Source organism: Peromyscus californicus, unplaced genomic scaffold (assembly GCF_007827085.1).
Source record: "Peromyscus californicus insignis strain IS unplaced genomic scaffold, ASM782708v3 Scaffold_5__1_contigs__length_169319896, whole genome shotgun sequence".
NCBI classification, from domain to species: Eukaryota; Metazoa; Chordata; class Mammalia; order Rodentia; family Cricetidae; genus Peromyscus; species Peromyscus californicus.
Window position 1 is genome coordinate 165,095,344 of NW_026294573.1, and position 144,179 is coordinate 165,239,522.

The 144,179-nt window shown below is 36.7% G+C and overlaps 1 pseudogene; it reads right to left on the reverse strand.

The window, feature by feature from the left end:
• Positions 1-128,712: 128,712 nt before the first annotated feature.
• Positions 128,713-129,917, reverse strand: LOC128097089 (bifunctional phosphoribosylaminoimidazole carboxylase/phosphoribosylaminoimidazole succinocarboxamide synthetase-like; annotated as a pseudogene).
• Between the last annotated feature and the right edge of the window lie 14,262 nt (positions 129,918-144,179).

Below are 144,179 nucleotides of genomic sequence, written 5' to 3' on the forward strand. Positions count from 1 at the left end.
TGTCAGATACCTAATTTTTTTAAAAAAATGAACAAACTAACATACTTAAGTAGAGAGCAGAAAACATTTTAAATAAAATTCACTAGAGAACAATGACAATATTCTACAAATGTGAGTAGGTGTACTGTGCCCTAGGTGAAAATGCTAAAAGAATAATATGTCTGTGTTTTGAAACTATCTGTAGTTCAGATCATTTGAGAGAGTATCCAGGAGAATATTGCATGAGCTATGCCATTTGTATCAGGGTAGTCAGGAATGGATCTCAGGAAGCCTGGAGATCCAAACACCCCGACCACAGTACAGATCTGCTTGTCCTGCATCACAACCTTCACCAAAGCTCATGTAAAGAAGTGGCTTCATAAGGACAGAAGAAAAACACCTTGGGAAAATAAGATTGAAGTTATACTTTAAAAAATAAACTGTTAATTGGCTAAAACACTGACTGAATCATTTACTACACTGTCCATCTACTTCCCTTGACTAGCTCAAGCTTCGCATGTGCTCCATGTACCCCTAAGCGCTCTTGTAACTGCAGCAACTTCCTACTCCCAAAATACTTGGCAGAAAACCTACAGACAAGGATGTGATTTCCTTCCCAGAACACTGTGGGGATCTGGATTCCATGTAAGCAGTAAAGTCTTGCCGTACTGAAGGCAAGGAAGAAGGCAAATGTTCTTCTGAGGACAATTAGGTACTAACTATGGAAGCAATAATAAATTCAAGCCACAGAGTTACACTCCACATAAAAGTTTCATTTTACAAATCTAGAAATTGAGATAAGAAGGCTAAATGAATTACTCAAGGCTTCAATTTTTATTGCAAACAGAAAAACATATTTCTCATCACGATTCCCCCTTACACAAGCTTTCTTATAGTCACTGCCTAAAAAATTTAGAAACTATGCCATAAAATGAATTGAAGTCTTCTTTGATGACAACATGAATTACATGGAAAATTAATGTATGTCAGGATTGGAGTGCACTTATGCCTCAGTCTTCCCGTCCTAGAGATGAAGAAGGTGAGTGAGAAGGGTGATATGATTTGCAAGTGGCAGACGTCTAACAATAATTCAGATCTCTATGTTTCATTTTAATGACTGACATTATAGTTGTGTCTTGTACATTATGTTCACTTAGAACGATTTTATTTCATTTGTCACCCTGAATGATCAGATAATAAAGCATTCGCTGATACTTGGCTATAAAACATTTTTTCTTTTGCAGAAATGTATTTGAGAATTCTTTGCATAATATATGTTAAAGTTTTTTAATTAACTAACTTAGAGTTCATTATAAAATGAGTTGTAAGCATACAACAAAATACCACCTAAGTATATAGAAATATGACAAGCTGTTTGAATTAATAAATATAAACTTAAACTAATGAAATCTTATGTTCGTATTTTATTCTTTTTTATCTACCATTTGCTTTAATGTGATATACTTCATTATAAAACATAGTGTTACATGACTCTCAATATGTTATGCACAAAACTATATACAACTACACACACACACACACACACACACACACACACACACACACACACACACACACACACACATTTCATGCATAGTTCAGGTCACCAAGTATCATTCACATGTGATTCTACAGTATCTCTACTTGGTAGCAGATTTCATTAAGTTACTTTTCTTTAGAAGTCAGCTGTGTTTAATGGTCAAGTGAGACTTCAGTAAAGAGTGGCAGTGTGTATGGATTCTCAATGAACACAAAGCTGTCATTTACCTACCCTTCATTTTATTCCTGAGAATAAAATTATTTAATAATATGTTTAGAATCGACAATACAGGGATTTGATTATTAAAAATTTACAAAAGAAAACCCTTGTTTAAAACGCATTAAGAAGGAATGAATCAAAACAAACAAACAAAAAACAGATGTTTAGTCACAAGAAGTGGACATACCATAAAAAGTTACAGGGACATGAGAATAAACAACAGGCAATTTGGGCAAGATGCAGTCAAGAAATTCTGAACTTTCATTTGTGAAAGAAACACAGAACTCTAACATTGGATACTACAAAAATGGTAGAATAACTGAGAATCTCCCACAGTCAGGCTTTAAGTAAAGGGAAAAATAATCCCTTGAGAGGACCTACACCGTACTCTGCAAAGCAGAAGCTTAAGATCTGAAACCCTGGACGAAATACAGGAGGATGAACCCTTGACCTCTGCAGGTTGCTCACTGGTGCCATGATGCAGAACCAAATTATGTGATGCCTTACTGTCAATGTTTTTTTTTTTTTTTTTTTTGTGGTGGGGCTATAAACATTTTTATAGCTCCAAATACCAAAATCACCATTTCCACTGACTAAAATACAAACCATCCTGAAAATCAGTCTGATCCCAGCACTGGGTTGACTTCAGTATATACCTGAAGACACAGGCTGAGATGTTGAGAAATGTGGACTCCAGAGTTTCCAATGGCTATCCATGAATAGACACAGTACATCTAATGTGAGGTAACTTCCTACACAGAAGTTATATATTATGGCTGGGTGGGAAATGGAGAACAAATACAAGAATTCAGACCAGCAATTGTCATAGTACCTCACAGGTCTAGGTATGAAAGACAGTTCACAAGTCAGTCCAAATGCCATCCTTTCCACTCTATGCTGTCTGGGCCTCAGAGATGGAAATGACACATTATATTACCACCTCCATATGTGTGTGTGCAAACACACACACACACACACACACACACACACACACACACACACACACACACACACAAACAAAGAAACAACAGGCAACTATAAAAAGAAAAGTCTTAGTAAATAAAGAACTGTCCACAACCCTGACTCCTTAGTAAGAAGACATTGACTGGCTTATTTTATTTTGTTTTATTTCACTCCTATATCTCATTCTCCTGTCCCAAATAATGAAAAGAATCTCACTCACTACAGCTTCAAAACACAACAAAACACCTAGCGCAGATGTAAGTAAAGATACTGATGGCCTATGCAATGAAAAACAGTGTAACACTGAAGCAAGAAACTAAATTCTGCATTGGATGGAAGGACAGAAAAAACTCCCATTTTCATAAAGAGCAGAAAATAATTCTTAAAATGGGTATTTTGCCAAAACCAATCCCAAGATACAACAAAATTCCTTTTCAAATACACTGATGTCATTCATCATAGAAATATAGAGGACAGGACTGCAGAAAACCCAGAACTTTCTACAGAGGAAATAAAAGACTTAATAGTCTGAAGATATAGAGGCAAACTTTCACTAAGGTGTTAATATACAAAAGAAATAAAAACTCACAAAACTAAAGACCAAATGAATAAATTATTCTATCTATTATAAAGAAAATTAACTGAACAGAGAGTTTTCAAAGGAAATACAAATGTCTTATAAATACATCTTAAAAGGTTCAGTGGCAAGATCCATGTGACCTCTGTGGGGAACAAGGCCTGAGAACAGCATGCATGGCTCTCCTTGTGGAAAGACCCTGGAGACCCTGAACCACTTGACAAAGACCTGTGGACAGTTTGCTGCACAGATCCAGACATGACCCCTGGAGCATATGTGCTAGGTGCTCTCTTTGTTTGCTTTCACCATGCTAGCCATACTAGGTCCTGAAGTTTAATATTACATATTTGTATAACTTTTCTGGAAATAATGATTTTAATCATAAGTGTTTTAAAGAAGTGTTATTAAATAGATTATAACAGGAGTTAATGGGAATAGTCTAGGAATAGCAAATGAAGCAGAATTATAAAATCCCACAGTTCTCTCATTTCTAATAACTGTGTCAATACCCCAAGAAGTTAAGGGAGACAGACATGAGAACAAGAAATAAACAGTTTCAATTATTAAGAGTAAGTTTCCAAGCTACGCTGTCTATAGAATAAATGGAAAAACCTGGTATATCCCCAGAGGAGATAGAGCAGTACAAAATGTAGAACAGATTGATCCAGCTTTGACTGGATAAGTTGATCGTAAGAACCCAGAGCCTACTAGATATAAATATTAACCAAAAGAGAACGAACTGTCTTTCACCCTGCTTGATACTGTAAACTGCATGTGCTGCCAGTTGGGTGCCCTGTTCTACCTGTAGGTGTGCCTAGTTAGAAAAGTTGCTTTGTAACTTGCAAGACTGCTTATGCTTCTAACAGCAGATATACAGATAAGAAAGGTAATGGCTACCAGTGGAGTTGGGGGGCAGGAGGGGAGAGAAGCAAGGAAAAAACTTGTAATTATTGTAACTAGTTTAGGTGGCCATACTCCCTACTAAGAAGACACATTTGACAAGTGACTTAAAAACCAAAGGGGTTTCTTCTATTTTATATTTAAGCATGTTTGTGGTGACTTTTTTTTGTGCACACCAACAAAGCTTATCTGAGGATCAGAGGAAAAAGTCAGCCACTATATTAAACTTAGAAGTCAGGCAGTGGTAGCACATGCCCTTAATCCTAGCATTCAGGAGACAGAGATTCATCCGGATCTCTGTGAGTTCAAGGCCACACTGGGAACAGACCCAGGCATGATGGCACACGCCTTTAATTCCCAGCACTAGTTAACCATAGAAGTCTGGAGATCTGGACAGACAGACAGGAAGTGATAGAGCTGGGCGGAAAAAGGAAGTGATGAAGCTAGGCAGAAAGAGGAAGTAAGATTGCAGGGCACAGAAAGGTATATAGGCGTGAGTATAGAGGAAGCATCTTCCTCTGGAGGCTGAGGAGTTGGTGAGGTGAGGTTGGCTGTGGCTTGTCCTATTCCTCTGATCTCTCAGTTTCATCCCAATATCTGGCTCTGGGTTTTATATTAATAAGACCATTTAGTAATTCATCTTACATGTGTTCTTTCATTTTTGATCTCCCAATCATCTAGTTACATAAATTCATTCTATTGTCTCCCTCCTCTCCATTTAATATCCATCCTTTCACTATTTTAATTTCTTTGTTGAGCTCTGCTAAACCTCTCTTCCTTCTGAGTTATTGTTTTGTTCTGACTTTCACACTAAGTATCCATTCTTTTCTTTATAGAGAGGTCTTGTTCCTGATTATTGTTTTTTGAGCCCATGGAGATGTTTTCATTTCAGAACCCTTAATGTATATCTCTATGTGATTGTTCTTGTCTTCTATTTTTCCACTATATTTGTAATTCACTTTTCCTTTGATTTTTAAATTATAGGTACATCTGTATAATGATTATGTTAATCTCCTGACTAAGGTAGGAAGAGTGGTTATATAACAATGATTATCTTCTAACACTTAGAGACTGAGAATATGATATGGAGAAATTTTCAGATAAAAAAGTATTGGGCTTAGAGTAGTCAGAATTGTGAACTGAACAGGTAATTCCAACCTAGAGTCCTTGAAGGCAAAGATCTTTCTCAAGTGGTATCTGAGGGCTTCATCAGAAGCCAGAGTGACCAAGTGTGAGAGCAACAACCTCCTGTTAGGAGAAAGGGACATGCAGAGCCTGGGAGAGCAAATTCAGATCCAGACTTGGTGCTGGGCTGGGAAAGAAACTGTAAAGAATTGGGTATAGCAAACAACCTGGATGACTGGAAAGAGGAAGCTTTCAATTCATACGTTATAAAATATAGCCCTGTTAACACTTTGCGCACAACCAAGAGAACCCAGTGAACTTCACTAGAATTCCATCCTATGGATATTATTATATTTAGGGATTAAATGTACGTTAATTTATTATGATAACCATAGAATAACTACATAGAGATATTTTTCAAGAAATATTTAGAGGAATAGCTTGCAGCTTAGAGCCACTTGTGTTTCTAGAATTTTCTCTAAACAAACCATCTTCCTTTCCCCTAGCAGCAGCCACATCGCTTCCCTCTGGCTTGTTGTGCAGGAATTTGGAAGAGCAGAGATTCCCCATTCTCATTTTATTAGTGTGTCTTAATTATGAAAGATAATGGGTTTCATTATAACATTTGCAGAAATATGTATACTATACTTTGATCAAATTTACCCCATAGCCAAACTTAGTCCCTCTTTCTCTGCTATATCTATATCCTTCTCCCAAAGAGTCTTCCTTTTGATTTCCTATCTTATAAAACAGTCTCAATTCCCCATATGAAAGAATCATACTTATCTCTCTGGGTCTATCTTACAACATGTTGTTTTTCTATTTCATCCATTTTTCTTCAAATGTTATAAATCTGTTCATCTTTGTAGCTGAGTCAAACTTCACTGCATATATATTCTACAATGTCTTCCTTTTATTTAGTGAGGGCCTCCATGAGTAACATAGCAATAAGGAAGGATGCTCAAATATTTCAATTATATTCTGATTTTATTCCTTTGGGTATGTACTCAGAATTGGTACAGCTGGGTCATACATCAGCTCTTTTAGAGTTTAATGAGGAATTATATTGATTTCTTTGGTGGGTGTGCTAATTTACATATCCATCAGTAGCACATAGGTGTTGCCTATGCCTTTATCTTAAAACATTTTCCCCATTTCCTCTACCAGCTTTCTGTATTTTCACCAGCCTTAGTTGCTACCCTTTCATTGGTTGAATTATTATTCTCATGGCCTTTTATACCTTGGATATGAGTCACCTCTTTGTCTTTTTTAATTTCTCAATGTTTGCCTTTATTTTCTGTCCTACTGGAATCCTTTGAGGAAGTCATTGCCCCTGTCAATATCATGAAATCTTTCTTATGTTTCTGTCTTTCAGTTTCAGAGTTTTGGTTCATATTAAAATCTTTGACCCACTGTACACTGAATTTTGTACATGCATCTCTGCCTCCTTAGTTTCTTATTTTCAGTCAGGAAGTCAGATTGTACATGCAAATATTATCTGATTAGAGTGTTTACTACAAAATCTACCCCCCCTTTTTTTTTATTCAGAACTCAGCTATCTGATGGTGTTTGCTACTTCACCTGAAAAACCCACACATCCAAATACCACCTTCTGCCAAGTGAACCTTGAGGAAAGCCTTTCAAATTTAAAGAAATATGCTTTTACACTCACATTTTAGCCATCATCCTTGATCATTCCCAGGACTAGACACCATAGTTTCTTTCCTAATTTGCAAATTATACATAGCCTTGGCACTTTCATTAGATCTCTGCAATGAAATTATTTTGTGTTAATATTTGGTGTTTGGTTTGGTTCCATTATTTTTAGATATAAAAAAGGAAGGTAAAGTATTTGTAGTTTCCATACTTTATACAGGAACTTCTCTATTTTCACTGAGTGTATAAATATAGAAAACAATCCAATACAGAAAAAAAATGAGGTAGGATGAGAAATATGGGAATAGAAAGAACAAACTAAAATAATACAATTTACTTACAGGTGCCTCTTTTCTCTCTCCAAGGTATAGATCTTTATGTTGTTAGTTGGAGAAACAGTGATTCTCTCTCTCTCTCTGTCTCTCTCTCTGTCTCTCTCTCTCTCTTGCTCTCTTCCTCTCTCTCTATATATATATATGTATATGTGTGTATCTATATGTATATATATATTCACACATATCTAGATATAGATATACACAGATATAGAGATAGATATCACTTCTCCTTTTTTCTTACACATGCAGACTTCATCTTAAGTAAAAATAAAATGATTATTAAAGATATAAAATTCAAAATTACAGTCATTGAATTAAAAATTAAAATAACATCAAAAATAAAATGATATGCTGGGGTTAATAGTTCATGGAGAGAAAGACTAAAATTGTCACATAAATTAATTTATTTCAGTTTGTGAGAAAGAAACATAGACTTCCAAAAAGGTACAAAATCATGGAATATGTCCAGAGAAGCCCTCTCGAATATAGATGACATTTGTTAGACTTAAAGGGAGAAGAGAAAATAAATTGCCTTGAGGTGGGAGTACACTTCATGTAGCTAAGAAAATCAAAGCAGGGAAAATGTAGAAAACTATATGCTGGGGTTGAGATCTGAAAGCTGGGGAGCCAGCCGTTAATAAAGCCTTTTAGAGATGGTAGCATCAGCTTTCAGTACTCCAGGATAGGACAGGAGTCATAGGAACAGTGTTAAGGAAAGGAGTAGTGCATCTTGTATTTTCTTGGAATCTTTGTATGGGACAAACTGAAAGTTGCCAGGGGCAGAACTACAAAAGCAATTAAGAGACCATTTGATGTAATGTAGAAGATAAAGGTGGCCTTGATTAACTTGACAGTGGCAATGATAAAATATCTTCAAGAAGATGGCAATATGACAAAAAATAAATTAAAACTAATTACATGTGCCACATCCTTAATCCTGAAGTATAGTATTTATATTCCTCAATATTCTATTAAAGTACTCAATGCTCCCTTCTAATCCTGTTCATCACAAGAAACCATTACACCGTCTTCAGCAAAAAACTTAACAGAAGGTAATCAGTAAAGGTTGAATAAAATAACTGATTTATTAGCTGCACACTGTATCAGTGAAACATTTTGAATGAACACTTAAGTCTGCATTTAATATTTTTTTAATATATTGAGGAAGACTTGCTATAACACTATGAAATTTTATATCATTTGTAACACTCCATGCACATTTCACAAAGCAAGAGAAAAGAGCTCTGTGTGTTATGATGTAATTCACATTCTGCCTGAAGCATGCCACAAAGAAATAATGATGACAATATCCAGACCAATGATTCAAAATCAATAGATGTCATTGAGCTACCATCTGAGGCCAATTAAGAAAGAATGCTATTTTGTTGATTATTAATTAAATTACAACTCATCAAATTAAAGAAAAACTTGTCTTTTTTCTTTAAAATAATATATATATATATATCTTTATAACTATATATATTATATATACACACATCCCTTTTATTGTGTAATGTACTGATTGGACATAAATCAATGGAAATATCAGTAATACTTACTATCAGACATGTTATAACAATGAGCTTTGAGATTTTGAAAAGAAAAATCTAACTGTCTGTATAAATTCCATAAATAAAGCTTTTCAATGGTCTCTTAACTTCTATCGATCATGACCTTGGCATTCAAGGTCTAATTATACTAAAAACTGCCCCATGTCTCTTGTGTACTAGAAAATCATTATCTGAAGTTAATCAGTTCTTCTAGCACACCATTCCTAATTATCATGTGGTTAATGAGAAAATATTAATTTTTAAATATATATAATATTAATTTTAAATACCAAGTTTGTATAATTCAGAACATTAAGACTGAGGCAACAAATATATACAATATGTCTTATACTATAACTATGAAAGAGACATAAACCAAATGGCACTCATTTTTTTATGAGCATTGGATTTCAGATATAAGTAAAACTTTATAATAATAGCATCAGTTAACATTCTTGAGTAAAATGTAAGTGTTCTACTTTATTCTTAAAGGTTTGAGACATATTAAATAAGTGTGGTTATAAGTACTTTATGGTTATCACCTTATACAATCCTTATAGTCACGTGAAGCCAGACTATTATTTCTCTTCTGGAAAAATGAGGAAATAGTCATGTGAGATTATCAGATATTTCTGATGCACAAGTATTAGATTATATATAAACAATGCAAATTACTGTGACATATAGGCATAATTCTAAGATGTCTGCAAGATTCCTGTCCTGAAGGATGTCCAAAACTTGAGAATTTGGCAGATAATTCTCTAGTGACTAGGTCATACTATCACTTCAAAGGTAGGAACATCTCACTGACCACTGAAGTAAGTGAGGATGTCTAGCCACTTGTTTTTAAGCTCAGCAAAGGGAAAATTATCCTGACAGACTTGACTTCATCATGTGACCCTGTAACATGCAGTTTAAATCTTGTCTAAGTGAAATATTCTAAGCAAGACACATCTTCATGTTAGAGTCATGTTGTGGGGAGGGTCACATGAGGAAACTGTAGTCTGTCACTACAGGCAGAATGGCCATTATCCTTATGGCCTTAAAAGCTGAAGTCTACCACTCCCTAGTCATCTTCAAAGAGGATTTCATGCACCAAATTATGCCTACAGCTGAGGATGACACCTTGAACTCAGTCTAATGGGATTCAGAGTAGAGAAGACCCTAAAGATCCTCTGGTCTCTTGACTCACACACAAAAGAAAAGACAAACAAATTAACAACAACAAAATAGTTAATACATGAATGCTGTACCAAGTAATTAATTTGTTAAAAGCTATGGTAATAGCTGTAGAAAAACCACATCTTAGTTTTGCATTATTTGCTTAGTTAGCAGTCTTGCATGCATATTAGGTTGTTTCATCCAGCCTACATTCATACAAATTACTAAAAGAAGAGTTGGTTTGCCTAAACACTACTGGGATAGTCTTACATTCTCTAGAAAACTCCTCTGAAACATTATAACTGTACTGTTCAGACCAATGATGTTCTTTAATTTACCACTTTATAAGAAGAATAAATCTTTCATCTAGATTTCAGAAGGCTGAGGCAGGAGGATTGCAATTACTTTCAAGCCAGCTTAAGTTACAGAGTGAAAATACACACACACACACACACACACACACACACACACACACACACACACACACATTCATTCCTCTAATGGATGGCTGAGTCTCCTTTTACAACCCTCCTATTATAGTTAATAATACCTGTTAATCCAGAAAGAAATGGATGGTTTAATTCCAAATCTACAATGCCCATTTCAAATTCTTGTTTGTGTGGAAACTCGTCCACCACATACATCTCTTCCTCTCTATTTCTTGTAATGAGAGTCTAAAGCAATCCCACAACCCATTTCTACCCTCTGACCTGGGAAGGCAATGAATTTAAGAGCTAAATTTCTCTTTAAGTTCTTTGGAGAGAACAACACTTCCCAGGATGCTTGAGTTGGTCAGCATCTGCAGCCACGATTGGCAAGAATATCACTGCCTATTAAGCAAGATTGAATAGTGAGCTCCTGGGCAGCCTGAATCTCTTTGAAAGAGAAGGAAAAGGAGGATCTACTCTCACCTACAGTGCCTGCCCCACCCTAAGAATACTATTACATTAGTACAAAATTCAAGGAACTCCAGAACAAAGAAGACAAAAGATGTCTACAAGGAGATATGACAAACTTCTAAGGACTTCAAGATGTCATGTTCAATACCTAACTTATGAAGTTTGTTATTAAGGAATCAATGCCAATAAAAGGGAAGATGTAAAAATAGCATGGAGATAAAAATGTGAAAGTTGCTTATATTGGAAATGTATCTTCTGAACACAGGTTGTCCTTTATATAGATAACATAGTAATTTATACCATCAGCATAAACCAATTGGCTTTATTGACTCTGTCATCTTCGAATGCAACAAATTGTGACAACATACAAAGTACTATACAACAATTCGTTAAATACCATGATAGACATTTTAACAGCTTCTCTAAAATTTGTAAAGAAAACTAAAATCCATGCAACCCCAAACAGGATACACTGCATCCTACCTTGATATTTTCATAAAATTTTAACAGTAATGTTCAAGTATTTTTTAAAAGTTAAAAGAATACTAATTAATTGACTCATCATAAATAATGCTCTTTAACTATTCAGCCTATTTTGAATAAATAGCTTGTATACTTTTTTGAATAGCATATTCTCAAAAATCAAAAGCAGTGGCAATCATTAAACCCATTTTATATATAATAAATCTGAATCTTGGAGCAAAGTATTTATTTAAACAAGAGCGTATAATTCAAAATTATAGAATATAAGGTCTAAAATCTAAAGTGCATTACTTTAAACAACATTTGTATACCAAATATTAATTTGTATAAATATCATTTTATAGGTATTTATATTTTATAAGGAAACAAACATATCCATTCTTATATTTAATAGTATATTATTTTACTGACTTTTGACTACAATAAGAACATGTGTAATATTTATTTTTTAATAAAAGATATATAAAACTAATTTCTTTAAATTAAAATTTACAATTATGGATGATTCTAAATACTAGAACACAAATTTAAAAGAAAAACATCATAGGGCTTCATAAGAATAAGGAATGTTTGAACTATCAATCAAGAAATATTGAGGATTTGGTTTTGAAAGTAAGCATTTGGACATATTATTTATTTGTTTTATTTTTATAAGCAAAATGGAACCATAACCCAAAGAATATTAATTTTCACTTCATAACCTAAAGTATTCTAGTTGTATTAGTCATCTTAGACTCTACTTTTGAAACTTTATTAAACTTTTGATGTGGGAAAACAATTTTACCAACTGACATATAACTGGAGTGTTGTGTATTTCCACATAACAATATCAATGAAACTGAAAAATACCTGCTGTAAGCAGAGTTTTATTTTCAACTGGTAAGCTTCTGGTATCTTCCCAGAAGTAAGATAAAACTTTTATCCTGTTAAAAAATAAATAAAAATATAAAGTATTTTAAAAATATAAAATATTTTAGTTTCATGGGTGTTGTTATGTGTTTCTTCTGAGGAAGACTCCATTATCATTTAAATATCACCTGATGTCAGTCACTAGTGTTTTTTCTACCTAGGCCATTGAGAACAAAATAGTTCATGGTGTCAACTGAAGGTATGGTGAGCTACTTTCACTAGTTAATTTCAAGAGAAGTGTAAGATAGTCCATGGTTTTTGTAATTGATTTGACAATGTCTTTTGTAGAACCCCATAAGAGAATCTGAGGGCATGCCAAGCTACAAAGACTCAAAGCCATTATTAAAATGAAATTTCTTTGAATCAATTACTTGCCTTAGCTATTTCTGTTGATTCTTGAGTTTTCTGCCAATGTAGATAAAATAAGACTCATTTTAAATTTTAATATGGAAAATATCAAATATGGTTTAAAAGAAATCCCACCTACAGATCTTAGTTTCTTACCTTCAGATTCTATTCTATTGTGTATTAAGATTCTGTTGATTGCCACATTTAGTTTCAAAGAAACTATATAAATTATTATAAAAATAGATTCTACATTTTATGATAAATGTAACTTTTCATCCAAAGTTTTTCTAGAAATATAGACTTCTGTATGTTGAAGCTTTTTCTGTATGATTTTATTTAGCCTATAATCATTAAAAACTCCAGTAATAAAATGAAAGAAACCATTAAATAAATGATTATACACACATAATCAGTGTAAATAATGATAACAATTATGGACTGTTATAGCAAATTATCCCTCACCTTTTTAGTTTAATTATAACATGTCGTGAACAGAGAGTAGAAAATTGCTTATGTATTTCCTAAAATAATAGAAGTAGTGGCGATTCCATCAATGAACTCTTCGGTCTCGATTTTTAGACTTGAAATTCAAATACATGTAAAGAGAAAGGAGATCTAGACTATACAGATATGAAAGATGAGGAAGAAATGGAGAGTAGAGAAGAAAGAGAAAGAAGCAAGAGCGGAGGGAAGGAAGGAGCCTAAAAGTAAATTTGGGTTATTTCCTATAAATCCTCTCCCTTACATTGACCTACTGTGTATAAGCATTTGAATATTTATGTAGACATTCTCTTATGTTGTGTTAAGTCCTTCTTAAATAATACGTAAATGATACTATCTATGGCAGAAGTTCTTTATCTGTTGAAGTAAGAGCAAGTTACATTCTTCTGTTGTATCGACTAGATTATCTCAACCTCCTTCCTTTGTGAGGTATCCTTAGCTCCCTGGCATTACTTTTTATGGATATGCTTGTATCCTTTCAATTTTCCCAATATTCTTTTGAAGTAGAATTATTTAACCATTTGTACCCATTCTCCCTTTAAGACTACGGCCTTCCATTTGTGACCATGTACTTGACATGGTCTTGACAAACATGTTACCTCTGCACAAATTTCCAGAATCTGTGTTTGCGATGTTGTAACTTTCACAATAATGAAGACTGGATCACGTGTTACTTTATAGCATATTAGTCTTCAGTGTCTCGTCAAGGAGTAGTTCATTTAATAATGAAGCAACAGATTCATCACACATTTACATGTATTTTACAAACATATATGTTTTACACCCACAGCACAGAATGTTAAAAAAGTTTAACTCCACCAAAGGAAATGAGACATATCTGACTGTAATTCTAGGTTTGGGAAATTTGTCTAAGATTTTGTTAATGTATTTTAATTATATCTGTTTAATGTATTTTAATTATATTTGTTTAATGTATTTTAATATATCTGAATGTTAAATTGCATATGTGATCAAACTGATCACCATATCATTACCAGAGCAACCCAGGCTACTATGGACTCTGAGGCCTTAATTTTGAGCATTAGAAATGTAAGCTCTGATATTCCTGCAGCTGTTAGTAACATATTTGGGACTTGTTTCCACACATTTTATTTGAGATCAGATAAACTCCAATTTATGGTTTCCCTGCATTCACTTCTTGAGTGAAGTCTCTCTTGGACTTACTTTGTATAAGCATGTATATGGGCTCAGAATATGTTCATATGTATGTTTTAGCATTTACACATATGTATATTAAAAGAAGTACACATAAACTTTTAAATAACAAGTAAAATGATTACACTGATATACAGACATAATTTTATGTAAAAATACAGACTCATTTTTAAGTTTTCCACAGGGAAAATGAATGAAATCTCAATGTCTATTAGGAATTAAGTGATTTTTCTCAGCATTTAATCCAAATTTAGGGCCATAAAGTTGAGTTTTATAAATATTAGTTCAGATTTTACACTATGACATGGGTAATTATCTACATTTTGAGAAAAAGAAGGCTGACGCTCTGAAAAGCAAAGCAAGGGCTGTTTTATGTAGAACTCGAATTGATTTCACAAGTAATTAGGTCCAAGGCAAATGATTCCAATTACTATCCTACATTGTCTTTCGGTCGTATTTTATATGAATTCGAATTTTACTGATTGAAACATATTTGTCTTTTTGTTTGAAATACTACACCAATTTGAAGTTACAAAATTGAAATCTCAATCTGTAATAATATTGCTGCAAAGAGCTAGATATTTTTGTGTCCAGATACTCAAGAGGAGAAGCAGTTATTTTAAAATATGAAGGCTGAGGTCAAGGTATACCAGAGACTAGAATCATTTATGTTGCACTAACAAGGAAGGATAATATTTTCAATGTCATTATCTTTCTCATAAACAAACTATTTCTGAAGATCTTAACAGCACACAGGATGGATTTCTAATAAAACCTTGACCTGTGGCTTACGCTTTTTAATGTTGTATTTTAAATCCTTTATCTTCTTCTTGTCCATTGCCTTCCTTCGAGATCTCTTTCCTTTGGACTTTCTTTTTTTATTAAAGAATTTTTTTTATTCATTTTACATACCAACCACAGATCTCCCTCTTATCCTTTCTCCCCTCCTTCCAGTCCCCCCCCCCACACCTACCCACCTTCCAACCCCTCCTCTAAAAGGGTAGAGGTTCCCATGGGGAGTCAGCAAAGACTCATACATCCTGTAGACACAGGACCAAGCCCCTAGCCCCTGCAGCAAGGCTGAGCAAGGTGTTCTGGTCTCTTTGAGGGGCCCCTGGCAGTGGAATCAGGATCTATCCCTGATGTATGAGTTGGCTTTTTGCAGCCCATTATCTATGGTGGACTTTTTCTTCTCTTTATTTTGTGATCCTTAATTCTATTTTCTATGTATATTAGTCTGCACTCCCTCTGATACTTGTGTTTACAAACCCCCTCACCCCACTTAACGTTCCATTTAATGCTTTATGTTTCTAATGCCCTAATTTTCTAGTCTCACAGAACTTTAGAAATGTCTTTTAATGACTTATTACTCTATGCTCTACCACAGATGAGCTTTTGTGGTATTGCAATGTTTGAGGTGTTCTTTCCATAGATTTCCAATGCATCTATTGTGCCAGGTAATGTTCATGCCCGCACTCATCTCGACAGTCAGGGCTCATGTTTCAAATGCTTTCTATTATGGTGCCACATGTAATCCAGTAGTCTGAATTTTTCCTTTAGATTCCTGCCATACAATATGTATTACACTGACAAAATAATGCACACAATGTATGCACTATACATAAATATGTGTGTATGTATGTATGTATGTGCACTTTGTATGTATGTAACATGTAAATAAAAACAGTAATAATAAAGTAGCACATGCATTTTCCACATTTGTTTTAATGTTCATCTGTATTAATTATTTATTCCCTTCCATGTTCCTAGAAAAGCAAAGCAAAGAAAATCCACTCGGAGGGATTGTTCTGATAAGGCTAAAGGCTGCTCTCTGCTCTCAAGTCGCTGATTAGGATGCAGCCACTTAGACAACAGACACCAAGACAAAGCCAGAAATGGAATGTGATTGCAGGCCCAAGGAGATAAGAAGTCACTGCTTTATGCCACAGATACCCTAATGATTAACTCTCTCTATATAGAACACATAACCACGATACAACAGGCTGAAAACAGCCTCGGAATGGAGGAATTGAAGTTCTCTGAAGTTCTGAACAGGATGGAATTAATATGTATCAAGAAGATAGGAATGCAAGCATTGTAAGCCAAAGAAAAACATTCTATTGCACGTTCATGTAGCAGTTTGATGGATTCCATTAATATTAACATGCCTTAATAAGGGTCTCCCTCTCTCCTAGTGCAAGGTAACCTCAGGTGGCTCAGCTGCAAATTGTCATCATAAAGAAATTACCAGCCGGAAAACAGGACTGTCCCGCTCAATCTGGGCACATTTTAAATCTATCCTTAATTGGAATAAAGATTAAATCTTAAAGGTAAAAGAAAATATCTCCATATATTTCCATACTAAAAGAAAATTATCCTTCTTTCTTTGTCCATTAACATTGGTCTTAATTATTAAACAATTTTTCTTTTCTACTAAAAAATTTAAAATATTTCAGTTCCTATTAGAAAGATACCACAGACGTGCATTTTTTGCAAAAGTAATATTTTATAGCATTGACTCTAGAGTTCTGTGAAAAAGTGAAAAATATTTGCAGCCACATTTGAATAGACTGTGTTTCTATTAAACACAAAAAGGAAACACTCCCCAGGTGCCAAGCAAAGAGTGGGATATTGGCCTTGACGAGAATGGCATCTCACTGAGACTCAAGAAGAAAGAAGGAATTGTTGGGATTAGCAACATACTCTCTTATGTAAACACACACACACACACACACACACACACACACACACACACACATACACACACACAGAGAGAAAGGGAGGGGGGAGTAACTAGGGCTCAATAATATTAAAAACAAAAATGAACAAGAATGCAGAGCTGAATTCAACCCTCTATCTGTCTGTTTCCTAAGTTCATAGTATTCCTATTTGACAAACTGGTAGCATTAATAATTGATTTACTATCTTGTACTTTAGTATATACATTGATATGTTTTCTATTGGGATCAGTCTTACAGGCACAATCTTAATCTCTTTCATGCATCTAGTAATGTGCTTTTGCATTCCCAAATGCCTATTATGCAGATATTAAACCACCAACTATTTTCTTAAAACACTAATTACATAAGCTATAATAGAAATCAGTGTTCACATGGCTTTGTAATAGAGATATGCTACTCTGCTCCTAACCCATGGTGACCTCTAAGGTTCCTTTTGCACTTTTTTGTACATACAGGTCAAACTGGACAAACAAAAAGGATACATCAACTGGAGCATGAGGAATTATCAGACTGAGACAACTACATTACCTTCTACAGAGACAATTATGTCTCATTCTTAAACCTCAGTCAGCATTTGGACCTTTGTTAGCTCTTATCCTAACACAATTCCAGCCATTTTAACATTTTAAAATATGCTGTAATGGCATTTTTCCAACTTAAATGTATTGTTTTTTAAAAAGAAGCTATTTCCTTCCATTATCAATATGCATTAAAACTGTTCAACACAAACTGAAATGTGGCATTTGCTATTTTAAATGAAACCATCTTTGCATAATTACTTGGTTCAACAATACAGTGTGTGTAATGCAAGTCTTTCCCCAAACCACATAAATATTCACGATCTGTTTATTCTCCTTAGGATGTAATCTGAAGGCGTGTTGTCATTCTTTTTATTAGGAGTGCTCCTTAAATGTGTCCACTTTGATATATGCATTTGAATTTCAAGAAGAACAATATTATTCCAAAAATGAGTAACTATTCCTTTAATTGTGTTTTCTTTTTTTGCATTATGTGTATTACCCTTCATGCACATCACAGTGGGGCTGCAAGCAGATAAGAGACATAGATAATGGGTTGCTGCTTACCACGTAAGATGTGATACAAGGGGAGGGACACAGGAATGCTCTTAGGGCCACTGGAAGTGATCTAAGCTAGGAACAGAGATTAAGTAAGCCTTGCTCCAGGAGAACATTAAATTTTGAAAACAAATATATCCATTCAGTAGGTGAAAATCTAAAATAAAGGTGTATTATTCTTGACTAGTTGATGGGTCTTCCCTATTCAGAGACAATAGTCCCTTGCTCCAAGTTATCAATACACATATCTGCAATGGTAAAGAATGCTTTCTGCAGCACCTGAGGCTGGTTGCCTGCTTCTACTTTGTTCATGTTCATCCCTCCTCCTAAGATGTGTTCACAAGCCTTCCAGCTCATCTGTAGGATGATTTGTCAGTATTTAGGATTGCCTTTGTAATCACTTGAAAAGAGAAGAGGGAGATACCCAAACAATGGATGCTTAAAGTTTAGATTTAAACAGTCCCTTTGAGAAGTATCAAATACTAGGTTTTTATATTGTTTTACTTATTTCTTTCAAAGTCATCACAATCATGTTCTTGTGGTCTAAAGTACTGTGGAAATTTAAAATTACTCCTAGGTTGTCCCAGCTCTTTATTACTGTCTGTCCTGCAGCATGCCTTCTCAGTGAAAGGGAGCCCTGAGTTCTATCTGTACTCTCAGATGTGATTTAAATCCTAACCATCCTCACAATCCTGATATGAATCTGGAAAAATCCATTACAAGCCAGTATCTGGGAAAGACTGGAGCTTTCAGTATTAGCTGATTTGAATTCCTCTTTCTTGCAAATCATGTTTGACACATGATAGGATTTCTGAAAGCTGGGAAATTCAAAAATCATCACTTAGAGACATGATGCTCAAATATTTCCCAAAGTCACATCCAAATAGTATCATCATTTTTATTTAATTTATGGGTTCTATTATGCTTTTGGCTCCAAAGTTGTAAAAATATTATCTAGATTATAAATATATGTCATTGTGAGTTCAGATTTAACGTATAACAAAAATCATATGACATCCCACACCATCACCTATGCAGCATAGGCTAATTCCATGCTTTGCAAATTCTACAATTTGAATCTGCTTTCTTACGATCAGTAGTAACAACTGCTTAGACATTAACTTAGTTTTCCTCTTTTTACACCATGAATATACACTGTAGTTCTCTATTCTGTGTTCTGTCAGTCTTATTGCCACTAAAATGTTGTTCACATAAAAAGACATACCTTAATGCTGGTTAAATTCTCTTGAATGTTTTCACCCTTGTCCTGACTTGGTAAAATGTTCATACACAGTAGACGTGCCTACTGTTCCAAAAGATCATTCAAAAAACCAGCAGACTGTAAACTGAATGGACTCTTATCTCAGAAGGAAGAAGGACAGGTCTGCTCTGCTGGGATTTAAAGTCTTGGTTCCAGAGAGTCTAGATATTTCAACCCAGACGCTTACACAACCCATTTTTCTCTGGCCTTATGACTGAATGTACTAATTCATTTACTATTCAAAGTGTCCTTCTGTAATTTATGCCACACACTGACATGTGTTTAACTCTCTAAAATGTCCTGAATATAATTTGTTTGAAAGGCATTATACAAAATAACCCGTAATGTATTTTTAAGAGGCATCTTAGAACAAAAAGAAATATAAATTGGAGAAAAATGCTTATTAATAAGCATTTATATGGCACTTCATGTTTACAGATGGTTCCGTGGTCATGTTTTATTAGTTTAATGTGGCAAATCTCTTTGAGCTCAAAGTGCTACTTAAGTACATCTCCGGACTTTATTCCCAGGAGTCTAGACTTATGGGGGTCAAATATTCTAAGGACAGTCTTTCTGGAAAAGTGGTACCCTAAAGCTATTAAAGAACTTTTAAAGTGATGGATGAGAATATGTTCAAGACAGTTTTTACTTAAACATCTGTTTATTAGGAAATAAAAGCAAACATGGGTAGCTTCACATGCACAGAGATGTCATATGCCTAGCATACCTCTCAAGGTACCCCACCTGGCCTCATGCCTATCTTGTAAGACTAGACCTCACAGAGGTCTATATAGAGATTATGTGGTTCTTGTGTAAAGCACATTTACAAGCCATGCACTGTTTTCTTCTTCAGGACAACTGTAAACTCAGTGCTCCAATTCTTCCAGCTTTCATTGAGTTTGCCTACATTTCTCCTTCTCTTACTCAGTCTAAAGTATTTCTAAACACATACTAATTAAAGTAAGCTCTGTAGGAAACCCTTTATGCTTTCAAGAATGTGTGGTATGTGGTGCATGGCAGAAATGTAAACACAGTGACATTCTTCAACAAAAATGCAGGGCACATGATACCATCTCACCACATTTTAGTTATATTACTGAGGTTATCTCAAAAGTGAATATCAAAAAGGTTTAAACATACTTTGGGTGTGGAAGATTTCTAAGTTTTTTCAAAGAAAGCTATTAGAATCCAGTAACTTATTTAATAAAAGTGATAAGTTGTATATTTTATAATCATCAAAATGTAATAATGTAAATAAGAAGAAACATGTATGGATTTTATGATTAATTAAAAATAAATAGTCCTCCTAAAAATAATTTTGAGAAACAAGATCTCTGATTTTTGATAAAGGAGCCAAAATTATACAATGTAAAAAAGAAAGCATCTTCAACAAATGGTGATGGCATAACTGGATGTCAACATGTAGAAGATTGCAAATAGATCCATGTCTATCGCCATGCACAAAACTCAAGTCCAAGTGGATCAAAGACTTCAATATAAATCCAGTTACACTGAACCTGATAGAAGAGAAAGTGGGAACCAGCCTTGAATGCATTGGCACAGTAGACTACCTCCTGAATATATCACCAGTAGCACAGACACTGAGATCAACAATTAATAAATGGGACCTCTTGAAACTGAGAAGCTTCTGTAAGTCTAAGGACACTGTCAATAAGCCAGAACGGTAGCCTAGAGAATGAGAAAAGATCTTTACCAATGCCACATCTAACAGAGGGCTGATGTCCAAAATATATAAGGAACTCAAAAAATTAGACATCAAAATACCAAATAATCCAATTTTTAAAATGCTGTACAGATCTAAACAGAGAATTTTCAACAGAAGAATCTCAAATGGCAATAATACACTTAAAGAAGTGTTCAACATTCTAAGTCATAAGGGAAAAGGAAATCAAAACGACTCTGAGATACCATTTTACACCTGTCAGAATGGCTAAGATCAAAAACACTGATGACAGCTTATGTTGGAGAGGATGTGGAGTAAGGGAAATATTCCTTCATTGCTGGTGGGAGCTTAAACTGGTACAGCCTCTTTGGATATCAATATGGGGGGTTTCTCAGAAAATTGGCAATCAATCTACCTTGAGACCCAGTTATACCATTCTCGGGCATATACCCAAAGAATGCTCAATAATACCACAAGGACACTTATTCAACTATGTTCATAGCAGCATTATTTGTAATAGCCAGAACCTGGAAACAACCCAGATGCCCCTCAACTGAAGACAATATAAAGAAAATGTGGTACATCTAAACAATAGAGTATTACTCAGCTGTAAAAAAACAACGACATCATGAAATTTGTGAGCAAATTGATGGAACTAGGAAAAATAATTCTGAGTGAGGTGACAGACATAGAAAGACAAACATGGTATGTAATCACTCATGAGGGAGTATTAGGAGTAAAGTACAGGATAGCCAACTTACAATCCACAGACCCAGAGAGGCTAGGAAACAAAGAGGACCCAAAGAGGGATGCATGGACTTCCCTAGGAAGAGGAAATAGGAAATATCTCCTGGGTAAAGTGGGGGCAGAATTGGGGGGAGTGGGGAAATGGGAACTTGAGGGAGTGGGTCGCTTGGACTGGGTACAGGAGGCAGGACTGAGGGCTAGGTTAAAAACCTGGTGCCAGGGAAACTCCCAGGAGTCCACAAGGATGACCCCAGCTAAGACCCCTAGCAATAATGGACAGGGTACCTGAACTGGTCATCTACTGTAATCAGATTGATGACTACCCTAATTGTCATCAGAGAGCCTTTGTCTAGTAAATGATGGAAGCAGATGCAGAGATCCACAGTCAAGCACTGGGCCGAGCTCTGGGAGTCCTGAAAAAAGAAAGGAGGGATTATAAAAGCCAAGGAGCACAAGGTCATGACAGAGGAACCCACAGAGACAACTGACCTAAGCTCCTGGGATCTCATGGACTCTGGACCAAAAGTTAGGGAGCCTGAATGGGACCAACCGATGCCCTCTGCATGTGTGTGACAATTGTGTAGCTTGGTCTGTTTGTAAGTCTCCTATTAGTGAGATCAGGCCCTGCCCCTAGCACTTAGCTGACTTTTGGGAACCTGAACCCAATGCTGGATTACCTTGCTCTGCCTTTATACAGGGGGTTGACCTTGCTCCTACCTCAACTTGATTTGCCATGCTGTGTTTAAGCCCGAGGGAGGCTTGCCCCTTTCTGAATGGAGATGATGGAGGAGGAGTGGGTGGATGGGGAGGTGGGTAGATCAGAGGAGGGAGGAAGGGACCAGGAGGAGAGGAGGGAGTAAAAACTGTGGTCAGTATGTAAAATAATGGGGAAATGTTAATTATAAAAGGGAAAAAAGAAGGAATAAATAAATAACTGTAAAAAATATGTTAAAAAAAGAAACAAGGAAAAAATTTTCAATTTTTGTAGTATTTATGTGAAGGTTAAATTATACCTGAACACTTGTCTATAAGCCTATTAGAGGTTTTAAAGGATCATAAATTGTATAATCTATATCTAAATAAGCAAATGAAAGCTGTAAGGTCTAGAAATATGGGGTGTGGAGACATGCCTCAGTGGTTGAGTGTCAACTAATCTTCCAGTGTTTAGATCCCTGTTTCCTAGTTGGGAAGCCCACAAACTGCCCGCTACTCCAGCTCCAGGGGATCTGACATCTACTTCCGGCATCCATGGACACCTGCACACAACGACACATATACATACACAAAAATCAGAATAAAAGTGAGTTTTAAAATTAGGAATATGGATTGGGCAGGCTTTATAAAGAAAACCTCAGCCACAAAAACTCATAACAGTGTTTTACTATACACAACTAAAATCTACAATAAATGAATACTTTTTACTTTAAACTTCTTTTCTATTATTTCAATGTTTGGAATATACTCTTTAAAGGATCACAAAATAAAGAAACATGAGTATATACTAATCAGTAAGTTAAAATTTTATTGGGGCTGTGTTAAGGCCCTGCTGCATAGCACACCATGGCATGGAATGTACAAGCCTCATGCCACTGAATTATAGATGTATCCTACCATGTTCTCTGCATAATAGCTTTTATGCATGCTGATTCATGTAACTTAATTCTAATGTGTCTGATATAAAATAGACAGCAAGAGTCCTGTGTTATAACAGATTCGTGACCCAGAAGTTTAACATACATGTCACATTACTAATTCCAAATCATGATTTCTGCTCTCAGTCAAGCTTAGAACTTGCAATTATCTTTTTTCTACTTCATAATATTCTACAGTAGCTGTTGCATTCTTCAGTATGAATTTTTCCCCAGATAGCATGGAAATTGATTCTCTACATGGGATCATTCTAAACAAACTACTCTACTTTAGAATAGTTCAAATCTGCAATATGAGGAGGTATGCATTTAATAGAGGTAGCAGCAAAGAGAACCAAGGGGGAATGGGAAACAAAGCCTTCTAGGAAATCATGGTTTGGGTTTAATTTGCATTTATTAACACGTTCCTGGCAACAGAATTCTGGTATGTTTTCAGTTTTCCAAAAAGCATCCTTCTTCCTAACTTTCCTAGCACCACCAACATAAGGCTACCTCATACCTGTTGTATGATGGTGATGACATTCAAGACATATTTTATGCCTCTAGGGTTTCCATGTCTCATCATTCCTCCACGTTACCACTGTAATGTTCTGTTACATGTATCTAAATGCAGATTCCTCTTAGTCAAATTTCTTTAAGATACTGATGTACACACAACCAAAACATTAATCCTTATTTGTTCACACACTCTTTCTTCAGAACCCACTCTGTGGCTTTATATTCCACTGTTCAAAATTGTATAAGTTGTATTTTTTGAAAAACATTTTGTGTCAATGGTTCTATACACTGGTACATATGCACAGTAACAATGTTATGGCTATAATATATGTGATACCTGTTGACATTTTCATGTATCTTGGGTACATTTAATCATTGAAATTTACATATATTTTGTTCATATTTATGCTTTTTTATTAGTTATTTGATAACTGTATAATATTTTATCATATTCATATACCCCATTCCAATTCTGCTCAGATCTCCCTTCCAGTCACACTCAACCTTGTGTCTTATTTTTCCCTTGATCAAGACATATTGGTACTGTGTAAACATTCTTGGAGTGTCTAAACACTCTTCTACCAGAGTGTGTTCAAATCATCAGTGCCTACATTTTTTTTAAATTTAGCTTCCTTATTGATTATTTAGGAGTTTCACATCATGTACCCCAATTCTGCTCATGTCCTAGCCCTCCCAATGTCCTCCCCTCACCCCAGCACCACCCCCCAAAAGAAAACAAAACAAAGCAAGCGAGCAAACAAACAAAAGAAAAACAAAAACCTCCTTGTTTCTTCTTTCCTGCCTCGCCTCTCCAACACCTCTTCATTCGTCCTGGTGACATTGGGAGCCTCAGGTTTCATATAATATATCCTTTTGTTCTATCAGCTTTACTATCAAATGTTCATTGCAATGAGTCCACCACTGGTCTAGTTCAAGGCCTCTGGTTTCTGGTACACCATCATTACTGGATCCTCATCTGAACTCCTCTAGGATATCCCGTGGCTGCCCCAAGTAGTGGAGATTCTGGGGGTATCGTTCCACAGGAACAGTCCCTTCAGGAGCTCCAGCAGGCCCTAGATGGGTAGATGTTAGAGTGGGTCAACCCAAGGCCCGGCTGTGGGCCTGGGTGGTAGCTTAACTGGTCAGCCCCTGCCCTCAGGGTCTGTTCACCCTTGCCTGGGGTGAGGAGTGGGATCATCTCTTGTAAGTACAGGGGCTAGCTCTCTTGTTGTTGTGTCCAGCTTGAGGTAAGGCCAGCCTTCCCAGGGCCAGTGAAAGGCTGAGCTAGCTCAGCATGGCCCTCTAATTTCAGTTAGCATGGTTCCTATGGCCCCGTGAGGTGACACTGGCCATGGACATCAACACAGACTTCAGTTGCAAGTGGACCACAGACCTAGATCAGGCCTTCGTCAGCAGCTTTGGCCTGGATAACATTCAGGCTCTGAGTAGAAGCAATGACCACTGAGGTCGGAACGGTTCTGGTGGCTGCGCGGCCACCTGACACCACCAAAGCCGCAGTTGTGGCCCCAGCCTATGGCTCTCTGGGAACTTTAGTGGCACTACTGTGGAACTTTAGTCAGAGGTGATTACCCACCAACCCCACAGTGCCCCAAAGTTTTCTTGAGTGTAAGCAGCAGGAAATACTAGATAGAAAGATTTAGATTGTGGAGATAAACAGATAGAAAATACAGAATAGCCTCAAGAGGGCCTGGAACCTATTCCAAAGGGCCCTGACTATCTCCGTCCTAAGGTATTTATAGAAACGCCAAGGGGTGGAGCAAAAGACCTCCCCTTAGCACAGCCAAGTGCAGACCATCTCAGACACCTGCACTCAGGCCCGTGGTCCTAATCATCCTCTATGCAGACCTGCTGGGCAAAGCCACTAGGAACCTAAAAAATGGGCTCCCACACTACAGGACTCAGAATCTAGCACAGATCTAGCCATAGGAGGACCCAGACATGGTCCTTTACAGCAACTGGGTCTGGATGTCACCATTACCCCAGGTGGCAGTGCAGGCCACTCAGATCTGCACAGGCCTTCAGAAACCTACATACCCCAGCTCTCTGGTGTTCCCGTGGCCTTCGAAGGTAAATAGAGCCCCTGAGCTTTGCCTGCAGGAGCTCAGCTGCTCCTGGAAGCCAGAACAGAGGGGTATAGCAGTCCTAGGAGGCATACTCTATGCTGTTTAGCCCAGGTGCCCTCACCAGAGCCTACATTTGTAAAAACAAACAAACAGGAAAAACTAAAAAACCTGGCCCTTCTTATCCCAGAAACTAACGATTTCCAATAGCTCGTTGAGTTGATTCTGTGCCCAAGTCTGCTTGCTCTCCATACAGGAATTTGGTTTGGGTTCGGGTTGCACAAATCTTGTGCGTGCCGTCATTCCTGCTGGGAGCTCATAAATGCGGCTGCCCTTCTGTTTCTAGAAGATACTGTTGTCTTGTGCTCATCTGCCACCTGAGACTTAAATTTTTCCATGTCCTTCATGATCCTTGAGCCTTTGGAGGAGGGGTTGTCATATGTATGCTCCATCCGTGATTGAACATTCTTCAAGGATAATTCTAAACTCAAAATCTCACAATTTTCAATGATCTTAGTATTTTGTTTTCTTTATTCACCGTGTTTTTAGTTGGTTTTAACCTCATAATATTTAGTTGGCTGAATTATCAGTAGTTACAATTAAGTTTCTTGTAGCTCTAACAAAAATGCTGGGAATAAAAATTATTAAAAGGTAATATTCTATTCATTAGAAATTATTTTGTATATTTCATGTGTTTTAAAGTAAGTTTTCTGTTATTTTTACTTAGATCAACACACTGAATATTTATGAAACATGATAATTTCTTCATGAAGAAATACTAATTATTAAGAAAAATTTAATTATGAGTTGTTTAGCCACAAAATATGCCTTAAAGCACATAGAAATATCTGAAAATACTTGCATAAAGATGGAAAGCATAGGGGGTAAGGAGAGAGGTTGAATGAGGGGGCTGTTCTAGGACCTTCAGCCTTTAGAAGTGAAGTGAAATTCAGTAGCTTTACTCAAATTGGGGCAAAATGCTAGATTTTAAATATTTTACAAAAGTAACCTAAGAAGCCACACTTTTTTTTAACTCTGTTGAACATCTTTGTGTTTAGCTTTTGCAAACAGCCCTTGAGAATATATGCAAGGTTCAAATGAGAAGCCTTATGATCCTCATAAAAAGGTAGATACTCTGTAGGCCTTTTTGAAAGTCTTAGTGCCCATGTGAACATATACTCAAGAAATGGAACCTTCGAATTCCAGTGATAGCATAATTACTAAGCCTTGTAAATTATGCAAATGTTTCGGTTTCTAATTCCAAGTGAGAAGAACACACACCTCAGCAAGCACCCATAGGTATGTACATAGACCAGTTAAAGTAGTTTAACAGTTTAGCAGCACAGCTATCTGCGGCGTGGGTAGAACTGAGGGAATCAGTTCGTGATGCCTTTTCCCGAGGAGAAGCAAGAGCAGCAAGCGTTATATCACAGTTGAAAACTCAGGTGAAACAGAGAGAAGGATGCCATTGGAACAGTGAGACGGGGTCAGGAGACAACATCTACAGGCAGAGGAGGAGAGGACCTCCCCCTGAAAAAGCCAGGGAACAAGAAAGGGAAAGGAACTCCTCTCTCCCTCCCAAATTTTTCTGCTCCTGTATCCCCTTGGCCATACTCAATAATAATCCAGAAAATAAATGAGGAAACTATAGATTCCAGCCTTTGGAGACCAAGCAGAGATGAGATGAATGGCCAATATCCAGAGTCAGCTTGGAGGGTAATCAACTCCAACAGAGATTCACACAGAGAGATTTTTTTCTAAATCAATCTTTAATCACAGCTCCCAGGATTTCTGTCCAAGTAATTAAATGGGGAAAAATAACAGCAAATGACAAGATAATGCCTATGACCTAAACCTGTCCAACTTTTGTTTCCTTCACAATTCCCTTGTCTGTGAACAACTGGAGACCAAATTATGTACATGTTGACCAATTGCCAGCATGATATAGTAACAACTATACATGTCCCAAAAAATTACAAATAAAGAAACTGTTCACATTTTTCACACAATAGTACTAAGTGGATTTCCTTTTCTTACTAACCAACTGGATCATACAAGGCCGTGGAAGGTGAAAGCGTTTATTGAGATTCTGATATAAGAAATAAGAACCACTGAAAGCTGGAATTTGGCTGGCTATGTCCATGTAATTACCATCACTATTATCATTGACAATTTAAAACCTGGTATTTGTTTTTGAAAGTCATATTTACTTTTGCTAGTCCCGTAAGAGAAACTTCATACCTCTGAGATGTGGCAAAGGACCACAGGGCCAGTTGCAAAGCTGAGTGCAGCTACGTACAAGCTAAAAGTATAGGTGCCTCTAATGGATGACAAAAATTCTATATTTAGGATAAGGAAAATTGTAATTCTTCCTATCAAATAATGGGACAAAAAGAAAAAAGTTTGAACATTATTTAAATATTAATATTGTCAAGGGATAATTTGGATATATATATATATATATATAATCTTTTTTTAACTTAAAAGTGTGTGTGACCTCTAGATTCAGTGAAATTAGCATATACTTAAGAAATTAATTCAATGCTGGATTCTATCTCTTCATAACAAATGAGGTTAAGGACAAAATCTTAAAATTCTGTAACTAGCAACAGAAACAGAAAATAAAACAATAGAGAAAAATAAATACTAGCAAAATTTGTATCCATGTCTAACAGTGATACAAAATAATAATTTCACATTTGCCTTCAGAATTAGTCTTATTTGATTTTTCTCTGCCAAAGATGCTGAGAACCATCTGGTACTTTTATGTATTATTCTCCAGAAATAAGGATCCTTTGTATCATGACAGCACATAATTTACACTTTATATAGACATGCATACAGTAACAAGTATGCACATGTAGAAAATTAACTTAGAGTAATACGCACAAGCAAACGGGAAACGGTATTATTGTGATCTTTATACTTACTGTTCTAACAGTCAATATAGTGCTGCCATGAGTCCTTCAGCAGGATTGATGGTTTGTGTTGGGAGGGGCCCCTGCACTGTCCAAGAACAAGTCCCAAGAGGGCAGCTACTACAACTTCTAACACTTTATTATTGGCTAATTTGGGGCTTTCTTCACTAAGATGGCATAGTTAGAAGGATGTCAGTGCACAAATCAATACCTAGGTCCTCGCATTGATGTGTCTGAAACCTGAAACAACAGCTGTGTCTACACCCATCTCCTGAGTCGTCAGGATACTAATTATGGTAAACGGGCTGTACTTGGAAGGCCATTCTCAAAAGAAAATTCTGACCTCTACATGCACAATTCAGGCAGCTTGCTGCCTCCTCAGCGGCATGTCTGCTGTCTTCTCCTAACAGCCTAGACTTCCTCCTTCTATTGTCAGAAATATTTAAAGATCTTTTTCCGAGTGAAATTAAAACACACATGCAATTCAGTTTAGTCAATAACAGGCAATAAATTTCTTAAAGCAGATAATGCTGCAGAATCTGATGTCTCCCAAATCTGATTCATGTTAAAAATTCCTTACAAAAGTTTCTGGAGTCCTCCAGACTGAAGATTATTTCATTTATTTTAAAGATTGCTTTAAATTTTCTTAAAATTCTTCTCTTAAGAAATCTTGAAGGAATGTGATCACTCTGATAATTTATAAGAACTCAACCAATTAAACTCAGCATGTTCTAAGGCTGCTCAAACTATGCTTTAAGTAGTATAACACTATAATCCCATCCTATGGAAATGTTGTGAGAATCAATGTGAGCCATTAAAAGGATTGTACCTAGAAATTTTACAAAAAATATAGATGGTGGAAAATATAGCAGGTTACTTAAAATTAGTTAATGATTTAACATAATAAGTTTGGGAGCTAATTAGGTTTCCTAATGGCTGTACCCAGTAGGACTGCATAAGAGGTTGATTGTACCATAGGCCTGGGTTCCAGGTGTTTGTAAGGGTCTACACTTGACTGTAACTAGTAAGGGTGAGGTCTTTTGCCCCACCCCTTGGCATTGTTATAAATAGACCTTTGGAATAAAGTTCTGGGCCAAAAAAATAGGGTTTCCAGGCCCACCTAAGGCTATCCTGCATTTCGCTCTGTTTCTCTCCCCTCTTTATTTTTAACTTATAAGTCTCTTACCCCTTATTCCTCAAGAGTCCCTGGAGTAAATAAATGTGGGGGCTGGTCTCCCACAAATATGTATCTTTTACTTAACTAAGTTTATTTACACTTAAACAACATATTCTCTTTGATTTCTATGTGCACATTGTAGTAAGCTCCATTACTGTTTATTTAATGATGGAGTTTAGTTGTCTAGATTTAAACATTAACATCTGTTGATAAAACATATATAACTAAGAGCTTATATATTTTTGTTCTGCTTCACTTTTTGATCCTCAAAATTCATTCATTTAAATACATCACAATTTCAAACATAAAAGCATACAGTATATAAATATATTAAATATATAGATCTGAATTACTTTGATAGATAGATTTAGACAATTTCATATGCCCTTGGGATAAGCTTCCCAAAGCAGATAGAGCATATCTCCCTCTTCTTAGAAGCAGCCTTTATTTATGAATACTTGCCTCAAACTTGAAGTCGCCCACCTTCTGATTTCTAACAGTATATTTTCAAAATTTAATAAAAGAAAATTGTAGACATAACTGTTTCTATCATTTTTCATCCAGTGCATTTTTCTGAGGGATTCATGTCTAATGTAGTATCATGAATTTTTTACTTTATTTTTTGTAGAGTGTCTTTCTCTGTGGCATAACCTGGTCTCATATTCACAATCTCCTTCAACAGCTAAGTACTGAGATCACAGATGTATGTTTCCAAGCCTAGTGTCTACTGTCTTTTTATTTCTTACTGTTGTATATCATTATACAAAGCACCAACACTGTATTTATAAATTCATTTTCTATCTGGTGAATATTTGGATATATTCAAGATTTTTTTAAACTATGAACAATTACACAAAATACAGTATTTTATAAACCTTTGTTCATATCTTGATCAATTAGGAGCAAAAATTGCTACTTGACTTATCTTCTACTGTATTCATATAGTTTTTAATTTGATGTAATCAATTCAAAGAACTGATGTTGGCTTTGTTGATTTCACTGGTGTTTTCTATTTATTTGTTAATAACTCTATTCTTACATTTACTATTTTCTTTTTTTTCTAATTATCTTGGGTTTAGTTAACTTTTTTTGCTTAGTGTAGAAATTATTCTTTTAATTGTTGTGATTGAAATATACATAAATAGTAACTCAAGGGAGAATGAGTTTATTTGGGATCATAGTTTTTTGGACATTGCCCATTCTGGAATGGAAAGCACTGTGGCAAGTGCTTGAGACAGCTTGTCATATTATGTCTACAATCAGGAAGTAGGATGTAGCCAGAAGTTTTCTCCAGTCCTATGGAATCTCTCCCACCCACGCCTAACTTTATTCTGCCTCACCATTGGCCAAACAGCTTTATTTATCAACCAATCAGAACAACACATATTCACAGCATACAGAACGACATCCCCATTATTTCTCCTTTCCTTTTTATGCAAAAGGAAGGTTTTAACTTCAACATAGTAAAATTACATGTAATGAAACAGTTAAATAGCAAGAATTACAGTTACAATATCTAGTCTATTTGTATTTAGCAAAAATATTTTATCTATCCTATATTTGAGACTAAAGTTTCATATGTAATTTATCTTTTGTCATAACCAAGCAAAATTATAATTAAATTATCTAGTTTTCAACTATATTAAAGACCTCAGAAGGATAAACTATTACCTAAGTAAACAACAAATGCATTGTACGAACTTTGAAAATTCTGGAAATGACAGAGACAGCTGCCTGTCTGGATAGCCATCCAAAATTTTTTGGTAACATTGGGGCATCCATCTTCAATCATATAGGCCTACAGTCTCTCAGTCTCCTCTCTCTGTGTTCTGTAGAATGTTTGGCAGTCTCCTCTGTGAAGCAGAAACCTGAAGGAACATCTTGCCTTGTAAAGTTCAGTGGTCACTTTCCTATGGGTCCTGCATGTCCAGTCAATAAAACATTTTGTCAAACAGTCCAGGCAAGAATAATTTCTTGTCCAAATGGCTAACTTTTGCCATGAAGAAGATAAACTCCATATGGAGTGTCTTGGACACCCATCTTTCTCTTTGAAGTAAATTGGTGCTGCCAGGCACAGATGTGTCTCATTATCCAGAAAGTCTAAGTTTTTAAAACATTTTAAATACCATATTCTGTAGGTCCTTGAAGTGTTTCAAGATTACTTACCTAATTAAATTATATCTATGTATACCTAGAAAACTTAATATGACAATAATTTTGATTATAGAAAACTAATTATTAATCTGTATTTCTTAATTATCTGTAGTTAGAGTTTTCCTGCCTGGCCCACAGTCAGGGCAAACTCTCTGACCTGCCAGTCCCACAGCCACTCAGACCCAACCAAGTAAACACAGAGACTTATATTGGTTACAAACTGTATGGCCGTGGCAGGCTTCTTGCTAACTCTTCTTACAGCTTAAATTAATCCATTTCTATTAATCTATACCTTGCCACGTGGCTTGTGGCTTACCGGTACTTTACATCTTCCTTGTCCTGATGGCGGCTGGCAGTGTCTCCCTCCCAGCTTCCTGTTCTCTCAATTTTCCTCTCTGTTAGTCCCGCCTATACTTCCTGCCTGGCCACTGCCAATCAGTGATTTATTCATTGACCAATCAGCAACACAATTGACATACAGACCATCCCACAGCACCTCCCCTTTTCTTTTCATAAAAAGGAAGGTTTTAACCTTTACACATCTCCAAAGTCAGCTTGGTATATTTGGGAATTTGGGCGTAGCTTCTCTTACTACTTCCTGCTGGAGGGGGGCGCTGTATCTTCTGGGGAAACAAAGAAAATTTTAGGATCATGGAGTAGTCCGTGAGGCTGTATCATCTGAGCCAGTTGCCTTGAAACGGTTCTGGATGTTGGATCATCTGGGCCATGGTGTCATCGGAGACCTTTCAGGTGGTCTTGGCTGGTCAAACCTGATGTGTCTTAATCTTGAGCAAATCCATAGCCTCTGGCTTTCTGTGGAAACAAAAGAGACTCTTTTCCAAAGCAACATATCCTTACATCCAAATTTTGAAGTCAAAGTATCTTTAAAATATACATACTGGTTTAACTCAGCTTCCTTTACAATCAAATATCTCTCTGTAGTTAAGAATCCCAAAGACAACACAATCCAGACTCTCTGTGTAATAGTCATCTCTACGTGGCTTATTTTTTATATTAATTTTACTGTCTCTTTAAAGACTTTATTTTTTTTAAAACCATGTATTTGTTTCTATACTGTATATATCACCTTTTTTTTGTCTCTTTCAAGCCTACGTATATTTTACACACATTTTAAACTATTATATCTGAATCTGTCTTATTGTGAATCTGTTGCTTTAAGCTGCAGCAGCTGTGGCTGTTGGCTCCGCCCACCTCAGCTTCCCAACATGGCGGCGGTATGCTTACCGCCAGCTCTGGGAGCTATCGTGGGTCTATGCTTTTATCCAAGCAGCGTGTAGCCCAGAAACCTCTTTTTTTGTTTTGTACTAGCAAAGGCTAAATCCACAATGCAGCTTAATGTGCCACTTGCAGAGGCCTCATTCCCGCCATACTGCAGGTCGAGCGCGCACGCCAGCAACCCGCCAGTAGCTCAAACCGGCAGCTGCTGCTCATTTGAGAGAGACAATTAGGAAGCTGTTTTTAGCTCCGTTTTAGAATCTTTTTTTTCAGGTTTTAGGTGGAAACTCTTGCCACCACGTTGGACGCCATTTGTAGTTAGAGTTTTCCTGCCTGGCCCACAGTCAGGGCAAACTCTCTGACCTGCCAGTCCCACAGCCACTCAGACCCAACCAAGTAAACACAGAGACTTATATTGGTTACAAACTGTATGGCCGTGGCAGGCTTCTTGCTAACTCTTCTTACAGCTTAAATTAATCCATTTCTATTAATCTATACCTTGCCACGTGGCTTGTGGCTTACCGGTACTTTACATCTTCCTTGTCCTGATGGCGGCTGGCAGTGTCTCCCTCCCAGCTTCCTGTTCTCTCAATTTTCCTCTCTGTTAGTCCCGCCTATACTTCCTGCCTGGCCACTGCCAATCAGTGATTTATTCATTGACCAATCAGCAACACAATTGACATACAGACCATCCCACAGCAATTATCCACTACAATTAAATGAGTTACATAAACATAATACCTTAAATGAGAGTAGAAATATATATATATATTTTATCATAACAAAATCAACTCTAAATTTGTATCAATAAACTAAAATCCATAACAATGTAAAATATTTTTAAACAAGTTGCTCTTTAAAAGAAGATTCAATAATCTAACCTTTCATCTTATCATATCTATATCATATCCACCCTTTTTCTTTAGATATTGGCTATGACCAAAGTTATAACTGATACAAGAAAAACTATATATAATAAGTACAATAACTATCTACAGTATATATAAGCAATAAATACCTAAACAATGTTGAGTCCATTAGCATTTGACAAACTCAGAGAAATATTCCATTATCTATCCTATTTTGGTAAGTCCAAAATGTACCTGATTTACTTTCTATCCTAACTTATATTACTAACAGAGCTATTTTATAATGTCTTTAAAATTTATACACTTATACCTCTTTAGGATCTTTTCTGAAATTCTTAATAAAGAAAACTATAACTATAACTATCTAATCTTCACCAGGCAGTGGTGGCGCACGCCTTTAATCCCAGCACTTGGGAGGCAGAGCCAGGCGGATCTCTGTGAATTCGAGACCAACCTGGGCTACCAAGTGAGTTCCAGGAAAGGCGCAAAGCTACACAGGGAAAACCTGTTTTGAAAAACAAAAAAAAAAGTTTTTTAAAAAAATACTATCTAATCCTCAACTCCCTCAGAGACCCAGAAATATTACCCCCCCCCAAAAAAAAAAAACCAGGAAGGGCACATAAGCATCTTCCAAAAAAATAGTGAGTTGACAGAAACAGCCAGCTGCCTGGACAGTCACCTGAAGTTTCTCCACAACGTTGGGACATCATCTTCAGCCTATAGGCTTGGTGTATCTGTCAGACTCATTTGTGAAGCAGGATGTACACAAGGCCTATAGTTCGACCTCTCATTCGGTGAGAGTAGTCCATGTACCAGAAACACCTGAATTCCACTAGTGTCCTGTCATAATTCTGGAAATTGTTGATGTTTTTGGAATTCAGCTGTTCATTCTTCTTGGCTTGTGGGTGGCTTCATCTTGACATCCCATTCTTCTACGCATCCCAAACTTCTCAGCTTGTGGGTGGCTTCATCTCTAAACCACAGGCACCACTGTAGCTGTGCTCTGGGTTCCAGGACAGCGGTTACTAATTCTTTCCAGTCTTGAGGAATAATCCTATTACAGGTTGACCATGAGTTTAACATTTGCTTTACAAATGGAGAATGCATGCCATAAGATACTATTGCCTCCTTAAACCTTCTTAAGTCTAACATTTCAACTGGCATCCAATTAGTTTGTATATGTCCTTGATCAGGTAGTTGCTGTACGGTTACCAGATAAATTAAGTTTGATTTTTTGAAAACAGGGTGTCTTTCTGTAACTTTTAATCCAATCTTGAAATAATTTCACACTTAAATTCTTCTGTCAGACTCTGAATTTCTCTATAATTCATTTTAACAGGTTTTTCTAAAGTTTTTATCTTGGCACTTAAATTGACTATCTTATTAAATTGTAAAATAAGGATAAGTAAACAAATATGTATAATTGATGATGCATACATCCCATCAACATTAATCCTCTCATGTAATTTTTCCATTTTCAGACTGCCTAATGTTTCATCAAACAAAGACCAATTTCCTTTAATTGTAAAGATATTTCCCATTTTTTTAATGTGGGACGAATTTTTCTCTTTTAAGTAGTTTCTCCCTTTAAGATATCTGATATCTTAATTGACTTACCAAGTCTGCTTAAAACAGTAGAAGTGCGAGGGAATTTCAAAACAGCTACCTAGCACCCAAGGTTGGAATCCAGAGAGAGAGAGAGAGAGAGAGAGAGAGAGAGAGAGAGAGAGAGAGAGAGAGAGAGAGCAGCTATGTGTTGTGGCTAAAAGCTAAAATCCAGCCACATGCTCCCACTTGAGCCAATTCGGGCCTGAGCTCTGGCTCCACCCACGTGAGTTGGCAATCTGGCCACAAGCAGCTCTAGCTGCGTGTAGCCACTAGTAGCTACTGTTGAATGTAGCTCTGACTGCCTGCAGCCAGACCAGACTGATTATAGCTTCAGCTGGGCCTGGGGCCTGTAAACTCTGGCCGAGCCATGGCCTGTAACCCCTGGCCTGTGTAACGGTTTTTTAATGAATTCTTGCCACATGGGAGCCAAATGTAGACAAATTTCTAAACAGTCTTATTAAATAAGAAACACAGAGTCAAATACAGAGTTAAAAGCCCAAGAGATCAGAGCACTAGCGAAGAGCCAAGACTACCTTTAGCTTACCACTCACTGCTGTTGCTTCCCTGAGAGAGTGTTTCTTCCAGCCTGACTTGTTTTTTTATTGCCTTTCTGTTCTGCCTTCTCATTGGCTCTAAACCCAGCCACATGACTTCCTAGTCACTGTCTGTCTATACAGACCTCCAGGTCTCTATGGTTGGTACTGGGATTAAAGGTTCATGTCTCCATACTTGGCTGTGTCCTTGACCACACAGAGACTCTGTCTGTCATGTGATCAGATTAAGGGCGTAGGCTACCACCACCTGACTTTTATTCCTGGCTCACTAATGACCTCTGATCTCCAGGCAAACTTTATTTATTAACATACACATAAAATCACATTTAAATATCACCACAAACAACCTAAACACAGACAAACATCATAATCTATTTTTTTTTGGGGGGGGGAGGAATATGGGCACAGTTTTCTAGGCTACTTTCTGCTGATAAAGGGTACTGTTTTCTTAAGGGGATCCTGAGAAAATTAAGAATTATGATCAAGTCTTGACTGGAATAGTCTGTGATGTTGTATTCTCTGAGCCAGTTGCCTTGAAGCTGTTTGGATGCTGGATCATCTGGGCCTCTCAGGGGATCTTAGCTCATCAAACCATATTAGTCTACAAGCAATCCATAGGTTTTCATCTTCTGTGGAAACAAAAGCAGAACCTCTTTTCCAAAGTAACATATTCTTATACATAAATTTTGAAGTCCAGATACCTTTAAAATATATATATTGGCTTAATTCAACAGCTTTCTATAATCAAATGTCTTTCTGAAGTTAAAAATCCCAAAGACAACATAATCCAGACTCTCTGTGTAATTTCCATCTGCCATGCAGTGTGCTGTGTGGCTTGGAGACACTACTGTGTAGCAGCACAGCAGGAATCCACATGCTGCGCTCAAGCCCACACACTGCAAACCCACCATAATGTATTTCAAGCCCATAGGCTGTGGCTGGCCTGAGAGACACAGACACAGTACGAAGTTGTTTTTAGCTCCGTTTTAAAATCCTTTTTTTTTTTTTTTTAAAGTTTTCTCAAGTTTCAGGTAGAAACTCGAGCCAACCCACTTGGCGCCATTTGTGGCCAGAAGTTTTCTCCCATCCTGCAGAATCTCTTCCACCCACATCCCGCAGCCACTTGATCCCAAATAAACACACTCAGGCTTATATAATTTTTAAACAATGGCCAGGGCAGGCTCCATGATAGCTAGTTCTTATATCTTAAATTAACCCATTTCTATTAACCTGTACTTTACCACATGGCTTGTGGCTTACCAACACTTTACATCTTGCTTCTCCTGGTAGCAGCTGGCAGCATCTCCTCTGCTGTGCCTTTCTCCTTCCTCTCTCTCTAGTTGGAATGTCCCATCTACACTTATTCTGCCTCACCATTGGCCAAACAGCTTTATTTATCAACCAATCAGAGCAACACATATTCACAGCATACAGAACAGCATTCCCATCAGTAGGAAGCTATGCAAATGTTAATCCCTATTACATACTTTTATTATCTCATTATAGATCTGAATAAGAACACTGAGCACTAGCCAAGCTCTAGCCTAAACATTTGGCTATCTTGAAATTTCCTCCACCAGAGAAAATTAACCCATTACTTCCTAATTCTGTCTCATGGAAAGTCTCATAAAATGGCAGGGATACATCTAGATGATGTGCTACCTTGTAGTATGAATAGTCACTGGTCCAGTTCCTGAGAGAATGGCCTGAGAATCAAGTGGTCGTATTATGACAATAGCAATCCCACTCCTGGTACAAATTGTCTGTGTTAGTTACTTTTTTCATTATTGTGATAAAATATCTGACCAAAGCAAATTAAGGGATGGTGGATATATTTTAGCTCACAATTTAAGTATATAGTTCATCACAGTAGTCAAGTTATGGTAGTAGAGTCCAGGATCCCATCCAATAGAATGGTGATGCCCTAAAATTAAAATAAGTCTTCTCACCTCAAGTGACCTTATATCAATAATCCATTATAGAAATGCCCAGAGATTAATCCACTCTAAATCACTCCTCAAAGGCATAGCCAAGGACTTTTCACTCAGGAGATTATTGATGCTTTCAAGTACAGTAAATTTGTAACATGGATTATTTCACAGCCTTTTGCACTTCTACTAACAAACTCACTTAAATCTCTACATTTTCTTCTAGCCACTGTGAGAGATACTATTTAATATGCTATGTTTCTGTACTATTTAGTTGGAAGTGTTTTCTGGCTTCCCTTTTTCCTTTCTACTTCTGGTTTTAAATCTAAGTCCCACTTAGAATTATTTATTTTAATAGAATTCACTGAAAGAATGAAAGTAAGGGTATGGAGTTGGGGAGGTAGAGAGAATCTGGGAGGAGTTATGGGAGGGAAGACTGTGATTGTAATATATTAGATGAAAAAATATTTTCTATAGAAATGTATATTTTTATGAAATAGACAATTTTAACACACAACATTCAATTTGTTAAAAATAGTGGTTTTCTATTAAATACTTCTGTAATATTTCAAAAAATTAGTTGCCTCTGTAAATGTGAGTCAATTTCTGGACATCATGTGCATTTCCACTGTTTTCAATGACTGCCCATACCATTAATGCTTTTTCTTCATTATTGTAACTTCATTATTGTAGGAAGCTTGAAAGTTAAGCAAGAACAGAAATTAATTGTTCTCTTTCAAAATATTTTGACTGCTGTTCTTTGGTACTTTTTATATAAGCTTTTCAATTAGCTTGTTAAATTCTACATTATTATTATAATATTTATTATTTAGTCAATTATTAATTTTTATTTATTAGTTTTATTTTTTCTGGAGAAAAAAGAACTCAAGAACAGTTGTCCAAAGTCTTATATAGTTAGAGAAAGAGTCTTTTCTCTTCATTCCTTTACCAAATTTCTTTTATAAAATGTGTTTCTAACGAAGAGAACACACTCCTTCCCTCTGTTCAGGTGATACAATAAACATTATGACCAAAAGCAACTTTGAGGGAAGGGTTTATCTGTTTGTCTTAAGGTCACATTCCTCCACTGAGAGAAATCAGGTTAGGAACTCAAATTAAGAAGTGAAGCTGAGCCATTGGAGGAGTGTTACTTACAAGCTTCCTCCTCATGGTTGCTCAGCCTGCTTGCTTACAGATTCCCGAACCACCTGCCCAGGGCTGACACTGTGCACATTAGCCATTAACCTAAGAAATGCTCCCACAGACCTGCCTAAAGGCCAGTCTGATGGAGGCAATTTCTTAGTTGAAGTTTCTTCTTCCCAAATGAATCACATTTGTGTCAAGCTGACAAAATGCACCAGTACTCCCTTCTTCTAATATTTCCTTTTAGTTCATATTAAATATCTATCAATCGATATAAATTAAAATGAAGCTTTACTTCACTTAATATTGAGCATTTCAAACAACTGTTTTTACTTAATTTAAAGATATAATATTTTACAAATATAAAATATTTATGAAAAGCATAGATTTATGTCAGAAAATAAATTACATTTTCCCATAGAAAGAAGTAGGAACGGACTTTTCATCTAAAAACTTCTGGTTACATTAGAATTTTTAATAATGAGTTAGAACTACTAGAGAGAATTTTTTATTTCAATTTATTTTTAAGTTTGTGTATCTGTGTGAAAGAGCATCATGTGCTTAACTGCTGAGGCATCTTTCCAATCCTGCACTATGTTTTAAGCTATGTCAAAAGGAGTTTTTCTTTAACCTTCTCCAATTCTATCTATATTTTGGCTCCCTTCATGTATTTCATTATCTACGTACACACAGAGAAACATACATGCATATATACATACACATAGGAATACATTTAAATATTTATTACGATAATATTAAGATTAAATATTAATTTGGAAAATAAAAATTTTTATCTCATATTTTAAAATAAAAAGGTATACATTACTGCCCTGTTTCCTTAGAAAAATAATCTCTAAACATTTAAATCTTTATATACATATTAAGTCACTGTGGGATTCTTCCTATGCATTTCTATTTATTTTTTGCTGCTTCAAAATGAGGTGTGGTTATTTTCCTTTTATTGTTTTACTGAAATGAAGATTTACTTTAAAAGGAAAGTAAGTCTTCCTCATATCATAATTTTAGACCCAGAAAAATATACATCTTATATCATTGGTAAGGAGTCATATTTTATATATTTGGATCTTATTGCTTGGAGATGGAATATTCCAGTCCACATATTCTAAAACATTGTCACTCATGTTTTATGATGTTGAAAAGTAGAGGAAACATGCAGAGATGACCAATCAAAATTAGTGGAGACTCATGGATGAACTGTGGACCAAGAGCTGTGGAGCCCCCATGGGACTGGACTAGATCCGCTGCATAGGCAACACAGATGTTTAGCTTGAACTGTTCAGGAGGCCCCCTGGCAGTGGGATTGGGATCCATCCCTGGTGCGTGACAGGCTTTCTGGAGCCTAGTGCCTATGATGGGATATATTGGGCAGCCTTGGTGCAGGGGGAGGGGCTTGGACCTGTCTCAACTGAATATACCAGGTTCTACTGACTTCCCATGGATGCCTTGCCTTGGAGGAGGTGGGAATGGGGGTGGTTTGGTGGGGGAAGGCTAGGGGGAAGGAAGAGGGAGGAGAGGGGGATCTGTGGTTGGTATGTAAAATGAATAAAAAATTTCTTAATAATAAAGAAAGAAAAAAAGAAGTTCTACATAGAAAAAACAATAAATAAAAATAAAAAGTGTTGCCGGGCGGTGGTGGCACACGCCTTTAATCCCAGCACTTGGGAGGCAGAGGCAGGCGGATCTTTGTGAGTTCGAGGCCAGCCTGGTCTACAGAGCGAGATCCAGGAAAGGTGCAAAGCTATACACAGAGAAACCCTGTCTCAAAAATAAATAAATAAATAAATAAATAAATAAATAAATAAATAGATAGATAGATAGGTAAATAAATAAATAAATAAATAAATAAAAGAGTTTATCGAAGTTTCAAGATTAACATTTTATTTTTTCTAATAAAATGATTTTTATATTTTATATTCCAGTTACTTGTATCAAAATTCTCCTAAGATTTTTGGTAAAGAATGCCAGTTAATAAATTGTTTTAAAGGATATTCTACTAAGGAACCTAGTTAACTATTTATTTACAATATTCACTATTATTCACTAAATATTTAGGTTCTAATAAAAATATAATGCCCTAAGTTATTATTTTATTTTAGAGCCCAGTTCTTGCCAAAGGTGCCAAGGCTTCGGCTGGTGATAGTCCCAGTGGCATGATCCCACAACAGCACAATGATATCACCTGATGGAAGACAGAGAGAGCTATTGTGTTCTGGTATCTTTCTTTAGAACAACTACGACTGGATCATCAGGTCTAAGTCTTCACAATTCACACTGGTGATTGTATGAGATTCTGACATCCTCTCAAAGCCATTACATTTGAATATCAGCTGTCTGGTGGGCACAAACCATATTGAATGATAGTCAAGAGTGGAAAAGCACATATCACAAAATGGGAACATTTTTGTTAAAAAATAATCCCTTTCATTTATTTTACATACCAACCATAGTTTCCCCTCCCTCCTCTCTAAAATAAATGAAAATATTTAAGAAAAGAAGAAGAAGAAGAAGAAGAAGAAGAAGAAGAAGAAGAAGAAGAAGAAGAAGAGGAGGAGGAGGAGGAGGAGGAGGAGGAGGAGGAGGAGGAGAGGAGGAGGAAGGAGGAGGAGGAAAAGGAGAAGAAGAAGAAGAAGAAGAAGAAGAAGAAGAAGAAGAAGAAGAAGAAGAAGAAGAAGAAGAAGAAGGAACACCTGGAGAAAGCTAGCTGCAAGCAAGACACCACATTTCTTCTCTTTGCTTTTGATGATGGATATAATGTGACTAGCTGCTTGAGTTCCTGCCTCTATTTCTAAAATACTATGGACTGTGACCTGGAATTGTAAGCCAAATAATGTGTGCCCCCCCAAAAGAAAAACTCCTTTTCACTGTACTTGAAACTCTTAGAAATTTGAAATTATTTATTATAAAATTTAAGTATCCAAAGTCATTGTAATATTATGAATAATGTATACTTATAAGCATAGTGTTATTTTTATAACAACTTCTTTTTAAATATTGATGATTAACCAGTAAAGAGACGAGCTAGTTATATCTTGAAGAACTTAACATGATTCAACAATCATGGTCTAACCACACTATGTGTCTAACCACTATATGTGTCAAAGGCAAAGAAAGTGAAAACCTGATCTTCAACTAAGTTGATGGGAATACGAAGATGAGATCATGATAAAGGGGGGAACTCTTGGATTCAGAAAATTCTTGGTTTTTCTTCTAAGCTCTATGCCTGGTTCACTACATCATTTGAGCAGGTTTCTTAGCCACTATTCAATCTCAGTCCCTTTGTAAGTAAAATCTGGAAATAATCACCTTCCTTGATGGGTTTTGGTAACAACTCAAACTTTCCTAGCAGTAAAAGCTGTTAAATAAAATCTTTAGTAAAGTGTAGAATGGGTGGTCTTGGCATATAGAGGATGGATATAAGGGAAAGTAAGCCACTTATAAACTTTGACTTGTGAGAAATTCGTAGCCTTAGATGTCAGGTAACTTTAATTTTCCCAGTGGAGAAAGAGATAAACACATCTGCTGAAGTCAGGTACTTGGAAAAAGTGAATGTTTGGAAAAGTCACAAAAAAAATTTGAGCAAGAAGTTAATAAATGATTATTTTTTAAAAAGCTGTTGAGTGGATATAAAGTACAAATTGCATTGGAATGTTTTTGAGGTTTTCCAGCATTTTCATTAAATAAGTGGACCTGATTTATGTGACTGCTGAACTAGGGATTCCAAAGTGGGAGTCCATCATAAAAACAGAAACACAGTTTCAATTGTAAAACTCATTTCCATGGGTTTTCCCATCATGATGACAGTTAAGGTATTCACCGATCTGATTACTGGGGTAAGCCAGTTCAGACACCCTCTCCACTATTGCTAGTAGTCTAAGCTGGTGTCTTCCTTGTGAATTCCTGGGAACTTCCCTAGCTCCTGGTTTCTCACTACTCCGACGACATCTCCCTCTATTATGGTATCTCTTTAATTGGTTTCCCACTCCATCCCTGTTCCAGTTCGACCATCCCATTCCCTTATGTTCTCATCCCCCATTCCCTACCCTCCATTGACCACCCCTCATTCCCAGTTTACTCATGGAGATCTGATCTATTTCCCCTTCCCAGGGTGATCTATGTGTTCCTCTTTGGGTCTTCCTTGTTAGCTAGCTTCGCTGGAGCTGTGGGTTGTAGTCTGATTATCCTTTGCTTTACATGTAGTATCCACTTATGAGTGAGTACATAGCATGTGTGTCCCTCTGAGTCTGAGTTACTTCACTCGGGATGATATTTTCTAGTTCCATCCATTTACCTGCAAATTTCATGATGTCATTGGTTTTTTACTGCTGAGTAGTACTCCATCGTGTATATGTACCACATTTTCTTAATCCATTCTTTGGTTGAGAAGCATCTAGATTGTTTCCAGGATCTAGATATTACGAATAATGCTGCTATGAACATAGTTAAGCATATGTCCTTATGGTATGATTGAGCATTCCTTAGGTATATGCCCAAGAGTGGAATAGCTAGATCTTGAGGAACATTGATTCCCAATTTTCTGAGAAACCTCCATACTGATTTTCAAAAGGGCTATAGCAACAAACAAACCAAACTAGTGGGAACTCATGAAATTTAGATCAACAGCTATGGAGCCAGCATGGAACTGGACTAGGCTCTCTGCATAGTGAGACAGTTGTGTAGCTTGATCTGCTTAAGGGGCCCCCTGGCAGTAGGATCAAAATCGATCCCTGGTACATGAGCAGGCTTTTTGGAGCCCACTACCTATGATGGGGCACCTTGCACAGCCACAAGGCAGGAGGAGGGTCTTGGACCTGCCTCTACTAAATGTACCTCTCCATGGGAGGCCTTACCTTCTTGTAGGAGTGAATGGAGAGTGGGTTGGGAGGGGGAGGCTGCAGGGGGAAGGGAGGGAGGAGGGAAGAGGGAGATCTTTGATTGGTATGTAAAATGAATAAAAATATTTTCTTAATTAAAAAAACTTTAAAAAGATAAAAAATAATTAACAAACCTTAAAAACAACAACAAAATCCCTCATCTCCATTGGTTGATAGTTCCATTTAATAGAGGAAAGTTAAATGGAGGATAGTTACTGAAGTGAGATGTAAAGAGTATGAGTTCTACATAAGTGATCATGTTTACAAACAGGCATGGTAGCACAGGCCTGTACTTCGGAGGCTGCAGCAGGAGGGTAATGGGGTCAAGGCAAGTGTAGGGTAGAGAGAAATTGAGAAACAGAAGAAAGAGATCAGTTATGCTCTTAAGAGAAATCACCCACTTGAACTTTATAAATATCACTGATCTAAAAGTAATATATGATATATGTACTTTGGTTTTGTCTTGATTCTAATTATAAGTAAAAAGTTATGGATTAATAAATACTATATATTTAGTATATGTTTAGAACATTAAACTCAAATGTAAATATGTATATATTTATATATATAATCAACTTGAATGTTCTAATTCAACTATCCTTGGAATATTTGAAAATCTAACTATATAAGAATTAGGCAAAGATATTATCAAAACTATCATTTTAAATATGTACTAATATGATTAATAGATATTTTTAGCTTGGTTTAACTAGCTATTCCATAGTTCTTAGTTGACAGGAAACAGTGATTCAACTAACATTCCATTTCTTCAAGTTTTGGTTATGTCATTAATTGTCAACTGATAATGTTTGTCTCCCAGGGGGAACTGTGAAGATGTAACCAGGTGCCCATGTGAGATATTGAGAAAGTTGCCTGGAATGTAGTATGTCTTCTCTTGATTTTTAATGGTTTTGAATATTAAGTTATGGGCACTTTGTCTTCTACTTGCAGTTCTGAAGTTTGTGATGAATTGCAACTGTTTGTGTGCATGGAGTCTGAAGGAAACCACTATACTCATTGTTAATAAGTATAAAAATTTTATGGTATAAAAAACTGTCAACAAAAGTTAGGGTTGTGAATTATACATTGTGCTAGGTACTTGTAATTAGTGTGCAATTAACTCCTCTGTAATATTTGAAATTGGTTACTTATAATCATAACTCCTTGATAATGTAATATTAAAAATCTATGTTTAATACATCCCCAAAGCCTAGTTTCCTCTTTATAGAGGTTCAAAATAGTTTGCTGATCAATCCATGGTAATTAAAGTAGCGTGTTACAAAACAGGAACTAAAATTATAATCACATGACCCCCCGAGTCTGACTGCTGATAATACCACCTTCTCAACAGCAAAATATTTCATGAGTACAATAATTAAGAACTTAGACACTGATCTAATATTTGTCTCTTATTATTTTTGCAAAATAAGCTACAGTATTAGTAGTCCAGAACTTATGTTAATACATAAATATTTTAAAAATTTAGAAAGAAAAAAGTTCAGAATTCTCATGTTTTCATATTATCATACTTGATAACTGGCATATGCAATTAAACTAAATAGGTAGGATAAAGAGAACTAATGAACAGTCAACTTATCCAGGACCACTGGCTTTCCCATTCATATTTTCTTAACTTCTGTAGTTCACGAATACAAAGAATTATATCTGTAATTACTAAACACATATGAAACATAAATAGCTGAGTCTAGGAGGAAAATGTGGTGCTGAAATTCCAAATTCAATGGAATTTCAAATAATAACAGTTCGGGCCTGTAGGCTGTCACTTCATATAGGCAACAATGATTCCCACTGTATTTTGGGTTGACATAATTTATTAAAACCTCTCAACATACACAAAATAAAATTATGATAAGCCCCAAAATCCAACACAGGAGGCAGAGCATGAAACATTTATGTCATAATTTACCTTAGAGAGTCAGGAAAAAAGAAACTTTAGAAAAATGAGAAAAGTTCAAAAAAGTCATTTCAACACCCCACTAGAGTCAAAGATCATTTTCAAGCATTCCCATTCAGATGTTTTTATAATTGCAAGGATCCTGCAGAGCTGTGCATTTCCCAGGTCTCCAGTGGCTGTCCCCAGAAGGTGGTGACTGCCTCTGACTGACTGCTTGCTTGCTTTTATTTTCATTTCCTGTATGAGAGTGAGATTGCTGTTTGGGGACAGTTAAATCTACTTCAACCATAAGAATCATTTGTCCCATGTGGAGGCACCTTCAAGGAATAGCTTTTCATTTCTTCTCATCCACTCTGGCTTTACAATTGCAATGTTTAGCATGATGGGCTTCATTAGGGTTCCCCTCTGTGTGGTACCGTTTCTTTCTGAGAACTCAAGTCAAAATTTAAAGCATTGTGTTTCTGATGGCATTTACTCTTCATCTGTAGAGTGGGTTTGCCTCTGAGTAGTCCATTTCTTCATTATGAGCTTGTTTTTAAATATGTACTGTGTAGCCTGCAGGTTGGAGGAAAGGGTAAGGAAGAGTCTCCCTCACCTAACATGATCACTGTGTTTTTATTTCCTTAACAAGACAAAATAAAGTTAAAAGTTAGGAAAAATGATTTCTTTGTTTCTCTTGCTGATTTTCTTTTTTATTTCTTAAGTTAGCATATGGAATAATGGGCTTCATTATGGCATTTTTTTTTTTTTGCACAAATGCATCATTATGCTCTGTTCTTGTTCATCCCCCTTGGGATCAATTTCTTGATAACAGTTTCATAGTTTTCTCACCAGTGAAGAAATGTTCCTTTATTTAATGGCTCAGTATTGGATACAAATTAGCTCTGAGCAGTGTATTATGGAAGAAAAATATGCATTACAAGCAATGCTGTGGGTTTTGATTTAGTATTATCAGCGAAACAAAAGAAAACACCCACCAAAAAACTAATGAATGTAGAGATTCACATTTACCAAGAGAGAGAGCATGGGGAGGAGGAGTGTCTATGGGCAATTTTCTCTTATTACAATTGCAATTTAAATGGTTGTCTAAGATACAAATATGTAAGAATGAGAAGCTTGTTATTACAAACTAAAAGTTTTCCTATTTGGAAAGTTGGATTTAAGTTTAAGTCTGAAAAACAAGTTCCTAGTGAAGGGTGCCATTTAAAACAAGAGTTTAATGATAACAGCTATTTTTTCAGTATGAAATTACTAGTGGACAGCATTTAAACAAATCTAGACAAGAATATACATTCTCCAAAGGTCTGAAGTTGTAATACAGCATGCTGAATATGAATGTCTGAGAGGTTTTCTTTGTCTGTGTTAGCAAAACATTTATACTGTCACTGGAAAAATATATTTCTAATCACATTTTAGATGGCCATGTATATTATATTAATAGGTTCAGAATTCTCTGACTGTGAGGGAGTCAAAATGTTCCAGGGTTATGTAATCCAATATATAACTTGAAAATTTATTGTTTTAAATTATTTTCAACTCTATTATATATATATATATATATATATATATATATATATATATATATATATATTTGTGTGTGTGTGTGTGTGTGTGTGTGTGTGTGTACATACACACACACATTGCAAATAAAAAAGTCCCCAAATTAACCAGACCCAGTGAACCTCTTTACAGTTATAGGAGTCATTCAGGACAGAAACTGTGTAAATTCACATTGGATTTTATACTCAGCATGCTTGTTTAATATATAAACTGTACTTTGGACTTGGGAGATGGGTCAGTAGTTAAGAGCACGGACTGCTCTTCCCAACTAGCCAGATTCAACTGCCAGCACAGCAACTCACAGTCATCTGTATCTTCAATCTCATGGGATCTGAAACCCTCTCCTGGGATCCATAGATAGTTCATGCACATGGTGCACAGACATACTTTCAGATGACCATTCACAACACATCATAGTTATTCTACTGTTATATGGAACATGAGGAGTTGGTCTTCCTATCTAGATGCTGTTCTGTCTTGTTGCTGTTCTCTCATTCCCCCATTCTCCTCTTTCACAGCCTGTGGTAATCACAAGCGTACTTCTTGCTTCTATAAGATCAACTTTATTCACCTCAACATGTGCATGAGAATAGACAGTGCTAGGTTTCCTGTCCTTTACCTATTTCATTTTCATTTGCAAAATTGCTTTAAATACTTTCTACTGTAGAAAATTATTTATGCCAAAGATACTTTGTTTTGGCAGAAGTTGTATGAACATGCTCCAGGTCATGAACATGACCTAGTTAACATGGCACACACAAAAAAATTCTGAAGAGTTGAATGAAGAACCAGAATCAAAAAAGCAGAAGAAGAGATGTGAAATATAAGAGGTGGAATTGATAACTGATATGAGTTTGAGTCCAATAAATGAATCAGAGATAGGGCATATTTAAAACTTATGAAACAAGTGGAATTTTAAGAAGGAATAAGTCTTCTTTTTGTTGCTTTTGTTTTTATTTTTATTTTTTAATTTGGGCATAGTGTAATCTAGCAGAAATTGCCAATAGGAGTAGCATATAGAAACCAAGTGGTCTGGCAACAGATTTGGGAGTCATTGACTATTCACGAAAAAGTCCTTCTGTAGTAAACATTAAAAACAACAACACATTGTTTTTCTCTGCTGAGTAGTATTCCGTTGTGTATATGTACCACATTTTGTTTATCCATTCTTCAGTTGAAGGGCATCTAGGTTGTTTACGTGTTCTGGCTATTACAAACAATGCTGATATGAACATAGCTGAACAAGTGCTCTTGTGGTGTGGTTGAGCATTCCTTGGGTATATGCCCAAGAGTGGAATAGCTGGATCTTGGGGGAGATGGATTCCCAATTTTCTAAGAAAGCACCATATTGATTTCCAAAGTGGTTGTACAAGCTTGCATTCCAACCAGCAGTGGAGGAGAGTTCCCCTAGCTCCACATCCTCTCCAGCATAAGGTGTCTTCAGTGTTTCTGATCTTAGCCATTCTGATAGGCGTAAGGTGGTATCTCAGAGTTGTTTTGATTTGCATTTCCCCGATGATTAGGGATGTTGAGCAATCCCTTAAATGTCTTTCAGCCATTTGAGTTTCCTCTGTTGAGAATTCTCTGTTTAGTTCTATAGCCCATTTCTTTTTTTTTTGTTGTTGTTGTTTTTGTTTTTTGTTTTTTGTTTTTCGAGGCAGGGTTTCTCTGTAGCTTTGCGCCTTTCCTGGGACTCACTTGGTAGCCCAGGCTGGCCTCGAACTCACAGAGATCCGCCTGCCTCTGCCTCCCGAGTGCTGGGATTAAAGGCGTGCGCCACCACCGCCTGGCTCCATTTCTTAATTGGACTCTTGGGCATTTTGATGTCTAATGAGGTTTGCAGACAAATAGATGGATCTAGAAAAAATCATCCTGAGTGTGGTAACCCAGACTCAGAAAGACAAACATGGTATGTACTCACTCATAGGAGGATACTAGATGTGGGAACAAGGATGGTTGGTCTGCTACTCACATCACCAGGGAGGCTACCTGGAAAACAAGACCCCAAGAAAGACACGGGGATCACCCAATGACGGAGAAATGGATGAGATCTACAAGAACAGCCTGGACATGAGTGGGGGTAATAAAGGGCGAGGGGTGAGGGAAAGAGAGCTTGGGGGAGCAGGGAGATCCCAGCTGGATCAACAACAGAGAGGGAGAACAAGGAATAGGAGACCATGGTAAATGAAGACCACATGAGAATAGGAAGAAGCAAAGTGCTAGAGAGGCCCACAGAAATCCACAAAGATACCCCCACAACAGACTGCTGGCAATGGTCGAGAGACAGCCTGAACTGACCTACTCTGGTGATGGGATGGCCAAACACCCTAATTGTCGTGCTAGAAACCCCATCCAACTACTGAGGGATCTGGATGCAGAGATCCATGGCTAGGCCCCGGGTGGATCTCGGGGAGTCCAATTAGTGAGAATGAGGAGGGTTTATATGAGCGAGAATTGTTGAGACCAAGGTTGGATAAAGCACAGGGACAAATAGCCAAACTAATGGAAACACATGAACTATGAACCAATGGCTGAGGAGGCCCTCTGAATGGGTGAGACAGTTGATTGGCTTGATCTGTTTGGGAGTCATCCAGGCAGTGGGACCGGGTCCTGTACACAGTGCATGAGTTGGCTGTTTGAAACCTGGGGCTTATGCAGGGTCGCTTGTCTCAGCCTGGGAGGAGAGGACTGGACCTACCTGGACTGAGTCTACCAGGTTGATCTCAGTCCTTGGGGGAGGCTTTGCCCTGGAGGAGGTGGGAATGGGGGGTGGGCTGGTGGGAAGGTGAGGGGGGCGGGAGGGGGGAGAACAAGGGAATCCGTGGCTGATATGTAGAACTGAATTGTATTGCAAAATAAAAATAAAAATTAAAAAAAAATTAAACACATGATCTCTTTTTAAATGTTAATTTTTTTACATTTCTGAAGAAAGGATTATCTTGAAATTCCAATTAAATAGAATATCTGCCAACTCCCAATATCTTCAGTGTATTATTCAGAATGGAAAAAAAGGTTAAAATGGATTTCTAAACTGTATGTACATATACACATACATATACATCATATACATATACATACACAGGCAAATATGTATGTATATGCATATATGCATGCATAATATATATCATGTCTATGCCATGTAGTAACAGCATTTTATTGTTATGTTTGGTATCAGAACTGTGATATAAAAATAAATTCTCTATTCAAGAAAAAACAACAACAACACAAACTGGGTACCCAGGTACATTCTTGCAAGTGCAACTTCTCAGGAGGCTTAGACAAATGGGTTGCAATTCTGAGAACAGAGATCATTTTATTTCAATAAATGGGTCAGGGTAATTTTTACCAAGACTACAATGGGACTGGATCCTGTAAGCATGTTAAGTGTCCCTCAGGTCCTTGCATGGAGAGTGGATTTGACAGACTGCCTAGAAGCAAGGACCTTATGTAGAAATTGTTCTAGAAGTCTCTTAAGGAAAGGGTCTCTGCTAAAAATAAATAAATAAATAAATAAATAATAAAATAAAAAGGGGGATCTAGAATGACTCACCCATGGGCTTCCTGTTGCTTTGTATTGCTGTGATTTAAGCTGTCCCTCTCTGGGCCGATGGTGAAGGAATTCACTGGCATTTCTATTTCCCTGGGCTTCAGAACAGATGAAAGTAAAGGAATATGTCACAGAGTCTGAGTTTGAGAGCTAAGCATGTTTATAAAGGTCAGGGAGGTGGGGAGCAGCAAACAGGTAATTTAATATCCAGAACTGAGTCTCTAGAAACACCTGAAGGAGGACTGTGGTAGACTGTGTCACACAGGTAGACAAAAGAACTGAAATGAAATACTGAAGTGTCGTATTTATATCAGTCAGATTCAATATCAGCCTTTCTGGTAAAATACAATTTCATAAACTTTATATATACATACGACTATCTACATGTATTTGTAATCATCTTTAATATCTTTCCATCTGTAAAAATGTTGTTTCTCATGTTGTATACATCTATTATATTGGTACTTTTTTTAGTTATTAATTTCTGAAATGCTGACCTTTTTTCTGTTCATTTTGGATCTGTAACACACTCATTAGTTTCTTGGTTTCATCGACTGAGTTTCTTAAATGGGTTTCATGTTCATTCATACTTTCCACTCTTGCTGTCACTGACTCGATTCAATTACCCAAAATCTCTCATCTTACCTTTTCCCACTTTCTTCATTGATCTATCTCTACCATGCCTACATTCCAATACTTTCAAAGACCCAAAAGATTTACCTTTCAAAAACAGAGATGGAATCACATAAAATAATATCCTTACTTGAATTTCTGAAATACAGAATTTACCTTTAAATAAATTTTAAAGCTTCCCAGATACAATTGCATACACATTGCTCAGTTCATTCCACTAGGAATTACCCACTCCAGACCACACCCGACATTGAGGACCTCAAAGTAACCTCTCTGCACTTTTCTGAGTTCTGGCTATGTGTTTTCTCTTTACTCCAATGAATCTATTCTTACTAGGGTTTTCACCTAGCTTACTAGTACCCGTGTTTCAATCCCTCGTTTCAAAGTGATTTAAATTGGTATCTTCCCCATTGATTCAAATAAAAAGAAGTCTTCCTTTTGCTTCGTCATGCAAGTCTTAAACAAGTCTAGTTCGGCATCAAATGAAGCACTCTGTATGTCAGTTACTTTGTGGGTAGTATTCTCCTTTAATTGTTCTCATTAATTTAGCTATGGTTCTAGCAGAAAGGTTAGACAAGTTATTGGGAATCCAGATAAGTGTTTCTGGTAAGTGGATGACAAGAAGTCATCAAGAAAGAAAGAGTGTTTCTGATGCCAACTTATTGGTCTCTGTAGGCAGGAGAACAGTCCCAGAATGTTTCAGTTCCTTGTTGAGACTAAGGGTAGAAAGAAAAAATCCTCAGTAATTGGAAAATTCTTTCTGATTCCTTATTCTAATCCCCTGACCTTAATGTTTATCCAATAAGTCCCTTGCCCTTCCTCTTACTTGTCTCCCGAATGACTCTTGGGATTCTTTTGCCCCGAGTTCATCCATATTAACCTGGCACACATCTGCTAAGCCACACAGTATTTTCTTAGAATAAAACTATCCACATTTACCTAGAAAATGGTATTTGTTACTTAGAAATTTCTTGGTGGTCCTAATACTTGCTCAGAACTAAAATTCTCAAAGATTGTAATTCAGACACAATTTCTGAACATAAATGAAAAAAAATAGCAAGATGCACATGAAGGGAAAACATCTAAGGTTTTCTTAATTCCCTTGCATTCAAATTATCAAATTTTATCCCATATGTAAGATTCATAGCATTTTTAGTGAGAGAAGAAATTTCAAGTATTAACTAAAATATGGCATGGATTACTTGTGCATTTCCATGAATGTTCTTTATTTAATCACCAAAGTACACTATTATGTTATTGGTGAAGAAACTAGGACTCAAATAAGTAGTTTCTCAGCATCATAAAAGCTAATATTTAAATCAAATAAGTGTCATCTTTGTAGCTGTGGTACAGTAAAAATGACAGAAAACATGCTCAGTAATAAAATATAGCGAAGGAAGATGGTTAAGCATGCATGGAAAGGCCCAGGGTCCAGACAAGCAACTCAGACAAAGAATATTCCCATGCTAAGGTTTGAGGGAAATAGAAACAACTTAGGTAGAACCCAACATATAGAACGCCAGCAGACCCTGAGACCAGACAGGGAGTATAACTACCTAACCCAAGAAACTTCAGCACATCCCCAAATCTAGTTTTTTGCTTAAGAAACAGAAAAATAAAAATAAGAAAGATTTCTCAAACTCTCCTTCTGCCCCAGTCCTTTTGTCTTCCAGTTTTCTGTCAATGCCTACTACTGCTCAATTTATTCCGAACGAACATGGGAAATGGAAGTCTTTCTAACTAGGGGTAAAGGAATAAAAAGGAGGAAATCAACATGGAAGCAAACAAGTGTCAGTAGGCTTCATTGTGTTACGTGGAATAAGAGAGTGTGCACATATCTTCCTTGAATAATCGACAAATCCACTGCCTACTGCAAATATATGAATAGAAGGCTGGAGAAGGAAAACAATGCAACAACAGAAGGATATGTGAGCTAGGCTAAACTGCTAACATCTCATTCAGAAGGAGGACAAGTAGAGGAGTGACATAATGCAAGTAGCCTTCTTAGGCAGTTAATAGTCTGGAACCACAAAGAATGCTATTGAGAATGCGGCAGACCTTTATGTAACAAAGAAGTCCCTACAACGGTTTTAGGAAAAATGGCAAGGGCAATATGACAGAAAGCTATAAGTAATTATTCATTTACTATGTTCTAGCAAGTGTACTCTGTGATTTATATCTAAACATTATTCCAGTTGATTTCTCATGACAATTCTTCAAGTAAATACCATTATCTGGCTATCTAGACAAACTGAGAATGAGGGGATTAAATTAAATTCCCACAGCTACATAATGAGCAAACAATAGAGACTAAACTAAACTGATAAAAATTTATGTATTTATGAGCACAGTGTTTGGGCCCATGTATGGCCTATTCACCTTGCTATATATAAGTTACCTATGTTGTTAATTTAGTTTATCTGAGTGCTAGTAGTGGGAACCAATTTATTTGGGGTTCGTTGACAATGTTGTTATTTAGTAGAACATTGACCTCTCCTTCAGCTCCTACAAATCAAATCCCCCAGTCTCATTGCTAGCTCTGCAACAGAATACTTCTTGCATCCTTCTTTTTTTCCCCTACCCCAGTTTCCAGTGGATCCTACCAATCTTCCCTTCCTAACCTCTTTTTCCCCACATATGCTTTAGCCCAGCCCCCAACTCCAACAGGAACTCCCTGGGAACCTACCAGCCACTCCTGCCAGGGAATTAGGTAGGCTAACAGCAGATCTTAACCTCTCCTTCCATTTGTCCAAGTCCTATTCCTCAGTCTCATCCCCAGCTCTTTTGCAGACCTTCTGCTATGGCCTCTCCTCACTCTCTGCCCCCAAACAGGAGACTGACTAAGCAGATCCTGGTGGAATACCATGTATCACCCTCTCATGAAGCTCCTTAACTACTGACAGTCCTTTCCCATCCCTTAGTCTCAGGACCCAACACCCAGAAACACATTTGATTTTGAACCCCAAGTGCCCACACCTATGTGGACCCAAAAAAAGATTTTCCCATAGATAATACATAGCCACTATACTCTCCTAAGAACCAGTGAGGAAACAGAAACTTAAAGAAAACAAAAGCAAATAAAATACTCCCAAAACAAAGACCAGCACCTAAAATTACAAACTCCCCATTCCCAGATGCCTAGAAACCAGTGTAAAAACACAATAATAGGCAGGAAAATAGGTCTGTACTAGAGCCCCATACTCCACAGCAAAGCCTGAATAGTCCAACATAGATGAAGCACAGGGAAAGGATCTTTAAAAAGGCCTTTATGAATATTACAGAGGTACTTAAAGAAGAAATGAATAAGTCCCTTAAGGAAATCTTGAAATCATAAACAGTGGAAGGAAACGAATAAAACCATTCAAGACCTGAAAGTGGAAACAGAATCAATTAAGAAAACTCAAACTGAAGGAAATCTAGAAATGAAAAATTTAGGAACTTGAACAGGAACTAGAGAGGCAACTTTCACCAACAGAATACAAGAGACAGAAGAAAGAATATCAGGCATTGAAGATATGATAGAAGAAATGGATACATCAGTCAAAGAAAATATTTAGTCTCGAAATCTTCTGGTACAAAATCATCTAGGAAATCTGGAACATTATGAAAAGACCAAATCTAAGAATACCAGGAATAGAGGAAGGAGAAGAAAACCAGTTCAAAGGCTCAGAAAATATTTTCAGCAAAATCATAGAAGAAAATTTCCTTAACCTAAAGAAGGATATGACTGTCAAAATACAAGAATCATACAAAACGCCAAATATATTGGACCAGAAAACAAAGTCCCCTCAGCACATTAATAATCAAATCACTAAATGTACAAAACAAATAAAGAATATTAAAAGGTGCAAGGGAAAAAGACCAATTAACATATCAAGGCAGACCTATTAGAATTGAACTTGTACCCTGGATAAGTCCTGGTCCCACTGCCAGGGGCCCCACAAACAGATCAAGCCACACAACTGTTACCCACATTCACAGGGCCTAGTTTGGTCCCATGCAAGCTCCCCAGCTGTCAGTCCAGAGTCCCTGAGTTTCTACTAGCTCTGGTCAGCTGTCTCTGGTTTTCCCCATCATGATCTTGACCCCCATCCTTGCTCCTATAACCCCTTTGCCCTCTCTTCCACTGAACTCCAGGTAAAGCCCATCCCCTATAGTAGGATACCTTGCTCAGCCTTGAAGCAGTGAGGAGGAGCTTGGTCTTGCCCCAATTTGGTATGCCAGCCTGTGTTGACTCCCCAAGTAAGGCCTTACTCCCACTGAGGAATGGATGGGGGGGCAGAGAGATAGGGGGAAGTGGGAGAAGAGGAGGGAGGGGGAACTGTATATTTAGTAAGTAAAATAAAAAAAGAATTTTAAAAAAATATTAAAAAAGAAAAAAGAATTACACCTGACTTCTCATTGGAGACTCTAAATGCCAAAAGGGCCTGGACAGATGTGCTGCAGACTCTAAGAAACCACAGATACCAGGCCAGACTACTATACCCAGCAAAACTTTCAATCACCATATGTGGTGATATTGTGTTCCCCAATATATTGTGCACCCTAATAAACTTATCTGGAGTTAGAGAACACAACAGCCACTAGATATAGAGGCCAGACAATGGTGACATACACACACCTTTAATCCTAGCATACTAGAGGCAGAGATCCATCTGGATCTCTGTGAGTTCAAAGCCACTGGAAACAGCCAGGCATGGTGAGACATGCCTTTAATCCCAGGAAGTGATGGCAGGAAGCAGAAAGGTACATAAGTTGTGAAAACCAGGAACTAGGCTAGTTAAGCTTTTAGGCTTTTGAGCAGCAGTTCAGCTGAGATCCATTTGATTGAGGACTCAGAGGCTTCCAGTTTGAGGAAAGGAGATTAGTGAGGAATTGGCATTGGTAAGGTGAGGTGGCTGTGGCTTGTTCTGTCTCTCTGATCTTTCAGCGTTCACCCCAATACCTGGCTCTGGGTTTGTTTTTACTAAGACTTTATAAGATTAATGCTACAACCATAGATGGAGAAAATAAGATATTCGACGATACAATCATATTTAAGTTATATCTGTCTAAAAATCCTGTTCTACAGAAGGTGCTAGATGGTAAACTCTGACCTAGAGAGTTTAGCAACATCCAAGAAATCACAGAGAATAAATAATTCCAGATCAGCAAAGTCAAAAGAAGGGAATCAGGCACACACACACACACACACACACACACACACACACACACACACATACCACAACCACCACCACCAACAACAACAACAACAAAATAACAGGAATCAACAATCCTTGGTCATTAATTTATGTCAGCATGAACAATCTCAATTCCTTTGTAAAAAAGACACAGACTAGCAGAATGGATAGGAAAACTGGATCTACCCTTCTTCTGCATCCAAGAAACATACCTACAAAATAAAGGGCTGGAAAAAGATATTCCAAACAAATGGACTTAAGAAACAAGCTGATGTATCCATTTGAATATCTATCAAAACATACTTTGAACTAAAACTAACAAGAAGTGATAGGGAAGGAAAAATCCACCAAGATGACTAGTTATTAGTATCCGTACTCCAAACACAAGAGCAACATTTGAAAACTAACACTGCATCATCTTAAACCACAAAGGACTCTCACACAGTCGAATACCCCACCTTAACCACACACAAAAAAAGTCATTTAGAGAAAAACTAAACAGAGAAATGCTGGAGCTAACAAATATTATTAAGCAAATGGACCTAATAAATATTTATAGACCTTTCACCCAAACAAAAGAGAACATACCTTCTTCTCATCAGCTCATGGAACTTTTCCTAAAATTGACCACATACTTGGACACAAAGCAAATATCTCAACACATACAAAAAACTGAAATAACTCGATACATCCTATATGGCCATTATGAATTAGAGCCACTGGAATCATCAACACCAGAAACAACAGAAAGCTTACATACTCATGAAAACTGAAAAACTTTCTACTGAATGAAAAATGGGTCAACACAGAAATTAAAGATTTTGTACAATTGAATGAAAACAAAAACAAAACATATCCTAATTTACGGGACACAATGAAAGCTGTTCTAAGAAGCAAGGTCACAGCACTAGTGCATACATTTAAAAAAAGGGGGAATGATCTCACACTAGCAGCTTAGCAGCACACCTGAAAGCTATAGAACAAAGAGAAGAAATCACACCCAAAAGGAACACATTGGCAAGAATAATAAATCTTGGGGCTGAAAACAATAAAAAAAAAAAGTGCAAATGATCAATGAAGCCATGAACTGATTATTTGAGAAAAATCAATTAGATTAAAAAAGCTTTAAAAAATATAAAAAAGCTTTATGTAAATCAACTAGAAGGCAGAGAGAGAAGATCCAAATTAACAAAAGTTATAAACGAAAAGGGGGACACAGACACCAGTGCTGTGGGATGTTCTGTATGGCAAATGTGTTGCTGATTAGTCAATAAATAAAACACTGATTGGCCATTGGCTAGGCAGGAAGTGTAGGCGGGACAAGGAGGAGAATAAAGCTGGGAAGTGGAAGGCTGAGTCAGAGAGACACTGCCAGCCGCCACAATGAGAAACAGCATGTGAAGATGCCGGTAAGCCACAAGCCATGTGGCAAGGTATAGATTAATGGAAATGGATTAATTTAAGCTGTAAGAACAGTTAGCAAGAAGCCTGCCACGGCCATACAGTTTGTAACCAATATAAGTCTCTGTGTTTACTTGGTTGGGTCTGATGGCTGTGGGACTGGCAGGTGAGAGAGATTTATCCTGACTGTGGGCCAGTCAGGAAAACCCTAGCTACACACCATCACTGAGAAAATCAAGGGAATCATAAGAACATAATTTTAAAAACTGTATGCCACCAAATTGGACAATCCAAAAGAAATGGCATATGTATATATATATGTGTGTGTGTGTGTGTGTGTGTGTGTGTGTGTGTGTGTGTGTGTGTAAATATATACCAAAGTTAAATCAATATCAAATTTAAACCGACCTAAAACCCCTAGTGAAATGAAAGCAGTCATGAAAAGTCTCCTAACCAAAAAATTAAATAAAATAAAATAAAAATAAAAAAGCCCAGGGCTCAGTGTCAATGGGTCTAGCACATAGTTCTACAAGATTTTCAAAACAGAATTAATGCCAATATCCCTCAAATTATTCCTCAAAATAGAAACAGAAGTAACATTTACCAATTGATTTTGCAGGGCTACAGATTCCCAAATACCCAAGCCACAAAAAGATGCTCAACAAAGACAAAGAATTACAAACCAATTTCACTTAAAAAAAAAAAAACATACGAAAATTCTCAATAAAATACTCATTAATTGGATCCAAGAAAACATCAAAACAATCATCCACCATTATGAAGCAGGCTTCATCCCAGAGGTGCAGGGATGGTTCAACATACTTAAATCAATAATTGTAATGTACCAAATAAACAAACTGAAAGACAAAAAACACATGACCATCTCATTAGATGCAGAAAAGGCCTTGGATAAAATCTAACCCCACTTCATGATAAAAGTCCTTAAGAGATTAGGGATACTAGGGACATACGTCTACATAATAAAGGCAGTGCACAGCAGGTACATAACTAATATCAATTTAAATGGAGAGAAGATCAAAGCAATTCCACTAAAATAAGGAACAACACACATTTGTCCATTCTCTTCAAATTTATTCAATGAATACTTGAGGTCTTAACTAGAACAGAAAGGTAACTGAAGGAGAGAAAAAAGATGCAGATTCAAAAGGAAGCAGTCAAAGTATCTTTATTTGAAGATGATATGATAGTATACATGTGAGTGACCCCAAAAATTCCACCAAGAAACTCCCATATCTTATAAACATTTTAGCAAAGTATCTGGAAACAAAAATTAAGTCATAAAAAATCAATATCCCTCCTATATAAAAATGTCAAACTGTCTGAGAAAGAAATCAAGGAAACAACACCTTTCAAGATAGCCTCAAATAATATAAAATATCTAGGGTACTCTAACAAAGCAAGTGAAAGACTCTTTACGTCACTGAAAAAAGAAATTGAAGAAGATATCAGGAGATAGGAAGATCGCCCACATTCATGGATTGATGTTGTGGGTGTTGGTTATGCCATGCCCTGAAGCACTGCCCCTAGTCCAGCAGCAGGTAGCTGCTAGGTACCTGCCCCTTGGATGCGGCCACCAGAGAACATTAAGACCTGGAATGCACATATGTGTGCTCTCTTCTCTTTGCTACCTCGTGGTCTTGGATGCTGGTGTAAATCAAGGCAGAGCTCTCCTAAGAACTGCGTTGGACCATGCCCTACCCCTCCAGGATTCTGCAACCAACTCCTTTTTTTCTGGTTGTGAGTAAACCCCCTAATAGATTCCTTTGACCATCAAATAGACTCCGTGGCTTTATCCCATTATCTGGTGCTCAATGTGGGGCACTAAAATGTAGCCATAAGTTTCTCCAGTCCCACCTGGCCCTGCAGTTCTGCAGCCACTTATAAAATAATCACTTAGAGGTTTATATTAATTACCAACTATATGGGCTATGGCAGACTTCTTGCTAGCTAGCTCTTGTCTCTTAAATTAACCCATTTCTATTCATCTATATGTTGCCACGTGGCCATGGCATTACCAGTCTGCTAGCATCTTCTTCCTCCTTTGGCAGTGGTCTGATGTCTATCCCACTCTCTTTTACTCTCCTGTCTCTCCAGCTCAAATGTACCACCTAATTTTATTCTTCCTCACCACTGGCCAAACAGCTTTATTTATCAATCAATCAGAGTAACACATTTTCAAAACATGCAGAATGACTGTGAGACCGTGGGGCCAGGTGGAACTGAAGAAACTTACAGCTACATATTAGTAGAATTAAAAAAGTAAAATGGCCATCCTACCAAAAGTAACATGCAAGTTCATTGCAATCCCCAACAAAATTCCAACACAGTTCTTCCCCAATCTTGAAAGGAAACTTCCCAGCATCACATGGAAACACAAAAGACCTAGAATGGCTAAAATAATCCTGAATAATGAAAGAATTGCTGGAGATCTTATAATTCCTAATTTTACGTTGTACTACATGGCTATAGTAACCAAAATCTTATGGTATTGCATAAAAACAAACATATTCATTAGTGGAATCAAACTGAAGACACAAACATAAGTCCACACACCTACAGACACTGGATTTTTGATAAAGAAGCCAGGAATACACTGGAAAAAAAAAACAGTACCTTCAACAAATAATGCTGATCAAACCGGATATCTGCATGTAGAAGAATGCAAACAAATATATATTCATCACCATTCACAAATCTCAACTCCAAAGTAGCCTCAACATGAAAACAGATATACTGAACATCATAGAAGAGAAAGTTGGAAATAGCCTTGAACTCATAGGCACAAGAAAGTCTTTCTGAACAGAACACTTTTAACACAGGCACTAAGATCAACAATTAATAAATAGGATCTCATGAAACTGAGAAGCTTCTGTAAGGCAAAGGAAATCAGTGCGGTGGTTGCTTGGGAAGATGGGAATCCATGTACTTCAAGCTCCAGCTATAGCACTCTTGGGCATATACACAAAGCATGGTTTATCCTACTACAGAGAGTCTTGCTCAGCCATGTTCATAATAGCCAGAACGTGGAAACAACTTTGATGTCCCTTAATAGAAGAATGGTTAAAGAAAATGCAGTACCTTTATACAAAGGAGTTTTAGTTGGCTGTTAAAAAAATCCCTAAACGTTCCAGTAAATGGATAGAAATACACAAAAATCATTCTGGGTGAAGTATCTCAGACCCAGAAAGAAAAATGTGGAATGCATTTGCATACATGTACCTATTAGCTAACGAGTCAATGATAACACATCTGCAGTCCACTGAACTGCTGAGAGTAGATGTAGAGTAAGGGAGTAGAAGAAACAGACAGATCTGCTCAAGGAAGTCATGTAAAACGGAGAGTTATGGATGGATGAGGGGTACCGGAATGGGAGGATCAACCAGGGGCAGTGACAAGAGGGGCTTCTAGGGGGGAAACAGTGAGAGGCCGCTAAACTGAAGGTGCGTTTAAGGGTTAGTATAGAAACCTAATACAGTACAAACTTCCTAAAATATACAAAGGCACACTAAATGAAATCACCAAACAATGGAAGTGACAGAGTGCCAAATGACCACTTTAATTTTGGTAATTTAATCTGTACTGAGTGGACAAGTTTTTTTCACAGTAAATTATATATATTTTACTTCTATACTGGCTCTCATCTGTCCCTCCCCAGTCATTTCCCTACCAACCCTGAATTCTTTCTTCTTCTCGAATTGATAATTACTTTAAAAAGACACTCCATAGAATTGTAAATTTTATAATGTAAAATTTAGTAATATGGAGGCTCTTTCGAAATTTTGTTTGAAACCATTGGGCATCATTGTTGGGTGAATATATATGATGAGTTTGATATTTTCCATCTATAAAACAGTGACATCCAATTGAATTCACACCCCACATATCCATGAGATCATTGATCTTACAAACATGTGGCACTCAGTGACTCAGATTGAGTCAGAAATATTGTTAATACTAGCTTAAAAATGATTCCTTTAAAATTATCATTCTATTTGAATGTACAATGACTCAATATTTGCAGTCTTACAATAACTTTTGATGGTATCAGGTCTGCTTCTTCTGACAATGTTAATCCACTTGACAGAGTCAGCCTTGACCCAATCAGCTGCTGGAACTGCACAAAAGTAGCCAAACATATTCTTATGGGTAGATTTGACTCCTTGCCATCTATCACTGTATAATCATAGTTTCTGATGATATTCATCTTTATATAATGTTAAGCCAAAACACTGAAGTTCATTAGACTGTCTTAAATATTTTTAACTAATATTGAAACCTGCATTTCCCAATTGTTAAATGCTTTGATGGTTCCAATGACCTCTTGTAGAGTATATGACATTTCTATAATTTGTATCCATACAAGTTTTTACTTTCCTATGACTTCTGTAGCCTCCCTAATATTTACCAAAAACTCCAAATACCATTTAAACTGGCAAGAACTAAAGCAAAAAGGTATCTTTTAGAGAGTATGCGGCCTGCCTGAGCACCATCAGGTCATAGAGCAACAGATTAAATGACCTCCTGTGCTATATTCTGCAGGGACTGCTAAATCACAGAGATAACCAAGCAAAGAAGATACAATGAGATTGGTGCCATTATCCGAACTTTTAATGGCTTTCTGTGTATTGGGTTGAAAATTGGAAGCTCCAACAAAGATCCCACCAACAGCTTTCCTGCCTCTAACACTTTTCTGCTTATGATGCTTTCTTAAGACATTCTCAAAGGTCAAGAGAATGTGTTTTCTTTGTAAATCCAAGAGTACTTTTAAGTAACAAGAGATATAATCACAGATTTTTTTTTTAAATATGAGAGTGGAATCAAAGAAATAAAGTTGGATTTGAGGTTAGATCAACCAACGGAATACCCAAAAAGTTTGGGGGAGGTGTGGCAAAAATGTGATTTCTTTTTTCAGTAGAAAGAAAAGTAGATTTGTAGTAGAAACATTCATGCTAACAAAATGAAAAATGAAGAGAGAAAGTAAAAGGAACGAGTAAATGAAATATACTGAGGGGTAAATTAAATTATCCTCAAGGACCATGCATATCATCTAGAAATAAATATGGTTTCAGTTAGAATAAAAAGCAAATGTGGAAAGAGGGGAGAGCCCAAAAAGTAATCAAAGCCCAGAAAGGAGAAAATGTTCAGCATAAAAATTATGAGGTAAAGAGTAGCACTGAGAAGACAGAATGAAGCTAAAAGGGTAAAAAATACGATAAGAAAATTAAGGGTAGAAAATGAAAGGAAGATTGCACAGGAATTTGAGATAAATCAGGATCCTTTCACATTGAGAAGTAAGAAGGGGTCAGGGCCAGAGATAATGGGACCTCCATGAAATGGAAAGCATAATTTATTCACTGAAGTGGTAGATATTGCTATCAATTTTAATGACTTCTTTGCATCAGCGTTCATACAAGAGCATGTAAAAAAGATATTAGCAAAGGGACACGTATTTGCATATATCAGGGAAGAAAGATGAAATAAATATCAAGCTAGAGCAATGAGGAAGTTATTAAACTATTTAATTTCTGGCAAACTGTAGAAAAAAAATGGAACATGAATGTGGATTTCAGACAGCAGCATCAATCACTAAGACCTGTTGGGTGCCTTTTAATACCTCATACACTTCAAGATGCTGAAAAAGAGCCAAAATTTCTAGACTTTCTTATCTTTAAATCCATGGTCTGAAATAATTCTTAACATCATCATATACTGACAGCATATGTATAAATTTAGCAAATCAGAAAATTTTGTTAGCTTTCTCTCACAGAATTTTTGTGTGAATGTACACACATATACACATATGTTAAATTTAAAGTCATTATTCTTAGCAGGGAAAACGAAAAAAACCTTTTTGCTTCCACAAAGAGTTTGGGTTTTGTTTCATTTTGTTTTTTTCCTCCCTCAACAGAGTACCCACTCACAAAGTCCTTAAGGCAGTTATTCATAGGACCGCTGCTGCGTGAGAGATGAGAACACACACAGAGACAGGCAATGGAGTACAGCACATGCTGCAGCCAGCTCTGCCTCACGCGGCCTAGCAGTTTGAAAATGCCAAAACTCTCACATCAAATTATCCCAGCCAGAGACTCATACTCATCCATAGCCTGATGGGAAATACTCATAAAAAAAAGCACACTTTCCCAATCCTAAGCAATATACAGCTACATGATTCATTAATAAGCATGAAATCAAAGCATTGTCTTCTTCCATGAAATAAATTCCTCTGGCATGGTATTTGTTAACATGTTGTATGGCTGGATTCCTGTTTGAAAGATCTACCACTGAAGACCTCATAAAATGCTGAGGACAGGGCTAGTCTCAGTGCTGATGAATTTGATGCCACAGAAGAATTGCAAGGATGTCTGGGAACTTGGAGCACTGAGTGAGTGCTTGCTCAGCACTTCCAGCTGGATGTTCACTGTAGCGGACACCTTGTTTCTCATGTAGTGCTCATTTGAGTTCTGTAAAAGATGCTCAACAAAAACAAAATCTGTATCTATCTAGGTAGTAAATAGTCACATAATTAAGGTGATAAATTTTCATTTACTCCCAAGGTGTCATGAATATGACATCAACCTAGGACTCAGAGAACAAACTTCCATATTCTGGCAGGAAGACGCCAAAATCCCTAAGAAATCTGTGTGTTTCAGTGTTGTGGGCAATAATGGCATGGAAGTGAATTTCAACAGCACTGACTTTGGAAAAACAAACTAACAAACAAACAACAACAAAAAGCAGAGATTTCACATCTAGCTGGCATAATCAGAAAACAGCTGGTATTCATTGGGACACAGAGCACAAATCGAATCACAGAATTTGGGACACCTTTGAGTTCAGCAAAAGTCAGTCAATAAAAAGAGCTAAAACAAAAACGTCAGAACTGGAGAGCAATGGGAGAATAATTTATGGCGAGAATTGTATGACTAAGTGTTTTAGAAAATATTCAAAAAAATATGAAATATTGTATTTTAAGGGAAGAAACCAAAGTGATCTAGTAACTGAATTGAGATGACTCAGGTTGGTGAAGCTAATCTAGGGAAAAATATCAGATGGTAACATTGGGAATGGAGATAACGCTACCTGAGTGGAGAGTCATCATGGAGGAAGAGGCCACACAGTGCAGGAAGCGAGTGGAGAAAAGGCAAACACGAAGAAATTAGATGGAGAGTTAAGACTACCTGGGAATATGACTAGGTCACACTTACAGACAATGATGGGAGAAGCAACAGAATAAATAATAAACTAGACTTTACAATGGCAAGGTTGAAAAGATAAGCAAACTAACAAGACAAAATGTGTTTTCCCTAAGATTGTTCCATTATTTACAAGTCCATTTCTATTCAGTGATAACCAAAATAGGATCTTCAAAGTATGAAAGTTCATATAACTTTAAACTTTCTTGGAGAAAGCATTTACATAAACCAGTTGAGGGGTTATGACAAAATTATTTGAAGGGAGGAATACAACACTCAAAACATTCACAAAAATACAGATCTGAAAATAATTAGATAAATTTATAAATTCAGTATTCAAAAACAATAGCATAAATTCAAGATGACTGGGATGTAATTTCAATCCTCTACTTGTAATGCTTATCCTCAAGGTCACTCCTTGAAATACTGCTTTGGATGAAGAGTTTGGTGAAAACAAAATTTCATCCTTCTTAACTCTTACCCATGCACTCACATTTCTGTCTTCTAAAGTAAACATCACAAAGTCTTTGAAAGACTCTATTTTAGCTACATGAGTGTTTCTATTTGTCAAGGTAGAAAGCTGAGAAGGTTAAAAATCAATGATCTTCAAAAGAAATAAAGTCTTAAAAGTGGCTCTGGTAGAATTCCACATTTAGCTGATCTGAATTCCACATTCAGGGAATATAGTATATCCACATCTCACTTTGTTATGCTGACTCAACAGATGTCAGTTTATAGAGATGTCAGTCACTGTTAAAAGTGAACACAAGAAAACTGTGCTTGCCAGTGCTCTCCTGGTGTCCCAGGACTAAGGTGGTAGCAGCAAAATGATCAGAAGTTCAGTGTCATACTCAGCTATGCAGGGAGTTGTAGAAGAGACAGGTCAGGGATTAGACTATCTGCTGCTTTTTCAGAGGACTTGGGTTCAGTTTCCAGCCCCAACACTGCAACTAACAATTCTCTGTAATTCCAGTTCCAAGAGATCCAACATGTTCTTCTGGCCTCTACAAGTACTACACACATGTAGCACACTTACATGCATGCATCCAAAATCATTATACATGTTAAATGAAAACAAATAATTTAAGAGACAATATTGGATTATGCAGAATTTTTTTATTTATTTTGTCTGATATTATTTAACTATAGCACACAACAATTTGCATTGGTTTATTGCTACCTAATTTTACTATTCATTATGTAATGTAATTTTAAAAGTTTGATTAAAAAATATCTATTATGAGGGTCAGAGAGATTGCTTAACAGGTAAATTTTCCTGCCACCAAACTAACTATCTGAATTTGATCCCTGAAATGTAACCATAAGGAGCAGTGCTAGACCAATTAGGTAGTGAGAATCTGAAATTTCCTGTAAATTAATATCAGGTCCCACACAATTACTAAATTCATTTGTATATGTGAATAATTACTTTAATTTTTATTTTATCCAGAACCCAATTGAAAATGTTTGGGATAGGTATTTAATATACATTAAAATTACCATTAACATATTACATTTGAACTAAGGGAAGATGACACTTTGTTTTATTTCAAATTTTACAAAGAATACACTCTTTTATTAAGACTTCATCAACTGACTAACAAAGGCAAGGTTCCATAGAACATTTGAGCAGTCAGCAAAAGCACATATATCAAATTTCCATATTATTGTATGCCAGTGTTCACTTCTGGCCATGTATTCCTGACTTTAAAAACAGCATTTTCTGAGCTTCAGAGATGGCTGAGAGGTTAACAGCACCTCCATTTCTTCAGAGGACATGAGTTTTCTCAGCACTTACATGGCAGCTCACACAACTTGTAACTCCAGTTCTAGGACATCTGCTGCCTCTAGCCTCTACAGGCACTTGTATTCATATGCACACACACACACACACACACACACACACACACACACACACACACACACCCCTCCCCTACATATAATTAAAAGTAATAAAGATAAACCTTTAAAATGTATATATAGTATTTTTTTAATAGTCTTTTTTCCTAGTTACCTTTTGTAGTTATGTTGTTTCTTGTTTAGTCGTTGTGGTAGTGAGATTTCTATTACTAAACATCACCTGAGATAAAGAACTTATAAGAAGGAAACTGTTGATTTTCGGAATCTCGGTCCACTGTTAGCTGCCTCTGTGACTTTGGGCTTGTGACAAGCCAGCACATCACGGCAGAGAGTTCATGGAAAAGTGAAAGTGCTTCACCCACAGCCACCAGGAAGGGGAAAAAAGAGTAAGGAGGGGTATCCATGGCACCCCTGCCAAGAGTAGGCTTTCAATAACCTAACTCCTTTCAAGAGTCCCTCCTCATCAAGATTCTGTCATCTTTTCTCCTGCTTTGCCGGATATGTTAACAGAATCCAGTTCCCAGATCAATTCTCATAAATAACATAGATCTGTGGACACATCACCTCTTATTACAAGTTTCCTCATTCTGCCATCCATTCTGAAATGAAGAACTGATGTCTTCTGCCTTGTTACCAGCACTAGTCCTGAATTAACGCTAACTCTAGCCCAGTCACACTGAGTTCCCACAGCTCCTTTGCCTGGGAGCCTTTTACCACATGTGTGATAGTGTACTTGTTTAATGGATATACTGGACTGTTAGATGAAAACAATCTCTCCCCAAACTTTTTGAGGTCATGAGCTATGGAGCAGATGACAACTCACACAAAGAACGCGAAGCTGCAAATCTAATAAAGACTACCAATGTTCTGAGGGAAGACTGCAGAGCATTTGACTGCATTACTGGGCTGAGGGAAGAACTCCATTAAGTCTTTTTATTCCTTGCTACATAATCAGAAAACAATTGCCATTAGTTGGGATACAGAGCACAAGTCTAAACACAGAATTTGAGACACCTTTGTGTTCAGGAAAAGATAATCAACAAAAAGAACCAAAACAAGGAGGTTTTAGAAACCTCTGAAACCTCTTTCACTTCATTTCACTTAGAAATGAACATTGAAATGAATTCTTTGTGATCTTCTCAGACCTCCTCTGTAGGTCTAAAGCACTATGTCTAGTGACCACAGCTGTGAGGAAAATGGTAGCTAATAACATAGTCAGCTTGCTCTCCAACTAGATCAGAAAAGTGTGGTAGTTTGAATGAAAATGGCCCCATAGGCTCATAGGGAGTGGCAGTATTAGGAGGTGTGGCCTTGCTGGAGTGGGTGTGTCTTTGTTGGAGGAAATGCAGGCTTTGAGTTCTCCAATGCTCCAGCCAGGCCCACTGTCACTCTCTTTTCTTCCTGCTGCCTGCTGATCCAGATGTAGAACTCAAAGCTACCTCTCCAGTGCCATGTCTGCCTGCCTGCCACCAAGATGATAATGAGCTAAACTTCTGAACTGTGAGCTAGCCCCAACTGTTTTCTTTTTATAAGAGTTGCCTTGGTCATGGTATCTCTTCACAGCAATAGAAACCCTAACTAATTTAGAAAATGAGGGGTGGAAATGTTGGAGAAAGACTCATATGGCATCTTCATTCATTTTTTCATATTTTATGTCTTAGTTCATAAAAATATAGTGAATAGTTCTACTCTAATCATCTCAAAGAATGGAAGAGGATTGTGTTTAAATAGGTTAATTTAAGTGCCTAGTACATGCCCATATTAGAAATTGTTTACGCAACTCCTAAGGGCATGGACCTGAGGTAACTTTGTTCTGGTTTTACATTTTTATCACACCATTCAATATGTAACCTTGGGAAAAGCAGAAAAATACTTAAAGGTTTTCAATCACATAAATTTGATGAAGGTTCTATACTTGAGTATAAAGTAACAATTACGATCTAGTAACAAATTGTTGAGAACATGCATTGACTGTTATTCAGTTTTATATCATATTGCCTAACATAACATTAGAATTTCGTAAGTAAAAAGTAAATGGATAATAATTTCCCATAACAACTTAGTTTAGCACTATGTCTAGTCTCATTAGGTAGAGATGAAATGCCATGTTTTGCAGTAGGAGTTTTCCAGTGCAAGTGAAGAACTGGAGGACATTGAAGACTGCCAATGAGGAACCAAACAGTAATCTAGAAACTCAGATTTCTTTTTATCAGGTAATTATGAGGTTACCTACTCATATTGCTATTGAACTTGAGGTTTACAACCTGTGCCCTGAGTCAGTTCCAGGCATCATTTCTAAGTAAGTCAATAAAAGGAGTAAAATTCATAGTGGAAAGCAGAAAAAGGAGTTTTATTCAACAGGTCCACATTGAGAAGAGGGAAAATGAGACCCAACCCTTTCAAGTTCATCTTCTGTTTGGAGATAAAAGTTAAAATAGAGGGCCATGAATGTGCATATCTATGCTGTCCCTGACAAAGTCAATGTGGAATCTCACTCACCATTGACCCACCATTGTCTGAGTTTCACTCTTATTCTGTAAATTCATCTAATGATTTTTTTTTTTTTTTAGAACTGTGGAAACTCTTTTCTAGGAGACAATTTCCCCCCTCATTGTGGTGCATTTTCCTTTTTCCAGTATGAGGTTCCTGGGGATATTTTCATCTTGGGGATCCACTGTTTTAGTAGTCTGATAATCAGATTGAAAGATATAAGTGTTTCTGGAATATTCTCATTTCTGCCATGCTGGTTACAATATCCTTCCTGTATGATCTGCAGACTTTTGTCATTTTGATATTTTTACTGTACTGTTTCTGTTTATATTGAAAAATTGTATTAAGTTCATGACATTATTAAATTCTCATGTGGAATAAGGTAATTATGTATATCTACTACATATTGCAGAAGACATATTCAAAATAATACCTATTAAAAAGTTTTATGCACACTTTTTTTGTTACATATGGCAATATCAAATTGTAAAAACTCTTTCAGCCTATCTCCTCCAATCTGCTAGTATTTTTTGTGTAACTGTGAGCCAGAAAGGATACTGTCAAGAATGTTGCAATTATAATTGGCTACTACATGTATTTTCTTTAGGACATGTGAACAAATGTCTATGCACCGTAGATTGTACATTAACAAGTCAAAAAAGGAAACTAAAACCACAAAGAAACAATTATAACCAACTGTAGCCCTATGAATCATCAGGTTGAATTGGGTTTGGGCAGCTTACAGTCAGCTTAACAGGACAATGGAAAACACAGAGGTAGTTATAGACATAGACTCTGTTGTGTCCACATGTCCTCAGAGATGAGGAGGGACCTCATACACAGTCCATGTAGCATGATCACCGTGTTTGCAGCCTCAAGAACCCATTTGTTCCTTCATCTCCCATAAGAATCTATCAGTGGGATTAATCTTGGAAGGGTCTCCTCCAAGGAATCAAACATGCTTCAATTTCAGCAAAGCAATAGCCATATCATGCTCAAAGGAACATATTCTATCACATCTGGCCCACATACTTACCTATAAAAACATACTTTAAACAAAAATCAGAAGATCAATTTCTTTTTTCAAATGCTATTGGAGGCCTCAATAATCAACCTGAATACTGCATTGGGAGATAATATGATGCAAACTTAAAAGATTAAGAAGGAATAAATTATCAAGATTAATCTGCAATTCATTTTGTCTAACACACAGCTCTAGAGCTCAGAGTCGGTGTTCTTAATTTGAATGGGTTTACTTTCATTTAATTTCATGGAGTCACTATTTAAAACACTAATAGCTCCTCTCTATTATTATCATCCAGCCCCCATTACAATTTGTGATGCTAATGTTTTAATGCTGAGACCAACTGCCCCTCCCTGAGCACCACGTTTTATATTTGGTAAAATAGCAGTTTGTATCTTCTGGGAGTGAATTAGTGTTGGGCTAATGTTGTTAATAATATCATGCAAGGAAAATTTAAACTACAATAAGTCTTTGGACAATAAAGATGATTGACATTATGTCACATTTTTTAAAGTATGAATCTGGGAAATAATTACTTCTTAATTTCCTTTAATATTTATAGAATTTTTATTTTTAATTTTTTATTCTTTCTTGAAATAATTTTTTAAATTTTAAGTTGAATTTTTTCATACAATATATTCTGATTATGGATTTTCTTTCCAACTCTTCCCAGATCATCTATGCTACCCCCCACTTTCTTTACCTTTACCACTTTCTATACCCTTTCTTTCTCTCTCTTATTAGAAATTAAGGCATCTAAAACCAATAATAATAAAAATAAAGAAGATAAAGTAAAACAAACAAGACAGAATAGCATAAAACAAAGAAACAAACAGGAAAACAAGGAGTCAAAGAAAAAGCACAAGAAATACAGATGCTGAGGCACACACATTCAAACACAAAGAAAACAAAAAAAAGTCAGAAACCATAATATATAAGCAAAAGATCTGTAGGGGTAAAAAAAAAAAATAGTGCCGAGACAAAAAGTTCCAAAATTACCATTGAGTTTGCTCAAGTGCAGCTTGTTTTCCTACTGAAAGCCGATAAAACTGTTTTTTCCTTTGTGGGCAATAGCTTCTAGTTAGGCATGGGGGATTGAGTCCATTTTCCCCACCACCACCATTTGGACCCTATCTGCCTTCCACCTCTGCTGGCCCTGCGTATGCTGCTACATTTTCTGTGTGAAGTCATATGTGCATCAATCCTGTTTTGGTTTTGTTTTTTACTGAACATTTTTTTCATAGAGTATTTCCTAATTCTGGTTTCCTCACCCTCTATTCCTCCCAGTTCTTCCCCGCCTCCACCCGCATGCATCTGGATCCACACCCTTACTGTCTCTCCTTACAAAACAAGTAAAGGAAAATAAGCTAAAATAATATAAAACAAAAGCCAACACATCCCAAACAGAACAAAACAAAAGAGCCCAAGAAAAGGCATAAGAAACAGATATAGATGCAGAGAGCCACCCATTCAAGTCTCTCAGAAACCCCAGAAAAACACAAAACTGGAAGCCATACTATATAAACAAAAGGAGCTGTAGGGTGAAAGTGGATAAAAATCAATGAAAAGAAAAGAAGATAAAAGTTAACAAGAGAAAAGACAAAGCGCTGGCACAGCACTGTGCAACCCGGGACCTCCAAAGATGCCACTGAGTCCATTTTCTGTTGGCCATGTACTGCTGGGCATGCAGCCTACTCTGTTTCCCCAGTGAGAATCCTTGGAGAAAACTACATTTTGTTTGTAAGTAGTTTTCAATTGGAGACAGCTTCTGGGTTAGGAATAAAGTGTATCTCCATTTCTCCTTTCAGCTCTAGCATCTCATTTGGTGAAGGCCCATGTAGGTCCTGTGCCTGCACCTCAGTCTCTGTAGGTTCATATGTGTGTGGGTCCTGTTGTGTTTAACAGGTTTTCTTTTTGTCCCTTGGTGTCCTCTACCCCTTACACTCTTCCTACCTTCAATCTTAATGGTTCATAATATCTTAGCATCATAGTGTAACAAACAACCGTAAAGTATCATTGTGTCTCAAGAGCTATGGTGACATCATGTTAACAAGGAGGCTTATATTGAAATGTCAAAGAATAAAAACAGTTACTTTTCTCAAAACACCTGGAATAGATGCTGTAAGACCTACAAGTTCTAGAAACTGAGGGAGCACACCTAAGCAATGGTCATTTAGAAATGTTTTTAGGTCCATAGGTGTGTTGGGCATGCCAGTAACCCAGGATTCAGGACTCAGAGGCAGGAAGACCATGAGATTGAGGCCCACTAGGACTACACAGAAGTGTGAAGATAGCCTGGGTTACATAGACAGATCTTGTTTCAAAAGATGTGTGCTTACACACATTTATATTTGTACCTTGTAGTATTGACCTATATTGGCTTATTTTAATGAACTGCAAAATTTACAAGGACTTTTTTTTCATTCTTAGAGTACCTAAAGCTATCAATTATGATTCTAAAATCTTGAACACTAACAAGTAAAGGTATACCCCAAGAAAAATGGCAATTAACAATATGAAGTTACATCTACAATAAGCTGTGTGCATTAAGCAGACTAAACTCCATTATCAGTGTTTTACACCCTGCCTTAATTGCTAGTCACACAGACAAAAATATTTCATGCCTTAGAAAAGTTAATTTATCCACAGCAATTATTTAAGTGGTGAACTGGTGTTTGAACCCAGGTTGCCTAACACTGCATTTCTTAATCCTAAACATCCTTGAGAAGTGCAAAAGGCACTGACATCAAGAATGGGATATAATTCCAGACTATTAAGTAAAAACACACACACACACACAATTTGTGGAAAGTTTCATTGAGTCAGATTTTCATCTTTAATTCAGACAACCCACTGAGATGTAGACATTTGTTACAGCTTCCCTACTGTTTCAAGGGAACTTTTTAAAAATTGGATTTCTGAAAAGAAATACTGCAAAAGAATAGCTAGATAAGAGAAATCACTTGGAAAAAATATATGTAAATTCCTTATTTTTGAATACAATTGTGACTACTTTTAAACAGAGCCCTTTAGAGAGTTGATCTCAGCAATTCTTCTCACACTCATCTGCAACAGCAATTGTTCAGAGAATAAATTGCATGCATGGGAAGACTGTTCTCCATTGACTTGAAACACTAAGTAATTATCTCATTCTGTCCCACCAAATCTGCTCAGTAAGTTAAAATAGACTCAACTTGATGAAGTATGTAATTTGAAATTCTTAAGTTTGTAATTTGAATGATTACTTTTTCCCATAAGCTGCTTAGAGATTTTTTCATTTGTAAAAGCTAAAACATTTGGCTATGGAAACAGCATCAACAGAACTTGTCATGAAATCCTTTGTTTACTAATCATCTCCTCCTGATAATCTAAATGATGATTAGTCTTGCCTCAGTGAATTCTTTACTCTTCTAATACACATTTAGTTTAATCCCTGTTACACATTCTGATTTGTCATAATTTGAGAAGTGGAATTGAGGAACAATCCTTTCAAAGCCCAAAGTGATTAGGGCAAAAGAAAATATTTTAAATGTAAGAGAAATTGTTGTTTTAAAAAAGTATATTTAGCTGTGTCCAGATGTCATATATATTAGAGAAGCACTTATGTAATTTAATCACTAACTCAAAAATTAATCATAATGGGAAAGCATAATTCAACTAGAAGATTTCTTTGTCATTTAGATTTACAATATATTCTATTTTCATTAAACATGAAACTTTTACAAATTGCAATAAATTATAATAAGAACTATCTAATTTGCAGAGCAAGGTCTTTTTTATGCAAATACATATTTAGAAAAGAATGGGGAAGAAAATGGTCTATAAATACATTTGAAAAATGTTTTTCAGAAAGTTAATATTACTATATGTATAGTTATAAAGAGTATAAATATGAATACACTATGATATAAATAAAATATAAATAGTGTATAGTTTAAAGAGTATGGTTGAATAGACAGAGCTGGACAATTCTCAGACAATATGAATTTATTTTGACAAACCATTCGTTTTAATTTAGGATGAAGAACACATGTATCCAATGCAAACTTAGCTATTAATTTCTTAATTCTCCAGGCTTCCTTGGTCCACGCAAAGGCGTTGTTTACATCTCATTTCTCTAATCCAACTTTCCATTGCTATCTGATTTCCTAGTCCTGCTTGTAACAATTCACCTTTCTCTCTGGAGATCTGGGAAGAGAGCTTAGCAGGTAAGAACACTTACTTTAAAAGCAAGAGGATGTGACTTTGCATCTATAGCACCCACATAAAAAGGTAGACATGGACACGTGCTTGTACCCTCAATATTGGTAGGTGGAGACAGATAGATCCCAGGAGCTTACTTACTGAACAGCCAGCCTAGCCAAAAAGGTGAGCTTTAGATTCAATGAGAGACTGTGTCAACAAAGTATGATGGGAGAGATTGAGGAAAGCACCCTGTGTACTTCGGCCTCCATATGTGCAGACATGGGTGCAAATACCCAAGCACACACATGTGTGCACATCGCACACCACACACACACACACACACACACACACACACACACACACACACACACACACACACACACGCACGCACACATTAATAGAACTCTCTCCAAAAATTACTTTCCTATGATTCACGTCAGAGACTTGGGCTATTCTGTTTTGTTTTCATTCTGAATAACTAAATTATTAGAAACAAAGGCATTAAAAAACAGAAAGAAATAGACAAATTTTCAATGTTTAGGAATCCTCTACTTTAAAGATAATCACCCATGTGGCTGTTACGATTGTCCTTTTCTGCTTGATTTATGGGCTTCTTGAGGATTGAGTCTTACCATGTGGTTTAAAAAATGCTTGTCTTACATGATACCCTACAGGAGCAATGAGAACCTTGATCTTTTGAGCTTTTTTATCTTCAGTGTTTGCCAGTGTTCATTTCATTGTTTTTAATTGTTTGAATTATTTCACTGAGCTTGAAAACTACAGAAAACCCATTGTATTTTCTTTACCCCATCCATGCTTCCCTGCCACATCTCAGCCAGCACACAATACAAATAAATATGAACCTTAAAAATAAACGGTATTATCCAACCATTCAAGTAAGGTCGTGATAAAAACCAATTAGCGGTGAGCCTGTGAGCTGTCGGCCTCCGTGGTGCATGGTGCTATCAAAGGCAAGTCTTGTCTTGAACAATGCCTTACTTCCCTAGGTCATTGCCTCATGCATGACATATGCAAGCCCAAAACACATGTTGGTTAACTGTGTGAGTGAGCTGTACAGTGGGCGTAGATGCATAAATACATATCACCCATTCTGAGAAAACCAGTGTCCTTCTACCAGTAATGATGGGTGAATACCACCTGCCTGGCTAATGAAGGAAAGAAAGAAGGTGGTTTGTTAGATTGAAGTCACAGCTCAGCTTGATCAGAGTGCTAACACACTTGCTAGGGCATATTTTGTTTTAAAATTATTAAATTCCCTTCATAATGGAAAACATTAAAGCCCCTACATGATGGCAAACTCAAGAACATATAAAAGAGCATGTTCTTAATGTGAAGGTTTTACAATCATGGTAATGAAGAAACGCTTCTATTTTCTGTTACTAGTAAGAATATAGTTCTGAAATTCATAGCAATCTGTGTCAAGTGGCCCAGCAGTAGCACTTACAATAAGAATGATACACCATCACTTTATTTGTTTTATAGAGTAACTTTCATTTAAGAACGCCACTATTTGGATTGTGTTATATTGATCTTTGGCTCATTATTCTCGTTTTGAAGGAAATAAGACATAGTACATCCCTTTGAGGATATTTTTGCCCAATCTGGGAAACAGTAAAATTCCTCAAGGACAGTTTTATTGCCTTTGGGATTTCACTTCCCTGCTTTAGTCAGACTCAGCTGTGACAACCTCTTTGATCAGTTGCCCTGGATCTACTGCCATACCCTACATACTGACCAGCCTCCACCAGCACACCTATAAGCTGGATGGCTGAAACTCCTGTGAAATTCAGCTTCTCAGTAATGTGGGACCTAGGAGACATCCGTCCAATTTTTAAGTCTGCTCACATGAATAGCAGATGGGCACGGTGTAATAATGGTACAAGTCAAAAGCACACGTGAGAAAGGGAAGGACTATAAACATAGCATGTTTACACATATTATTTAATGCATAAAAGCATGGACTATTAGATAATCATGAAAATTGGTCAAAGGTCACATTCTCTCTAACCTGAAACATGCTGCATAGGTCTAGCTGAATTCTATCATGTACTTATAAGTGCCCATAATCACTAAATCAAAAAGTTCATAAGTAACAGAAAATATTTTTTAATCCTTTCCAGGGACAACTAAACCTCATCTGCTAGGAATAGCCAGCCACCAAGCTAGAATGTCTCCATGATCTCTTATATAACTACAAAGAAAAGAGTTCTTTTCAGATATATGAGTTCTAAGTATAACCTAAATCCCTTGTGCTTTACTTTTGTTGTGTAACAAAAACAAAAATATTGAGTTGCCTTACTTACAATGTTTGCTTCTGCTATAACTTGGTTCTTTGTGATATGCAAGAAAGTTGTGAAGAAATAGAGACTTTAAATAAAGACCTTCATAGTCTTTGGAATGCTTTATAAAAACATTGAGGTATAAAAAGAGAGAGGGGGAAAATTTATAGGGAAGAAATGAAAAAGAAGACTACAGTGGATGTCATTAGACAGGAAGATTCTGCCATAAGTATTAGTAAAACATGACTTCAGCCTGTTTGCCTGTAGCAGGAGTGCAGTCATACAATCAGTAAAGTAAAGGTAAGATTACTTGGAGGGCTATGAGAAGTCTGTTTTGGTCATTAGACTTTGGAAAAAGAAGGTCAGAGGATTTATGTTGAAGAAGAGGTTTAGGGAATTGGCAATGAAGTTCAATAGTAAGAGATATATTGTCAACATAAGAGGTAGGAGAGAAAAATTGAGAAAAGGATTGTTGGAAAGTCAGGAGCCAGGCGTGTTTTAGTTATGAGACAAGAAAAGTCTAATTTAGGCCCAATATCTACAAATAAATCAGAGCTACAGCAATTACAACAGGAGCCAGCTGAGTGATTTGAAAGGCTTAGTCAAAGTTGGCAGGTCTATAAAGACAAAGATAGCTTATTCTGACAGTTCTTTGATTTCAAAAAGACAGTTTGACAAGTCTGCCGTATTATCTCTTCCAAAATATTATTTTTCTTACATTAATAGATTTTATTCTGGATTTTTCTTATTAACAAAATAATAATATTAAAAAGAATCAATAATTAGCTAAAGATAAAAATAAGCAATAATAATTCCGTCCTTCCTGCCAGCTTTTATTCTTTTTCAATCTTCCTTAATATAGAATTAAGAATATAGCAATAATGAGGCTGGAAATACCCCTCAGAATTAAGAGCATTTGCTGCTCTGCCAAAGGACTCTAGCTTGGGTCTCAGCACCCATGTGGGCAGCTTACAACTCCCTGTAACTCCAGCTCCAGAGTATCCAACATCCCATTTTGTCCTCTCAAACACACACACACACACACACACACACACACACACACACACACACACACACACAGCAGATATTCATACAAACACACACATACATGAATAAATAATTCTAATGTTAAAAGACAGTTAATTGCTAAGTAAACGCATATCATATTTCAATATTAGTAAATAAAATTTTCCTGGATGTAATAGTGCAATTCTATTGTGAGAGGAAGAAATGAATGAGGCAGAGCTAGCCCCATTCACTGTTTACCGCAGTTATGTGCTTTGGGTAGTTAGGGTGCCACTGTATTGCTGAAGAGAGAAAGCTAAAGATGTGACTACTCAAAAGAACCTGCCTATTCCTGTGAGGCACAGATGAGAATATCAATGCCAAATGATTGCTAAGTTTTACATTCATTTGTCCGAGGAAGTGAAGCCACTCTTCCCATTTTCAATGTGTGCTCCATTAAAAGCACCCAGTGCTCGCAGTTCCTTCTTCCTGAAATGTCAGTTCTCTGACTCCTCAGTCTCCTTGGCTGACGCCATCATGCAGGTGATAATTCATTTGCCTCCTTCTCTGCATGTCTGGAGCTGAACTATGTGGAGTGGCTGCCACATTCTTCTCAATCTCTGACCCCCAGCACTGCTCTTTGTTCCTACAGAACTTTCTTACATTAACTGATTCTTTAATTTTGAATGCCACTGACATTTATCTCCTTCCTCTAGAATGTAAGGCGTACTAGGGACATCCTCTCATCCATAACAATGACTCAGCATAAGAAAAGCATGGCTTGCATATTGTTGACAATTAACACATGCTGTGTTTAGCTTTTCAAAAATACCTGAGGAAAAAACTACTTAAGGAAAGGAGGACTGATTTTGGTTAACACTTCGGAGATTTGGCTTCTTTGTTTTTGGAGGAGTAGTGCTGCAGAACATCAATAACAGAAAGTGAAGTCAAGCTATTCTCCCAGACAGCCAGAAGCTAAGAGAGAAGCAGAGTCAAGATGCGCTATGCCTTTTGGAAGCCTTTCCCTACCTTACATCCTTGAATTAGGTTCTATCTTCTAGTAGCCCATCCAACTATGAACTCAAAATGGATGAATCCATTAGTGAGACTAACATTCTATGATTCCGTCATTTCTCAGTGGTCCCAGAAACTGGTGACCAAGAATTTTCATTCAACATGTGATATTACTGGGTGAACATTTCATATTCAAACTATAACAATAATATCGCAATGAAAAAAATATTAGTCTAACTTAGACTTAAGGAAAATAAACAACTAAACTGATAAATCTGTGACTTTTTTTAATGCATCGTATTCTAATGGTGAACCCAAATTTATCACTTAACATTGGGGAAGAGTGAATTGAAAACAAGTTGTTAGGAGAGCTTTGCTTTTTAAGCTAGCAAGTAGAGGAGACAGACCATCTTAAACCAAGACTGCCTTGCTTCAGGGAGGCAGGTAAAAGGCTTATCTGTGAAACCTGGGCAGTACATCAAATAGGCAAACACCGGGCAATGTAATTACAAACTCTCCTAGTAGTTACACATCTTTGCAAGTCTGCTTTCTAAATCTAAGGAAATATTATTGTTTGATTTTAGTTTTTTACCCAAGAATATCTGATTTTACAGCTGGTCACGAAAGGTATCATTCCCAAAGGCCTGGGAAGGTAGGAAAAGACTACATTTCCTTAGAGGATCAGTGAGATAGAGAAAAACAACTTTCCTCTGGAATATAGGGGAAAGAACTGAAAGGAAACTGTTTCTAGAAATACCGTGACATGAATCATTTCACAGAAAAGTTTCAACTGTTAAGGTGTCCTTAGTCAAGAGGGGAGATGGTAGGTGCTGTCCATAGCAAAGCGAGTAGGAAAAAAACATACTGCTTAGCTATATAGCCTCTAAAATTTAATGATGTTGAAAATCAATTAAAACCAAATGGAGCAAGGCATAAACATACATGGCTGTTACTCCCACATTTTGTAGGCTGAAAGAGAATGGCCTGGACTTCTAGGCTAGTCTGGGCCACATAATGAGACCTAGACTCAATGAAGTAAAACCCAAGGTGTATTAGTTACTTCTGTCATGGCTGTGAACAAACTCTTCACAAAAGCAGTCTGAAGAATGGAGGGTTTATTCAAGTTTACATTTGGAGGGGACATAGCCCATCATGGTGAGCAAGTTGTTGTGGCAGAACTTAAGGAAGTTGATACACCATATCCACATTCAGGAAGTCAAGAGTGATGAATCTTGGTGCTCAGCTGGCTCTCTCTTTGTATGCAGTCTAGAAAGCCAATAAACAGTACATGACTCATATTTAGAATGTCCCTTGCCATCTTAATTAACCTAATTAGATAATCCTGCAGAGGCTTGCCTCTTGGTGATTCTAAATCCTGACAAGTTGACAATCAATATGAATAACATTTACCCAGGTCTTTGAAGGGCTTCCTTACCATGCTTTGTCATGATCCCTCTGACTAAACTCCATGGTCATGAACTACGAGTGCTGACGTCATTCCGGTAGCTCACATCTTTGACTTCACCCGCAGCCATTCAGTCTTGGTGCAGGCACATCTCTGTTCCAGGCACTGAGCCCACTCCACTCTCTCTGCACTCTGTCACTAATGCATTCTGGAAAGGTCTTCTTCCCTAAAAAAACCGCTTGCATTTCAAAGACAGTCCTTACTTCCCAAGAATTTTTTTTTTCTTTGTTAGTTCCACCAACTTGAAGACCTGTAAAGACAAAGACCAAAACAACAACAACAACAACAACAAAAAACCAAACAACAAATAACAACAACAAATCAATGAACTTTAAAACGTCTGTTAATAGTCTGACCCGCCCCTTGGAGACCCACGCCGCTTCTCATCTCTCTTTCTATCTTTCTGTCAAATAAACTCATTTGCACATGGATGCAGGGCCTGCTGTGTGAGTGACTAGTCAGTGAGTGACCATTGACTGTTCTTGCGCTGCAACCTGCATCTGCCTAGCATGTTTCCCTCTCTCGTGGGACACACTGGCCCGCCAGCCGGGGCCTTGCGCATGCAATATCATAACATTGCCCCATGCCACTCTTTGATCGCTATATTTTAAAATGAGTGGCCACTAAGACTGACTCCACAGATATTAAAAAAAAAAAAAAATACTTATCCTGGTTTCCTTTCTGCTTCTGTGATAAACACCATGACCAAAATCAGCTTGGGGTAAGGTCTTTTTTCAGTTTACATTTCCCAGGTTACAATCCAACATTGAGGGATGTTAGGGAAGGAGCTCAAGGCGGGACTATAAATAGAGGAACCCTTGGTCCAAAAGGCGCTGTCAAGTGTAAATTGTAACACTATGTAACAATTTATAATCAAAGTCGGAATCTCTTGCTTTACCACAAAGGTTTGTTAAAATAGGATGAAAATGACATTCGATGAAAGTTTCCCTCTAGGAAAATGAGGACACCTAACGTAGCCCTACAGTTTATTCTGCTGTTTCCAGAATGATAAGCACCTCTTTTGGAACATTATAATAAGCATAGGAAAAGGGAGTCTGGGTGAAATGTCAGCTCCACAGTAAAATGGGCATTTGAACAAGCACAACTGAGATTTAATGTAAAAGAAACACAGAAGGATCTGATCACAGAATTGCTCCCAAATCAAGATTTTGATAATTCTCTATTTTAAAACGTCATTAGAAGAACTGACTTCCTTTTACATTTTTTTTTCAGTTTTAATGGACATTAAAACCTAATAGCTGGCTTGACTGTAGATAATAGAGACTTCTATCATTTGTTGGAGGAGTAGAAATCAATATAAAAGCGGGAGGTTACAGTCACAACAGAGATCTCAGTATGGGGCTACTAAGGGAGAGGATATCTCAAATTCTGACAGAAAAAAAAATATTATAAAAGTCTCTATTCTTTGAACTGCTAGGGATTCAGTCTATCTTTTTAGATAATGTGTCTTAATTGGATTTTTTTAAATAAAAAGAAATCACCTTTAGAGACCTTCAGAATTTTCAGATTCACTTAGGTTTTAGTCGTGAATATATCTTCTTTTCACAAAGTATAATGTGTCATCTTGACTTGTATTAAAGATTTAAATATTTTGAAAACTTTTTACCCATTTCAGCCAAATTGAATTTAAAAAAAAATAAGTAAGTCTAACCAGCAAAAGTATTTTTGCAGATGTCTGGATCTATGGATCTGAGCTCACTGAAAGATAGATTTATCTGTAAATAAAAATTAATTTGCACCTGTAATTGAATAAACTATAGTAGTAGCTGTAGTTTATATAAAATTTTCTTTATAATTATTTTCATCCTATAACATCTCTACCTCAAATCTGGCAGACAGTTATCAAACTTCGATTCTGAGATGAAAACTAAACGGTACTGGCAAATTCCAACGCATCATGCAACATCTTAGTGTCACCTGGCTAAGGCTAGTACCAGCTTCCTAGGGAAAGTCATTAGCTTTTCATCCCTTCTGTCTTAAACTTGCTATTTAGAGATTAGGAAAGCATCATAGGCTGTGCGCCCAAGAACAGGCCCAGCGGATTCGATACACTGGTACATACAAGGCTTACCAGTGGCAGTGATACTGGGCTGCACATTAGACAGAGGCGTGTGCTCCGCTTTATCACTGTAAGTGTGTTTGTTCGGTGAGGCTTATTTGATTTCTGCTTAAATTAGATTATTACAGGTATGATAAGTATGATATGATATAATTTTTTCTTCTTACCATCACTTAATAATTTAGGACACATTATAAAGAAAAACACCAAGACAGCTTTGGTTTTATGCCAATACATAAAATTAAAATTTTTCCATCTGGTAACATGCATGTTAGCTCCGTTTTAAAATACAGCATTTCATAAATATTATAAGTCCTTAGATTGAAATTTGTGTCTATAAGAGGAGGCATAAGAACAGAAAACACATACATTTGCTCTCAGCATCAGCTTCAATAGAAAACAAATCCATAGACAATATGCCATCTGTCTCCTAAACCGTGTGAAGAGCAAAGCTTTGAAAATCCAGCCGCCACTAATGTGACATGGTGAAACATTAATCACCCCCTTAGGCCAATATAATTGTAGCTCCATGTTAATTACCTAACAATTAACAGCAGTAATTTCCAAGGGGCAATCAATGAATTAGCTTGTGATTTTCCCACAGATTTTGGTCCCACACTGCCAATCTGAATGCATTTTCAACTCTGCACCATGGTTCATCAATGACACTTCTGGCGTATGAAATAAAAATTCATTTGCACCCTTACTAATTAGGCTGGAATATATCCCTGTGTGCATTGCAAACTCTATTCATTCCCACAAAATCTCTGCCACAGGCATTTTTCCCCATTTAAAAATTCATTTTCTATTAAATTAGAAGGTCACCTAGCAGGGAAAATGTACTAATCAAGATTTTATCACTAACGAATTAAAGATTTTTAATAAGCAAGTTTAATTAAGTTATCCTAAGCAGTGATAACAGCTATTTACAACGTATTGGGATATGCGCGTGTGCACTAGAGCACGGAACATCTGAGTTCCCGTTCTGTGGAACCTGCAGACTCTGTATCCTCTGTGTGAAGATGGATGTTGAGTGGGCCCACAGTCAGCAGAAAGCTTCAAACCCAGCAGCTGGCGTTAAGAGAGGAGATGAACTCTCCTAAAGCTAAAGCTAGTTTCCTGTATTGTAAAAGTTAAAAGACGTAGTAGCATGATTACACTAATAGAATATTATCTTCCACTGACCTTGTACTTACCTTAGTCATTCACATGAATATTTTGTTATATTTCATCTTAAATGTACAAAGTTGCAGTTTGTCATTAAGGTATTTAGATGAAGACTAAAAAGTACATCCCTCTGAGCTGGACACGGTGATATGCACCTGCCATTCCAGTATTTGTGAAGTGGAGGTAGAAGCATCAGAAGTTCAAGGCCACTCTCCACTAGACAGTGCATACAAGGCTGGTGGATGCTATAAAGCGCTGCCTTGAAACAACCAAAATGTGCTTCTGGGCAGCTCTTTACGACTGTCCCCCTTTCCTTTGGGCAGCTTTAGTTAGATCTCATTGACTGTGATCGAAAAAGACAAAATGAAAACAGAAACAACCTTTTCGTGAAATTTAAATCCTGTACTTTAGAATTAGCACAATGAAATCTTGGGCCATCCTAATCTATCTAGCCCAGGATGTGAACTGCCCCCTTTTCCAGTTATCCATACTTATGCTATACCCAATTTTAGGCATCAACCATCAGATTGACTGTCACAGTATTACATCATTGTGTTCAATACATTTTTAATTTACTTAATGATGTCTACTAATAGATCTAACCAATTCAAAAGGCTCAAAGAATACAACCTTGAGTATTTTGACATGCAAAGCCTTTCACATTTCAATCCTTTTTCCTTTGATCAGCATTTAACACATTTCACAGAGATGGTGACAAAATCTTTCTTATAAGGTATTCCTCATAAAATCATAGAATTTTTAATCTAAAGAAAAGTTGTGGAAAGGTTAATTTGAAAATGAAAGAACTGCAGCTAAGTGATGTAAATTGACCTATTTATGACCACACCACCAGTTAATAGCAGACAGATTGACTGACCTAAGAGGCCTTTGCCCTTTATACCACATTATGCTGCCACACTGTTAGTAACGTCATTATTTTAGTCATTAATGTCATATTTAGCAATAATTAATACATTTTATAAAGAATTTTAGGAGCTAGCCTCCTGCCTTTCTGACCCACTCATTATTTTCCACCATTAACTGCTAAGTGGTAATAGAAAGAACACAATAATCTCTCTTCAGTTCTGCATGATAATAAATGCCCCCAGAAACCTTCATTTATTGGCTTGAAGGAAGCCTCAAACTGGCTGTAACTTCCTATTTTGAATTTTCTTCTGACAGCGCCTAGTATCCTCTGTATGTGGGGCAGTCATGCTTGGCCCTTCAGAGTGAAAAACTAAAGCCAACTTTATCTCTTTGTTGACTTTTTAAAAAAGAACACATACATACAGTGTCATAGAATTGTCAAATACAGAGACAATGTATTTATTGGGACATTTTTACAAAGTGGTCTGGATATATCTGCGGACACATTGTAATCTTTTCCACATCTCTACTCTAACACAATGATCCCTAAGCTTCCTTGTTCCTGAGCAAAGCAACATCCTCTCAAGACACCTGTTCCCTCAAAGCTAGGTTCACCTCTTCCTCTCCTTCCCTCAATCTCTTTCTCTCAATCTTTCCGTCCCTGTCTCTCCCTTTCTCTTCCCCATCACGTTTTTTTCTTTTTCATTACAATATTTTCATAAATACATTCCATAGATTTGTTGAATTTACTTACAGAGTTTTCTTCTTTGTGTTAACATGTGCAATGTCTTTTAGAAGTCATATTTCTCCTCAAACTATCCTTTTAAAAGAACTTATTGCATTTAAAATTCTGAAATTACCTTAAATATCTTACTTGGTTCTTTGGTATCTTCTTCTAATAAAATGTAAATACTATGAAAACAATAGTTCATCTATGTAGTTTTTGCTACTATATCTTCTTTTGGATGTAGGACATTGTGTATGAGAAAAATAAATACATTTTTGTTGCATATAAAATAAAATTATTAATTATTTAAATCTTCCATTCACAAAATTAGACACATTAAAAATCAGATTTCTTGCACATCACGTGTGAACTCTGATATTCCCTTCTTTAGTTATTTATCTATGCTTCAGATTTGTGCTATTTATCATAGTAATAAAATATTCCTTAGAATGATAAGAAAGAGAGCAAGGAGTGATGTGATCCTTGTCAACCCAAGGCTTTAGTTTCTAGAGAAAAGTCTTATTCTCCCAATAAACAATTTCAATAAAAAGAAAAAATCTCATCTCTCAGACGCTATCAAAAACTAAGTATAGAAGTGAGAATACATAAATATTAAAAATTTATCCCGCATTGACAGGAAAGACTTCTCTGGGCATGACCACTGAATTGCTATCTGAACAATGAGAAGGCATTAACTACACATGTAAGATGTGGTCTATGGTTTATGTGAAATATTTATAAAGAGCTGAAAGTGGCAAGAAATAGTGGAAAATCTAGGTGTCTAGAAAACTTAGCCTCTATAGAACTGGGTGTAGCACCAAGTCCTCTGGATGTGTGGCCATGATGAATATCTTGGTTTTATCCTGAGAACACTGAGGAATCATTAAAAGGTGTCAAACAGAGGCAGCAAGTAATATGACCAGATTTCCCATTTTTATATAACACAGAGACTCATGAAGGGTTGACAGACATCAGGAAGGTGCAGGTAGATCAGCTGGGAACGACATTCTAGTATTCCAAATGACAAATGATGTCATTCTGTGCTAGGGGGATGGGGTGAGGTGATAAAGTGGATAAAATTGAAGTGTATCTTACAAAAAGCATCTAACAGGGTTTGATGATGGAGGTAGCCATCAGAGAAATAAAAATATCAGGCCACTCGTACTTCACAGCAGGAACAACACTGGCAATCACTGAGGTGTACAAATAGATCAGCTGTTTGTGGGAATGCTTTCAGAAGATCATGTTTTCAATTTGTAACTGTTAAATAGGCCATGTTTTTCAGAACTCTATGAGAAAATAATTGCACATATGTGTCTGGGGTCCAAAGGAAATGTCTGTGTTTACAATGACCATTAAACCCTAGGTACGGGGACTGGTGACATGGAAAGATTGAAAGCACTTGAGACCAAGCTTGAAGGTCTGAGCTTGGTCTCTGGGACTCATGTGATACAAGAATGGAACTGACCCCAATAAATTGTCCTCTGACCTGTGAATACATTTTAACACACACACACACACACACACACACACACACACACACACACACACACACTAAACAAATAAATGTAGCAATGTAAACACTGGGTATTGTGGAACAATCCTTTTGTACACTGTGAAGATGTGTTGCTCTCATTGGTTTAATAAAGAGCTAAATGGCCTATAGCTAGGCAGGAAGAAGTATAGGCAGGAGAGCCAGTAAGAAAGAATGCTGGAAAGAAGAAGGGTGGGGTCACCAGCTAGAAGGAGAGGGAGCAAGACATGCAAGAGGACAAATAAATGCTGTGAGTCATGTAGCAACATGTAGATGAATAGAAATGGGTTAGTTTAAGTTATAAAAGCTAGCTAGAAACAAGCCTAAGCTATCAGTTGAGCATTTATAATTAATAATAAGTCTTTGTACAGTTATTTGGGAGCTGGCTGGTAGGACAGGCTATTCTGCCTATAAATGGTGTCCAAAATCCAGGGCCACATACATACACATAAAGCCTGAGAAAATTATTAAAAAAAAAAAATGTTCAGAACATAGAGTCAAAGTGGTTTCCTGGTAACCACCTTCTCTCAGGTAGACTAGATGCTAGCAGCAAACAGAGGCACAGCTCTTTTAAGAGGACCTGCTAGCATGCACTTTAATGGGGTTCACGAGAAGTGGGTAGCACACTACTCGGTGGCGTGAAACTAGGTATAAAAGCCTACAGCAGTATGGATCCAGAAACTTTCCAGAGTTAAGGCAATAAATGTGGCTCCCACCAGTAACTCTGCCATGAGGCTAGGCTCTCAGGGAATTGAGAAGGGCAGGGTGAGGGGGGAGCCAGCTACCAGTGCCATGTACTAAGCAGATTCACTGAGGTGGCTGACATAGCAGTTTAAGATTTGTCTCATGGAGTTACAGAACACTATAGATGCTCAATAAAGAGAGATCCAGACAGAAAAACCACCAAACAGGTTACAGTGTGTTTAAAAATGTATGTAGGCTTTTTAAAAAGAGATAAAATATATAGTCATAGGAAAAAAGTTTAAAAATAATATTAAAGTCTTTAAAGAGAAAATAAAAGTAATAATTCAAAAATAAGCCATGTAGAGATGGGAAATACACCGGGAATATGGATCCTGTATGGTGTTGTACTAACTTTAAATTTTTTGATTGCTGATGAATGAGCAATAGCTGCTGAGAGACATTAGATTATGGATGCTGCTGAATTAAACCAACTATAAACTTTTAAAATAAGCGTTTTGATTTCAACATGGAAGTCAAAAGGTGTGTTGCTTTGAGGAAGGGGTTATGCTTTTGCTCCCAAAGAAAACAAAAGGTTAAGGATTTGTTCAGGGTTAAAGAAGATAAAGTTTGATTGCTGGGGATGTCTTTCTGTATGCTGTGAATGTGTTGCTCTGATTGATTGATAAGTAGAATGCTGATTGGCCAGTAACCAGGCAGAAAATATAGTATAGGTGGGATAAGCAGAGAGGAGAATTCTGGGAATTGGAAGGCTGAGTCAGGAGATGCTGCCAGCTGCCGCCGCCAAGAGAAGTAAGATGTAAATTACCAGTAAGCCACAAGCCATGTGGCAACTTATAGATTAATAGAAATGGGTAAACTTAAGATATAAGAACTAGATAGCAAGAAGCTTGCCATGGCCATACAGTTTATAAGTAATATAAGTCTCTGTGTGTTTATTTGGGTCTGAGTGGCTGTGGGCCCCAGCAGGACTGGAAAAATCTCCAGCTACATTTGATCAGGGGAGGCACCCTGAAAATCCTGACTACAGACATAAAGAAATAAACCTAAAAAACAAACAAACAAAACTAAAGACAGCTAACATATTTTATCTGCTCAAACATTCAAAAAAAAAATCTTTAACTGACTTGTGCATGCCACACATTCCATACTTGTGTTAATATAGATATGTATGTTACTGTTCTATTAAAAGTTTATGTGTTTTCAGAACAAGAGGATCAAACACCAATGAAAACTGATGACCCAGGTGATCCAACATCTCAGAGCTCGTCTGTTACTGTTTCCTCAGAGTTCTGCCTCCAGAACAGCTTCAAGGCAGCTGGCTTAATTGGTCTAGCCTCACAGACTACTCCAGTCAGGTCATGACCATTATCCTGACTTTTCCAGGGTCTTCCAAAGACGCCAGCACTCCCAGAAGATAGGAAGCAGTCTAGATAACACAATACCCATATTCCCAAGAGATGAGTTATGGATATTTGTCATCATTTGGGGGGTGTTGTTTACAAGTTGGTATTGGTCATGATCAGAATAAAATCCAGACAAGGAATTAGATTCAAGGATCTCTTTCTAAAGGGGAATAAAAGGGGGGGGGGGAATATAGCATAAAAATGATGAGATAAAAGGGTAAATTATTAAATTTAACCCAAAAAGAACTATTAACCTCAAAATATATTACATTGGTATTGTCATAGTTAGGGTTTCTATTGCTGTGATGAAACACCATGACCAAAAGGCAAGTTTGGGAAGAAAGGGTTTATTTGGCTTATACTTCAGCATTGCTGTTCACTACTGAGTGAAGTCAGGACAGGACTCAAATAGGGCAGGATCCTGGAGGCAGGAGCTGATGCAGAGGCCTTGGAGGGGAGCTGCTTAATGGCTTGCTTTCCCTGGTTTGCTCAGCCCACCTTATAGAACCTAGGACCAATAGCCCAGGGGTGGCACCCCTCACCATGGGCTGGGATCTCCTCCCTTGATCACTAAATGATAAAAGGCCTTACAACTGGATCTTATCAAGGCATTTCTTCAGCTGAAGCTCCTCCCTCTGATGACTCTAGCTTGTGTCAATTTGACATACAAAACCACCTAGTACATGCGTGGATTTTGGTTTACTGATACGAATTTAAAGTTATTCTTGATATACTATATGTATGTTTCTACTCTTGCTTGTGGTATCATGCTTATGCAGCTCATTTAACAATGTAATGTTTAATTAAGAAATACAGGTTAGTAGCTAGTCATCTATAATAATCAAACTTCTAATCACATTGGATATGTTTTCAATGTTAAACAGATATATTTAGATAGATAGATGGTCTTCAAACACTTAAAAAACCTACAGAATACGGCATTTAAGATGTTTAACAATGCAAGGCTTTCCATGTCAATGAGACACATCTGCTTCTGAGAGCACTAATCTATTTTAGAGCAGATGATAGGCATCAAAGATCATCCCTATGGAATTTATTTTCTTTGTGGCAAGACCTAGCCATTTAGGAAAACAAACAAACAAACAAACAAGAAACCTGGCCTTGCCTCAACTGCTGACAGCATGTTGTTCAAATCGGACAAACAGAACAAAAAAGAAAGCAACTACCAAACTTTGCCAAGAAAAGGTAGGACAGTCCTTCAAAGTTCTCTGCTTCTTAAAAATATCTGTCAGATATACTAGGCCTGTAGGCCCAAGACAGATGCCTCAATATTACAAAGAACTTTGGGTGACTGTCCAGGCAGCTAGATAACCTTGTTGTTAGGCAAAATTACACCCTTCTGGGGTCTTTGATGGAGTTAAAGGCTAAATAATTACATTTAGGTTTTCTTAATTATGATAAAAGGTAAGTTAGATATAAAACTTTAGACTTGCAAAGATAAGATACATAATAGAATATTTTCTCTTCTTTTGCCAAATACAAATGGACTGGATATTGTAACTGTAATTCTTACTTGCTAACTGTTTTTATTATATATAGTTTTGCTATGTTGAAGTTAAAACCATCCTTTTTCATTAGACAAAAAAAGGGGAAATGTAGAACAATCTTTTTATACACTGTGAAAGTTGGTTGCTCTCATTGGTTAAATAAAGAGCTAAATGACCAATAGCTAGGCAGAAATCAGTACAGGCAGGAAATCCAGACAGAAAGAATGCTGGGAAGAAGAAGAGCCGGGTTACTAGCCAGATGGAGATCGAGCAAGATATGCAAGAGGACAGGTGAATGTCATGAATCAGGTGGCAATATACAGATAAAAATGAGTTAATTTAAGTTATAAGAGCTTGTTAGAAACAAGCCTAAGCTATTGGTTACAACTAATAATAAATCTCTATGTGGTTATTTGGGAGATTTCTGGCAGAACAGAATATTCCACTTACATCTGGGTATAGATAATAAAATATTGTGGTGAGGGAATAGAGAGAAGAGGGCCTACATATGTGTTTATTCGTTTTTCTATTCCTTTTCTGTTCCTATCCAGCTTTTAGGTATTGTATAAGTGTACAGCACGCTCATTTGGGTTTTACTATATCCTTGATATTGTTGATACCATCTACCAGCTGGGACAAAGGAAAACATTCATTATTGAAATGTGATTGATTGAATAAAAAACCTTTGAAAATAGTTCATCACTTCAACTCTTCAGCTTAGTCACTTATAAGAAGCTCCACATACATTACCAGGTTTTCATGAGGGCTACAAGAAATGAAATGAACAAAGGACCTTGAAAAGTATCTAGAAGACAGCAGTGCTCAGTGTCTATGTGTCTCTTTTAATCCTCACAATTGTCTTTGGTCAAGTATCATAGTTTCTAATTATTATTATTAAAGTGGTAATGAATACAGAACACATACTTATTGACTGACATAAGCTAATATCAATTGTCTAATAGACCTTTCCATTATTCTTTTCTGTAAAAATGAATTCTAGTTGCATGGTAAAAAGTTGTAGCCCCACATTTCAAAGAAAGGTTTTGCCCTTGACCTGCTCCTGGGAAGAATCTATTGAGCCCTTGGAATATCCCACCTGATGTTAGTGCCTTTTTTTTTTAAACAAAGGCCTAAGATATATCAGATTGTTTACAGGTTAGATTGTTATCCCTACAAAAATGAAATTATAGAATACCTATGTACATTATCTCACTTTAAGTCTTACAAAATTGTGAGATATTTCATTTTCCTTTTAGAGGAGAAATTCAAATTTCTAATATTAACATAAAGTTCAAATTCACCAGGTAATAAGTGATAGGGTTAGATTTTAGTATAAATGGTAGGACTTTTGAACTAAAGATCCATTTTAATCGTTCTGAGATCTTATAACCAATTCTAGTTAATCACAGTGAGTTGAACACAGAGATGATCAAAAACTCGAATACTCAGGGAACACTTCAACTACTCCTTCCTGTGCTACATGAATACATACACAGTGGCAGCTTCATAAGCTCTTCAATGCGTAGTGAAGGAGACCTGAGATGCAAATGGCTTCCTCTAAATTCTCCATGGTCTCTAAAAGGGTAAGCCCATCCAGTACCCAGTGCCCTTCCTTCATGAATCCCGTTGGCATTCAATGCTACAGACTTTGCTCATGGTTACACTTCCTCCCTGCCTAGTGAAGGCTCCTGCTTGCTAACAACACTGCTTCTGTGTCTTTGAAGCTCCTCAGTCTCTTCAATCTCTTAACACATCTTAAGCAGCTTCCAGGCACAGAGACCCTTATAGACTCTGTTTCTGTAATTTGTCTCTTCCCTAGTGATTACTGAATAAGGTTAAAAGGCTTTTAATTAAATTCGCATGACCTGAAAGAGTGTGAAGTGGAGACTAGAGAATGCTGAGTAGGTTTTTCTGCCTGATGGACACACCAGACTTCCATTGTCCTTGGGCCTGGGTGATGAGCCAAGGCCACTCAGCAGTGAGTGTAAATTGATTCCAGAATTCACAAAAGAAAAAATTTAAAAAACAAGGAGAAGGAACTTTAAAAGTTAATTCAAAGATGATATATCTTACTTAACATTTTCTGCTAAAATTAAAAATTATCGAGCTTTGCGGGGAGTAAGCTCCCCAATAATGTGTAATAAGTTTCATGAAAAATAAGTGGAGCAAATAACTATGAATTGTGAGGAAAGACCGACAAATGGGAAAACCATATGCTCTCATGAATCCAATTATATTAGAAAAGTTCTCTATAAACATTAGTTTTCTCATCTTCTTTGTCTACATAGCAAAAGTAACCTACATTAGAAGGCCCCCTCTCTAGTGTTATTCTGGACATTTTTTTATTATTCAGTAGGAAAAAAAAACAGAAATAAAGTGGTCAATAGATACATGGAAATGTTTCATATAATAATAAAAATTACAAGAAATCAATGTCATTGATTTTTTTTGATACTGAAAAAGAAGTAACAAAAAGATAATACTTGTGCTTGTGAAGAGGATGTTTAGAAAAACATGCTTCAAATTCTTTGAACTAATATAAGTTCCTAAAAATTTCTGGGAAATATGTTGAAAGTACTTGTCAAGGTATAAGTAATATTAATAACACAGACATTGAAATGTTAACTTATGTAAGTTAATCAAATTAATTAAGATAATAAAGATAATTCAAATTACTTTAGGCTTCAAAACTGAGGTCTACCAAATTATATGTCATGGATAAATAAAAATAGCTGCCAAAGCTGTTTTCCTAGCAAAATCTCAATTAAGAAGCTAAAAACAGGGATAGGAGACACCAGGGGAGCATGGCCCATTGCAACAAGTAAGCAGGGCTCACGTAGGCTCACAGAGACTGAAACAGCGATCCTGGGACCTGCATGGGTCCTCTGACTCATGCTGTGGTTGTTTAGCTTGGGGTTTTTGTAGGACCTCTAACAATGGGATCAGGTGTGTCTCTGACTCTTTTGCCTGCTCTGGGGACTCTTTTCCTCCTATTGGTTTGCCTTGATATGAGGTCTTTCACCTTGTCTTAATTTATCTAGTTTAGTCCTGTTTTGTTGTTGTCTCTTGGAGGCCTGCTCTTTTCTGAAGGGAAAACAAAGGTGGAGTGGGTCTGGGGGAGAGGGGAGGTTGGGGAAAGTAGGAGACATGGAGGGAGGAGGATCTGCAGTTGGGATCTATTGAATGAGAGAAGAATCTTTTTATTTGTTTGTTTGTTTTGTTTTCCAGAAAGGGTCTCTCTGTGTAACAGTCCTATCTGTTCTGGAACTTGTTTTGTAGAACAGGCTGCCCTTGAATTCACAAAGATCCATCTGCCTCTGCCTCCTGCATGCTGGGTTTGAAGGCATGTACCACCACTGTTCAACTGAGAAGAATCTATTTTCAATTAAAAAAAAAAAAAACCTAAAATTATAAGAATAGATGAAATCAAAATGAAATTGGGTTGCCTTTGGAATGAAATGTATATAATTTGCATGCATCCATTTTAATATATTCTGTACAGCTAAAGGTTATCGAGTTCATCAATAAGGGGAAAGCATGACAGGAAGAACAGGAAGTGCTGGTCACATGGGAACCACTGTGCAGAAGCTGAGAGTAAAGCATTCTCGTGCTCAGCTTGCTTTTTTCTGCTTTTTCAATCTGAGAACTCAGACCATCTACCAGAATTGCTGACATGTAGAGTAGATGTTCCCGTCTTAATTCACCTAACTTATAATCTCTTGAAGACATGCCGAGAAATTTTTCCAAAGATGATTTTATATCCAATCAATCTGAAAAATCAAGATTAACCATCATAACATCTTGAAAAAAATAGGAATTTTAGTATTCTTGCTTTTCTTGAAAAAATCCAAAGCAGAACCATTTACTATATATGCACTGTGCCACATAAATATATATACACACACATATACATATGTGTGTGTATATATATATATATATATATATATAGAGAGAGAGAGAGAGAGAGAGAGAGAGAATCATTAAACATGTATCTTTAAAGGTAATATCACATATTGCATTTATACACCCATTGTCTTACAGATTTTTATATAATTAACTGTATTGATACCAATATTTCTAATAATTTAAGATTATAAATATCAGGAATCTTAACAGTATTAAAATTTTACAAAAATAGAAGTGTATTATACATCTTTCAAATTGGGTTTCTATATACTTCAATATTTCTCATAGCCTTTTCCATTTTTACTGTTGAGGATTACTCAGGATTGCAAAAGAATTTATAAACCTAATTGTTTTCCCCATCTATATATAAAACTGTCATGCTTTTGAAACCTTTCTCCACGATGATCCATCATTTTGGAGTCAGTCCACAAAAGAAGTCTGTGTTTAGAAGTGTTGAAGAGGATAAAATAAAAAAATACACATTTTATATATTCAAATAAATGTACACATTTTATAACACCTCCAGGGATTTTTTCCATTACAATCTGATCAAAGATTACTCAATAGAGCAACTCTACTCCCTGGAGAATTCTGATGTTGCCTTTGAAATAAAATGTTTTAAGTTGCACAAAAAGTAGAAATGGGCAAAAAAGAAAAGAAAATGAACTCTCTCTGAATGCAAAAAAACAAGGAAATTGGAGTTATAAATAAACTGAAAGGAAACAAGTCCCCCAAAAGTTCATAATTTCCCCCAATTTAATTGCCCCATGTTTCACAGAATTTTATTCTACCCAGAAAAGTGGAGTTTATAAAAAAAAAAAAAAAAAAAAAAAAGTGGAGTTTATCTTTTTCACTTGTAAAAAGTTTTTTCGGTTATAAACATTGTGTGCAATAACCTCATCTTTCAGTCTTTTTAATCACACATATGCTTCGTGCATTAGGACACTTTAGAGCGACAGAGGTGGCATCGGTCAGCTCTCCATTACCACGGCAAAACAACCGAGACAAACGACCTTAGGAAGCAAAGCTTCAGCTTGACTGTTGATGCCAGAGGCTCCAGTGTGTGGTCAGGTAGCCTTTGCCCGTGGGGAGGTAGAGCGGCACCGAGAGGGTGGCGATGGGGAAAACTGCTTCATGGCAACCAAGCAACAGTATAAAAGAAGCGGAAGTATGAGGTTCCATTACCTCCTCCAAGCCCAGCCCCTAGAGCCCAACTTCCTTTCTCTGTGTCCCAAAGTTCTCATGTCTTTTGGTCAAGCTGTGAACACGTGGGCCTTTCAAGCTACATCTGTCAATAACTTCATTGCTCATAATTTAACACGATTTACTGTGTCTATCATATTGCTGAAATCAAGTTAAAAGCTCTGCTTTAGTCTACTTCCATGGATCACATACAAAAGAAAGAAACAAATATAAAAAAATGTGGAGTACGGCAAATTAGCCTTTATGAACAGAGCTGAAGCTCCTGCATTTAAATAAATTTTAAGAGAGTTTTTATTTCTGGAAGATGTAGAAAACAAGATTATTTAAGAACTGAAAAACTGGGGATATTATTTAGAAAAAGTCACGAAAGAAGTAACAGAAAATACAAGATACAAAGAGAAATATAAGCAAATGCCTCAGAATTTTATGTCATACTCTTTCTGAATGGAGGTAGATATTTTACCAGTTTGTGATCAAGACAAGAAAACTTAAGGAAAGGGGGGAAAGGGCCAGTAGAAAATAGAGAGAATTAAAATATTCACCTGGAAGAGCCCTCCACCCCTTCCAGGAAAGCCAAACCAACTCAGCCTCCATCTGGGCCCAGATCTAGCACTTTGAGTTGGCCAACCCACACACCTATTCCATCTATGAGCTGCTGTACGCTAGGGGGAGCCTGTGCTGCAGAACCAGATTCACCACTGAAGGTGAAGGCCTGAAGCATGGCTGAAATCTAGCTGATGGTCCGGTATTTATGGTGCTTCAGAAATCAGAAGCCTTGAGCTAGACCAATGACTTATGGCAATGAATATCTGCATGTAGAGCTTTGTGGGTAAAAAGAAAAAAATATTAAATGACAAGCTGCAGTTTCCAAAGCCACTGTGATGAATGAATTTTCAATAGAGGGGTGGGAAGGATAGAGGAGCAGAGCAGTGCATATGCTTTGGAAGCAGGCTGAACCATATACTATCCAAGGCCCAAGCCACCACCCAAGGACATGTTGATGTCCCTGTAGTCCATGATGCCACTGGGGGGTTATGTCTGGGTTCGTGGTCTTGCTGCAGTGCAGCTGGAGGCTGTGTTGATGTCTGTCACCCATGTTATCACCATAGGCCATGTGGATATCCATAGTCTGTCTTGCCACTGGGGGCCATGTCTGGGTCCAAAGTCCTGCACAGCCAGGAACCGTGTTGATGTCCACGACCTGTGTTACCACCGAAGGCCATGTGGATGGATGACTGTGGTCTGTTCTGTAGCCTGAAGCTATGTTGATGTCTATGGCCCATAGTGAAGAGGTCTGTGATGCCGGAGACCAGAAGGATGTCAGTGGTCCATGCTAACAGATAACATGATGTCCCTGATAAACACTTCTCTCTGGCTGTAAAGGACAAGGAAGCTTCTCCTGCAGTGGTATGGATGACTGCAGATTCACAGTTGAGAAAGAGAGACATAAAAGGCTTCCTTGACAACTGGCACCTCCCCCCTCCCCCCACCAAAAAAAGTAACAACTTAGACAGGAAGCCATCAAAGAGAACCCTAAAAATTGTAATAAGAATGCTGAAGTGTAGTTCTTCACAATAGAGGAGTACTGGCGGGGCTGGAGGTGGGAAAGGCCTCACATTTCTTTAAGAGGCTGGACACCATGCTCCAGTGACTATATGGACAACACAAATTGGACATTGAGGGGGGGCACAAGGCTGAAGGGGCAGACCTGAGAGGACCGGGAAGTAAAGGTGATTGGATGCATCATGTGAAATTTCCAAATAATCAATAAAACATATTAGGTTAACAAAAATAAATATTTTCCTGTGACTGACTTATCACAACTTGTATGATGTTTTCCATCTCCATTCATATTAACACAAACACACACACATATCACACACACCAGGATTTTCTTCCTTTCATTGTTGGATAGTGGTCCATTGTGAATGAGCATGCAGGTACATGTTTGATGTACTGATCTCAACTTATTTGAATACTTACCTAGAACTAAGATAGCTGGATCATACAGTTGTTTTATTTTTAGTTGTTTGAACAATCTCCATACTATTTTCCATAATGGCCCATTATGTAATTTGTGCCCGCACTAACTATGTCTAAACAATATCTGCTCACAATCCAAAACACTACTTATCCTGTCATATAGAAATAGAGTAGTTGTTTTCAAAAAAAAAAAAAAAAAAAAGAAAATCTGCTAGACAGCCTTAATCTGGATTTACTAAATTTCCAAACTTCCTTGAGTAAAATCAAGATTTCCTCCTTCAATACAAGAAGTCTACTAAATGTTTGCCTTGTAGAATCTGCAAGGTAGAGTGGGTTAGAAGGTTAGGAATAATCTTGAACCTCCTCTTCTGTCTAGCCAGCAGGCTGTGGTGGATACATCTTACACAACCACAGTGATATTTCCATATGACCCATTTCACATCTGCAAGAACTGAGAACATGGAGCAGACACAGAGCACTCAAGGCTATGTTATAGACTTCACACACTCAAAAAGTCCCTGGAAGTAGGTAGAGTACACTGAAGATCAAAGTTTACTGTTGATAAAGTTATAATGACCAAATCTTCAGTTGATTGCGGCAGGAGAAAAAGTCATAACAAGATTACAGAGGAATGGCAAATAAACATCATCCAACATAGAAAAATACACAAGACATTGAAAGAATGGAGCTGGTTTAGTAGTAGTAGACCACAGAATGATATCTGAAACAATAATGTCTGAATAAAAAACATTGAATCTAGAATCCTAAGGAAAAATTGTGATTTTATACTTAGGCAAATTAGTATATATATATATATATATATATATATATATATATATATATATATATGTGTGTGTGTGTGTGTGTGTGTGTGTGTGTGTGTGTGTGTGTGTGTGTGTGAATAATGTGTATATAATGTATATATGTACATAAATGTCAAACTATATATTAAATTAGATACATAAAACACTGAGATAAAAAGGAACTTACAAAACTTACTTAAATTAAATATATTTTAGAAAGCTATCTCAAAAGAGGAATCTATATTTTTCAAATGAGTATTTAAAAATAAATACGTGTCCTTTTGTACTAATAAACTATAATTTGAAAACATGACAAAATAAAAACTCCATTCAGAATAATAATAAATATATGACACAGTTAGAAATAAACTAAGTAAAAAAAAGAACATTTACATAAAAAAGAATTATGGATCATTACTTAGTGACATAAAAGGATAACTGAATAAAGAGAGAAATTGCATCAGTGAATACATATTAATATTGTACAAGCATAATCTATAGTTTAATGCAAGCATTTAAAACATTTCATATTCTATATCCAACAATGCACTTTTGTGTTTTTATTTCAAAGTCCTACTTATCAATGTATATAAAAATATATAAAATATTCTGATTATACTTTCATAGTATTAAAATTAATTTTCAACTAGTAGCAATATCCACTGGTTACTAAGTGCCAACTCTAAATGGTTATGAAGTCAGTAAAGATAATAATACAAAAAAAGAATAAATGGCATTCATTGGATATGATCATCATGATAAAGCTATATTATTCTATTCAGTGTCAGGAAAGGGAGAGCGAGAGCTGAGTTGTGACAAAATTCTGCTTGAAGCTAAAGAAATATGATGTTGTCACAGATAAAGCATCATTTTGTGGTGTGGACCCTCTTTAATTGTGGAAAGGGTAACTCCTCAATTATAAGATGGTAGGCAAGTAAGTACTAAGCATCTTGTAGAAATGATGAAGTCATTATTATTTCAAATATGGAAATAGAGGTAGGGTATAGGTTTTCTTTGATGGCAGATGTAGCCTCATGCTTCTTTATCAGACTCAAGCTTAAGTTGAGCATTTGAGGAAACATGGTCCAACTACCATTGGCATTGCCCACTGGAGGAAAAATCTGCATGCATTATTGTCTCCAAACCAGGCACTTAGTGCCCTTTCTCTGGGCCCATGCCTTCAAGGACCCTCTCTCCTCTTCACCTATGCCACTAACAGCAGAGTAGCATAATGAGAAACAAAGAGCGGAGCATAACAAGGTCAGCAAATGGACATCCTGGCGTCTGTGAGCGGTATGACCATCAGTTGGTCACTTTATATCACTTAGCTTCAGTTCCTTTATTTTTAAATTAATCTGTGATGGTTCCACTGGGGGGGAAAACAAGCATGTTTTAATGTAAAGTTGCCATAAAAGCTACAGTCTTTCATTCTGTGCTGGTAGCAGGGGTAGATTCAATAGCTTCCTTACCATATGCCTATAGACTACATATGCCCCATACCCTCTATCAAAACTTTGATTTCTTGTGTTTTTTACCAGATAAAACAGGGTAATACTTTATTTCTAGTGGACTGAGATCCTTTGCCATTCATTCGTGATTGAGTTGGCACATTGTCTTTACTGTGAATAAGGTAGCAACCATGGGAAATCATATATGCCAACTCAGGAACCTTTTCTTCTATTGATTTATAAATGAGTGACCAAAAATGGTCAGGGAGCTGCATCAACTTTCAACTTAATGTCACTGGGCATCTGGTTGTGGTGGAAGTTTTCTCCATTGGAAAAAGGGAGACTCTCTACATATGAATTCCAAGGCAGGGAGATTACAAAGATCGTTCAGCAAGACATTAGGCACAATAGTAAAAAGAGCTATATCTCCTTTCCTTCATTCCTATCTCTGAATGTTATGGCTAGAGTGGAAATCATGCTATATACTATTTTCTAATGAGTACATACTATAATTTGTAGAAAGAAAAACCACACCATCTGTGTCTTATTCAAAACTCTGCCCACTGGGAAGAATTAACTTCACAGTTCCTTTCAAAATTACCAAGAATAGAACTGTTGGACAGAACAAACTGTAGACATCCAGTATGGCTAACATAAACAAACTGTGTGGGCCCATCTTTAAATCAGGTCTTTAAATGCCCCTCTTTGTGAACTGATGATAAAACTACTCAAAAGCTCAAAGAGGTCAAAGATAGAAGCAAAGAAGAAATGAAGTAAGGTGCCCAAGCCAATTGTTGGTGCAATTTACCAAGTTTTTGTGGATCTAATAGGTCCCAATCTCTCATATACCATTCAAGTTTAGTAGTTAAGCATGTGTAACTTCAGAATTGTTAGGGGTATAAAACATCATGCTAATGATAAAAGGCATTGATTTCCTATTCTGTTTATGTATTGACATTAGGTAAGTCCATAACTAGGCTCATAATACAGGACCTGTTTCTCAAATGGAGAATTGCTGACAGAGGACAGCCAAATTGTGCTAGAGATTGCAAGACTTTGCACTGTTTCTCTGACTATAGTGCACTATGAATTTCATGAAACATCCCAAAGTGTAAAAGCTATTTAAAATATCATTGATTTTATGATCCCAGTCTCATACAGCTTGCATAGTATCTTGAACTTGAAGAATAATCACAGGCTATATTCCACTCCTAATTAGACAATAGATATCACGAAAAGAAAACGAAAGTAGAGGCAGGCAGTCTGCATATACAAATGTAGTACATATTGCTGTAGCTGGAAGTTGTCCTGCGTCCCTCGGCTTCTCAGGCCCAAATAAACACAGAGAGTTTTACTATGAACTGCAAACTGTTTGGTCTATGGCTCAGGCATATTGCTAACTAGCTCTAACATCCTAAATCAACCCATTTTTATTAATCTATCTTTTGCCACATGGCCGTACCATTAACGGTATGCTGGCATCTTGTTCCTTGGTCAACTGGATAGTATCTGCCTTGACTCTGCCCTTTTTCTCCCTGTCTCTCTGCTTGAATTTTCTATCTGGCTCTTATCCTGCCCTACCATAGGCCAAAGCAGCATTTCCCCTTTTCTGTCTAATCAAAAAGGAAGGTTTTCATTTTAACATAGTAAAATTATATATAACAAAAGAGTTATCAAGCAAGAATTACAGTTACAATATCTAGTCTATTTGTATTTGGCAAAATCAAAGAAAATATTCTATCACCTATCTTATTTTGTGAGTCTAAAGTTTTATATATAATTTATCTCTAGCATGACTAAAAAAAACTGTAACTTTCTAGTTTTAACCCCATCAAAGACCCCAGAAGGATATAATATTATCTGAGTAAACAGGAAGTGCATTGTAAGCAGCTTCCATAATTCTAGAAATGACAGAGACATCTGGATGTCTGGACAGTCAGCCGAACTTCTTTTGTAATGTTGGGGTATTTATCTTCAGCCTACATATCTAGAGTCTCTGACGTGCTTTTCAGTGAAGCAGGAAATTTGAAGGACTGTTTCGTCTATTGTCTAAGTTCATCAGTCACTTTTCTCTGTGTCCTGCAGAATGACTAGCAGTTTCTTCTTTTCAGTGGTCACCTTCCTATGGGTCCTGCATGTCCAGTTTATACAACATATTGTCGAGCAGTCCAATCAAGAGCAGTTTCTTGTTTGCCTTTTCCATGTTGCAAGCAAATCCATAATGAGTTTATTTATTGCCCATCATCCTCTTTGAAGTAATTGGTGCTGCAGGGGCAGATGTGTCTCACCACTGTGGGATAATGCCCATGTACACTGGTTTAATAAAATGCTGATTGGCCAGTAGCCAGGCAGGAAGGCTAGCAAATGAGAATAATTCTGGGAAGAGGAAGGGCTGGGTCAGGAGTTGCCAGCCAGACACAGAGGAAGCAAGATGACAAGGCAGAACTGAAAAAAGGTACCAAGCCACGTGGCTAAAAATAGAAAGAATTATGGGTTAATTTAAGTATAAGAGCTAGTCAGTAATAAGTCTGAGCTAATGGCTGAGCAGTTACAAATAATACTGAGCCTCTGAGAGATTATTTTATAAGTGGCTGTGGATCCATGGGAGGAGAGCCAGGCAGGTCCAAGAGACCTTCTGACTACATCCCACTGTTCAGAAAAGTCTAAGTTCTTAAAACATTTTCAATGCTATATTTTGTAGGTCTTTGAAGTGTTTGAAGATTGCCTGTCCATCTGAAATATATGTTTGTATATCTAGAAACCTAAGTAATATGATTATAAGTTTGATTATTATAGATGACTACTAATTTTTATTTCTTAAATATCCATTATAATTTTAAATGAGTTGCATAAGCATAATATTAAACAAGAGTAAAAATATACATACAGGATAATAAAATTGACCTTAAATTTGTATCAAAATATCAAATTCATATTAATGTAAGTTATTTTGAGAATGATAGTTGTTTTTTGGATCAAAGTAGATTCAATAATCTATCTTGTTATTATTTCTATAACATATTCCTCATTTTTTCTTTAGAAAAAGATTGCATTTATAACTAACCCCTTTAAATAAAAACAAACATAAACAATATTTTGGGAATTTGGGCATAGCTTTTCATACTACTTCCTGCTGATTGTGGGGAGCTGGCAATTTTATGGGAATCCTGAGAAAATTTAGAATTATGGTCAAATCTCTGCTGTAATAGTCTGTGAGGTTGCATCATCTCAGCCAGTTGTCTTGTATTCTGGATGTTGGATCATCTGGAGACCTCTCAGGGCATCTTCCTTGATGGATCCATATTAACCTGGAAGGAATCTATATCTTCTCATCTTCTTTGGAAACAAAAGCAGAAACTCTTTTCCAAAGCAACATATCCTTAGACCCAAATTTTGAAGTCAAGATAACTTTAAGATATATATATATATATATATATATATATATATATATATATATATATATATATATATATATATATGTGTGTGTGTGTGTGTGTGTCAGTTTAACTGAGCAACTGCTAAAAGCAAATGTCTCTCTGCAATTAAAAATCACAGACAACATAATAATATACAGTATCCAGACTCTTGTGTATTTTCCATCTTTAAGTGGCTTTTTTAAAATTCCATTTCTTTTTTAAGGACTTTCTCTATCCTTTTTCCTTTTTCTTTCAAGTCTATGTATATTTTTAAACACAGTGTAACCCGTTTACAGGTTTTTTTCTATCTGAATCTGTTTTATGGTATAATTTTAATCCTTTTCTGGCCTGGAGAGTTTTAAACTGCTAAGTTTCATGGCTAGGACAAAAGCAGTGCTCTGGCTGCTGGCTCCACCCCACTAAGCTTTTCAACATGGAACAGGTACCAATAAGTCACACTTACCTCCCCAACTCTGGGAAGCAGTATTAAGTAACATGCCTGTGCTTTTAAGCCCATGGCTGGGAGAAGCTTCTTTATGTCATGGCCTGTGAGAGACCATCAGAGTCTGCCATGTTGCCCCTGAAGCCTGCTGCGGCCAGGGGATGCAGTTCTGTACCACAGCCCATAATGAGACCTGAACTAGTAGGGTGTTCTTGGCTCTATTTTAGAAACTTTCTTTTAAGCTTTCAGGTTTTATGTGGAAATTCTTGCCAAACTAGGTGCCTCCAGTACCAAAAGGCCAATAAGCATCATGCCTCTTTACTTGATAAGGGTAGAACAAAGTACCAGAACTTGTCTTTCAATAATCTAATCCAGAAAGGCATAGAAAACTAAATGTCACTTCACTGATGTGACAAGGCACTGTAATTTCTTCTGACTGGCCATCTTACCCTCTGGAATGTTTGTTCTTGATATATTTAGAGTATTTATAATTTCTTGCTTCTCAAGTCCTCGTCATTTCTACCAACCATATTTTGAAAATATACACAAGTGTAATAAATGCAGCTTAAGTTATAATGATGTTTTACTCTCTTATTCAAACATGAGCTAATGCGAACATTCTTAACATTTACAAAAAAAAAACTTTTATAGGTAGCTACATGTAAGATGGCAGAGGTTATACCACTTGTTCAGAACCTTAAGCGTAAATACCACAGTTTTCTTGAAGCAGGCACAGTTGAAGCTACTACCCATAAAGCCCACACTAATGATAGTCATGGAAAGTGGGATGAACATGTTGCTAGATGGCACCACTTGACCATCACTGTTTTGTGATGGAGGTACCACCACATTACTTCCCCTGGAAAGCTATTTTTGATCTGATGTTGTACAAAACAGGAGAAAGTAAGATCTAATGTCAGTGGGGGAGTACAGAGCCATTTCAAGATGTGTCCTCTCTAATCTTTCTCACCATAGCCTCTTTATTCTATGAGATAAAGAAGCAGTGTGGGTATAACATCACTTATGTTTATTTCTTTACACAATCAAAAAGATGGCTCTACAGAACTAATGATCTATGGGAGATAAAATTCCCCAAGGATTGTGAGTTTTTGTGATGTGCTGAGACCTCTGGGAGCTTTTACCACTCACATGTACAATTCAATACTACAGCCACACATACTTGAAAGAGTGATTAGTTTATTCTCATGGCAAAACAGTAGTTATCTTTTAAAGATTTTTATGATTACAATTTTATTTAATCTCTGTATCTTAAATATTTTCTGATAAATGGTTTTGATTATAAATTACGTAAAAATGCATTGACTGAAGAGAGTAGTTTTATTTCTTTGTTTGATTTTTGTGGATTTTACATTTTGAGTTTTGTTTTGTGTATGCATAGTAGTAGGGAATTGCCTGTTTTTGAGAAAGAGTATCATGTTTGTTATCTAACCTGATCTGTAATTCACCATGTAACCCAGATTGACCTCAATATCATGATATGAGACTCACCTCAGCCTCCCTATGCTGGGATTACAGATGTATACACAAAGGCATGTGAGCAGTTTCTTTTTAATTAAAGAATAATTTCCAAAAATAGATCCTTTTTCCTCATTTGGAAACATTTAATCCTTTTCCAGATACTAACATAGAGAAATGAAGAACATGCAGATGCCTAGAAACTCTATTCAACACATGAAAGAAAGCCATCAGCGGCTCATTACATCAAAATTTGCATGACTTTTACAATTAATTCTTTCTGTTATTTTGAGGACGATGATTTTCAAATGCTGCATCAGAGAGTAGCATAACCACATGAGGCAGGGTGCAGTCAGGGGGTAGAGTAGTAACGAATATCGAGTAATTGGAGTACTAGGTTGAAATAATTCTGCACACATAAGTAGCTTTGACTGGAAGCTCTCTTCTGAAAATTTAGGTGGAAACTACTAAGAGATAAATACCTTGAACATTTAAAAGAAAAGTATGATCATATGTTTGATATGTAGGCCTTAATTAATTTGTCTAAATATCATTCTATTTTGGTACATACAAAATACCTTTTGCTATACTATTATGCCAAGAAACAGAGGTATAATTCTATTGCCATCATTTATATCAAAATACATTCATGCTAAAATGTGTTAGAACATATGATGTGTTATGAAGATGTGAAAATGACAGTTTAATTTTTAATTTTCTCCTTCCCTTCCTTTCTCCCATGTAAGCAGTATCTATATGATGCTGACTGTTTGGGACGAGATGACTGACACATCTCTTGTATTGACTAACACTGATCTGACATGGAGCAATGCACAGCTTGAATTAAGCACATTTCTTTTTTGGGTCAATGATCACAATTTACATTTGCAGTGCTCTGAAAATGTTATGTTTAGACATATAGATGTAATGTCGGCTAGTTAAGCTGTCAGAACATCTTTTCTCAAGTCTCTCATATTGTTTCAAGAAAGCTAAAGACAAGCAGCTTTCAATGCCAAAATGGATTCAAACTTATCCAAAATGCCTCAATTTTTTTTTCAAATTAAATAACTGTATGCGATCTGGGTTACTTTTATGTCTTCAGATGAAGAAAATTGTTTTGATATGAACATTTCAGATACAGTTTTTCAATTGTGATTTTCTTCTGTTTGTAGGTGTCATTTGATACTTTTTTTCTTTAAAATAGAATACTGTACATCATTGTATTGATTAAGACTGAATTTGAACAGACTAGAGGTGATATTATTTAGTATAAGAATCCACTAGAATTAACAGCCTTCCTTTTTATCACAGTTTTATCAATGGCATTTGACAAGCGTTTACTCCCATCCGATGTCTGAGTTACTTCCAGCTAAATTAATCAACTGATAGTTATACAAGATCCACGTGACAGTTTCAATAAATTATTTAGCAAAATTCCATAATCAAATACAATCCTGTTTAGATAATATTTGGACAACAAAACATTTTTATCGTAACAGATTTTTACCTTGCTGCTATTTTAAATATACCATTTACGATCAGGAAATTCATGGATAGTCACTTGATGATCTTTTGATTAACAACTATGTAAGTATTGAATTCAATGTTAATGATAGTTCTTTGAGCCAAAATAAAATAATCTTTGGAAAATATTTCTATTCCTTTAAGACCATTGTGAATACTTCATTAATATACATTTTATGAGTTTTTTGTGCACATTTATTCTTTAATAATCTTTTTGCATATATTTGGAGAATTCCCAGGCTGATAAAATAATGTTTTTAAATTCCATACTTTATTACCTCCTGCTGTGGAAATTATTAAAAAGAAATGTAGTGAGAGAAAAGTACTGGTAGCAAACACACTGTGGAAGTAGCCAACTTCTTATCACAAAGCATCTCTGGTTCCTACACCAGAACAGATGTCCAGCTTTGTCCTCAGCATCTCTTATCTACTACCAGACTGACATGTGTTTAAAGAACGAAAATAATCACCTGAATCATTTTGGCATTTTTTAAATTGTTTGTAACAGTGTTAAACACATGGAAAATGCTAACTAAATATTTGTGGATGGCATAATGAATAAATTAATCAAAGTGAGATAAAGTTCATGCCTTCCCAAAAATGTTCAGTCCAAGGAAGCCTAAGTCTAGCTAGTATAGTAGACTAATCTCCTGACTAAAATTCTAAATATTCCAATTTTACTACTCGTCTGGAAAACCAAAACAGAGAGCTAAGAGTTCTGTTTCGGTTTCAGCCATCTGAGGATGACTGACAGATGAGATACCATGCTATCTGATGCTGTTTGAGTTGCTACATTGGGGGCAGGAGTTCATTAGCTATCCAATCCTTGTCAAGTATATTCCAGTGTTAGTAGTCTTTTCCTCATTAAAAGCAATTATATTTTTCTAAGAATGAGGAGATAAAAACAATTAGCTCTTAGCAACTTGTGATATAAATGGTGGCCAAGTGTTTGTTTTCAAAATATACAAACCACATTTCCAACAGAAGAGATTTATTTAAATATTTTATCTTATATAAAATTACTTGAATTATTATTTTCTCATATATCAAAAATAGTCAGCCGGGCGGTGGTGGCGCACGCCTTTAATCCCAGCACTCGGGAGGCAGAGCCAGGCGGATCTCTGTGAGTTCGAGGCCAGCCTGGTCTACAGAGCGAGATCCAGGAAAGGCGCAAAGCTACACAGAGAAACCCTGTCTCGAAAAACCAAAAAAAAAAAAAAAAAAATAGTCATATAAACATGCAAAACATTAATATACCATATTATTTTTGTTCATTTTATGGAAAGTATATAAATTTTATCTGAAGTTCTTCAGGTTTTTCACGTAACTTTCTTACTTCTTTTACTGCATATATATAAAAGCAGGATTTCAGTATGGTAACTACAGCCAACATCTCAAAGTATTGCATGATGCTCATCGTGGTGTTAAATGTAATGACTGGTGGCTTTGTTGATGAGTTCTGGGATTGATTATTCCAAGCCAACCCTACATCGTCATTTGTCTCAGGAATCCACTCATGCTATTCACCTATCTGGGAGTACTTTAATCCTAAACTTCTGTTCATTAATCATAATGCAGTTTCCAAGCTAATCAGATGCTCTTTCTACCTTACCAGAGAGTAGTGTCATTGTAAGAATTTTATGTTATCTTGGTCAGGGTCTGAAATGGACATAATTCACGGGGATTAAGGAAACTGTAAATTGCTTCTAAAAAGATACGGCATGCAAAAGGGGAAATGGTCTTGTCTTTTAGGGAACATGTATCTGTCTTAGGAGAAGGTTGGTATCATGTATGGCAAACTGACATATTGACCATACCATAGTCAAAGACGAAATTTTAAATCAAAAGTATAAATTCATCTATGATGTACTATAAAATGAAAAATCCTGGAATTGACTTAATTTGTCATTTTTTGTTTTGTTTTGTTTTGTTTTACTTATGAAGGCTTCTTTTTCAAGTTTTATTTTCTCTAACACTATCTACCAAGTAATAAATATATTTGGGGTGAGTGAATGTAGAAAGACAGATATAAATATCCTGAATTTATTTTAACTGTAAGCTATCCATCCTGTTATCATATTTTCATAACCAGTTTCCTCTTTGACATTATGATTAATGTGAATTTTAATGTATTCACTTAAATTTTTAAATCACATTTTTTAAAGTTTGGTGCATTCTATAACATTATCAAATAGGTTTGTTTTACTCTTGTACACAAGACTATAATTGGATCATTTTTTCAGTAGTCTTTGTAATATATTTTTGTGAAGTCATTACTCAAAATGTTTTGACATGTAATATTGTTGGAGTTTCTTTTTGTATTTTTATTTTAAAAATCTTGAGTCTGTGAAAAAAATGTGATAAATATGTCTATATTTAACATCCAAAAAATTATGCAAATTAGATATACTATATGACATTCATAACATTAGGTCTTGCTAATTTCACATTTAAAAAGTGAAAATCCATGTACTTACAAAAATTACAGTAACTATCTTCTATAAAAATATATGTTTCATTTTAAAGAGACATGTGTATGTAATTTTAATGTCACCCTCAGAATCACCAAAAAGTACCCTGGCAATCAGTGGAAAGGTTTAATAGGTTTTCTGTCTTGTTCTTAATTTGCTGAAATTACAAAATCAATACTTTCAGTTGTAGCTGCAGTTACCCGTTTTACTGCTTTAAGATAAAGTCTACAAGAAAGTAACCTTCACTTTCAATTTGTAGCAGAGACCATCAGGTTGTTCTTGGCCACCGCTTAAATAGCCTGTTCTCTGCCATCCTGTATAAGATACTCGGAACGTGTTGTGGATCCATTTCCTGGGTACACCGTGCTGAAAGCAGCTGTGATTAACGTAGAGTGAGCAGGAATTCTGAGTCTTACCCTTGCTTCATCCTCTCTCTGTTCACAGCTTACTCACATCCAAGGGCCTTTATTTCTTTCCTTAAAATCCATCCTGATTCTTACAGAGATTTTTTTCAACTCGGCACCTTAGGTTGCCATCAAATATCCACAGACTCTCTCCACCTGAACAAGAAGTAGTTTCAGACAATCTGAACTCTCTCTTACCTCTAAGATACTTGTTACAAGGGAGCCTTCCTGCAACTTTTGAGATAAGAAAAGTCTCCCCAGCTCAAGCCAGGTTAATACAAAGTAGGCAAGTAAATACATTTCTAAGATTTTAGGTTGAAAAAAAAATCATCATAGATCAGTTATCTTAAAATGTCAAAGATATTGGAAGTGACCAAGGGATTTTTAGTATTAAAGCTGCAGTTTTTTTTTTAAGAGCAATAAGCCTCCATATACATGCTAAGCTTGCTGCTGAATCCAATTTGATAATATTGTTATGCCATTTTCCATGTACTCATCGCAATTTACACCAAAACCTTAATTCTGTACACAAGGAAAGGTGAGCTCGAATGACTTCTTTGCTGTCTAAATTTCAGAAGCATTCCATACCTGGTTATTTATAGCAAAAGGACTAAAATATACTAAAGCCAACCAAGCCAGATCCTGCTTGTGCTTGTGTGGTGTCTCCAGTGCTTTTGGTCTTAACCTCTTCTTGACTGCAGATGAGCTTTTACACTTCGACCATCTCACAGTTGCTGTGTTTTGAGTTAGACTGCTGGTAATCAACTTCTACATTTCATGCATCACCTTAGATGATTGTCAGAAACTAGGGAGGAGAGAGGCAGGAGGGTAGGTGTAGTTTAGCCACCCAGCACATTCTACTTTAATCTGTTTACAACAATGTAGACTAGCTCTTGAGGAGAAAGATGTCTTAGTCATTTAAAAGTATTCAATACAAACATTGAGCACACACTTCAGAAGTAATAAAAATAGGAATAATTAAGTAAAACTTTACATTTAAGTCATTACAGACTTTCAGTAAACAGTGTGTAAGAACTAATAAGTATTGCCGGGCGGTGGTGGCACACGCCTTTAATCCCAGCACTCGGGAGGCAGAGGCAGGCGGATCTCTGTGAGTTCGAGGCCAGCCTGGTCTACAGAGCGAGATCCAGGAAAGGCGCAAAGCTACACAGAGAAACCCTGTCTCGAAAAACCAAAAAAAGGAAAAAGAAAAAAAAAGAACTAATAAGTATTAATTATATGTTTGCCAGGTATAAAATACACTAAGGATTCTGCTTAAGAAGGTAAGCTCTACCATAGAGCATGCTACCCTGGTAAATAACTTACTACATTAATTTGGACAATGTTTCTCAAACTATTCACTGTGACTGAGTGTAGATTTATCATATTTCTCTCTCTCTCTCTTTCTCTCTCTCTCTCTCTCTCTCTCTCTCTCATACACACACACACACACACACACACACACACACACACACGAGAGAGAGAGAGAGAGAGAGAGAGAGAGAGAGAGAGAGAGTTAATGGAATGGAGCAAAATAGAAGATTGGGGGGTGATGGATAGATCAGAGCTTACTTATCTAAGATTAACTACCATAATTTTTAATTAGCCACATATTAATACACACACTGCATTGCAACTTAAAATATATTTTTAAGTAAGACTAGTGGTCATAAAATTTGAAAAAAAACAAAAATTATAATGTGAGTATTGCTACTCTGTCAACATCAAAATAATTCTAAACATAGAGAAGTTGATTCAGCTGAACACCTCGTGATAAATAGACTGCCATCTCCAGAGGGTCTGATCATGTTGTCCAGCAATCTTGTTGTGACTACCTGAAGAAGATTCTTCATTTTACCAAGAGGATATCATGGCCCTATTTCCACACTTCAACCAACAGAAGCAGAAAATGGAATTAAAAGTGTATAAATCAGAAACTGCCCAAATTCTTCACCTATCGCTAATGCTGTATTGAATTCCAGGAGAAACTGGAAATTATAGTTCTTATTCTGGGAAACCAAATATTGCGTGAAAGACCCAGAGATGAATGACTTGTAAGAAAGAGAAAATGGACAGCTATAGAAAAATTACCACCTTGACACATTTAGGTAAACTTGCAAGAACATAATAGAAGTCAAATTTCAAGGCATTCACCAAAGTGAACTCAGCAGTAGATAGCCTTCTTCTCTCTTTTGCTAACCCAGTCAGTTTTTACAAAGAATGTCACATGTTTGTAAGCAGCTTACACATGAGTCTCATAGAGCTTCATGTTCTGATATTTGTAAATAAAAAAATAAATAACAAATAAATAAATAAGATTCTTGAGAAGTCATAATCCTAAGGAATTTATCTCTTTTGTTAAAAACGCAAAACCCATGTAATATTTATAAATATGGGTCCTGACTTCATGCAAATCACTGTCTTTAATGTTTTACATCTTTTGTGTGTATGTGTGTGACTGTGTGTATGCATGTGTGTGTGTATGTGTCTGTGTGTGTGTGTGTGTGTGCCACAATACACATACAATGAATGGAGAACAATTTCTAGAAATTTGCCCTCTCCTTTCACCATATGGTTTCTAAGGGTTGAACTCAGGTCACCAAACTTTGTGACAAATGCCTTTCCCAGCTGAACCACCTCAACAATCCTCACCTTTGTATATTTTATGTATTTTAGTCAAATGCTTAGACCTCAAAATATTTTACAAGGATACACAGTTCTGTCACATTGTCAAAACTGGTAGAGAAAATATAAAAACACCAGAATGAAGTCCAAATAATTGAACCCAGACAGAACTATTGATATTTTGTAAATATTATTTTTAAATGCATAGCAGAAATGCATAAACTATGATTTGTACTGTTATATACTATAAGTCATTAGGAAATAACCATTCATTGATTTTATAAAATGAAACTTAGTTTGAAGTAACTACATGTTGTGTATGTAAAGTATTATGCCACATTCCCTAAATGCTATTCCCCTCTTTTTCTATGTATTTCCCAATCCTACAACAGCTAGAAAGTTGAAATTGTGTTATGGGTTCCTTTAAAAAGAATTGCAGCTAGAGATGTTTGTGCATGGCTCCAATCCCAGCACTCTGGTGGCTGAAGCAGGAGGATTGCTATTAAAAATCAGCCACAGCTGCGTGGCAAGGGCCCATTTCATAAAACCACAAACAGTACCAAAGATTTTCCACAACCGGATGCACAAACATAACTGTAGGGAGTGAGTTAGGTATAAACCATTTTATGCTAGTGTTTTGTTTTGTTTTATTTTTCTACATAAAAAAATTTTCACAAGCTAAGTGGCTTTAAAAAGGACAGTTATTGTCTTACTATATTTCAGGGGCTCCAGTTCAGTTTAGCTGGATCCAGTTCTCAGTATCATGGCACTCTGAAATTAAAGTGCTGAACATGGACCAAATTTCATCTTGAAGCCCACTCTATGGTGACAGAGTTTGGCTCCCATGTTCTTGATTCCCAGAGAGTCCAGGCCTCATCCCTGTAATATTCCACTCTCTGTAACTGTTTTCAAACTAATGTTGTCCTTCTTCAACCCCAACAGCACTACCCTTCAAACATGACCCTCTCTGATATCCTTTGAGAATTCACATGATGTAATCAGATCCACATGGGATAGATAATTGTTCTTGATAACTCATGGTCAACTTATTGGAAAATTAATAATATTAATGAAATCCCTCTATCATATATTTTAAAATTATGAGTAGATTGAGACATTTTAAAATTCATTAACCGATAGCTACATTTTGATGTCTTCTTGTCCCACTAGTGCCTCTAGAGATGTTGTAAGGACTAAATTTCAACATTATTTCTCTACTATAAAACACTAGTGTATTTTTGTACCCTGTAGAAACCAGGCTAACACACTCCTGTTTGAAATGGTTCACAAGGAAGGCACAAAGAGGGAAACTGAATGTTTATTTGTATTTGAAATATTTTTCTCTATCATTTTTTAAAATATTTTTGCTTTTTGGAAGACTCAAGAAGTTGTCTTAAATAGTAATTGATTAATTTTCCACATTTTCAGACTCTAATTTTATTAAATCTTTTATTGATGTTGTTTACTTTTAAGATTGTATTTTAATTACAATATTTCTCCCCTCCCATTCCTCCCTCTAAGCCCTCCCACATAACCCACTGCTCTCTTTCAAATCTGTGGCCTCTTTTTCTCAACAATTGTTATTCCATACTTACACATGTATATGTTTGTATATACATACGTATTCCTAAGTATAACCTGCTGAATACTCATAATGCTTATAATGATGAGACTTTATGTGTTTAGATTTTGATGTTATTAGGAGAGATACTCTCACAGCAAACTCCCTGATTTTCTGGCTCTTATAATCTTTCTGACCCCTTTTCTATAATGTTTCCTTGGCCTTAACTTTGGGAGTGTTTTGTCGATGTATCTGTTGGGACCGGACATTACAGCTCTGCACTTTGTTTGGTTGTAGTTTCTGTGGTGGTCTTTAACTGTTGAAAAGAGATTTTGTGGGTTGGGGGTGAAGACTACACTTATCTGTGGGAATAAGGACACATATTTTTAGGTTGTTATTGGGGATTATGCTGGTTTTGTACATTAGTGGTTGTAGATCATACTCCATTAACCATTAATTCGCTGACACTATTAGTTAGCTAAGTTTATTGTACAATGAATAGCCCTCTTGTTGAGCAGGTCTTCACTCCAGTTGGTTACTTACTAGGTGTGTGAGCCACTAGTGCACCCTTAAGGTTATCATGATATGCTGGTTGTTAAGAGTTTCATAGGCATCGTAAGTGGGTAGGACTGTTGATTGCCTCCTTCCTTTGGGAATTTGAATGGTGCCTTAGGGTACCATGGAAGCTAGTCCGCTGGCTGGGGACTCTCATGTTAGCTCCAGCTCTGAAGTCTCTGGGCTCTGCTTCTGACCTGTGTAATGTCTTCAACAATAGGGACTTCCCTTCCATTCCCTCATGCTGGGATAATCAAGAACAACAACAATAAGCTCTGTATTTTGAGGGTCTCCTAAAGAGCCCTGGCCAATATAGGTGTATTTATTCTTATTAATGCTTGCTGTATCTCCAGTATTGTAGTCCACAATCCTTTATATACCTCCAAAAATATTTATGTCTATCTCTTTTTTGTTATATTCTGGAGACTTTTATTTTCTAAATTGTCAACTTGACTGAAGATTTAACTCCTTCAAATAGGTATATATGGAGGCAACAATAAATACTTTTAAAGATTTATTTGTATTATTTTAATTATATGTACACGTATGTGTTTATGAAGGAGAATATGCATGGAAGTGCAAATGTCTCATAATGAACTGTCTTAGATCCCTTGGAGTTAGAATAACAAGTGGTTATGTGTCACCTGACATGGGATTCTGGTAACTGAACTCTAGTCCTCTGCAAGAACAGAAAATTCCCTTGATCACTGGGTTATCTCTCCATGCTATAAATATTTACATTTACAAATTTTAGGTAGAATAAGGAAATGTGTAGTCTGAATAGTACACAGGACCTTTTAAATAGCAAACAATATGAAGAAACCATAAAAATATGGATGTTGTTCTATAATGTTTCAGATTTTCAGATACTAAATGTGGTGTTCAAAGTTAATGACAGACACAAAGGGCATTGGTAACTGAGTTCAGGGAGCATTACTAAAAATATGAAAAGTACAGAGTTAACATAGTCATCCACCACAGAAATATTAATAAAGAAAATACAGCATATAGATGTGATAGGAAATTATTCAATAATTTTTAAAAGAATAAAATCGTGTCATTTATGCAACATAGATATGCCTGGAAAAATGTTATATTAAGTGAAATTAGCCACGTATTTTAAAAAATATGTTTCATGTTCTCACTTACATATAAACCTAAATAAGTTGGCATCATAGAATTAGATGGAAGTAGATAAAAAGAGCATAAGGCAGGGGAGCATTCAAATAAGTTATCATCAGGTATAACAGAATCAGTTAGATAAGGTATAAGTTCTAGTCTTAAATGATAGGGTGTCTGTAATAAAAACAATATATTGTATGCTTCAAAAATCACTTGAAGAAAGGATTTTTAAAGTTACCAACACAAGAAATGACAGGTATAAAAGGTAATGTATATGCTAATGCCCAGATGTAGTTATGAACCATTGTTTACATATATTGAAATAGCATGCTCTCCCCTATAAATATAGCTGAAATACAGTAAGGTCTGTGGCAGTCCTTCAGAATGGAGCAGAGTTTGAGGTAAGGGACTGTAGTCATACTAGAAGAAGCATGGAGATAGTGAATGCATAAAATCACCAGAGAAACTTGACATTGAGGGGTACACAAAAGACAATTCATTGCAAAGTGTGTATGTGGAGATAAGAACACACAATAACTAACAATTTGAGTTGTGTGTGGAGAGGGTGTGGAGGAGACTGAGGTCTGCCTTAGTGAAATGGGAAGGGGTGGGAGAAAGGACAGGAGTGGAGGGATAAATTACATGGATACTACAGTGTGGACAGAAAGACTGACTTCTGATGGTAGACAAAGCAGCTTTTGTATTATAACAAGAAGAAAGGAAGAAAGAATGGGACAGAGACCAGCAGCTTTATAGACAGTATTATGGAAGCCGAGGGAACCCCTGGTGGATCATTTCCATTTTTTGAAAGTTAAAAGGAATTTATTTTTCCCCTAAGAATTTACTTGAAAAATTTGACCTGAGAGGCTTTCCTTGCAGTCAAGTTTCCATGGTACCAGAGAATACTATACAATCTGTTGGAGTAAAACTTGAACAAACTCTGCTAGACCCTGACCAAAGAGCTCCCCATTCCCCTAAAGCTTGCTGAAATCCCAGCCCCTCTCCCTCCTTGTTATTGCCCAACTCACTCACCCACTACCTCATCCACATCCAGATAGCCAGGGCAAGGCTGTTTCCAAAGACATAACAACCGTATCTGGACAAACAACCCCAGAAAGGAAACTCACACGTAGCTTCTGGAAGCTGTATTTACTTTCTCCTCCCCCGAACTCCCTACATAAACCATGACAATGACCAGGATGCCAAGATATCTATAAAGGTGGAAAACGTGTCGGTGGCAACCAGCAGCTTTCTAAATGGACTTAAGGTCTACTCAACAAGAGGTAAATCATGCTTGGTACTGATAACCTAGTCAGTTTGGTGAGGTTAGTGAGATCATAGACCTTAGTAAAGAATCTATTATCACTATTTTGCTAGACCAACACAATTCCTTACTATATCCTAAATGTTATCTTTGTACCCACAAGTAAGTGTCGCCACCACCCCCTCATCAAAAAAGTATCCCTTTATAGCAAATGGAGCCCATCACAGAAAACCACAACTGAACACAATATAGAGATCAACAGATCATGGAGATTCCAGACACAACAGATGTATCTGCAACATAGCTCACACATCTATTACTATGAGAACATTGTAGAAGAGGTGGAAAGATTGTAAGAGCCAGAACACGAGGAAGTCTGCAGGAAAAGTCTTCTAGAAAATGATTGCATCAACAAGACCAGAACAATGGCTATATAAGTGGGCATGTTAACATGGTAGGGAAATTTCATTTGGATCCCACCCCTACACAAAGTATTACAGGCAGCTAATGACTGCTGGAAGAAGGAGAAGTAACCTCCCACTCATTAGTTGTCCAATGCAAATTGGTCAAACCTGAAACCATATATACACAAACAATTCAAACTGACTCCACAGGTTGTATAAATTTGAACCCAAACATATGTATGTATGTGTGTGAGAAATATAATTTAAAAGGGGACTAACAATTTGATACTGGGGGAGACATTGGATGAGTTGGAGGAAACATACATGGGAAGGACTAGGAACAGACAGACTAGGGAAGGGAAAGTGATGTGATACTATTTCAATTAAAAACATTGTTTTAAAAAGGAAAGTAAAAGAAAAAATAAAAATGAAAAAGGATATATTCTAAACCGTTGACATTAAAAAAGAAAAAGAAAAAAAAAATGAAAGAAAGACCTGAATTTTTCAGCAATAGTTCATGTGAAACTGACAACTTATATTTGTATATTATCTCCCTAATGATGTGGAGTAGCTTGGATTTGTGCTGGCTAGTTTTTAATCTCAATTTGAACTAAGCTATAGTCATTTTGGAAAAGGGAATTTTAATTGAGAAAATGTCCCCTACATATTGCCTGTTGGTAAGCCTGTGGTGCATTTTCTTGATTGGTGATTCATGTAAGTGGGTCCATCTCACTGTGGATGTTGCCACCCCTAGGCTGGTGGTCCTGGGCACTCACTACAAGGAAGTAGGTAAAGCAAGGCATATAGAGCACGCCAGTAATCAGCACTCCCCCATGGCTCTGCATCCTGCCTTGAGTTTCTGCCCTGGCTTCCTTCAGCAATGGAGTATGACATGGGAGTTGTAAGCTAAAATAAATCCTTTCCTTCCCAAGTTGTTTATGATCCTGGAGTTTTATCACAGCAATTGAACAACTAAGGCAGGTACAGATGTAGAAATTATTTAAAACTTGGATTGGTAATGAAGTGGGGAATTTCTTGTTTAATGTGAGGAGGAAAACTTAATCAAATACTACTCAGAGAGTTTTATACCAACAAAACAATCAAATATAACAATCGATGGGCAAGAGCTCCTCCAAAAGAGCAAAAGAACAACTGAAGAACAGATTAAGAAAATGTGGTACATGTACACAGTGGAGTACTACTCAGCAAAGAAAAAACAATGACAGCATGAAATTTGCAGGCAAATGGATGGAACTAGAAAATATCATCCTGAGTGAGGTAACCCAAACCCAGAAGGACAAACATGGTATGTACTCACTCATAAGTGGATATTAGATGTAAAGCAAAGAACAATCAGACTGCAACTCACATAACCAGGGAGGCTATATAACAGGGGGGATCCTAGGATGACTGTGACTTATAATAAGTTTTGGTTTTACTCAATTACTGGGCAAGCCTCAATGAAACCTTTCACTATTAGGATAAGAATTTATACTGTATCAAGCTGATAATAGAAAAATAAATAAATAAATAAAAATGAAAAAAAAAGAATAAAATCTAGGGCTAGATAGATGGTTCAGTGGTTAGCAGAATCTGCTGCTCTTCCAGAGGAGCTAGGTTTGATATCCAGCACCTACATGGAGACCCACAACTGTCTACAATCCAGTTTTAAAGGATTTGACACTCTCTCCTGACTTCCTTGGACATCAGTCAAGCATGTGAGCAGATGTATGCATGCAGGCAAAACACACATATACATAAAACAAAATAAATGATACAAATTAAAGAACAAAAGCTACAGGGTTGGGAAGTAGGCTGTGTGGACTCTAGTTTCAGGGATAGCTTACTTTCCTTGAAGGCATACTGGTATCTGGGCCTTACGGTATCACAGGGCAGAAAGTCATTACCCATAGAACACAAATCCATCTCAGAGGTTATGGGCTACAACAGCTGGCAGAGGCTTACAGAGGAGCAGGTGGTTTGGGTGGGACTAGTTCGTCTTTGTTGCTCTAGGTCTTGAGGGGTTATAGAAACAATGACAACAGAATAAAGACATCCTTATGGGCTTGGTTTTCTGAAATTACTTAGGGGACTAAAGTAAGCAAAAGCCACAACACAAATGTAATTTAAAAATTATCTCAACCATCAAATTGATTTCTTGCAGGAACATCAGAATCATAAGTATCAAGCCAAGTTGAAATATCTCACTCAAGAATATTACTGTAATTTTGATAATCAATATCAGCTATTAAACTCACTGTGGGCAAAAAGAAATGCTTTCTATGTGAAGAATATGAACACGTGCTGATAACCATTCTCAAAAATTTTTTCAAGCTCGCTGTAGAACTTACGTAAGATCTTTACAAACTAAAGAGCATTTTAGTGTAAAACAGTAATGCTAGTAACATACCTCTAATTTCTCTCTCCCTTACTACATCCAGGGCTTATGTCACAGTATTCCTAGGCATACTACTTAATGTCATGTGGTAAGTTCACCACAGCTAAAACTGTCTTCATGTTTTCCTATTTGAATTTCATGAAAGAAATGCTGGCCAAAACATGGCTGTAAGAAGAATCCATTCCAGACAGACAAAGAAAGGGAAAGGAAGGTGCTTTAAATTTAAAACAGTGCCTGGTGCATTCAGCTGAGGCAGAACCCAGCCTCTCCCCCTGCCTCAAGGGCAAGCAAGGTGTCCTACCACAGGCAATGGGATCCAGAAAGCCAGCTCATGCACTAGGGCTAGATCCCAATCACACCACCAGGGCCACCAAAATAGACCCAGCTACACAACTGTCTCCTGTATGCAGAGGGTCCAGTACATGGGAGGACTTACCCTTTTGAAGGAGAGGATGGGTGGTGGATAAGGGGGCATAGGTGGGGGTGGGGTAAGCAGGGAAAGGGATGAGAGAGGATCTATGGTTGATGTGTAAAATAAATAAAAAAATTTTTAACTTAAAATTTAAAAAAAATGTAAAACAGCACTGAGACACAGTGTACTGGAATATTCTGCAGAAAATGTAAGGCTGTGTAGGTGTGACAAAAGTAGAATTACTCTCAGGTATAGAAGGCTAGTGTCTCTAGCCTAGGTCAGACATGAAAAATTGATGAACATCTTCAAAGAGTGGATATATTTGTATGGACTCAAACTTGTCATCAGATGTTGTGTCTCAAAGATAACCACACTTATTACAGACTGAGAATATATCTCCATTTGTTGTGCTACATAATTCCAGAGAGATACAAGGAATAATGATGAATTTTTAGCATAACCTTGATAAAAGTCCAATAACGGACTTCCTTCAGTTGAAACTGTGAACTTCCTTTTGAAATTACATCTATTCGTGTTAGGATGGTACAATGCACGTGCCACAGAGTATGTGTGGGAAACCAGTTTTCTCCTTTCCCCAGGTGGTACCCAGGCATCGAACTGAGGTGAAGGTCTTCAGGCTTGCTAACCTTGCCCACTGAGCCATGTCACAAGCCCAAAAGGCAAACTTTTCACAAAACAAGTCACTTGTTTCAATTCAGACCGAGAGAACATTAAGTTGTTCTACAAAATAAACAAGTGTCCACCAACTCAATGCTACCACTCCAATGGGTCGTGATTGGTGTGCTCTTCTTTCCAGCACATGCAACTGAGCATCTAGGGAACCCAAGTCTACAGAAAATACAAACATTGCACCACTACACAGAAAGCAGAGTCACCCACTTAAATGAATAGAATAGCTACAGCTCCCCAAAGCACGCTATCTTAAAGAAATAGAGATGACCACACAATCTATGTGCACTCTTTTCAATCAAGGGAAATACGTTAAAAAAAATCCCTTTCCTCTAGATGTCAATACTGAATATTGTGTAGTTTGTATTTTTCTTTTATTTTTGAGATTATAATATTGTCTTAGTTATTGTTGTATTGCTATGAAGAAATACCATGACCAAACCAACTTAGAAAAAGAAAGGATTTAGTTGTGAACTTGCATACAGTTTCAGAGGGTTAATCCATGGCCATCATGGTGGGAAATATGGCAGCAGCCATGCAGTCACATTGCTGGAGTGATAGCTGGGAGCTTATATCCTGATCCCTAAGCAGACAGAGAGGGAGACTGAACCTGGTTTGCCCCTTTGCTGTTGGATAACCAATTGCTGTGCTCTCCCCTAGGTAAGACTGTTTCTCCCACTCTCTGCATTCCTGAGCTGCTGTAGTTCTTTTGGAGGAATGAGACCATGTGGTCTCCGACTGAGACCACTACAGAAAATTACAATCAAAATGGAGAGTTGTGGACCCCAGTCCCAAAGGCTACATCTGCAAGGCCAGTTCTAGACCGAAAACTCAGGGAGCACTGTAGAAAAGAGGGCAGATAAATTGTAATTGTGCGTGCTAGTCATATCACCAAGTCTCACCAACATGACTGCCTAAGCATAAGCAGAGCAAATTCTTTTCCTAAGTTCCCTACTCCAATGAAACAAAGCAGATAGGAAGGATAAAAATAGGAGCTCAGGTTTGCAGGGAGGGAGGCAGGAAATCATCAACACACCTACTGATTTCGCATCCATGGTGATTCCAATAAACACATGCTGAGAAACACAGGACACAGGATGCGCTGACTGCCACTTAGTAGTTGAATAGATTGGTGCAGTCCCTCACTTTCACCCTCTTACTCCCAGTTTTCCTACATCAATACTTACGCAAAGTGGCTTCATTATTGAGTAAACAGCTGTTTACTTCTCTAAATATTGAGTAGGTGTGTGTGTATAAAGGAAAATAAATACGTACTGTTTGAAAATAATGAGAAAGATTAAAAATGGTTCAAGGATGGAATTAATAGAAAGTGACAGAACGTTGTCACCACATTTCAGACAGCAGGTCATCAATGTGTCATGTGGTGTAGCAACCTAGAGGAAAGAGGAAAAATTATGCCTTCTGAATGTAGCTCATGTACCAGTAAGAGGACAATGACGTTTAAACGCAATGTTCACACCGTTTGCACCAGTTACATTGCTACATTTTCCCCAGCCCGATCATCTACCTGTCTTTTCCTGGCCACACACCCAAGATATAGGTAGACTCAGGTCCCCATGCTGGTTTCCTAGGACACAAATATGAAAAATGATGCTATTTGTCTTGGAAAACGTCATGTATGTAGAGACTAATTTAGACTTGCAAGGGAAAAATAAAGGCTGTGTTTGTTAGGAAACTCTTAGTATTCTTAAGTAAATATCAACACAAAACTCTGGCACTAGAACCCATAACTGAACATTTTTTCCTACTTGTATAATAAGATTCAATATAAACCACACACACACACACACACACCACACACAAACACACACACACATACACACTCACTCACACCTAGACACGTTTTAAAAAAAAACAAACTAAAAATGAGCCTTTGAAGAACAGCCCACTCCCTGTGGTTCTCCCCTTTAGTCTAACCTAGAGCCTAACAAACTAGCAGCATCCTTGCCACCACCACCATGCTATCTCTGTGTCACTGGAGTCATGACCACCATAACAAGCACCAGCACCAAGCTCCAAGTTGCACCATAGTTCTCTGTTTCCACAGTCTGCCGTGGATTTGCCTTCTGTGAAGGTTAGGTCATTAATTCTCTTTAAATTTTTCATAAACATTGGATTATGGGCACCATGGACTTGCTGAATGAGTCTACTTCCTAGGGCCATTGTATACATGGTTTTGGATTTCTCTGCTTCACAGGTCCCTACCAATCCTGTTTTAATTTTGAAAACCTTCTGTACTGTATCAGATTTAATAACATTTGTAATTGCAAGAAGAGTAAAAAAATCATACACTGTAATTTGTTTGAGAACAGTCTTACTGAATTAGGAATATCATTGTAAAGCCATATACTCAGAAACATTTACTGCACCTATGGCAAGCTTTTCTTTGGTATTTGGAATCATAGCTTGCCTCACTGCTTATTCAATTAGCTCTACCGTGTTTGAGTGCACTTTGGGAACTGCTCTCCATTATCCTGTTACCCCAGTCCCAATGAATGATAAAACTTCAGTTCAGAAGCTCTCTCTAATATATGCAGGCAGTTCTAATTCTAAATTTACTGTGTCCTTTCTGATTGTAAACAAAAATTGGCATTAATTAATATTTTCTAGTCTATAACATTGAGCAATGTTTTTGGAACTCACATTAAATACTTAGACTTACTCAGGATTGGAAGTATGATGTAATAAAAAGGTCAAAAATGGTGGTACATAATCTATCTTCAAGAAATCATAATCTAGTTGGGGAGGTAAAATATGAAAAGTAAATAGCAATACATTCATCATGTGTAATTTCACATGATAACAGATTATTAAAAGGTTACACAAAGTAACCTCTTCAATGAATCAGAGAATAACTGCCAGGACAGTTTAGATAAAGATGACATGTAAGTTAGTGGAAGAGAAAATTCTTCTATGCACAATGTTGCAAGTGAGACAGAGGTACCGGTTTGTAACTAATTCAGTAAAGGGAATCAGTTGTTTAAGAAAAAATAGTGGTAACAGAAGGAACATGGGGTTTACATTGAGTGACCTTAAATAACAAGTCATTTTAATTAGCATACAGGATAATGGGTCTCATAACTACATTTTCATACACGTGCAATACATGCTTTGTTCAAACCCACCACCCCCATTATGCATTTTGCTTTTTTGTTTCCCTTCCCAAACAAAGTCATTTTGTTGCATTGAATAGAGAATCAAGAGATTTGGAGTGTTTTAACAGTGAATAGGGACGCAGCATCGGATGGTGTGAGGGATGGCGTGGGAGCATGGAACTAGCCGAGAGAGAAAGCAAGGGTCTACTGCAGCTTGTCCGGGGACTCAGCAATATCTTCTGGGGCCAGCTGAGTAGTGGGAAAACCCAATGATTAACCATTTTCTTTTTTCTTTTTAACTTTCTTTTTATTTTATTCTTTGTGTCTTTCACATCACGCATCTTGATCCCATCCACTTCCCGTCCGTAGTTATCTTCTCGCTGCCCTTGCAGCTGCCCTCCTCCCCCCAACACACACACACACACACACACACACACACACCAATAAAGTTTAAGAGAAAAAAAGGGGGGAAATTCTCCTCATGGAAGCTGTAGTGTGACATAGTGAGTCACATCTTTACTCACAAGTGTTCATTGCAAGGAGTTATTGGTCTGGTTCAAGGCCCCTGGCTTCCACTACACTATTGATGCTGGGCCCTCACTGGGACTCCTCTTGGTTATCCTGCTGTTGCCTTGTCTTGTGGAGATCCTCTGGCTTTGGATCTGCAGGACCAGTTCCTTCACATGCTCCAGCAGATCACAGATGGGGTGGACATTGGGGAGGGCCAACTCATAAGTCTGGTTCTGGGCCTGGGTAGTTGCAGGATTTGCCAGCCTGCCAGCAATGGGCAATTATCAAGGAATATCTGTCAATGACTTACTTATTAAGTAGGAAAGAATAAGAGAGTCAGTGTGACAGGTGATGCTAAGTAACTTAGAAAGACCATGACACATTTTGTGTGGATTGGAAGAGCCATTTTAGAGAAGAGGCACACTGAGTCTTTATTAAACAGACACAAGGAATCACTAATATATGTTTCCACTGGAATTTGGAAACATGAGGTCACAGTTAGGAGAAAGGCAGGGTCTAAAGGTTCCTGTCTTGGAGTGGCAGCACAGAGTGGCCTTTGAAGCTAGCCAGTGACAAGCAGGACATCTCAGGGACAGAAGTGTGGAGAGGGGAGAAGGTGTGTCACAACTGTGCAGAGGCACACAAAACACAAGTTCCTTGGTGACCTTGAAGCCACACATCGGACAGTCATCTGAGCAGCTGGCCTACAACAGAAATTCTGGGAAACGCTTCATCCTTTTTCTAACGGAGATGGCTACCTAGGAAGACAGCTGGCAAGTTTCTACAGTGTCTACGATTTTTGCAACTTACCTTAATAATACATTGTCTAACCACGGAATTCAAGGCTTCAAGGAAATATGAGCAACTAGAAAGCTTAAACTAGATCATGTATGGTGTCACGTGTGAGGCAGATGAACCAACAGTAACTGTATTTATAAATTATGTAACTGGAAACTATATTTTCATAAATATAGCACTAGATAGTAATGTACTACACAAAATTTGAAGATTCTAAATAATTGAATATTGGTAAATTATATGGTTCCAGATAGGAATTAAATTTAATCTTTAATAGACTGTTAAAGTCTTAGAATTGAAGTTATTAAAGCAAAACAGAAATTTCTCACTTTTACTTTATTTGAGGGAAAGATACAGTTTTTCAAGTGCATTTAAAGAGATCCTTAAAAACTGCATAAAACACATTTGATTTATTATTGTATTAAAAAATCATTTAACTATTCTGCTAAAGGAAAGTATAAACATTATTTTTTCAAAATACATAATTTAACAGAAAAAAATTAACCAGAAATACAACTTTGTCCACTTTATGTTATATTTAATTTGTTCCAAATAAATAAAATTATCCAACACTATTTTAATTTATTTTGTATTCAGTGGACATTAGGTAACTTGTTTAAATGCATCAAAATTCTAAGTAAAAAATACAAAAGAATCACTCCTAAAGCATTGTTCTATTTTTAAAGTGAATTTGACAGTTCAACATCATAAACCTCAGTACATAAGGGATTTTTCTCTTTTCAGGGCAGACACTGCTACAATGGACTTGCTAAATGCATGCATTTGATATAAGAAAATTATGGTAATGTGACATTCTTACTACATGATGGAATACTCTCTTAGATAGTGAAACATATTAATAACACACATGATAGAGTTCTTTTTGGCTCTTGACATTTAGAACCAAGTTTTTCAAAGGTTGTCCTTATTATGCATGTATACAGTAAGCATAAACCACATGATACTGGACGCACATGCACACACACACACACACACACACACACACACACACACACACACACACACTGCCTTTGCCTCAGTAGAGTTTTGCACAAATCAACAGGTGATTAGAATTTTCTTCTAAAGAAAGATCCTTAAGGAAAAATCTTTCTTATAGAATAACATGCAGAGAAGTAACTCTTAGATAAACCTGCCTTCCTTTATGATAAATGTATTGGGGTTAAAATAAAGGTTAAACAGCTACTCAAAACATAACACAATTCTATCTCCTTACCATACACAAAATTGCATTTACTAGAAATATGTATATGTGCCTGTGAATTTTCATATTCATTCATATGCAGGTGTTTAAACAACTCTTTAAAGGTATTAATAGAAGTGTTGTGTCATCAGTAAGACTACCCAGGACCTTAATTAACTATTTGAACCTATTTCCTACAAAAATGACCTTTTGTGCATGCCATAGAACATTTTGCAGATGGTTTAAGGAATTTAAGTCATATTCTGAATTTTCTAGGGCCAAAGTACACTATATCCCTCAAAATTCTTTGCTCTTGAATCCAAAAACTATCTGACCAATCATGGGTATCACAGTTCTGAAAGCTTGGTGCCACCTTCCTAAGGACAGAAACAATATGAATCAGCAACTTGATTGTCTTTGTCTTATATTTTGAGATAATGTTACTTTTTTAAAAAGCCAAAAATGCCTTCTGTAATTTAATATTTATTTAAATACTCATATCAATGTTTATTTGAAATTACAGAGGCAGGTCCAGATCAGTGACAAGGAAAGTTGACAACCTGGTTTTTTGTTGTTGTTGCTGCTGTTGTTATTAGCATGCACAATACAAGTATGCTTATTTCGAAAATGTGAACTACAGAATATCAAGCAGTAACTACCACTTTATAAAAAAAATCATCATTAGCAGTTAGGAATAATACTTAATTTTCTTCTTCTTCTTCTTCTTCTTCTTCTTCTTCTTCTTCTTCTTCTTCTTCTTCTTTTTCTTCTTCTTCTTCTTCTTCTTCTTCTTCTTCTTCTTCTTCTTCTTCTTCTTCTTCTTCTTCTTCTTCTTCTTCTATTTTGTTTTGTTTTTTAGAGACAGGGTTTTTCTGTGTAGCTTTGTGCCTTTCCTGGAACTCACTCTGTAGCCCAGGCTGGCCTCGAACTCACAGAGATCCACCTGCCTCTGCCTCTGCCTCTGCCTCTGCCTCTGCCTCTGCCTCTGCCTCTGCCTCCCGAATGTTGGGATTAAAGACATGCACCACCACTGCCTGGCTTAATTTTCTTATTATTTTAAATTGTGTGTGTGTGTGTGTGTGTGTGTGTGTGTGTGTGTGTGTGTGTGTGTGTGTGTATGTTGGGGTAATAACATTTGAGTGTGGGTGCAGAAGAAATCCAGAAGGGTCAGATCTCCTGGAACTAGAGTTACAGTTGATTGAGTCAGCGATTCTGGGATCCAAACTTGGGTTCTCTGCACAGAACCTTACTGGCTTTTAAACCATGGAGACGTGTCTCCAGTCCCACATACAACATTTCTTTGCTAATGTTATGTATCTACCCAACAATGTGGGTGAGATTTAATTTAACAATGTCATGCCAATTTTGCTAACTGTAGGGATTATTTTTCAATACAAGTTCTCACTACCTAGTCTAGCCTGGCTTTGAATTTAAAGTGATCCTGTTGCTTCAGCCTTTGGAGTGCTGAGTTTACAAGCACACATCACTATGTAGAGCTAAAAAATGTTAACAAAAAGCCACCAGTGATTTCTCAACCTACTAATCTAGACAAGCATTTATTCACTAGTAAACTGAATTGTTTTCTCTGATGTAATATTATTTTGTTTGAATTTTCTTATCCAAACTAGAAATATGTAACTTTTCTCCTAAAAGTTAAAATTACTTTCTAACAAATTGCACTGTCTTTTTCCCCCCATCAGCTTGCTTTAAGGATAACCATGTGTTCAATACGGTTGCTTGAAATTTGGCCCACGTCAAATGGTTGTTTAACCAAAATATGTCTGCAGCAAACTGGAGTAATCTTTCCAAGAGATAACCACACACCCTGAGCACCCCAGTCTGGTGTGATGAGTGAACATACGAAAAATGGACCATTGCTTCTGCCTGCCACCTGCCACCAGGACAAGTACAGTAAGTAAACACATCCCCTTCATATTCTGCTTTAATCTTTAAAGTTTCATCTGGCCCTTTATGGGCAGATGCTACTCAAAGTTCACATGGAATCCCAAAATGCCCACAGGTCTTCTTACTTCCTAATTTTTTCACAGTGACCAAAGTCAGATGCTGAACTCATCAATCCTACAACCCTGTGCTGATTGACTTCAGAAGCAACTCCGCTAGATCTGCAACCCACTCGAAGCTTTTCTTCATCTTCTTGGGTCCTTCCAGACTTACTTTGAAACACAGTAAGATTATCTTTCAGATAACTCCGACCTCCTAATGGCCAAAGTTCCCAAGAATCATTATCAATAACATCAGCAAGAATAATCTCTGGTAGTTACATCTACACTAAATCCAGTTGTTACATCAACCATTGTTCTGGGGCAGCCAGGATTTCTCCAGTATTTCAAAAACAGCTGTGTAGCATGACTCATGATGTCCATTTCTGTCTGGCCTATAACAAATCCAGTAAAACAAAATTTTGTAGCAATGAATTGCTCTCCAGACCATTGTGGATCATTATTGACATCATCCTTGAAGAATAACTCCACTTTCAGTAGGTAAAACTTATTCCCCTTATACAACAGGGTTCCTTTTGGTAAAGGATGCAGTTGCTATTCTATGGCACAGCCATTTAATTGGAATCATTTCTCACTGGGGTGCAATCAAAGCGGTCTCCCCACATTTCCCGGTGAAAGTACTTTGGATACTGGTTTCCTGTAACAGCTGAAAGATACAGGTGGTGATCTTACTGGAAATTGCAGCTTTGCCTTCCAAGAAGTTCTTTCTAGCTCCATTTCCTGCTACAATCTGGTCCTTGTACTGCAGGAGGACTCTTCCTGAATTATCTAACAATCATACACTTCTTTTGTCTTACCCTCATAGAGTTTTCTCATGGTGCTCAGTACCTCAGCTGTTGCCATTACTGTGGATGAGCTGGAGGAGCAGACCATGTGGGAAAGAGCTAGAATACCTGGATTTGAATCTCACACATCAGTCAGTAAGTTCATGGAAACATCACTTTTCTTGTCAGAAATGGGTTGCTATTTCTTCAACCACGGATTAGAGCAATTGCTTAATATATACAAAAGTATTCGTAAGATACAGAACATTGTGCCTGGAGTCTAAAACATTAATTAGAGGATGCTTCTATCATCAGCAGAACCTAACTCTTAAGATACTGAAAGCATTGTTGCTCCTCTTTTAAAAAATATTTTTCAAAGTAACAGGTAAATTAGTCCATTTATCAGATACAAAATGGTGTGTTAAAGTGTATGTATCTATACATATACATTATCGAATGATTAATGTTGCTAATTAATACATGAAGTATTTTGTGTGAGCCTATTTCTGTGTGGAATCTATGGAAGTTTCTCTTGAAGAAGTAAAGAGGAGTCTGGTGGTTATTGGAGTTGTGGAATTTGAAGAGGAGTTGGGAGATGTCATTCAAAGAATATGAATTTATCCTGCAGATAGGAAGATTAAGTTGAAGAAATCTGTTTTAAAGCACACTGACAGTAAAAAAAATTGCAGTATTTTGCAACTTTGAATATTGAGTATTTGCTTTTGACCATATTCATTTTCAATTTTATATTTTATTACATCTCATTGCTCTAAAATCTCCTCTTAGAGGGGGAACCAATGGGGATTTGTTTGTTTGTATGTTGTAACAAGTATGGAGCTTGCACAAAATGAACTCCATGGAACGGATACATCCCAAAAGTACTTGGTATTACAAGCATATTCAAGAGCAAAATGTGACAAGGTGAAGTGGAAGTCACACACCGAAATTGCATTTCCTTACTAACAAAATAAACATTTTATAACAAGAAGCAAATCTAACAATCACTCAGCCAGGAAACTGTGATACACATCTTATTCCATTTGATTCTTTTTTATTTAATTTTTTTTCATTTTACATATCAACCACAGGTCCTCCTCTCATCCCTCCTCCTGCTCCCCTCTCCCCACATCCTCCTCCAGCCCATCCCCCATCCCCTCCTTCAAAAGGGTAAAGCTTCCTATGGGGTTACAGCAAATCCTGGTACATTCAGTTGTGGTAGGACCAAGTCCCTCCCCACTGTATCAAAGCTGAGCAAGGTGTCCAACCATAGGTAATGGGCTCATGCACCAAGGATAGATCCTGATCCCACTGCCAGGGACCCCTCAAACAGACCCAGCCACATAACTGTCTCCTGTATGCAGAGGGTCTAAAGTGGTCCCATGCAGGTTCCACTGCTGTCAGTCTAAAGTTTGTGAGTTCCTATGAGCCTGGTTCAGTTGTCTCTGAAGATTTCCCCATCACGATCTTAACTTGCTCATATAGTCCTTGAAGAAAGAAATTGAAGAAGATATCAAAAAATGGAAAGATCTACCACACTCATGGATAGGTAGAACCAACATAATAAAAATGGCAATCTTACCAAAAGCAATCTACAGATTCAATGCAATCTCCATCAAAATCCAAACACAATTCTTCACAAACCTTGAAAGAATACTCAACTTCAGATGGAAAAACAACAACAACAAAAAACCTAGGATAGCTAAAACAATCTTTTACAATAAAGCAACTTCTGGAGGCATCACCATATCTGACATCAAGCTCTACTATAGAGCTATAGTAATAAAAACAGCATTGTATTGGCATAAAAACTGGCATGTGGATCAATGGAATTGAACTGAAGACCCTGATGTTAATCCACACACCTATGAACACATGATTTTTTACAAAGAAGCCAAAACTGTACAACAGAAAAAAAAATCTTTAACAACTGGTGCTGACATAACTGGGTATCAACATGTAAAATAGATCCATATCTATCGCCATGCACAAAACTCAAATCTAAGTGGATCAAAGACCTCAAAACAAATCCAGCTACACTGAACCTTACAGAGAAGAAAGTAGGAAGTAGCCTAGAATGCATTGGCACAGGAGACCACTTCTTAACCATAGGAAGTAGCATAGACACTGAGAGCAACAATTAATAAATGGGACCTTCTGAAACTGAGAAGCTTCTGTAAGGCAAAGGATACAGTAAAGACAAAATGACAGTCTATAGAATGGGAAAGGATTTTTACCAACCCCACATCTGACAGAGGGCTGATCTCCAAAATATATAAAGAACTCAAGAAACTAGACAACAAAATACCAAATGATCCAATTAAAAAATGGAGTACAGATCTAAACAGAAAATTCTCAACAGAAGAATTTCAAATGGCTGAAAGACATTTAAGGAATTGCTCAACATCCTTAGTCATCAGGGAAATGCAAATCAAAATGACTCTGAGATACCATCTTACACCTGTCAGAATGGCAAAGATCAAAAACACTGAAGATAGCTTATGTTGGAGAGGATGTGGAGCAAAGGGAACACTCCTCCACTGTTGGTGGGAGTGCAAACTTGTACAGCCACTTTGGAAATCAGTATGGCAGCTTCTCAGAAAAGTGGGAGTCAATCTATCTCAAGACCCAAGAATACTGCTCTTGGGCATATACCCAAGGGATGTTCAATCACACCACAAGGACACTTGCTCAACTATGTTCATATCTGCATTATTTGTAATAGCTAGAACCTGGAAACAACCTAGATGCCCCTCAACTGAACAATGGATGAGGAAAATGTGGTATATATACACAATGGAGTGTTACTCAACTGTAAAAAACAAAGACATCATGAAATTTGCAGGTAAATGGATGGAACTAGAAAATATCATCCTGAGGTAACACAGACTCAGAAAGACCAACATAATATGTACTCACTCATAAGTGTATACTAGATGTAAATCCATTTGATTCTTAATTTAACAACTCATTACAAACTTCTGTAATGCCAAAACATTTGATGGAAACTTAAAAGTATCTACTGGCTTTTGATAATTGTTTACCACTGTGTGACCTCACCTTATAGAACTACTTACTTAATAAATATGTTCAATGAATTAACTTGAATTTTGTTGTAGACCAAATATATTTAATCCACACAATATAAAATATAGTTATCATGAAGCCACATGATTTGGCTCAAACCAAAGATATAACAGCATAATTCTGTGGGATGGTCTGTATGTCAAATGTGTTGCTCTGATTGGTCAATAAATAAAACACTGATTGGCCAGTAGCCAGGCAGGAAGTATAGGCAGGACTAACAGAGAGGAGAATGGAGAGAACAGGAAGGCAGAGGGAGACACTGCCAGCCACCGCCATGACAAGCAGCATGTGAAGATACCAGTAAGCCATGAGCCACGTGGCAAGGTATAGATTTATAGAAATGGATTAATTTAAGATGTAAGAACTAGATAGCTAGAAGCCTGAGCCATTAGGCCAAACAGTTTAAATAATATAAGCGTCTGTGTGTTTATTTTATAAGTGGGTTGTCGGACTGCTGGGACTTGGCGAAACTGGAGAGAAAACTCTCCAGCTACAGGATAAAAAATAATCTGTCAGCTTGTTCTCTCTTAATATATAGCAAGACCCAGCAGTGAAAGACTTTGCCTGTGAGTTCTGGAAGACCGGAATTAGCCAGTAGGATGGGGAATCATGACTAATCATATGTTCTCCTTCTGTGCTAACATTTCATGTTCCTAAGCCTTGATTTACTGTATTACTACAAAATGGGGTGATCTGTTTAGGTTCAGGCCACAAATAGGGGCCAATGTCAATTTTAATTAATTATTGGTGATTTGGTAAAATCCTGGGCTGAGCCTCATTTTCAGATTTTACGTCTAGCTCCAGAGAGAAGGCAGATGAAGTGAAGGTACAACGGATCATGGTTCACATCTTTCTTTTCACTCCTGTGGGATTGTTTGAAGAAATAAGCTACTCTGTAGCTCTTTTGAAAAGTAAAATACTTCATACTGCTTTCAAATGGCATCTTTTAACCCGATGAAAAGATAAATACAATATGATGTCATTTGTTAAACAACAATGTTTTTATACATAAAAACTCAAAAATTACCCCAAATGGGGGGGTATTTTCAGAAAATGGTTTGCTCTGCAAATTGACATTTTTCCTCCATAAAAAGAAAAACAGCCAGGCGGTGGTGGCACACGCCTTTAATCCCAGCACTCGGGAGGCAGAGGCCGGCGGATCTCTGTGAGTTCGAGGCCAGCCTGGGCTACCAAGTGAGTTCCAGGAAAGGCACAAAGCTATACAGAGAAACCCTGTCTCGAAAAACCAAAAAAAAAAAAAAAAAAAAAAAAAAAACAGATTACTAGCGAAAACAGACCGTGGACAGTCTGGGACCTCTGATGATCCAAGAACTTCTTGAGAAAAGAGACCAGATCTTAGATAACTGTGGATTCCTACATGGAGCCAATTGTTAAATAGTACCAGTCTATACAATATCAATTCAAATTAATTGCTTTTTAAAATTACATATATGTATGTATGCATATATATTGCCTGTATTTATGCCTGTGCACCATATGAGTGCTTGGTGACCATACAAGCCAGAAGAGGATATCAGATCCCTTGGACTGATGGGTGTTTTTGAGCCAGCCTGTGGATGCTATTGGAAGAACAATCAGTACTCTTAACCACTGAGCCATCTCTACAGCCCCTCAAATGCATCCTTATAAAGTAATGTTACTTGCTGCCACAAACATTTTGATCTGGTTTTATTTTACTTGCCTTTTAAAGTTATTTTTAGGGTGAAAATTTCATTGATGAAATTTATGTTTGTTGATGTCATGATCTAGGTTCTGGCTGTTGAATGGAGTATGGTGGACTATCACAAGGCCACCTTCAGTTTGCACCTATCCTTGTGCAGAGCACTAACTAAACTCCTTGGGAGAAGGCTTATAGGTGGATATTAGTGTGGATAGTAGATATTACTGTGAGGGACACCACTGTTCATCTTTGTTCCAGGGCAGAAAAGAAACAAGTTGTCTTAGGTTGGGGCTAAGTTTCCTCCATGATATTCACTGGGTTTGCTGATCTCCCCAGCAAAGGAACATGACTTTGGAGCCAAAAACATCTGCTGAGCACAAACCTTTTCCTTAGGAGCCTGTTGGAATCTGGTTTCAACCTCAGGTGGCATTTACAGCAAGTCAGAAAGCAAGTCTGAAGGGGGTTGGGATCATATACCTGAGTTTACCAAGCTGAGTTAAGAGCAAGAACTATGTCTAGTGATCCAGTGACCTCTAACTGATTAGATAGGAGCTTGCATATTGATAATCAAAATACCTTAGGTCACTATATTTTTTACAGCTTTCTGCCAGAGTGTTTATGTACAATACAGCAGAGCCATAGAAACCACCAAAATTTATATCCGTGCAACATGTCTCAAATTCTAAGATAAGGCCACACCAGTCATCAATTAGTTTTTAAGACACGGAGAAAACTGTGGATTATACTGGTCTACAGTGATGCCATAGAGACTGAAATCATCTGCATTCAACTTTGCAGTCCTGGCCCTAGTAGCATACTGTGTATTGGAAGAGAAATGTATTTAATGAAATGTGGCTCCCCTCCCCAGGGGTAGCATTTTATAGCCTGTGCTCAGTTAGAGTACACTCTACCAAGGTCCTTGTTGATCATTCTTATTTGCATATCAACATAGTGAACACATGCCCATTTTTCTTTCTTTCAGATATTGCCCATGACCAAGTTGGCAGTGACCAAGAAAGCCATTTCTGCCCAATCAGCCTGTACGTGAAGTAGTGTAAAGACTCTGTGTACTTAGCAAACATGCAGATCACATGAGGACTTTCTTATTGGTCCTACACACACACACACACACACACACACACACACACACACACACACACACACACACACACAAAATCCATGAAAGATATTGCATAGGAAAAATGTGTCATATTAATGTACCTAAGCACTGTAATTTGTTGTTTGGTTTCTAAAACATCTTAAAATGTTTAGTACAAAACCCATGTAATTTGAGAATTATAAAGTAAAATTTTGCAGAAAAAAATCCAGTCATTATTGCTGTTTGTACTAAAAAGTCAAAATGTTTATGAGTTTCATTAACTATGTACCAATCGAATCCTATTTATTCATGCATTTTAATCTCCATTTCCACTATTTAGATACTACTGACTGTGTAAATAAAATACTGAGCCAATCACTAGCATTTTCAGTTTTCAACTGAGTTGTCATTTGTTTACATGTATGAAATTACGTGCAGAGACAACACATTTCTAATTCTTCAATTCAAATCAGAGTATTTAGGTAACAGTGCCACCTATTGCTATAAAGTTAAAGTATCCTGGTTGTTAGCATTTCCTTAGTATTGGATCCAATTCTTTTATTTTCTGACTGCATTTGTTCTTCTAAGTTTTTTTACAGTGATTAGTATGTAATTTTCGATATAAATTTTTAAATATATGTTTGAAAGTTTAAATATATAAACTCTAGAAGCAGCATGAAAATAAAATAATCTAGGCTTACATTTTAATTTCTATCTTTACAAAACCTTACGTTACAGTATAGTATGAATAAAATTGTAATTAATATATATATATATTTAACATCATCTAACATATATAAGTAGAATTTAATTTTATCTGTAGCAAACTATATAAAAATATATTTCAAAAGATCATTGGAGTATATAAATCAAATTTTCTTTGCTATGATAAAAACTGTCAATTTCTCTAACAAACTGATAAGTCCCTCAATTTCTATTTGCATAAGAATATTTACATTGCAACATGATACATATTTTATATCTCTTTTTCTATTTTGTGATAAGAATACAAAGACAACTGAAAGCATATGCTCATATAAATTAATACCACATGTGTTCACATATATTAATATCAATGTCTCTTTGAAGCGAAATGCTATTTTGACTTTTCTACTGCAACTACCTGTTCATATACATGAATAATATATATATTTGGTTAATAAATTTCTGCATATCTACAACTTTCACATTTATAGTTTTATAATGTGGTACTCTCATGATTTTGCACTACTTGTTAAATGTTGTGTATGGTTTCATATAATGGGTTGTCTACAAATACTAAGAGAAGTTCTTGGGATCTCTAGCACCAAAGTTTCCAATGAAGTAAAATAAAAGTAAAGCAGAATCATCCTTATCTTCCCCAAAGGACCAGGACACAAAGTGGTAATTATAAAGTTTGGAATTTAAAGATACAGTAGACGAGAAAAAAATCATTACCTTTTTAAAGCACATGATATTCTCAATCCAATCAGGGATAGTGTCATCAATCATGTATTTATTAAGCTTATATAGATTTTTATGGATTGTAAAATCATGATTTCTCTTCAGCTTGTTTAGAATCTTTGTAATTTAAAGGTGAAAGTTATTTAAATTGCTCAAGTGCATCTTTCATTTTGCATTAAATCCCATTGAGCTGTTTGTTGGTTGTATGTTTATAAACAAATAATGTCTTCAGATCACCTCAACTTTTGCTGTTTAAATTCAAAGTATTTGAAAGGCCTCATATTGTCTAAATATGCTGAAGTATTGGAGTTTATCATCACTGAGTGACCTATTTCTTATACAGCTGCATATAAAGATATCCAGCATTTGTGGAAGAGAGGCAATTATATTGCTAGTAGAATCCAGAATAAAGCTTTTTCTCTGGATTATCAAATGATTTGCACTGTGAAGAGAGTATAGTTAAGCATCTTACAGATCAAGAATTCTGTTCACAGCCATACCTATATGGAGGACCATCCTTGGAACAGAATTCCTATTGAACAACTATTTACTAGGCAAGTTCAAGAATAAATGCAATTACCAGTTGGCCTTTTAAAAAGATCAAAGACATTTCTGCTCATTTCTCTTGTATATAGTTGTGCTTACTTAACTCAAATGAATATTTAAAGATAATTCCATTCAAATATAGATTGTTTTCACAAAAGGTAACTGAAATATATAAGACAATATACATTTCAAAAGAAAGAAATAAAAATACAAGAAGCTTGCCTATTGTTTCATGTGATACAAAAAGAAGATATTTAAAATGTCAGTGAGCACCAATAGCACCTAGAAATTCCTTAGTTTTTAAAGGATTCATTACTAACTTTCAACAGAAATGTGGGAATAGAAGAAAAAGGACTGGCAAGGGAAATTGGGAAAGGTTTTGAACATTGCTTTATTTTGGGTTTGTTAACCCAAGTTTATATGGTTTACATAAGCACATAAAAGATACGATTACATTAAAAGCTTGCTTTACTGTCAATAAAAATAAAGAATACAAGTAATACACATACAAGCATGCTCATATACCCAAATATGCTTAAAACAAAAATAAAATAGGTTTATATGAATGCACATAAACTTAGTTTGGTAATTAAAGTCCAAGCATTTGACTTATTTTGCACATTTGGAATAAAAACAGCTATTTTGAATAAAGATCTTTGGGGTTTTAACTTAAATTTTGAGGTCCTATTTTATTATTCTAAGTAGTATTATCACTGATGTGTAATTTAATGTGGGATGAAAGAGGGCTAGGCAACTGGGTCAAATGTTCAGTTATTTGTCTTGCCTTCTCACAGAATTTACGGAGACTGCAGACTGCATCTTAGATTGAGAGGATGGGGTGGTTATACCCCAACTGCTAACACCATCACTGCTTTTACATCTTGGTTTTGACTCGATCATTGCTTTAAATGAGTGTCACAAAACCAATGGAGCTTCAGTCTCCACATTTCCTTCCCCTCATGATCATTTTCAATTTATTTTCTCGTGCATGTCATCATTTTAATGTAAATCTTTCTCTTTCTTTTTCAATGAAATGAAATGATTAAGTAATTCTCCCTTTTGCATGATTAAAGATGACGGATAAGCTTGGGTAGGTGGATAAAAATCAAGACTCCTAGCAGAGTCTGGGCACCTCACATGTCAGAATCCTTCCAGCTTGCTCACTGTTAATGACAGGAAAAAATTAGCATGTCTGTGGCTAGCCTAGAAAGAGTCAAAAGATAAGGACCCTATATTCTTCTTTAGCTAAATTTAAATGGCTTTCAATTTTTTGCTATAATTAATCTTTAGTATAAAAGATATTAAGTTTCCCCAATAATTTAGTTTCATTAGAAACTAAAAGGTCAGCAAGCATTTAGTGATTTTTTTTAAGTAAATAAGAATAATCAGACAGAAAGTAGAAAGAAAAGACAGTGCCATGTAACTTCAAGCATTGGTTATTGTGGCAGTACTGTGTCAGTCATTTTCTCATCATGAGTGAAAGAAAATTACATGAAAAAATTTTTCATTTAGTATCTTATTTTTTTTTTCATGACTCCTTGCCTTTACCATACATCTTTCCATAGGTCACTCAGATCTGTGTGTTACAATGAAACTATCACAAGTCACTAATGCTAGGCCTTTATTGCTTCCAGATATGGCATCTGAAACCACACTAAAAACCTGAACTTCAGCCTAGAACTCAGCAGCCTCCTGGACTAATTCTAATTATTATTCTTAAAACCAATATTAAAAGCCAAAGCCAAGGCTGTTGTGAACACTCCCAAGCACTCACCCATAGCTGCCTCAGTCAACCAATTTATCAAAGAAAGCCACTCTTCTTTTGTTGTTTTGTTTTGCTGTGTGTGTTGTTGTTGTTTGTTCTTTTGTTGTTTTGTTTAGTTTTTTGGGCAGGCATCATTCTTTGATAACAAGAGAACACACCTGTCTTAGATAATTTTGCCAACCAGGACCACACATTTCCTGACCCAAGTTTTGTAGACATCTGTATCATGGAGGCATTGAATGCTTTTCTTTCCTGTCTTTCTTTCTTTCTTTCTACAGAAGAAATTGCTATTCTTTGATATTTTTCTTCCCCTGAGTATGTTCTGGATGGCAAAATTTGGGCTACACAATGCTAATTTCTAACCTAACACCATGACAGCAATCACAGCCGTCACAGGGACGGAATAAAGAGAGCAATCTAACATCCAGGGCTATGAGTTTCTCATCAGTGGCTGGCAGACTGCCGTGAAGGCTTACAGTAATCCCATTGGACAGCCCTGGTTGATGAAGCCTGGGAACAGGCTGCAGAATGTGGGGAGTTCACAATTGCAAGCATTTGTCCATAATTTAAAGCTATATGAGAAGTGGAGAGTATTCATCTGAACAACAAGCTGTAATTTTACCGGAGTAACATTTACACAGTTTTTAACCCATTAACGCCTCCCTTCCTCACACAAACCATAGCCCGTGTTCATAAAATACCTTTCTCAGTAGCAACATGCAAACACCTAGCTCAGGCTTATCTGTTAAGCTGTGAAAACCTGCCAGGAGAATAAAAGCTTTTTGTTTGGAAACAGCATTGGTGAGTGACATTTCTAAATCTCAAACTTGGCAGTTTTTGATAGTTTCCTTGTACGCCAGGCTTTTAGTACTTGGGATTCATTTTTAGCATATCACAAGCATATCTAGGCTGGTATTTAACTTTTTTTTCCATTTTCATATATGCTGAGTCTGACCATCTACTGCTTCAGCCTGTGATATTAGCAAAGCGTAATGATTGAAGCTGAGAACAGAAGGCTTGCGCCTTCCGGGCTATTGTGCAGAAGCACTGTGGACAGGGCTTCATGCCTGATGTGCTGCTCTTGGCACCTGAGAGACGGAGCATCATTTCAAGGAAAGGAAACAATATGTTTTATATGCCAAAGGTGCAGAATTATTGTTATTACCTGCACAAAACACATCTCCTCTGGGGGAAAAAAAGAAGAAAAAGAAAACAGTGGTGAAATTACCTGTGGATTTCTGAATGGAAGGATTTGCCTTCATCCCAAGTCCAGAATTCAAAAGTTCGAGCCATTTTTCTTTACATGAATTCTACGTTTTCTTCTTCCCTCCTCTGCTTCATTCTTCTCACCAAATCACAGTTTTCCTTTTCCTCTTACAAACTACTATCTCAAGTGTGCATCTTTTCCTCTGGCTTCAAAGAAAAAATTTTTTTTTTTTTTTTTTTTATCCATTCAGCAACAGCTGCTTCAACTAACATTGTTCGTTATCTCCACCTTATTCTTTCCATTTAAAATCAGAAAATCATTGATGAAATCCTAATACTGTCAGTTTTTATAGTTTGGTTGTTAGGTCTAACAATCTTTTTCAATAAAGTCACTAACAGCGACAGTAATTTTGCTTGCTTTCTAATCAAACCATTGTAATGGCGTCAAATCTCTCATTTTAAGTCAAGGCAATTATTTTGTTGGAGAAGTTATAAATGAAAAAAAAAACAAGTGTCTTAAAACAAAGATACATTTTATATCATGTTCTCAGTTACCTATGGTGACACTGTATGAGTTATGAGGAAAAAATACAGAATATGCCTGGCATCCAGAGGTTCTTTTGATATTAACTAATCTACTGTTAGTGAACTGTTATGTATGTCTGTGATGTTTAAACATTTAAAAAATATTTTCCTTGTACTCTCAGTTAAAACACTTAAAAATAATTGTATATTTTTGTGGAGCACAATGTTTATTACATGCATATTTGTTATATTATTAATACAAGATAATAGACATATCCACCAACTCAGGTGTTTATTTCAAGAGTTTCTAAGTTAAATATTCTCTAGAATCTTCAAAAGTGGCCAAGTACTATGGCAGTTGGCCCTTGAAATTATGTGTGCATTCACTCAACTATTCTCAAATGACTCTTTGGGATTCAGGATTACATTACATTACAAAACCTGATTATACTTAAGATAATCAGTAGATAGTTACACATTATAAATTTTGATTTACAACCCACATCTTGGCCCTAACGATTGCAATCATTTTAAAATTTAAACAAAAAAAAAAAACACAAATAAAAAACTCAGCATATATTGGTGAAATTATTAAGGCCACTCCAAGTAGTTAAAAGGAGATTTATTTAATGGCGTAACTTACAAATTAAGGGATAGGTAGGTCGCGGGGTCTGGGGAAGGTGTATTGCAGTCCAGCGGTGTTCTCTGGAGCTCTGCTTGGCCCACCTTCACCGTCCAAGGTCCCGGAACCGAGTGAGAGCGCAGGCCCATCCAGATCTCAAGTCTCCAGGCGCCTCCCTTGGCCCCGCCTTGTAGGCGTGACAGTTGCCGAAGTCTCAATGGGGGTTGGAACTTCCAGATCAAAGCTGGAATGGCTACCCACTATAAGCATACATAACTCCATACAGCTTAGAAGGTAAATAGCCACACAATCTACAACTGGATCACCTGGAAACCTCACCTGTGCTCCATTTCAATGGAGGCCTTTGAGCCCTGTGTTTGTATAGAGTTCTATTGTTCTGCTCTGCTTACCAGTTTTCTTTAACCTTAATATTCCTTTTAATTGTTTTATTTTGTTTTTAATTTGTATTATATACATTTATCATACCTGGTACTGTATTTACTTAAGGACATTTCATACGAGTGTATAAGAGACTTTGACCACTTTGCCCCTATTCCCTCCAACTTCCCACTCTCTTACCTCTGTTTCCTCCTGTTAATAATCTTTCTGACTTTTTTTGAAAGTCTTACTATGGAGCTCAGTTTGACCTGAAATTACTCTACAGTTCAGGTTGGCCTCAATTTTGAGATTTTCCTGAACCTTTCCAATGCACCCCATAACCAACAGAGATTTGACTCGTGTGTGTGTGTGTGTGTGTGTGTGTGTGTGTGTGTGTGTGTGTAGGGGTGCAGCACATGTTGTGATGTGTGCTCTGATCTGTGAATGCCTATACAGAGTATAGAGGCCAGGAGTGGCTTCTATCCCTTACTGTCTTTTTTTTTTTTTTTTCTTGAGACAGGTTCTTTTCTTCAACCCCTCACCGTTTCCACTAGACTAGCAGTCCTTAAGACTTTAGGATCCTTCTGACCAATTTCCTGAGCATGGGACATCCTGGCTACAGATAAGCACTGCTGAACTCAAGGTCTTCCTTCCTTGGTCTCTACTTTTAGGTTTTTAAGAAGAATCTGAAAACTTCTTGCTTTTTCCCTTTTATTTCTATACATTTTTAGTTGAAGACCCTTAAGGAACCTACCAACATTTGTCCTGAATCTGCCAAGCTGCATTTACTGGTGTCTTAAAATACAGCTGAAAACTTTCCTCTCAGGTCTGTATTTTCTGAAAACAGACACATGTGCCAGAGACTTAATCAATTTCAGGGGTGATTCCTTTGAGTCTATTATTTTCTCATTGAGAGGCACAAAAATCTCCTTGTTATTGGTGATGACTGTTGTCATACAAAATTCTTGGATTCTCCGTTTATGAGAGATTATTAAACAGCTATATTTTACTTCTATCATCCTGTTTTAATATAACAGATGAATAATAAATGATGTTACCTTTCTACTTGTATGTGAATGCTCCCTCTGAAGATCTCTTTTGTCTTTATGAATCTTGGGTACCTGACTTTGACTAAAGACTATAGTAAGTAAAAAGAAAAAAATACTTTGTTTGAAATACAAAACTCCTCTAAAATCTTAGAGTTGGTTTAGGTACCAATGATTTTGACTGTCATGACTGGCTAAATATACCAATAGACACAGGACACCTGGAGATGTATTAGAAAACCTCCTAGAAGTTACTCTCTTGAGCCAAGAGCCTAGAAGTTACTCTCTTCAAGCCAAAACTCATCATGAAGGCTTTGTTGATTCAATCCAGAGACAGATCCTGCCCCATGAATCTTTTTTCTTTGATGTATCATCCCTTTCACTTTAACTTAATGCCTTACCATAGCATGCTTTGTGGAATATTTTTCCCCAAATATCTTAAGGTAAGAAGCATTTCCAGAGACATCCAACCTCCAACACCTGATAGTCTTTAGTATATGCTTTAGTTCAGATAAAAAAGCAAGACAAAGGTTTGTTCATTTCCTCTCATGTTTTAAGAAAATAACTTAGTTCATTCAAAGCATATCTAATTGATATTGGATAGATAGACAGACAGGCAGATAGATGATAGACAGCACTAAAGGAGGAGATTTGTAAGGCAAATGGCTCACATCTCTATGGAAATGAGCAGTTCTAGTATAGGTCATCTGTGCCCAAATGAACCTCTAGTGTTAGTAGTATGATTCAGACTAAGTCTAGAAGCCTCATAAGTCAGACAAGCATTGCTATAACTCTTGGTCTATAGGCTTCATAGCTTGTTAGTGTTAGAGATGAAAAAATTATGCAACTTGTAATCTTACATCTAAATTTAAGACACAGCATTCTGACTTTTGAATGGGGGCAAGACTTTGCCCCTTCTCCATCTCTGTACCATCGGGTACGATTG